The 144,179-nt window shown below is 45.4% G+C and overlaps 2 protein-coding genes across 2 annotated transcripts; both read right to left on the reverse strand.

Annotated features, from left to right (window-relative positions):
• Window positions 1–1,210: 1,210 nt before the first annotated feature.
• RAB3A (RAB3A, member RAS oncogene family) lies at window positions 1,211–18,550 on the reverse strand. The gene is made up of 5 exons (XM_066635657.1): window positions 18,468–18,550; window positions 5,898–6,125; window positions 5,015–5,133; window positions 4,635–4,759; window positions 1,211–3,641 (listed from the first exon to the last, which is right to left on the reverse strand). Exons 2-5 carry the CDS (start codon window positions 6,123–6,125, stop codon window positions 3,451–3,453), a joined length of 663 nt encoding a protein of 220 aa, XP_066491754.1. The 5' UTR covers window positions 18,468–18,550; the 3' UTR covers window positions 1,211–3,450.
• Window positions 18,551–21,545: 2,995 nt separating this feature from the next.
• On the reverse strand, window positions 21,546–62,995 carry PDE4C (phosphodiesterase 4C). Its single transcript, XM_066636296.1, has 15 exons — window positions 61,873–62,995; window positions 56,263–56,454; window positions 53,761–53,797; window positions 51,337–51,410; window positions 50,958–51,010; window positions 48,787–48,899; window positions 46,130–46,223; window positions 40,667–40,845; window positions 39,276–39,374; window positions 37,181–37,345; window positions 36,145–36,244; window positions 33,590–33,744; window positions 33,024–33,146; window positions 32,289–32,471; window positions 21,546–30,339 (listed from the first exon to the last, which is right to left on the reverse strand). Exons 1-15 carry the CDS (start codon window positions 62,010–62,012, stop codon window positions 29,806–29,808), a joined length of 2,241 nt encoding a protein of 746 aa, XP_066492393.1. The 5' UTR covers window positions 62,013–62,995; the 3' UTR covers window positions 21,546–29,805.
• Window positions 62,996–144,179: the final 81,184 nt, after the last annotated feature.

The raw sequence follows: 144,179 nt of genomic DNA on the forward strand, positions 1-144,179 counted from the left end.
TATTAGTCTTTGGGACAATGATTCTAGCTTGCAGCCAAAGTTAACCTTTTCACTCCTGAGAAAAATGTAAGCCACGGCTCAGCACTTCCATTTAAATCAAGCAAGCCTTGTTCTCTTTGGCAGAATCACACCCAACCCGTCTGCACCTTTGTTCCATTTTACAAGTTTTTGGCAGAGGTCTGGTTTTTTAACCACCAGGATGTAATCTTCATTTCTATCTGAAACAGAGTCTGAGGCTAGAATTCAGCACACCATTACTTAAGAATAACACCCATGGAAAGCAATGATGTCCACTTCTGAGTAAATCACATTGCAAATGTGCGTAGCTGCACTTGCTCATTCCCTGTTGCTTGTGAATTGAATTGCACACTCCAGCTGCAATCCTAACCACACCCTCCTGAGAGTAAGCCCCAATGAACAAAATAGGACTTACTTCTGAGCAGACCTGGTTAGGATTGTGCCCTCTCAGTTATAAGTTGTATATTATATGTTGAGACTCTGACTTAACACACCAGGCACCTTAAAGAAGGATTTTATTAATGGTTCTACTGGTATGTTGTTTACAGTGCACTTTCTCTGATAGTGTTTACAAAAAGACTGTGAAGACCAGAATTTTAAAAGTTAAAAAATAAAAATGTATCTTATGATCTTTTACTAAATTTAATAAATTAGAGACTGTACAGTTCTTAGGTAAGTTCTTAGTTTCAGGATCTGGCCTTGGGAAAAATCAGACAAAACTATAGTCAGGCACCCCCTAAATTTAACCTCCACCTTATCCAAGGGTCATAGAAATTTCCATGATTTTTGGCTCAAACCTGACCTCGACTTATCTGTGCGATCAACATGCTCTAGTGTCTACAGTCAAATACTTTTTGAGTTGAATCAAAGCCATTAGGAACATACCAGCAGAAGAGCCCCACTGGCTCAGATCAAGGCATGTAGTCCTGCATCCTGTTTCCACAGCAATCAACCAGATGTCCCAAATGGGAAGCTCATAAGTAGGGCTTGAAAGCATCAGCTTTTTCCCTTGTTGGCTCCCCAGCAACTGGTTTTCAGAGACAGACTCCTTCCAGACATGGAGGCTTCACCAGCATCACACATTTTCTACAGACATCTCTAGTCTTACAAGCTTGTGACTCCCGCACTTGTAGCAATATTATGTTTGAGAATTCTGCCCAGCACTTTTTTCACACAGACTCTGATACCAAAGTGTGGTTGTGATCAGTAACTTTTTTTTATTTCTTCACAATATCTCCTTAGTACAGTGATTTTTTTTGTTTTCTTTTTTAGGAAATTGAGCTTATTTTGACACTTCTGACAGGTTTTGATTTGTTTTTTTTAATACAGTACAGCATATCATTTGTTTCCACTGAAGTAAACGTCACCAAAAAGGGGAGAAAAAAAGACAAAGAAAGGACATCTGTTATTGAAGGATCTGTAAAACAAACATCATTGTTCCCTTTGAAAACCAAAAAGGAGTGATGGAGGAAAAATAAGTTTTGACAGTGGGTTTCGTCACCAACAGAAGCCATGGAATTGCACCATTTTACAATAGAAAAAAGTTACTGGGTTGAAGGGGCAGCGTGGGGTCAAGCAGCAGGCTAGACAGTACCCCCTTCCTCTCCAAAAGTAGCAGCTATCTATTTAGGATGGGAAAAATTACACTCAAAAGAATGGACACCTGTGATTTTCTCAGCTAATTTTTCAAAACAGAGGTGCCTCAGCTGCTTGCTACTGCTCCCCTCTGTCTTATTTTCCTTTTAAATAATATGCATATATTTTAAAAACAATAACGTGAGCAACTGGAAGGGGAAAAAACCAGCACGTGAGATTTTTTTTTTTTAAAAATTAAAATAAATAAAAACACCACCAATACAACCACAGCACAGCAATGGGACAATCCACACGCACGCACAAAAACGTCACAGTCCAACTTCTATTTACAGGGAATTCGAGAGATTGCTTTCTTTTTCTGTACATGGAGGAAGACAGGAGGAGAAAGAGCAAGCATAGCAAGTGTTTTATACAATCAGTGAGGTGAAGGAGAAAGAGGGGGAGCTGTCCTGTGTCAGGCAAAATTTTAGAGGAAACAGAGGATGCTCTCCTCTCAATATTTGCCTTTGGAGTTACTGGGCCAGTTAGTGCATATGCCAGCCTGGGCGTTCAGCACACCCAGCTAAACAGGGTAGCTTTGCTCTAATTTAGACATGAAATAGCAGAGATGCAGGTAACTGCACCACTTCAGACTACAGGACATTGGCTCGTGATAGAATGGGTGATCAAAAATTCCTTGCATGCAAGAAAAAGATCCAGCTAGCCATCTCCCTGAGATGCTAGATTTCCATCTGTGGGATTTTTAAAAATTCAAATTTCCCTCCATATAGAAAAGTAGCAAGGCAGCAAAAAGGATCCTAGCCTAGCTTTCCAACAGTATCATTCTCTGTTTAGGGAAGAGTTTGTTTTTAAATGGAGAGGCATTCATGAGCCCTTGCTTACAGTCTATATACAGACTTGCATCCTTATCTGCCAATAGTGGGAAGTCAGCTTTAGACTCACAACTGCAGGCTCCACGAGGTTCAGGTTAGACAAAGCCTCCTTGCTCCCCTGTGCAAGGCTCATTCTAAGAAGTACACCCACAACCTATGTACAAGGAGGAAGAGGAGGCAGAGACATGCAGCAGGGCAGGCACAGATCAGGGCTAGACAAGGGGGCTCAAGCTGCTGGTCAGTACTGAGACTCAACCTTGCTTTTATAGACATCACAGAAGTCGTTCTGACATGGAACTTGCCTTGGGATGGAAAGTTTCCAGTTTGGACCAAAATGGGTCATTCCCTCCCACAGATGCAATGGGGATGGAGGAAGAGGAGGAAGTGCCCCCTTCTGCAAGTTCTTTCCCACACAAATGATGCCCAACATTTGCAAACAAAGCTAACTGAAAAGTCAGGTATCTGACCAGGTGTCCTTTTGCTGCTACCGATATGGGAGAAAGGATGGACACATACGGGGAGACTGTAATCCTGAAGAAAGCAGCAAGGGAGGAAGTAAGAGGAGATATTTGGACTTGCAAAACCAGGGGGAGATTATAAATATATCTATCTATATAAATAAATAAATAAAATCAATCCAATAGGAACAGTTAAAAGATCTTCTCCCCTCTGTGACCCTCTCCCCACCTATTAGAGCATTTCTATTGGGCCCACAAGAGCAAGGAAGACCTTCCCCTCCAGCCACCATTACAGGAGGGGAGGTTTAATCTTTCTAAAGCCACAAGGCCTGAAGAGAGTCAGTTATACTTTGGGTTCAATCCTCCCTTACCAACACAAAGGATAAGCAATGGGATGCTTAAATGGTGAGGGGGGGGGAAGAGAAAGAGCACAAACCATTAAGGATCTAGGGCTCTGGATTCTTGGGGATGTGGGGTGGGGATAGGAGTTCCACACAGAAGTCTCTTCAACAGGCACAATCCTGGTGTGGAGGGGCTTGTTGGTCGGTCAACTGGGGGCCCTGCTTGGCACCAGTGACTGCTGGATCAGCTGTGTCGAGGGACTCGGACATCTTTTCACAAATGATGTCCACCAGGCGCTCAAAGGTTTGTTTGACGTTGATGTTGTCCTTGGCGCTGGCCTCAAAAAATTCAAAGCCTGGCAGATAGAAAGATGACACAAAACACACACAGAAGAGAGAGAAAGAAAAGGAGGGGAAAGAGTGTGAGTGTAGCGGCCTAGAGAGAGAAGACCTACCTAGCCTACAAGTACTGGAAGCCCTAAGAGCAGCCCTACTGGATCAGACCACAGAGGGACTAGCTACCCCAACATCCTGTTCCTGACAAGAATCCAAGCAGCTGCACCCACAAGGCTCCACGTATTCCCTATGACTAATAGGAACTAATCAATAGACCCACTTGGAGACATATGAAGAGCCTTTCTGGATCTGACCAAGCTGAGTTCCATCTAGTCAAGCAAGAATGGAGAGATAAAACCTCCAAGAAATTTCACAAGTAGAGCATGAAGACAATAGACCACTTTCCTAGTTTCCTCATACCAGCTGATACTCAGAGATAGGCTGCCTCTATTCACAGAAGCTCCTTTTAGTTATCATGGCTAACCTCATTATCACTATGACACTGACATAGTCCTGTCTTCATTCATGAATTTTTCTAATAAGCCTATCTCGTGGCAGTGAGTTCCATAAGTTAACTGTGCACTGTGTGAAGGACTTCCTTTTATTTGTCCTCAGCATGAAGTCAAACCTATGCAGCACCTTAGGATTTCCTCCCTTGAGAAATTCCCACACCCACTCTCTGTTGGCTTTTCAAAAGCAGATCCAAGAGCCTTTGAGAAGACAGGTCAGTTTATTTTTGTGGCCCTTTCCTATTTTTTTATATTCTATTTTTTAACCGATCTTATGCATTTTTAATCTTTATCTTTGTATTCCACTCTCAAAGTTTTAATAAAAAACAGGGCAGACATTTTTAATTAAACACTTTGGGGAGTCTCAGGAATGGCTTTTGCTCCCATGAAAGAGGGTATGGCTGATCACCATGTTTGGGCCAGAAATTCTACCCCCTCCTTTTTCCCCAAGTCCACTGTTGCCACTCTTCACCATACACCTTCCCAAACTCATTCCCTACTCACCCAGGTGTTCAGCCAGTTGGCGACCCCTCTCCGAAGACACGACCCTCTCATCTTCCATGTCACACTTGTTACCCACCAGCAGGACCTGAGCATTGTCCCAGGAGTAGGTCTTGATCTGGGTCGACCTGCATCAAGAAAAGAAATATGAGGTCAAGCTAAAATGCACATGCTTGTTCACTATTGGCATAGCTTTCAAAGTTGTGCATTCCCTAACCCAACTATCCTTAGGTAGTTAAGGAGACCTTTACACATCAGTAGAGAAAAGCTTGGGGCATGCTTACTCCCAGTTTAATCATGCAGGCATCCCACTGCAACAAAAGAAGAGAGTGCTTTGCAAACCTGGCCAGGCTCTCCCTGCAAGAGCTTCTAATGGAACTCACCAATCCTGGACAGCGTTGAAGGACTCTTCGTTGGTGATGTCATACATCAGGATGAAGCCCATGGCACCCCGATAGTAGGCAGTGGTGATGGTTCTGTATCGTTCCTGTCCTGCTGTGTCCTAGATAGTGGGTACCGTTATAACCTAATTATCCACGGATTTTTCATGCAACCATTTTATCTCAACACAATGAGAAGGGCTTTTGATTTATAGGAAAAAAGTAACAATAACCTCATTAGTGTGGGAGAAGGCAGGTAACAGACAATCCATCAATCATCCTCTCTTCAGGTGCTTAGAACAGCTTCACTCTGAGGCAAGCAACCCCTCCCTTCCCCTTGAGCATGTGAAAGAATGCAAGTGATTATCACCTCCTCTGTATTCTCCCAGTGAAGGGAGGGGTCTGCCTTTCCAAGAGAGTGAAGCTTATCCAAGTGTCTGGAGACAGAATGATTGATGATTGCCTGATGCCTCTGTTGTGCATTACAAAGGGCAGCAAAGCTGTTTTAAAATCACTGAGCAAAAGAACATTGTTTTTTAAATGAATTTCCTTTAACACAATTCTTGGTATCCATAAGGCTGCTGGAAACGGAACCCTTGTGGATACTGAGACTCAACCTGTAATCATAAGAAGCTGGCCTACTGGGGTAGACCAACAGTTCTCTCTCAGGAACATCCATGCAGCAGTAAGTTGTCCAAAACACACCTACAGCAATAAGCCTTACTGAATATAATGGGACTTACTTTTGAGGAATCTTGGCCAGGATTGGAATTATAGCTCCTTACACACAGTTCAGCCATCCTTGCAAAGTACATTATTTTGATAAGCCTTCTAAAAACAAACCTACAAGGTAGGTCAGCCCCACGCCACGCCACCCAATCCTCACCCAGATCTGCAGCTTAATGCGCTTGTCATTGCGATAGATGGTCTTCACTTTGAAGTCAATGCCCACGGTGCTGACGAAAGCTGGGGTGAAGGAGTCGTCAGCATACCGGAAGAGGAAAGAAGTCTTGCCCACGCTGCTGTTGCCAATGATCAGGATCTTGAACATGTAGTCAAAGTTCTGGTCTGAGGACTCCTTTTGGCCATAGCGGGCATCTGTTGCAGAAGCCATCTGGGAAAAGATGGAGGTGGGCAACTGTGAGTGCTGGTAGAAAAGCACAAGGCATCAGCTAGCCCACAATGGGCTAGTATGGACAGCCTCACCAGAAAGCATTGTTCATGGAGGCTTTAGATTTCCCTACACAAGCCACATGGGAACAGACTCTTCCTGAGCCCTTACTGTTTGTTCTCTCCTCTCATCACCACTTTCTAAGCTATCTTGTGAGTAGAAGATGAAGACATTTTAAACACATAAGTAAAATAATCACTGCTGCAGCAACTTTCTTTGTTGCTTAGCAACAAAGGCTGGCCAGAGCTGAGTCCTGGTCACCATTCAGCAATACCTTGACTTTCATCCACTTGAGTTCCATTGCTTTGCATTTTCAGCTGTTTTCAGTTACAACCACATTTCAAATTTCGTCCATGTTCTTTCATCCAATTTCATCCAACTTTCCACAACATTCGTCAACAGTCTTATATTTACTTTTATTTTTGTTTGTTTAAGTTTCACACACATTCTCCTGTTGTATAGTTAGTCAAGCACATTTTTTGCCAGCCAAAATAAATATGCAAGCTAAAGAAGGCTATGGTTTGACATTCATCCATGTTTGACTTTCATCTATGCTCTGGTCCCTAACCAGATGAAAGTGCAAGGTATTGCTGTATTTATTTCCTTTTTTATGTACTACATTTGTACTCCATGCTCAAGGGAGCATACAGGTGTTTCCAAGCAGTCTCCCATTCAGGCACTGAACAAACATAGATGTGCTTAGTTTTCAGGAAAGCAGCTACCTTGTGGGTCTTCAGGTCACAAGCCTGGAAGTTATGGTATGGAAACACACACACATATGCCATGTTCCCTTATGATATGGCGCATACACATTCTCATGTGCTGTGCTGCAAGGAAAACAGCAGCACTTTCCTTGGGAGGCCTGTCAAACACAGTGGCTTGAAAGCTTCCAGAAACTGGTAAAGGTTTCATAAGGTCCATGGGGCAGGCTGGGACTCTGCATGCACCCAATTACAGGTGTTCTGGTCATTTAGAATTGCCCAACCATTCTGATACCCCTGTAAATGTCAATGACCAACTTTATATACATAACACGAAATGTGTAGAGAAAGCAGATAGAGAAGATTTTCTTCTTGCACCACACTACTAGAATCCAGGGTCACCCAATGACATCGACAGGCAGTTGATTGATTAATCAATCTATAGAATTTGCTACCACACAACCTCCAAGGCAGTGGTTCTCAAGTGTTTTAGAAGCCCTATAGGCTATTGCCTGGTTTCCAAATGCCAAGGGGTGTAGATATAATGGCAATTGGGCAGCAGTGCTCTCCCCTCCAAGTAGCAGGCTGTTTAACCCTTGATGCACACAGCATAATCTGGTGCTGATGCATGGACCCTTTTGGCAGCTGCACGATGTCACAATTTGTCATGATGCTGCCTCCAGACAATCGGTGATGACATCATCATATCATCGTTGAACTTCCAGGCTGCTGAGCTCCATGCTGTGTGAAGCTTGGCAGGGAGGTGGGCGGCTACACCGTCATGCACCTTAGCACAGTGATTTTCAACCTTTTCCATCTCGCAGCACACTGGCAAGGCACTAAAATGATCAAGGCACACCATCCCTTTTTGACAATTGACAGAACACTGGGCTGCCAGTGGGGGGCTCACTTCCCCCAATGGCCCTACTAATAAATGACCCTCTTCCAAATTCTAGTGGCACACCTGGGGACCATTCGCGGTACATCAATGTGCCACAGTACATGGGTTGAAAATGGTTGCCTTAGCGGGAACACTGAATAACGCTTGGTGATGGCCACTGAATTCATGGATGAGAGGTTGATCAAAAGCTAAAAGTCATGATAGCTATGTTGAACTTCCATCCATTCTCACGACATGACCGAGCCAACGCAGGCGTCTCTGTTTCAGCAGTGCATACATGCTAGGGATTCCAGCACATTCCAGGACTGTGTTGTTAGGAACTTTGTCCTGCCAGGTGATGCCGAGAATGCGTTGGAGGCAGCGCATGTGGAAAGTGTTCAGTTTCCTCTCCTGTTGTGAGCGGAGAGTCCATGACTCGCTGCAGTACAGAAGTGTACTCAGGACACAAGCTCTGAGTTGGCTCGGTCATGTCGTGAGAATGGATGATGGGTGGATCCCAAAGGATCTCCTCTATGGAGAACTCGTGCAAGGAAAGCGCCCTACAGGTAGACCACAGCTGCGATACAAGGACATCTGCAAGAGGGATCTGAAGGCCTTAGGAATGGACCTCAACAAGTGGGAAACCCTGGCCTCTGAGCGGCCCGCTTGGAGGCAGGCTGTGCAGCATGGCCTTTCCCAGTTTGAAGAGACACTTTGCCAACAGTCTGAGGCAAAGAAGGAAGGCCCATAGCCAGGGAGACAGACCAGGGACAGACTGCACTTGCTCCCGGTGTGGAAGGGATTGTCACTCCCGGATTGGCCTTTTCAGCCACACTAGACGCTGTGCCAGAACCACATTTCAGAGCGAGATACCATAGTCTTTCAAGACTGAAGGTTGCCATCTCTCTTATGTTGAACTTCCATGTTCATAGGCAAGTCTACCGCAATACCAAGCTCTGGGGGGGGTTAACCAAAGAGAAAGATAATTGTCTTCATGCCATGTGGACATCCTAATGGGTCATCTAGTTGACCGCTGCTTAAAACAGGCTGCCAGGTCTGATGAACTCTCCTTGGTTTAATCGAGCATGTACGTTGCTTTGTAGTCTTAGAAGAAATTTCCTTTCCCTGAGGTCTCAGCCCTTTGCTGCAAAACTACAATCCCAGCATTCCCCAGGAGAACAAGAATGACCATTACAGGTAGAGCCTGTTTATCCCCTGGACCTGTGTTGGGCCAGACTTGGCCCCACCTGAACCCTCCAAAGGTGACTGGAGCTGTGCTTTCTGAAGCCAGCAGAGGTGAAAAAGTGACATTTTTATGCCTTTTAAGGTTTTCTGAGGCCCTGGGAAGTCCCCAGAGGGCTTCCCCAGACCACAGAATGCCTTAAAAGGCATAAAAACATCACTTCCATTCTTTTCACATCTACGAGCCTCTGAAGGCTTCAGAAAGCCTCCTCCCCAGAGGGCTTAAGGGGTTAAAGATTGCAGGTTTGAGTAACTGCAATTTTCAGTATCTTTGGGTGGGTTCAAGAATGGATCCCCCACAGATACCGAGGCCCCACCTTTATGCCCATTTAAGACAATGCTGTACACATGCCCCAGCAGGGTTACAACCAACACCCAAGCACAGTCTTTCAGACAACTAAACAGCCTGTTGCTTGCTTTAAAACAGGAACCAATGGACCACTGAGGCAAAAACTGGACTCCACGTGGACTACATGCAACCAAGGCCTCAGAGAGAAATTGTATCAGCGGATACAAAGTTTCTTTGGGGCCCCTTCCCAAAGGGGGAGGGGGCAAAACAGAGTGGGGGAGGGCAGCAACAGGGGTGGGTAGGACAGGGGTGGGAGGGGGCAAAACAGAGCAAGGGGAGGGTGGCAACAGCAGGGAGAGTCTTTGGAGCCCAGGTCTATCGTGCTTCCCAATTTGGAGCTCAGGTCCAACTGCCTGTGCAGCGTGGCAGCAAGATAAAGTCATACTGAAAACCAAACACACTCCTAGGTCTCTCTAAAATCTTTTAAATATAGAAAATCACTGCAGAAAATTAGCATCATCATGCTTACGCTCACACTAGAATGGAAAGTGTCCTGCGCATACCAAAACTTGCTTCTGAGCTCCTGTACTCTCCTCCATGATTAGAAGATCCACAATCCAAAGAGTTACTGTAGCAGGCCAGTTTCCTCCCAGATTTGACACTGTGTTAAGGAGTGTCATGTATGCATTCCTCAGCCCAGCACGTATGGCAGCCACAGCTGCTGTGAGCCCTGTACCCCAGGCAGGCAGTGAGTCTCAGTGAGACAAGAAATTATAACATCTCAGGAAATTTCTGGGCCCCCTCCTTTGACTCCTTGGCCCGTTTTTTGACCCTGGACCCAGGTACAAATTATCCCCTGTACTCCCTTTCATGGGCCTTGCATGCAACCCCCACCCCTTCACATAAAAATACAATGAAATTTGTAATAATGAGAGAAGATTTATTAGATATTTATAGAGAAGATTTGTGGGTTGCTGCTTTTGTTGCTGGCTACAACTGCAGGCAGTCCGTTCTCCGCCCTCTGCACTCTGAGAGGGAGAGTGCTGAAAGTGATCAAAGGCAATCTTTTTTCTCTGAGATTTCGTGGACCCCTTCTTGGGAACCAGTGCTTTAAAAAGTCTGAGCAAATTGTGGAATCAAACTACCCCCCCTCAGATGGGATTAGCCCTTTAATCGGGATTTAGTCAGGCAAAAGGCATATTCCTTTGAACTGTTCCTGCCTACTGTTCCTGGGGGGGCACTGCCAAAGAACACCCAACCAAGTCCAGTCACCGCAATCAGGAAGCAGCCACCCCATGCCCAAGGTGCTTTCTGGGGCGGAGTCAAATAGGGGCCTCACTTGGACACCTCCCCCACTAGCCATGAGTGTCTAATGACAATACGAGGCTAAAACCAAAAGGGAAACCACAAGGAAACAAGATTAGAGGCCAGAGCAAAGCAGGAGCCTGATCATCTGAAAACACAAAACTGTAGATGCCTCTGTGGTTTTTCATTTTTCTTCTTTCTTTTCTGAGAGCTCCATCTTATGGATTCAGCTGTGGTCAGGGAGTCGAACCATTAAAATTTTTTGCTCAATTCTCTTTAACATTCACTAATTTTTTTTTTTCATTTTCCAGTTCAGATACTAACTTTAAAAGGTAACAACACATTTCACGCACAAAACAGTCAACCTACATATTACAGGTTTACTTGCACGAATTCAATTACGTGTGCTCAGCCAACAAAAACAGAAAAAAGCAGCAACGTAAATAGTGCATGTGATTCCACCCACCATTCCACTTACTAAATACAGTGGGGCCTCATATGCGCAGGGAATCTGTTACAGGACCCTCAGGTGTTCTGGGGCGCTGGGAAACTACACATGCCCCCCACGCCCCTGAACACCACCAGACATGACCAGAGGCTGCATGTGTGAACTGGAAGTGACTTCCAGTCACATCTGGAAGGCCTTCTGAGGCGTGGGAAGGCCTGTGGATAAGGAGGGCCCACTGTACATGTCCAAGAGGGAGCCTGAGATCTGAAAATGAAGATCTTGCTGTTCCCCCAGCTGGCCTCAGTTCCTATCTACCTCTCATAGTTTTTAAAGCGGCATAGTGCAATCCTAACATTTGCCTTGGCTGGCACAAAAGACACATCTGCAACAATTCAAGAGTCAGCAATGCCAGTGAAGAGGCATGCAATGTCCCACTTGCATCCTGACCCCAAGGCCTCTGGTGCATGCAGGTAAGGTGCCAAGCAGTGGAGGGGAGTGGGGAGAGCACCGAGGAGGCACCCATGGGCGGTGGATCAGGCCTGGAAGGGGGCCAGGATCAGCAGATCCTCCCCTGCTGTATCCCAACCCCCTTCCCAGCCATTTTATTTATTTATTCATTTGATTTATATTCCGCTTTTCTCCCCGAAGGGCACCCAAGGTGGCACCCAAGATGTAAAGCCATCTTGGCTTTACATGGGGCTCCCCAAATTTGTGCCAGCTAAATAGCTACCATGAATCCGATAAGCCTCACAGGATTACAGGGGTAAGGGAAAAAATATTCCCTTACCCAGAGGAGACTTCCAACCATCTCCTAATCTGTGTTGGATACAGCACAGACCATGTGGCCTGGCTGAGATGGCATAGGTTAGGACTGGGCTGCCCATGTGTCTTTTTTTGGCTGTAAGGAATTTTCAAGATAATTTTGTGTATTTTAGCCTTAGGTGCTGACTCTGGAATGTAACCCTCAGGTAAGATGCAGGCCAACTGTAATATGAAACTCTTGTGCTTACAGTGCAACTCTATAACATGAACACAACTATTCAACTTGAGAAAAAATGGTATTATTTTTCATTTAAAAAGCTCTCTGATCCAGTTGTTGGGTTCAGTTGGATTCCCTGCTCATGGCACAGTTCCCTAACATCACCTACAACCCATTCTGTCACTCACCTATGTTGTTCAATAGGAGTGCCCAAACCCCGGCCAAGGGATCATTTGCAGCCCTCAGGGACCCCCAATCCAGCCCATGGGGAACCCCCAGGCTTCAATGAGCCTCTGGCGCTCCAGAAACTTGCTGGAAACCGTGCTGGTCCAATGCAACTGCTCTCAGTGTGAGGGTGACTGATCAACCTCTTGCATGAGCCGCAGGCTCTCTCCACTGCTTGCTGTTTCACATCTATGAAGCAGCAGCAAAGGAAAGGTTGGTCTTTCGTTGTGTAAGTTCTTTTATAGGCCTTGAGCTATTGCGAGACCTTCATTCGTTCATGTAAGTTCCATCTCTAATATATTCATTTATGTAAATTTATTCAAATTTTAAATATAAATTAATTATTTTTTCCCTGGCCCCTGACACAGTGTCAGAGAGATTATGTGGCCAACCTGCCAAAATGTTTCGACACCCCTGATGTACAAGAATGGACTCCTAGGCAACCAAGCCGGATAGACTTTTGTAAACTAGAAAAGTTTTTTTCTCTTTGCGGCCACTGATGTTCCAAAAATGACTAACAAAAGAGAAAGCATGGGTCATGGGCTAGTAAGAATTCCATGAGCCTTGCAACTTTTCTGGACAACTTTGCAAGGCTGATGGCACTCCATTTGCTGGTGCTCATCCCTTTGTTATCTCCCATGAACTTTTAACTGTAAGACCCTCAAGTCAGGGATCTGTCTTGTTTTACTTACGTTTACTCCGTAATAATTCCATGTGCAAAGATGATAGTACAGTATATCATAATTAGAGTTGGGAGGCCAGTCAATCGACCAGGCAAATATTGCCAAATACTGCATTCCATGAAGACAGGATGCTGATGATGCCTGGAGAATTGGCCCAGCACAACCGCCTTTATAAACAGACTTTTAGAAAAAACAGTTGCTGTTAAATGAGGACAGAAAGTATTCATTTTAATTGTAACTGTCGGACAATCCAGTTGTTTCAGGACTAAAGAGATGAAATTCACATTAATATAAACCTTAATTGACATTGTATTAGTCTTAACGTTTTTCAAACCTGTACAATTAATTTTCATTGTCTCACAATAGCCAATTCATTTTTGTAATTAGTTCCAAGTATAACTACAGGTTTTTGGTTATAATTACTGGAAACAGGGAAACTGAGAGCTAACTAATTTGTTCTTGGAATTAGAATAATTCTATTTTGTTTAAGTGATGTGGAATCAACAATTAAGTAATGCTTCTTTCGGAATTACTGCAAGTATCAAACCTGCTTGCTATTTTTCTTTTCTAATAAAGTTAGTGCTCTAAGGCTGCAATCTGAACACATTTACTAGAATGTGAGCACAACTGAATACAGTGGAACTTGCTTCTGTGTAACACAGTTAAAGTTTTAAACATACCTGACAAACTATTCAATAATATTTGCCTGCTCAGATGCCCAACCCCAATTAATATTAATATCACGTATCAATTTATATATCACCTGGTATGAATCTAAGGCATTTACATACAACTCTCTCTCTCGGGTTGCTCTTTGAAGCATATATTACTTCCAACAAATCACATCTTTTTAAACGGAGGGGGCTGTGTGGATGTAGGTGACAAAGAAAGCATCAGTTCTGCGTAAGAGGAAGGTGGACCGATGCTAATTTGAGACAAAGGATGCTCTAATTCTGCACTGCTGACATCAAAGGTAGTCTGACTCCCATCTTGCATGCTCCACTTACTATTACTGTATTTTAACACTAGAATCTCCCCGATCTTCAGCTGCATCTTAAATTCAACAAACCAGAAGCTTGTGAGGTTAAGACATAACTAACCTGCATTTCTGTGTATCCACCCCTGCTAACTGGGCAAGAATCACTTTTTCAAGTGATGCTCCTCTTATATTTAATAAGGGGAGAGTAGCTGTCCCTCTTTTCTAATAGCTGTTTGCTGGTGTTCTTCTGCATCTTTTTAGATTGAATTTTTTTTATATTTCTGAGCCCTTTTGGGACAGGGAGCCATTTAATTATTTGATTTGGTCTGCAAACTTTGTGAACCTTTTGCTGAAAAGTGGTATACAAATACTCTTAGTAGTATAGTATAGCATAACAACAATAAGTGATCAATTGTTAAGAAGGAAAAGCTTAACCCATGTTAAGCGCTCTTGTGCAAGGCGGGCTGAAAATGGGCCAGTGGACTGCAAAGTGCCTAGCGGTTGTTGAAATTCATGCAAAGGATGCTGAATCCTTTGGTCTGGTTCAGCAAAGCTCTCCTTATATTCTTTGATAAGAGCCGATGAACCTATCTGCTAGAAAAGCTAGGTGGAGCCTCCACATGCAGAAGCAGTCTACCTCTGATAACTAGAGGGAGGGTAAACTACAAGGGAAGGCCATCACCTTCATGCTCCAATTGGGAGTTTCCTGAAGGTATCAGGCCAGTTTGGAGACAAAATGCTAAACCAGTGGATCTTTTTAGTCTGATTCTTCAAGACACTTTTTAGGCCCCCAACTAAGAATACAGAATTTAAGAACAGGCCTGATCTAACTTGAGTGCTGCAGGGTCTACTTATTCATTTACTAGAACCCTCCATGATTCAACTGTGTTTTTTAAAATGTGCAAAGCTAGAGAGCCTACTCAGCACCTCTCAACAAGGCATAAGGAGTATGCACTAAGTGATCCTAAAGTTAACATACACTGGTGGGCAGCTGGAGCCCAGCTAATCCATCATTCTGTCTCCAAGCCAGTCAGGTGTATCAGGGAAGCTCCCAATCGCTAGGCACAAAGATGATGGTCATCTCTTGCTATTTATCCTGCAGAGGCAGGCTACCTCTCTACATGGAGCAGTGACTGCTGGATCTAAGAAGATGAGAAGAACCTTGCTGGTTCAACCCAAAGGTCCCCCTAGTCCAGTAGCTGTTACAAGATTTACAGTGACCAGTTGGCATAAGAGTTAGTCCTTGAAAAACTAGACAGTGGTTCATCTTCTGGTCTATATAATCTCAAGATCAAAAGAAAGGCCTCAAAAAGCAGCAAACAGGTAGATGAATGCTACCATTTTACGGTCTTTGCTACTTCCACGAACCAAATACTTTTTTTTTTACTTCTAACTGTTCTTGTCATGCCTCCACCATGCTTTCACACTGAGGAGGATCCACGTGTGGAAGCAAATTTCTCCAAGTGATTCACTTGCTGGATTTTCAGGCATGAAATCAGCAATGGATGCCAAGACAGATGCTGTCTATGGAGACCGCAGGTCTCCAATGAAGAGCACATCCCTGTTTCAGTGATGTGCATTCTGTTGGAAGCAATGCAGAGAGACCATCTGCCCACAGATGCAGATCCAATTCTTTTTGGCCCAGTACTCCTGATCCAACAAGGAATGCATACATGGAAGACTGTTCGAAGCATAGATCCACTGTTGCATTGCAGCACCTCTTGCTAGAGAGCTGGCCCTAGGGACGACAGCCACCCCTATGCTTGAGCTTGGAAATGCCCAGCACAAGAAAAGGGGATTTGGCAGGTGATGGGGGGGGGGGGGGAAACCGGTTGAAAAGATGCACCAATTTCTTCCTCCTTCCTGTTACTTTAAGTGACAAGGGAGTATTCCAAAGTCCTGGGGTATCACATGTTCACATAGAGCATTTGGCCCTCACAGATTGGGTTGGGGGGAATCCCTTTCCTACACACAGGAATTCTCACTTCCTTGCAGTTTCCTTTCTCAGTTTTCCCATTCAGAATAGCTATGTCATCTAAATCTACTTCCTACAGGGGCCAACCAGATCCTTCTGGGGAGCCCACAAGCACAGCACAAAGGCGACAGTCTTCCTCCAGTTGTTCCCCAGCACTGGGTCTTCAGAGGTCACCTGCTAATTTATATAGAGGCGCAATCTAGACATAACAACCAACAGCCATTGATAGACCTATTTTCCGTTAATTAGTATAGTCTTTTCAAATAGAACATAAGAGCCCTTCTGGATTGGACCAAGGTTGGTTCTTCTAGCCTAGTAACATGTTTCCAACAGTAGACAAATGCCCCAACAGGAAGTTCACAAACACAGGATGAAACAACAGCTCTCCCCTGTTTATCCCCAGCACCTGTTATTCAGAGATCTACTGCTTCTGAACATGAAAGATTCAATTTAGCTAACTCCAGATTAGACCCAGGGTTCATCTTGTCCCACAGTTTGTTTCTGACAGTGGTCAGCAACATGCCTCTGAGAAGCCTGCAAGGAGATCCTTCCCCATTGTCTGTTTGCAGCAACAGGTGATAAGCAGAAGGCTGCCTTTGTACATGGAGGCTCCACTAGCCAACATGGTGCATATCTGTCAATGGGCTTCTATTAGCATGTGTAATCTTTAATAAAAAATAAACAATTATCTTGCATTCCACTGTCAACAGTGACCAGCCAAATGGGAAATGCCCTTCAAGCAGGGCATGAAGGCAATAGCTTTCCCAATTCTTTGCCCCAGCACCTGGTATCCAGAGGGAAACTTCTCCTGCATATGGAAGTTCTGCTTCTGTGGCTAACAGTCACTGATAAACCTACTCCTTATAAACCTATTTTTACAAGAACAGTCAAAGAATCCTGTTAAATTAGATCCTCCAATTTTTTAACAATAATCAGCCAGATGCTCCAGCAGGCACTGCATGAAGGCAACTGCCCTCCGGTTGACTTCCTCAGAAACAATTGTCTACCCCCGAATGTGGAAGATCTAGTTAGCCATGAGAACTATCAATCTTTTCTCCCTCATTCATTTGTCCAATCTTTTTAAAACACCATCTGAGCCAGCACACCTCACAGCTGCTAAGGACGTAAGGCAGACCCAGGAAGAGGGATTCAGATGGCGCCCAGCTACCTGCCCACCCCTAGCATATCAATCATTCATACGCCAAGCATCTGGGCTCCTGTGTCATCAGCCTGGGTCCTTTGGCCTGCTGTCGTCCATCAACACGCATGGCAGGAGCATGCAGAATCCGATCCACTTGCAAATGCTACGCCCTTGGCAGGAGCTGGCTATTCAATAACTGGAGAGGGAGAAGATCTTTAATATTAAAAAGGGCCTCTTTGTGGCTATTCCACCACCACTCTGTCCTTGGTGACAAGTATCAGCAGCAGGCAGTGGAATTTCAATGGAGGAAGCAGCAGTAGCAGCAGCTCAGGCAGTGCATGGCATGACCACCTCCCCTCCACCCCTTGTAAACAGTCACACCAGTCCCATCTTTGCTGCTCCTGAAAAAAAATTGCTTCTTGCAACCCACTGCATTCAAATAGGGCTCTTTCCCAGGAAAAAAATCAAGCAGAGGACTGCAGCTCTCATCTGCAAAAAGGCAGCCCTGAAAATGGTCACTCAATCATTTATTCATACATATAAATTTACTATTTATAAACTCATGAATACTGGGGAGGAGGGAGCTACAATAATTGCAAGTCCTCTCCAGCAGCAGCAGAAGCCGGGATCATCCAACCACCACCCTCTGCCAATTATTACCTGGCAAAAATGAGGGTGGTAGTGCCCACTGCAGTACAACCCAAGGGTCAACTCTAGAGGAAGGGGGAGATTCAGATCCTCCTCCTCCTCCCCTCTCCACTAAGGCTCTGGGCATCAGACATATTGGAAAGGGGGAGGGGGAAGAGAGAAGATAGAGAAGGCACTGGAAGCTCACAGCCATCATCCCCGGTGATCAACACAGGCTGGTCCTGGTGGAAACGGTCGGAGGAAGCCAACTGCAAGAGCAACAAATTATCCGATCCACCTTGGAGAGTATCTGGAAAGGGCTCTTTTTCGCAGCGATGTTGCAAGTGATGTTGCAAGATGTTGCCGAGCTCCAGAAGGCCCACCCTGCGCCGCTCCAGGGCCTCTTCCTGCCCACCCCCGCCCCATCCCCTCCGCCTGCCCTCCCCGAGCCGCCTGTTTACCATCTGCACCGTAAGCCTCCATTGCAAAGACAACCAGGAGGGCTCCAGCGTCCCCTCCCCTGCCATTGATTTGGGTGGCAAAAGCCCTTCCCCAACAGAAGCAAGCATCGTCCGCAGCTAGAGCCACAAGACCTTCCACTGGCAGCCCCCCATACCCCGGAGTAGCCCCCCACTTGCTGCCCCCTCCCCATCTTCTGCATGTGTCAAATGAAGGTTATCCAGCACACCTCCGGACTACCCAAAGGAAAGACACCCAAAGGCTCCACCAGATGCAGAGCAGAAGGAGAGATGCAGAGACCTCCCAAAGGGGGTGCAAAGAGACAGGGGGAATGCACGGGCCGCGCACTCACCTCGAGGACGCGCTTCTCGATCTCGCAGCAAATGCAGCAGCAGCGCGAGGCAACGGCACCTGCCTGCAGAACCCTGGCTGACGTCACCAGCGTCCCAGAGGGGGAGGGACATGCAAATGAGCCGGTGACGTACAGCCACCAAGCACCGCCTCCCCAGGAAAGGCAGGAGGCGGAATCAGGTCGTTCCCGCCTCTCTGCCTGATTGGTCAAGGTCGAATGATTGACATGCAGAGCTATAGTCCAGCCAGAAGGTGCTTTCTTTGGTCTGTTCGTTGAGCAGTCTGTGGACCAGGTCGAGCCTCGCGGGGTGTGATATGTGCTATCGCGATAATTTATTTTCCCGCCATTAGTTTAGCAGGGTTGTTTTGAAGTATGAAACATGCGTGGGTTGTGGGTGCCTCACACTGTGGCAGCGCTTTTCAAATGACTCCAGTGGGGAGGCTCTGCCTCCCCTGCCTCCCCACCCACCTCCCTGAAGTAACCTCACACCTCATATGATGGCGATGCTTCGGTGGGGAGGCTCTGCCTCTCCTGCCTCCCCACCCACCACACGTCCCTGAGTACCCTCACACCACACACAGTGGCAGTGCTTTTTGAAGGACTCTGGTGGGGAGGCTCTGCCTCACCTGTCTCCCCACCCAGTGCATTTCCCTGCCCTACAGTGATGGATACTGCTGCCATCTTAACCTGTGAATAGTTCTTACAGGTTCTTAGCCTGTACAAAGGCTATTATTGCTGGAGTTTTTTTTATGAGGAAATTTTTTTTCAAAAACATCCATGTTAAACTTTTCTGTTTGTTCGTTAGGGTCAAAGTTAAACAAAAAAATCAGGATGAGTAACAGTAACTTTGGAAGATTTCATTCCCCCTCCTGCACCTCAAGGTCTGACATTTTAGTGTACCTCAGAGTGGTTTTTTGTTTCTCACAATTCACAAAAATGTTTCTCTTATATTTCTAAAAGCAGCACATGGACACCCAAAAATGAGGTCAAGACCCTTGTATAAACCGACCCATTCTTGTCTGGCCCTCAGGTGTACACATTTGGTCCCTGTTGTGTATATGCAACATTGGGCAGAAATGGCTTTTAATAATATTACTGTCATAATATTCATAGATTTTTCTGGAAGCTTTGACCATACTAAGCATCATATGAACAGAGTTTCTTACGAGAGAGAAAAAATAGCACACTCTGTCCATAATAAGCTTTTCTGTTTGCTATTAACAAAACTTTTAAAACATATAATCCCAACAGACAACCTGAATGGTGGACAAAACCCCAGATGGGGCTGGTTTTTACCATGAGGTAGTCCTACTCCAGGCTGTAGTTTTGCAGATTAAATTAAAAGGAAATAATGTGTCAATTATTTCTTTATTGACTATATTTCTACCACGGTGAGAAGTTCCCATTTTACATTTGTTGCCTGTGGGCACCAATATGTTTTAGGTCACTTAAGTTCCCAAGCATGTATTTGCTATTTTGACAGACTGAATTCAACAATGACATCTTTCATCAATGTGGTGCAAATGAGAAAAATAGTCCAGAATACAGGATTTACTAATACTGTTGGCACCGGGAAAACATCTTTGTCCTTAATTGAGGATATCTCAACAGGATTTTGGGGAGGAGGGGAGAAACCGTAAAACTTTAGTTAGACTTAATTTAAGGACTCTTTGTGGCCGCTAGATGGCAACCTGACATCAATATGAACCTCCTGAGAACCAACCACAAATTGGGATTTTTAAACAACCAACAACATTTGGGTTGATGTGAAAAACAAAATATATGGTAATGGGAGGTGTGGGATCACGGTTCCCTGCCAACCATGATGGCTCCTAATCCCAGTTGCTTTGTGGGCAGCTGTGTGGTGACAGCAGAAGGTTACAGGAACAAGGAATTGATCCATCACATCACTAAAGGGGAAAAGACACTCTGCATAAACTCAGATGCATCCCTCTTTTCCTTATACTATTCCTCTTTTTCATATACTGCAGAAGTGATCCATCCCTAATCTTTGTTGTCAACCCATTGCCAGTATCAGCACCTCCACCTCCTCTTCCTCTATTCATATCTTAGCTGCTTGACATAAAACAGAGCAGCAAATGTATTCCTTTTAGGTTCTGTACAGCATTGACTGTGTCACCAGACAGAAACAAAAGTCTAGCAATGCCCTTTGCCAAGGCCTATGAGAGGAATTTTATTGGGGGGGTACAAAGTTTCTTTTGGGCCCCTTCCCAAAGGGGGAGGGGGCAAAATAGGGCAGGGAAGGGTACTAACCACCACAATAGACTTTGGAGCCTAGGTCTATTAGGCTCCTTGATGCAGAGCCCAGGTCTACCAACCATGCAGCATTGGCAGCTAAGTAAAGTAATATAGAAAACCAAACACACTCCTAAGTCTCTCTAAAATCTTTGAAATATATAAAATCCATTGCAGAAAATTAGCATCGTCATATTTAGGCTCACACTAGAATGGACTAAAATGAACTTCTGCAGCAGCTGTAGCCCTGCAACTGGGTCCCTGAGCTCCTATATACTCCTTCATGGTTATGGGATCCACAAGTCAAAGAGCTACTGAAGCAGGTTGGTTTCCTCCCAGATTTGACACTGTGTTAAGGAGGTTCAGGATGCATTCCTGAGTCTGATGTGTATGGCTTGCAGCAGCAGTAAACACTCACTGCATGCATGTGGTTGTGCCCCAGCATCATGCACAGGCAGCGAGTTCAGGTGAGATAGGAAAATGTCAGATTCCAGGAACTTTCTGGGCCCCCTCTTTAAGCTCCTGGGCCCCCTTTCTGACCCTGGGCCCGGGTACAAATTTCCCCTTTTACCCCCTCTCCTAGGCCCTGCCTTTCGCTATGCAGACTAGTGTCCTGTTCACAGGCTTTTCTGCACAATGATGAAGACTAGAAATATGAGAGTTTAGATTCCTACTCTCCAATTTGGAGTGATGTGAAAATCCCTGGTTCCCAAACTCTGCAGTTTAACATGCAAGTCATACAGAATGAACAGAAACTGGAAGAAGTGATGCCAGTGGATCATAAATCAGCAGTTGTCATAAATTCTCATGAAGGCACAAGCATCTTGGGTGTCCATTTATATATAAATCAAGGGTGTTGGGGGATGAACAAAAGACAGCAACAGGCAGAGATGAAGGATAGCCATACACTTTGGGATTAAATATTTACGTTATTTCAGAGTCAGCCTTGTTGGTGATGAACTTGCTGGGAGGAATCAGCCTGTAGTGAATACGCAGCTTTCCCCCTTCCAACCAGCACACTTGGACAAATACGATAGCACCAATTACCATCCAGAAGCCACCCTGAATGTTTTTCATGCCAAAAAGTGAGTCCAGTCCATCTTCTTTCTTTATGTAAGGAGTGTGCATAAAATAAAAAAAAGCCAAGCTCTACATATTTTGAGTCAGCAGGTATGATTTCCAGGGAGGAAGCTGAACCCTGACCTCTTGTTTTAGAAATGAAATGCTGCAGAAAGATTTGGCTCTCTTCTTTAAACTCATACTGTATACTACTGCTGAGTCACACCAGTTCTTAGATTCTGCAGGGCTGATAACAGGGCTTTGACCTATACAAAGTTCCTGCCCTTATTTCCTGCCGCCATTCTTCCGCCTTTGCGCATTCCCCCTTGCTGCTGCAACTCTTTCAGATCCCACCTCTCTCCCCCTTCATCTCCTTCCCCCAAACCCAGGTTTTTCATGTAGACCTTGCTTAAATTTTAAGTGTCGTATTTGTACATAGAATCACAGAGCAAAGAATAAAGAAAGCAACAGTGGGAAATACGTAGTACTAGATAAAACAATAGTCTTTTCCCTGTAATCAGAGTGGTGCTTTTTCCACAAAGAAGTGGTAGCCTAACCTGCTGGGCCAGGCCCCAGAGGCAGCTTGGCAAACTCAAAGTGCAATGTGACAAAAAAACACAAAATTACACATATTGCAACATTTTTGAATGCAATTCACAGTAATACCAATTTCTAACAATAAACACGAGTGGGCAAACCAATTGTGAATGTTATTACTCTTCTTCAATCTTCCTCTTATTATTATCAACTTTGGAGCGATAAAAGTTTTTCTTTAAAAAGAAAGACCTTTTCCTCCCCAACAATAAGTTAAAGGGGTAGCCTTACCAACAGCACCTTCAAACTCCCTTTCCCAAGATGTACATCAAGGCATAATGATGGAACATTTTGATTCCAGAGGTGCATGAAGTCATTCTCAAGCCATGCTCCCTGGAGGTGCAAACTAATCCTGGTCACGTGTTCCACAAATAGTAGCATAGCTATCTCAGTTCCTTCTAAAACATTTTAGGACTAAAACAACCTACCAAGGCTCTCTGATCCAACTTCCAAGTCTCTGTCTTCCATTCACATTTCTTTCTGCTATTTTTAGTGGCACTCAATTCTCCAGCTCCAGTCAACTTTGCCTCTTTAAGACATTGCAAAAATGGAGTCACCAAGGGCAACATCCAATGTGCATATTTAGGCCCTGGGTCATGAAATTAGCTGGCCACTATTGTAATTAAGAGTGCTCATAGATGAACCAAATAGTGTTAGATGGGTTTTGTGGGACTTATTCAGCTTGTACATCCTGAGGGTGTGGCCAGAGTCCTTTGAACTGTGAGGCCATCTATCTGCCTACTTGATCTTTGCCCAGCTTGGCTTATTAGATCAGCCCAGGAGGGGCTGGCCAAGTGGACAGAGAGGATGGTTAATTCATCTTTGATGGAGGGGGTGCTGCCGCTAGCTTTGAAGTGGGCAGTGGTTCACCCTCTTCTGAAAAAGCCCTCGCTGAACTCCACCATGTTGGATAATTAGCAGCCAGTCACAAACCTCCCATTTCTGGTCAAGTGAGTGGTAGTATCTCAACTCCAGGGGGTCTTGGATGGAGCGGATTATCTATCAATTTGGTTTCAGGTCAGACTTTGAAATGGAAATAGCCTTGATCACCTTGGTGAACCTACACTGGGGTTTGGACATGGGAGTGTGTCCCTGTTGGTTCTGCTGGACCTCTCAGCAGCTTTCAACACCATTGATCATCGTGTCCTTCTGGGCCAATTGGCTGGGGGTTGGGGGCACCGTTTGGCAGTGGCTTGACTCCTATTTTCACATAGATCCCAGATGGTAGTGCTGTCTGTTCAACACCCTTGCCCTTTAAGTGTGGGGTGCCACAGGTCTCAATCATGTCCTGCATGCTATTCAACATCTACACGAAACTGCTGGAAGAGGTCATCTGGGGATTTGGAGTCAGGTGCCAACAGTATGCTGACGACACCTGAGCTCTTTCCCTCTCTCCTTTCCACAAATACTAGGGTGACTGTTGGGGCCCTGGAATGCTGCCTGGAGGTAGTTGGGGCCTGGATGAGAGCCAAAAGGCTGAGATTAAATCTGGACAAGATAGAGGTTCCACCGGTTCAGAAGTCCATGCAGGTGCTATAGTCCTGCTCTGCATGGGGTTGCACTCTTCCTGAAGGAGCAGGCCTGCAGTTTGGGGGTTTCCTGGATTTGCAGCTGCTCCTGGATTCCCATGTGGCAGCTGTGGATGGGGGGGGGGGCATTTGCTCAGCTTCAGCAGGTGCACCAGTTACCACTATATCTGGATTGTGTGAACCTGCCCATGGTGATCCATGCCATGGTGACATCAGGCCTAGACTATTGTAATACATACTTTGTGAGGCTGTTCTTGAAGAAAATTTGGAAATTGCAATTACTGTAGTTCAGAATGTGATGGCCCCTGTGATTGATGAAGGTAGGCAGTTTGACTCTGTCAGGCTGCTCCTCCAGCAGCTGCACTGGATGCCAATTCATTTCTGGGCCCAATTCAAGGTGTTAGTTTTGGCCTTTAAAGCCCTATATAGCTTGGGGCCAGGGTATTTGAGAGACTGCCTTCTTCAGTATAATCTGGCTTATCCCCTATGGTCATTGGACAAGACCCTTTTGCAGGTGCCATCATCTATGGAGGTGGGAGGGGTGGTGGCAAGAAATAGAGCCTTTTCAGTAGTGGCACCAACCTTATGGAACTTCCTCTCAGTTTACAAACTGATTCCTCCTTAGAGGCTTTCCGGCAGGGCCTAAATGAGTTTCTTTTCAGATCAGCCTTCTGAACTTTTGGGTTTTTTTACTGGGCATCGGGGATTAAACTATTTTTTAAAAGTGGTTTTGTGTTTTGTCAGCAGCTTGTGGTGCCCTTTGGGGAGAAAAGCAGGATACAAATTAAATAAATATATAATAAATAGTGAGCAGGATCCTCCCTGGTTGGGGATCTCTTCTAAGGTACATAGATCTTAAAAGCACAAGGATACAGAATAAGGTAGATTGAGCAAGACTGTGGACTGGAATCACAGGTGCCATTTTCAGCAGCAGATCTCCATTTGCAATGACACACCTTTGTGGGAAATCCTGGAGTAGAAAGGTTTGTGCCATTGAAGCAGAAGAAGGTGTTTGGCTGCAGGAAAGGTAAAGGAGGGTTTGCATAGAACCTTAAAAATAGCATAGCTTGGGTCAGACTCTCACAAACAAGCCCAGATCTGAGAGCAACTTGCTAAAAAAATACACAAAAAAACCACACCTTTTCCCAATTCTGTGTTTAGAATTAAGATAACATTTTTTAAAAACATGGATCATTTGGGAAGGAAAACATCTCTTACAAAATGAAACTAAAAACACTTCCAGGTGCTGATCAGGGAGCTCTGTGTGCAACCTAATGCACATACTGTTTCTGTGAACAGCATCCCCCCCTCCATTCCCTTAAATGGAGGGCAATGGGGGAAACTAGTGGGAACCCAAAAGAGATCACTGAAAAGGGGCAATGGTTTCTTAACCACTAAAAATAAAATAAATAAGTTAAATAAAAATTTAAAGACAAGGTTCTGATTTTAGAAAGTTTCATTGGGGAAACTCCTCCCACCACAAAAATATTATATTGCTTGAAAAGGATGACAAGTTTCCAACTGAATGTAAATTTGTTGGTGCAATATCGCGCCTGTTACTACAATCAATTTATACTGGAGCTTAACAAGGGGTAACTAATTATTACAAAAATATGAATTTCCCTTCTACCATCATTTTGTTCTCAAGAAACTATCACAAAATCAGAAGTTTTCCTCTTAATGGAAAAGGCCAAAAATGTACCCTCTTGCCCACTGCAGGAGGTACTGCCTTCACCCAAAAGGAGCAGCAGAGGAAACTAGGAATATTTGGCAACCAAAAGAAAGCTGAAACAGCAAACCCTATACAAAGAACAAAACCAATCAGCAGAATCTTGCTCCCTCCAAACCAGAGCTTGCTGTCAGATACCAAAAACATGTGATCCCCAGCTCAGCCAAAGATGCACAAGCAAGGAAGGCAAAGTGATCACTAGGGAGACCCTTCCACATCCCTATATATCAGAAGCCATAGCCTCACAGTGACCAGGAAAGGAACTGGTACTTCCCACAAGGGCTTCTACTAGAAGCCATTCTGAGAAGCTGAGCAGCATGGTGCCCTCTGCAAAACATCTTCTGTGCCGAACAAGAGAGTCAGAATGGCCTTTCAGACAGGAACCATCCTTTGCAGAGCTTGCAAAAAAAGGCAGATTACAATCAAGAAAATCTGGCTGGGGGAGAAGGCTGTTCCCAAGTTTAAACAGAGGACGACATCTGGGTTCAGCCTTGAAGCTGAAACCCAGTGGCCTCCACACAGCCAGATCCTAGGCTCTGCTTCAGGACTCAGCATGCCTGTGAAAAGCCAAGTGCAGGTCCAAGTTTGACCTAGAGGTCCTCTGGCTCACTTCCATATGGCAAGTCCTCAGAGTCTGTGGTTCCTCAGTGGTACAGCCTTTCTCACAGCTTGGGCAGTCAGTTCCTGTATCTAGGCCAGTAGTGAAAAGCCATGGCCCAAATCCCAGGCGAACAAAGCAGCCTCCAGTGAGTCAACAGGTTGCCAGTGTGCTTGGCCAAGGGAGAAAACAGAGAACCCAATTAAGCCCATACAAAGCCTCTGATGTTCTTCAGAGAGGACAATTCAAGCAGCAGGTGAATACTTGCCAAGTTCCACAGTAGAGAGGGCATCCCAGTTAATCACTTGCCACGAAGCAATTCCCAGCAGTGGGGCTGTCCAGCAAATTGATGCCCAGTTCTGAGAGGCTCTGTTCAGCAAAGTGGTGCCATTGACCCACACAGAAGTGCGGCAGAGAAGAACTGGGGCAGTAAGAAGCTTCAGCAATTGCCCAAGACTCCTAAATCAAACTCCAAGCAAGCTCACAGTCTCTGGACACTGCACCCCAAAGGCAGCTGTGGGCTCTTGGAGATGTGCCACACCTGAATCAAAGCAGCCTCTGATGGGGAGAGGCTGAGAGCTCAAGACCTTGGGTACTCAGGATCAGATGAAGCTGCTGGACTATGGACGGACATCTCAAAGAAAATGCTATAAGCTGCCCCCTTTGACCCTGCCTGCTAAAAAGCCATGGAAGGCCTACGAGAACTTAAGCCTGTCCTTCCGAAGTGGCATGGAGGAGGAGGAGGGGAGAGACCAGCTCAGCTTGATGGATACTATCATCTGCACATTGATGGAATGCCAGAGATTGGCTGAAGAGGGATTTCCTTCTGAAGAGTTCTTGACCATCCTTTCCCATGTCCCAGAGACAGAGACGTTTGCCTAGTTCTGGCAAAGATGTAAGTTGTAGTTGTAAGATGTAGTTCTGGCAAAGTAAGGCAAAGATGCTGGCACAGCACATACCTTTGACATGATTGGATAGTGTGAAATATGTTGGGACTGCACTATTCAGGAGTTGTGGGATATTGCCACTGATATTTTGAGGCATGCAAACAGGACTGCCCAGGTGTTTCTTGCTGAAGTCCTTTCTCTAAGGAGTGGGCTGAGGGAAGTGCCCAGCGGTATATGAGCCAGTCTTGGCAGTCAAGCTTGGCAGTCAAGCTGTTTTCCACTGCTCAGGGCAAAACAGCTGAGCACAAGGCCAGGCATAAAGATCTTAATTCCAGTGCAGTGATCTCTGTACATAAAGGGTGCTGTTGTTCACTATTCAGAGATGCTAACTGCCCATGATCTGGCGGTGTCTCCCCTTGATAAATTTATGACTGCAGAGAAGGAAAGTCACTTTGTGTTCTATAAAAATGAAGCTGTGCCTCAGGAGGTGAAAATGACATTCTCAGGCATGTGACTACATATGCCCCCCCCCAAATGCTTCTCCCCCTTGCCAAGGGAATAAGAGGTCTCTTATATATCGGAGTATGGGAACTTATTGTCACTTATTCTGAGCTTTATGGATGCAGTTTAAAATGAATTAATAAATGCCCTAAATTTCAGTTTTAAAATTAAACAAACAAAAACACCAGGGCTCTGGCTTGGGCCCTGTTCTTTTCAACATTTTTAACAATGAAGTGGTAAAAGCAAGATCATCTTTACATGAAGTGGTAAAAGGATTCCTTATTAAATTTGCAGATGACACTAAACTGGGAGGAATAGCTAACACCACAGAAGACAGTAGAAACATTCAGGAGGATCTTAAGAGAATGGAACATTGGGCTGAAACTAACAACACTGAGTTCAACAGAAACAAATGCCAGGTTCTGCACAGGCAAAAACAAATAGCAAAGGCACAGGTAAAAATAGGCAATACTTGGGTTGGGAAAGGGACCTTGGTGCTGCACTGGATCATAAGTTGAATAGGAATTAGCAGTGTTGTGTGGCTGCAAAGAAAGCTAATGAAATTTTAGGTTGTAATAACAGAACCATAGGTTCCAAACTGCAAGAAGTAATGGTCCTACTTTGCTCTGCACTGGTCAGATCCTATCTAGATTACTATGTCCAGTTCTGGATACCACACTTTAAGAATGATGCAGCCAAACCAGAGCAGATTTCAAGATGGGCAACAAAGTTGGTGAGGGGCTGGAATACAAGTCCTTTCAGGAAAGATTGAGGGAATTTGGTATGTTTAGCCTGGAAAAGAGAAGAGGGGCACATAATAACACTCTTCAAAGACTGTCACATGGAAAAGGATCAAGATTTGTTCTCTGCTCCTCCAGAAAGTAGGGCTAGAGGTAATGACTTAGGGCCCAATCCTATCCTGTTTTCCAGTGCCAGTGCAGCTGTGCCAGTGGGGCATGCACTGCATCCTGTGGTGGGGAGGCAGTCACAGAGGCCTCCTCAAGGTATGGGAACATTTGTTCCCTTACCCCAGGGGTGCATTGTGGCTGCACCGGTGATGGAAAGTTGGATAGGACTGGGCCCTTAAGCTGCAGGAAGGGAGATTTCAGCTGAGAGTTTCAGTTTGACAACCCAATCAAGGTTGGTTCAATTAAGGTTACCAAAAGAAGTGGATGGTTCTCCTTCACTAGAGGCCTTCAAGTAGAGCCTCCACAGGCACCTTTTGGAGTTGCTCTAAAGAGGATTTTCCTGTTTCAAGCAAGGGGTTGGATTAGATGGCCTTGAAAACACACTCCAGCTCTTTAATTCTATACTCTCTGTTGTTTCAGCCTCAAGCCAGGGACTTAAAAATAAATGAAAAATATGGTAATTTTTGTAGCTTTATATATATATTTCTACAGAGAAGAAAAGCTAGCAAGATTAGTAGCCTAGAGGGATTGTTTCTTCTTCACTGTGGTAGCCTGCCTTCTGTGGAGACCATTTGGCAGAAAAATAGGATAAGTCAAAGGGGTTGTATTTTATATCCTAAGCTGGACTATCTTCTGTGGGGAGGCTGGCTTTGGTTGTGCTGAGGTGTGTGTGTATGGTGTACTTTTTCTTTGCATAGCTCCAGGAGAAGGGCAGAGTCAACATCTGAAGCTGCCTTGTGCTGAGTCAGTTCCTTGGTCTACCAAGACCTACACACTTTCATCTGATAGGCAGGAACTCTCCAAGGTCTCAGCCCAGCTACCTGAGATCCATTCAACTGGAAATGCTGGGGACTGAACCTGGGACCTTCTGCATGCAATGCATGCTCTATGGCACCGTTATGGGCCCTCTTCTCCCATCGGCTATCTCAAAGTGAAGAGTGAACTCCTTCCAAGTAGAAACCAGACTCGAAGATGGTGATGGTGAGAGGCTGATGTTGGGAAGCTGGACAGTCTCTCTACTGGGCCAAGCCACAGTTGGGTGTGCCTGAAGGAAGACGTGAAGGGCACAGTCTAGTCCTTTGCTCCTTTGGAAACTGCCTGCAGTTTAACCTTGGCGTCCTTCAGCAGATTTCTTCAAAAGAGGACAAGCTCACAATGGCACTCCCATGAGATGGAGGTGGAGTCAGAGGCCACTGGCGGCAAAACATTCAGGGTAGTCTGTTAGACATTACCCACCAAGCCCCGCCAGAATGGAGCAACAGTAGTACCTATGCCCATTACGTCCCAAGGGGCACAAATGTGATGTTCCCTTCTCTGTCAAAGTGTGGCTCTGTCTCAGCTGTGCTTCCCCCTCTGGTTTCCTCAGCAGGGGCAACCACCGAACTGCTGTTACTTTGTGAGAATGTCCTTTGGTTATCACAGTTGAAGGTCTCCTTCTGCTTGACCAGGGCATTCCGATCTGGTTTGTCCATGGGGGAAGACAACAGCTCATTTGCGGATTCTGAGTCGTCAGTTGTGCCCAAAGTTTTGGATTCACTATTATCTTCCTCCAGGGGACTCTCAGTCTCCTGCTCAGTGTCTGATTCTCCTTCTTCTTCTTCTAGGGTCAGCTCAAACTGGAACTTCTCAGGGCCTCCTCCACCTTTCTCAGACCCTGGCTCATCAGGGGGTGGTGAAGGGCTGTGAGGGATCATGCTCTGGTACCATTCTCGGTTGTCTTCTAGGGTATCCAAGATTTCTTGGGCATCTGGGTGTACTAGATCAGCCCACGTTTCCCACAGTGGATGGGCAATGTAGTCAATGAATCCCACCTGGGGAAAGAGAGACAAAGCATGGTGTGCTCGAATTGTATCTGGGTAGTGATAAGTTCTATCACAGCATTCTTGAGTTCCAAATATATATTTCCTCCGCCTTCTGGGGGATTTTTTGAATTTCATGGTGTGTTCACTCTGTGTTCATCTTCCCACTAGCCCCCACATTTATACATGCAAAACAGTTATTTATGTATTCATTTATTTACATGATCTACATCCTGATTTTCCCTTTCAGATAAACAGAGCGCTCAAGGCAGCAAACTTACTATCATGATGCGGAAAATCCTTTTTCAGTGATCAGGCCGAATTGTTCAAGTGTGAATAATTTGCTTATTTGTAAATGATTAATCCAGTGACTTTCAACCTTTTCCATCTCATGGCACACTGGCAAGGCATTAAAATTGTCAAGGCACACCATCAGTTTTTTGCCAATTGACAAGGCACATCCTGCTGCCAGTGGGGGGGCTCACAACCCCATTGGCCCTACTAATAAATGATCTTACCCCAAATTCCTGTGGCACACTTGTGGCACACCGGTGTGCCATGGCACAGTGGTTGAAAATGGCTGGATTAATCAATCAATCGATTCATTACTTGATCCAGTTTTATCATTTTAGACAGTGATTCTGAGGACATCCCTCAAGATACTATTTCCAATTAATAAAATAAAAATGACTGAACTAGAAAAGTTCAACAATTATGTGCCAATTAATGAAATCAGTTCAGAGTTTTGCAATGCCATTAAAAAATTTCATCTGTCCTGCATACGGTAAAGACTAATACAGCGGTTCTCACACATTTAGCACCGGAATCCACTTTTTAGAATGAGAATCTGTCAGGACCCATCAGTAGTGATGTCATGACCAGAAGTGACACCATCAAGCAGGAAAATTTTTAACACTCCTAGGCTGCAGTCCTACCTAAACTTACCCAGGAGTAAGTCCGATTTACTCTCATTGTTAAAAGAATATACATAGTAGCTTGTTAAAAGCACAGGTCTGTAACATTTCCCCAAATGCAGTCATATACCATGGTAGCATCAAGTCCAATATATTAAAAATAAAATATTGAAATGAATAGGGACCCACCTGAAATTGGTTCACGACCCACCTAGTGGGTCCCAACCCACAGTTTGAGAAACACTGGACTAATCAAATTAACAGCCCAATCCTACCTAAATTTCCCTGAGCCAATGCAGTGGTACAGACTATGCTGCATCCCATGGGGAAGTTTAGCAGGCCGAAAGTCTCCTTGAGGTAGAGGATGTTTGTCCCCTTGCCCCAGGGAAAGTCCCAGCCACTGTTATGGGTCAACTCAGACCTGTGCCAGCAAAATTGCTGGTTGATCCTTGTTGCAGGATTGGGCCCAGGAAGGGAGATAGTATATTGTACACATCACCACCACTAATCCTGTCCGGGGCCTGATCTGCCTATTCCCCACCCCATTCTCAGCCCCCCCCTTCCCTGTCCTCCTTCCTTCTCCCACCCCTGTGCCACACAGCGCTTACCCCCTCTAGCAGATCTTGGTCCTTATGCTGGCACCAGCGGGAAGGATCTGGTGTTCCTTTGCAAAGTGCACCATTGCAAAGTGCTTTACAGCACTTTTACAAAGGCTAGCACTGACGGAGCATTCACTCCACCAGTACTGAAGGGGGATAGGTCTGGGCCGTAAGTTGACGTAACACCTCCTGCACTCCATTTGACATACTGCTCATCTAATGTCTAGAGCATGTTTAAAGAAAGAAATCACAAAGTAACATATCTCCTCTTCCCCAAACTGCTTCAGCTGCCTTTCAAAAATAATAATTCCTTGTTACGTATAGTCTCCTTCAAAAAGTATGGTTTGATTTCTTTGAGCATAGGAAGTGGAGACCCTTTGTTTCAAAATTATATCACCTCCTTTAGGGGGCTCCCATTATCCGCCCCTGATTTCCTCAGCATACCCACCTGAGTCTTCTCAATTGAGGCATTGTGTTTGTCACACATGGGGCTGATCTCCATGCCCTTCTCTCGCTCCCGGTCTCCTTGGTGGAAGAATTCCACCATGATGCGATCTGTCCACTGGCGGTACAGCTCCAGTGGTTTGGTTGGGTTGCTGAGATCTGCGCAGTGGACAATGTTCTGCAAGACCTGTGAGGGAATGAAGACAGTTATGAGGGCACTTCTGAATCACTACATTTGAGGGTGACAGTTGTGGATTCCTGTTAGTACCCATGATTTCACTCCCTCCATTTAAAAGATCATTTATACTTCTCTTCAAGGCCTTTCCATTCATCTATCCAATCAGTGAAATTTCTTCCTATCCATATAATGGACATATTCCATTAGATCAATTTTTTTCCTTTCTGTCTTGTAGTGATATTGATAACCAGAAGCTGATCCAGCACCAAGCCCCTGATCAATCTCTAGGCACAGATAATATCTTTTCTTGTCTCATACGTGTCCTGATCACCAATCTGGGAGTGCTTTCTTCCATTTCATAATGCCAAACAGCTCTCACTGCAAAGAGTATTGAATTTTATAGTTCTAAAACTGATGGCAAAAAGTGGAGCCCAAGTCTAGGTTTTAAATGTGGAAACTTTGTTGAATTATGATATTTTGAATTTTTCCCTCTCCAAGACTAAATTTCAGCTCTGCTTCAAGAGCCCATTCTCATCGTATCCTCGCCTCCTGTAACCTCACCTGAATGCGGTCTGAGTAGTTGTCCAAAAGAAGGACCCCCAGACTGGTCACCTTCTTGGTCTCCACCATTGTCTTCAGGTCAGCCAAGAGATTCATGTGTTTGGACATATCTGTTGCCAGGACCTGTTTGAAAAGAACAGAAATGATTTTTGACTAGTTTGACATGGTGTATTAATAATAACCAGCGGAGAAGACAGAAAGGAAGCAGTTGGAGGAAATATCTGGTACTAGAGAACCAGAAGTCTAGTCAGTGTCTGGTACTAGAGAACTAGATACACTGATACAGAATATATTCAGAGATTGATAGGTCTTCTCTGTCTTGAATCTCTTGCCAGACATTGTCACTGAGTGATCCAACCTTCTAATATTTTGGAGAAAGGAGAAAAATGTCTCTCTAGTCTCCTTCTTCAGATCATGTATAACAGAGAGGGAGAAAAAACCATTATGTTCCCTCTTAGTAGTTTCCCCCCCCCAAACAAAGAAGCCTCACATCTCAGCTCCTGAACCTCCCAGTGAACCACCCCCTCGGTGACAGTCCTCCCTGTCTCCTCAACCAAGCTGCTTACCATGTCTATCGCCATCTTGCGGAGTGACTGCCGTTGCTTCTTGGAGAGGTTCTGGAAGATATCACAATTCTCCTCCTGCAAGAGTTTGAAGCCAACTGCCAAATGGTGGTTCTCTAGCACAGATGCATCATTGTACATCAGTGCCAGTTCTGAATCTGGAGGTAAAAGGAGGAAGGGGAGAGAGAAGGAGCATGGCAAGTCAGACTGATCAGCATCATTCCCAGTTCACTGCATTAAAAGATATCCTGCAATATTAGTGAGGACTGGGGCAGAGAAGCAGAACTGAGGGGGCATAAAGCATACAGGATAGGAGTTTGAAATTCACATATTGATTTGAAATATTCAGCCAAAAAGCTTGTATGCAGGCTTCACAGCTACACAAATCAGTTTCTAACAAATAGATTATTTCAGTTCATACTTCTAGTTATCAGACTGTAAAGTTTACTCAAGATTTTTGGCCCTCAAACAAAAGTTGAGCAGAAACGTGAGTGGACAGAAGATGGAGCAGGTCCACTCAGGACCAGTCACTAATTTCCAGTAGACTGGACAGCTGTGTGGTTGCTGGTCATTGGGATACTTGCAAACAGTGCTGTACTAAGTAGACTTGTCTGATCTAGCAATAACTATTCTTATGCTTTGAAGCAAGAAAGCATAGCCCAGGTCAGGAGTGTTCTAGCTTCTGTCTCCCATAGTCTGACTTCCCCCTCTCTCCTCAATGTGTTTTAAATTTACACAGCAAGCCTGCAGTCTCAGGATCTCTGAACAACCAAGGTATAGTTCAGTGGTTCACTAACGGTGCGCCATGGTGCCTCACAGGAGCACCGCAAGATGTCACCAGTGGCCTCTTCTTCCAGCTCTTTCAGGTGCTGCCATCATGTATCATGTGAAATCTCTCAAGAATTGTGTGAGTTCTCATGCGATCCAAGATGGCAGCATCTGGAACAGCTGGGAAGAAGAGGCTGCCATGAAAGAAGGGTGCTGTGACCATGGTAAGTTTGGGAACCGCTGTATTTAATAACATTAAGTGTTAATGAGTTTTCATTTTTGCTTAAGACTGTGAATCAGGTCAAAATCTTAAATCTATCTCAATCCAATTTTCTCTTCCCAAGCCCATTCAGATGTGCCCGGGAAACAGCCAATAAGGATATGAAGGAAATGGACATCCCTTGCTGTTCAACCTGCACCCAGTGCTCAGAGGTAGACTACTTTGGTACAGAGGAATTCTATCTAGCTCTCGAAGTTAATTGGCACTGACTCATCTAAAAAGGTGCTTCCTGGATCAGATCAAAGGTCTATCTAGACCGGTATCCTTTGCAAGAATCCCAGGAATAGCAAACACTGGTTTGGCCAGTGTCCCACCAGTTGACTGCAATGTGCCTTCTGCCCAAGTTTATGTAGCACACATTAATTGTCTAGAGCAGGGGTGTTCAAAGTTTTTGGCAGGAGGGCCACATCATCTCTCTGACACTGTTTTGGGGGCCAGGGAAAAAAAGAATTAATTTACATTTAAAATGTGAATAAATTTACCTAAGTTTACATAAATGAATATATTAAAGATGAACTTATATGAATGAATGAATGAAGGTCTTGCAATAGTTCAAGGCTTATAAAGGCCTCGCACAAAGCAAGGTTGGCCTTTCCTTTGCTGCTGCTGCTGCATCACAGATGTGAAACAGCAAGCAGTGGAGGGAGCCCTCATCCCACAGCTTACACGAGAGGTCAAACAGTTGAATTGGGCCAGTGTGGGCTCCAGCAAGTCTCTGGAGGGCCACAGGCTCATTGGAGACTGGGGGCTCCCTGAGGGCCACATTGGGAGTCCTCAGGAGCTGCAAGTGGCCCCAGGGCCAGGGTTTGGGCACCCCTGGTCTAGAGGATAGAGCCTCCATTAGCCTGAAGATAACATCTGAAGGTCGCCAGTTCGAGGCCATCGGCAGCTCTGTGAATGGTGAAGCAGCTGACAAGCTGAGCTGAGTTATTCCACCTGCTCTTTGGTGTGAGCGAAGAAGCATCTTGGCTGCCCTTCAAGTGAGAGATGAAGGAACTGCTTGTCAGCCAGCGTGGGAGGCAACTGGGGGCTGGAATTTATACCAGACCGTGAAAGATCCATCTGAAATGTGCGGTTCTTGAAAGATAGAACATTTCTGTTATTGTAAAAATCCCCTTGCGGGTTTAGAGATAGCCTGCCTATGTGAACCGCCTTGAATAAAGTCAGAGGAGTAATCCGATGACCAGAAAGGCGGTATATAAATACCAGTAGGATTATTCTAATTAACTCTTAAGAGATTCTAAGCAATAAGGTGATTCTGATAAAATGAAAGTAGAACACACACAACTCAGTTCACCCCTGCCCTAGCCTGTCAAATTCTCTTTTTGCAGCTATCTTATTACAAACAAAACTTTCATTCCGTTTGCCTTCCACCTGTGGACATTGCAAGAGGTCAAATCTCACCACCTTGGAGAAGATGACAGGTGAAACCAGATGAAAGGCCTGGAGGTGGCCATCCCTGAGGGCACCCTTGTTGAATCATGCTAATTAGTGAAGAGGTTTCACTCACTGGTGTTGATTAGGAACTGGTTGGAGACTCCTGGGTGGTCGACATCATGGATGGCAGCTGCAAAGATGGCAGCCAAGATCTCCAGGTCTGTGAAGACAGCCTGGAGGAGATGGAACAGAAGAGAAGAAGCAAGCATTTGAAGAGGAAGCCAAGGGAATTAGAGTAAATGTAAGGCTGGAGTGCAGGTTGTATCACTTTTGAATCCGAAGATATTTCAGGCAACAGCCTGGCCACTTCTCTTACAACTCATTGGAAAAATGAAGCTTCAGCCTCTCATGCCTGGTGCTCAGTTTCCCTGAGAAACCCTACCCATTTATAGCCCAATCCTGAGCTGCCCAGCACGAGGGGCTGCCGTGGTGCCAAAAATGACAGCTATGTTATCCTGTGCACACTGCGCAGCTGCTGGCTGCTCCTCAGGGTAAGGGGATGAACGTAAGGAAGGCAGCCCCACAATGGGGCTACTTGATTCTGAGGCAGCTCTTTAGCCAGTGCAGAATCAAGGAGTCCTGTGTGGGGCCACATGGCAAAGCTCAGTAGCGCCAGTCCTGCCTCCCTCTCGCTCTGCTCCCTCCCCCGCCATGCCTTCCCATGCCCTCCGCCTGCCCCAGAACACATCCTTCCCACCTCCTCCCCACCCATCATCACTCCGTCGCACGGAGCGCCTGACCATGGATTGCCAGCCTCCCACTGGCATTGTCCCAGTGGGGGCTTGTGCTGGGACAGCTCCAGTACTCAGCCAGCACTAACCCCCACAAATGTTTACAGCACGTTTGCAACAGTGTGCGCTGGCGGAAAGTTGGCAAGCTAAGCACAGGATCGGGCCCTTATAAGCCTTATCTCTCTCTCTCTTCTTTCTACTTTTAAAAAACCCCTGAAGTCAAAGGACGCGCATAAAACCAATGAATAAAAATAACAGTAATCAGCTGCCCTCCCCCTGGAAAACTAGCATCACTAATGATGTCAAAAGGAGCATATCCCAACTCTCCCTCTCCCCTGCCCTCCTGGGCTCCTCCAGAGAGTCTTCCCCAAGATTCACCTCCAGCGCTGGCATGGAGAGTAGCACATGTGTGGACTGAGTCACATCAGCTGCATGAATGTTGTTGTGATAAGCAACATCAGCATGGTAGTGGTCTTCCAGAGTCATCATGAATGTGATGAAGGTGTCTGCAGGGATCTGAAAAGATTTGAGGAGGTCCCTTTCCTGCAGAGGAAAGAGAGTGGAAGCCATGAGAGTTTTGTTGAAAAATACATTTATACATTTCCTTGCTACAGGCATTGGAAGTCTCCAGACAAGGCTCTGGCGGACTTAATTTTTGCACTGCTGTGACATTTCATTAGAGAAGGGAGTAGTTTGCCTGCCCTCTAACGCAGTTCAGTATTTCTTCAAGGATGCTTCCTCAGCTGCAGTACCAGCCCCCAACCTCACTGACTAACAATTCAGGGTCCAATCCTATCCAACTTTCCAGCACTGGTGCAGCCGCAATGCAGCCCTGAGATAAGGGAACAAGTGTTCCCTTACCTCAAGGAGGCCTTTGTGACTGCTTCCCCAACAAAGGATGCAGCGCACATCCCATTGGCACAACTGCACCCATACTGGAAAATTGGGCAGGACTGGGCCCACACAGCCCAATTCTATGCATGCCTACTCAGAAGTAAGTCCCATTAGAGTCGGTGGGACTTACTCCCAGGAAAGTGTGGATAGGATTGGGCTGTCAGTCAGCTGTCATTCAAGAACCAATCTGGCATCACCAGGTCATACAAACAGATACTGTCAAGCTAAGACCAGACTTGGATGATGCTACCTCTTGGTTTTCAGCAGCTACTTTTAGAACTTCAGCCTTGCTTGCCATAGACCAACGTATTCATTCCTGGCCGTGATAGCCAGTTCCCCTAGATAAGAGGAGTTGTGCACGTAAAAAACAACAACAAAAAATGGTTTGCAGTCTCATTTGTTTCTCATCAATTCCATTCTGTGCCATTTCATGCCCATTTGGGGCCTCCACTGTTCGTTTCAGGAGGCAGCTCTGCCCTGTCACATGGAAGGAAGGTGAGCCAAGGAAGGCTGAGCAGTTAAAACTTCAGGGGAAAGCACATATACCCAATCAAGAAAACATAAAAACAATCTCGCACAACCCCGCCTTTAAGAACAAACATCACTTTCACCAACTTGACCTTGCTTACTTCCTGAAGCACAGAACTGAAAAACACCCTTCTCCTGCTGCCACCAATCAGCTGATCCAGGTTGAGGTGACTACACTGGAAAGCAGCAAGCTGCTCTGGTCCTCTACAGCATGCAGGTGAATGTGCTGTGGCCTTCTCTTCCTTCTTCTGCCACTTTTGCTGCTCCACCTCATCCTCTGGAAGTGGAAGGCCAATTGCAAGGAGAGGAGAAGGGCAGAACAGTGTGATAGCTGCCGACCGGCAAACTGCAGCGGTGGAGAAGGAGGAAACAAGCTGCTGCATACAGCCCAACATTTGCTCAGGCACACACAGGACAGTGGGCCAGCTGGACAGGCAGGGGAATGGTTGTGATGGCGGGGAGGGGGTGGTGGTGGTGGTGGTGGACATGGGTGCTGTACCACCTTGCCTATCTGCTGCCTGCTACAACCAATGGAAATGCTAATTAGGCAAGAGGCACTTTTTAAAATGGTGTGCTCCTTATCTTTAGCAGGAAGAGATCAATTATCTTCACCCCAGCATGGCATCTTCTCCACTGGCTGTTTGCTGGTGTTGAATCTGCATCTTTCTAGATTATGAGCCCTTTTTGGAATAGGTAATCATTTATTTTATTTTGCTACGTAAACTGCTTTGTGAACTTTATTTTTGTTGAAAAGTGGTGTATAAATATTCTCATTAATAACTGCCACTTGCTTCATTGGTCAGCTGGCTCTGCCCAACCCCAGTGTGGAAACCTGGCCTCCCCCCCCAAAAGGCCCTGAAAGTGCCTATAGGCATTCCTTCCCCCTCTTGACAACCATACCTTCTGGCCACTTGCCCTCACAAACATGGTCTCTCTTTCCCCCCAGAATTCAGCTGACATCCTCTACACAGCAGGGATAATCTCAGGAACCAGCATTATTTCATGCAGTCTTTCTGGAGATGATCATTTCTTCAAAGAAGAGGCAGTTTACCTGAAAGATGCTGTACATAATGACTGTCAGTGGACGGTGGCCAGAGTACTCGGTGATCTTGAAGACATTCAGACCCCACTTGTTCACATCTTCTAATTCCTACAGTGGGGGGGGGGGGGGAGAAAAGCCAGGGGTATAATTCTGACCAGCAGAGAGCATGGAAACATGATGGATCCCATTCCCATAGGAAAGTTGATGGAAGGGAACTAAAACAACTTCAAAAAAGAAAAAAGTCACCAAAGCGGTATGAGAGCAGGGGTGGGAGATGACAATCTTCAGTAGCTGCTCTTCTCTTTCCCTCCATTGTGCTTTTTTTTTATAAAAAAAACACAACATTTATTCCTTTTTCCATTTCTTTCTTTCTTTCTTTCTTTCTTTCTTTCTTTCTTTCTTTCTTTCTTTCTTTCTTTCTTTCTTTCTTTCTTTCTTTCTTTCTTTCTTTCTTTCTTTCTTTCTTTCTTTCTTTCTTTCTTTCTTTCTTTCTTTCTTTCTTTCTTTCTTTCTTTCTTTCTTTCTTTCTCATGCCTATTCTCTGCCTTTTGACCCAACAATCTCTAAAGTATTTTACAACCAATTAAAACCACACAAAAATACAACACATAGCAATTCAGACAACTTGGGGATCAGCAGAACAATCTCTGCATTCATTTTATTGAAAGTCTGAACAAGCAAAACAGCTTTTACCTGATGCCTAAAAAGATAATAAAAGTGGCTGACAGACAAACATATTTGTAGAGAGGGTGTTGCTACAGTTGAAGCACTGTAACAGAAAGGCCCTGTTTCTTGTACCTATCTATGGCCCCAATCCTAACCAACTTTCCAGCACTGACATAGCTGTGCCAATGGGACATGTACTGCATCCTGCAGTTGGGTGGCACTCATGGAGGCCTCCTCAAAGTAAGGGAATGCTTGTTCCCTTTCCTTGGGGCTGCATTGCCCTAATGTCAGTGCTGGAAAGTGGGTTAGGATTGCGTCCTATGTAACTTCTGCAAAGTGGGGCTTCCCTGAAGAGGCCTTCAGCCAAATACCTTAGTACAGCTTGTTGTTGTGATCTTAGTGAGCAGCAACTGTTACCTTGTAGATGCCTGATTTCATCTGAACTCGGAAGCTAAGCAGGGTCAGGCCTGGTTAGTACTTGGATGGGAGACCGCCTGGGAATACTTATACCATAGTCTTTCAAGACTGAAGGTTGCCAACCAGGGGCTAGTAACTTGATGTAAAAATACAACAATGAAAGCTGAGATTGTCAGCATGCTGTGTGCTCAAAACCATATTCCACACTTGGTGAGAATGGTAGAACACACATATGGATACAGACGTGCATGCACATAGCTGGATACCACCAGTTTCCTGCAAACAGGATCTACTCCTCTGATCAACGTCCCTCTCACCTTGGCCAGAAGCCCCTCCTGGTCTGTCTTCACTCCGAAGCGAGGAATGGCAGCGCAGCTGAAGCTGGAGCTGTGCATCAGCTTTTTCACACCACTGATCTGTGACATAGGGCGCTTTTTTTTCTCCTTGTCTTTCTCCTTGGAAACAGGGGCTGGGATCTCCACCTCATGTTGCTTGTCTGGAGGAGGTAAAGAACACACTTGTGTTGAGGCAAAGTGGCCAAAAACCTATCCCTTAGGAGCATCCAAATCCCTCAGGAGCTTCCTCAGAAGTTCCCACAACAAGAAGACGAATATTTATTTAGTACTATAATTTACACTGAGCTGGTCTGTGATAATCAACAAAAGGCAAAAGATACAAACATAAAAAGCATTAAAACAATCAACTCCCACCACAAAATATATTAGTCATAAAACACAGCACATTATAAACAGCAACAGTAATTTAAAATAGCTTATGACAAGGAGTAGATTCATTACATTAATTGAACATTAATTTATTGAAATAATAGTCAGCAAGATGCTTTGAGGGATAGCTGGCCCACCATAAGCCCACTCTTCTGGGGGGAGAACAATGACTGAGGAGTGCATGAGGTGGAGTCCAGCGTGCCCCAGTTCAAGTGGGGTGCATGTAGAGGCCCAACATACCCGGCTGATGCTATGAGAGACATGACCATACACTGTAAAATGTGCCCCAGAACCTGCTAGAGCCTTCTTTGCCTGGGATGCAGAACTGGTTTGTTGAGGACAAAAAGTCTGAGAACCTCCGTGGGAGCAATGGATGTTTACTCCAAGAGGATTCCTTGCCAACATTATTATTCATTTACATAGTGCCATCCATGCACGCAGCACTGAACGCAAGCAGAAAGGAGAAGTCCCTTTCCTAAGTGGGTTACAATTTAAAATTCAACATAGGAAAGACAACAGAGTAGGGGGAGGGGCTGGAGCCAGTAGGTACAGGGGATGAGTATGCAATTTATTCAGTACAAGATGGCAAGGACCTGCCCCAGTCTAGAATCCAGGGGAACAACAGAGGAAGAGGAAGAAAACAGGTAGAGTAAATGAGAACACTAAAGAATGGACCTCATTCAAAGCCCATGCTGCTTCTTGCTGATTCTAGCAGAGGACTCCATATCTTATCCTCTCCAACCCTCTTTCCATCACCTCCTCACTACCCCTAAGCCCTTACACACACAGAGTGTGAATTCTCTTCCTTGGAGCAACATTCCTGAAGAAATTTAATGTGCTGGAAAAGCCCCAGTGTGAATATCTCCACCCCAGAGCTCTGTACGAGTCTCCTGCTGTTCTGAGGGAGATCCCCCCTCCCCAATATTATGGAGACACAGAAGGATTGACGTCAGCAGAAGGCTAATAATATTACCGGTGCCATGACAACAGAAGACAATGCGTGGTGGAATGTCGGTCCTCCCCTGAAAGTGATGTTTGAAAGACCAGACTGGGTCTCTCTCCCCATCTCACCCGGGCCTTCTCTTTCTCTGACACGCAAACTTGTGTAACAAGCAGATGGACAGAATTGAGGAACTTCTCATTAATCCATTTTTGCAAGACAGAAGATGCTTTTATGCTCTGTGCACCTTTCATCCAATATTTTTGGTTGCAAGATAAGTGTTTTAGCAAATTAGTGCAATGAATTGTTTCTGCATGCTTATTGTGGCTTTCACAGTTCATGCAGATCAGGGATATTCTTCTATAATCCCTTTTAATAAATCATTACTTTCCCATTTAAAAAACAACAACATTCAAAACATCCAGAAATGGAAGAATGCAAATTGCAGTTGGTGGAAGGTCATTTTTATCTCCCAGGACACTTTGCTGCTAAGTTCAAAGTCTCCATTCTCCACCAATGAATGTCAAAGGGAAGCTCCAGCGTAACATGGCAAAACTAGAACTTATTGACAAGTTTGATGCTATTCATTTAGGACTAAACCGAGGACAAAACTTTCCCACTGCAAGTGTTCAATAAGCGCAGCAAAGATTGGAAGCAAGTTATAGTGAAAGCAAAAAACCTTTCAATTAATGGAGTCTTTGCATCCTTCAAAGGGACTTCTACTGTGAAATTGCTAAATGAGAATCCATCAACAGCACAGGAAGCTATTTTTTTTACTCAATCAGACCCCAGGTCCATATTACGTACAGTAGCTGCTCTCCAGGTTTGTCAAGCAGGTGTTTTTTCCCAGCTTTATTGAGAGATACTCCTGGCAATTGAACCTGGGATCAGTGACTTTACAGGCAGCTGGCGACCAGGGTGGGGTGACATGATGATGCCATCATGTCAACCCCCCCGATCATCACGTCACCCCCTGCCTCTGGAATGGCTCCAATTTGGAGCCAAACAGAGATGTAGATGGGCAGGAGGGCCCCTCAATGCGAAAGGTGGCAAGCGCTGCGCATCCCCCAGCAAAGAGCCCTGCAAACCTTCAGATTGCTGAGGGAGGGGTGGGCTACCCCAGCCACACTGTGCCACTGCCTGGGATCTTCTGTTTGCAAGGCATATGCTCCACCCCTGGGCTACAGCATATCTGATATTTTTTTTAGGGCTTAATAGGTATCAGGGTCAGAAGCGTCACTAGAGTTTGCATCACCAGGTGCAAGAAATTCATTGCGTCACCCCCAAGATGGACCTCATTCTGTACCAGACCATGCAGAATAAATTACAATATCATACTCATAATCTAAATGCAGTTGCATAACTAGGTTAGTGTAACCCCCCCCCCTTTAACTATTTATTTTAGTTTAATACATATCGGCACACCCAACAAATCAGTAACAAACAAAAAACCAGTGGCCAATTGGATGACTCTCACACAACTGAATCCTATCCTATCCAGCTTTCCAGGGCTGATGCAGCCATGCCAATGGGTCATGCACTTGTGCACTGTGCTTTGTGGCGGGGGGGGGCAGTCACGGAGGCCTCCTCAAGGTAAGAGAATGATTATTCCCTTACCTTGGGGTTGCATTGCGGTTACATTGGTGCTGGAAAGTTGGATAGGATTGGGCCATAAAAGTTCTAGTATTAGCTCTGATACATGGAAACGAGAGCTGACTCATACTAACACCTTATTGGTTCCCTACTGTGTTACAACAGCACCTCGTTGGCTCTCAGAACAATCAGTCTCATTGGTCAGTTTTGAGTTAAAGAAATCCACTTTTTGTTACATACATTTTTGTTTACATTTTGTTACATATAGTTGTGTTTTCCTTTTCTGATGATTTGTCCATAGCTTTTGATAGAATACAGATAATTCAACATGGTTTGTTTCATTGCATTCTGCATTAACCCATTTCTGCTCAGCCCACAGGCGTACACATTTGATCCCTTTTGCGTATATGCAATGGTGGGCAGAAATGGCTTTAAATTACCCATCAAATGATATATAACATGATGGTGTTATTAAAAAATACCAAGATTTTCACAATTTTGGCCAGTAGTGGTCTCTCTCTCTCTCTCTCTCTCTCTCTCACACACACACACACACACACACACACACACACACACACACACACACACAAGTGCATCACCCGGTGTGGTTTGCACCCCTTGCAGGATCCAGTGGGCTATTTGGATAGCATTGGGCCCTCAGTTTTTAAGGTGCCGCATGGCTCTTGTGTATGTTTGCAATAGTATACACACTATAACATTGGAATTTGTCCCTTGTTTCTGGATTTTTTTTAACATGGTAAAATTTGTACCTCACAAAAGAGGTGCCATCCTTGTTTTATTATTTGTAAAGCAAAAAACCAAAGACAAATCCCTGCCTGCAACTTACAGTCTAAAAATATGCCAGTGAAGAGAGACCAGAAGAAGGGGGTGCAGATAAGAAGGGAAAGATGGATGTGAGCATATTACACATAAACTAATTATTGCATGATGTTCTGGGCAAGCTACAAGACCAGGAGCTGGAAGCACCTTCTGTATGAGGAAAGCTAAACTGTGGGGGCTTTAGAAAAAAGACAATGAAGGGCTCAATCCTATCTTGCGCTGGAACAGGCAAGCCAGGAGACTTGTGCTGTATCCAGCGCGAGATAGGGCTGCAAAGTGCCTCATCCGAAGGTAAGGGGAAACTCTTCCCCTTACCCCTGGATAAACCACTGCAAACCTATGGGTCTCCATGGACTTGCACCACCTCCTGAGATGGCACAAGTCCAAGGAGAGCAGACCAGCTTGAAGCCGCTCCACACTGCTCAGGGAGCAGGGTTGGAATCTGGCATAACTGCCGGGTCCCAGCCCCACCTCCTGCTCTCCACCTGCCTGCCCCCAGGATTGCCCTCAGCCCACCCTCCCCCGAGCCCAGAATGCCTCCCTCCTGCCTCCTTTCCACCCACCCCAGCGCCTTGCATCAGCCAAGCTTGGCCAATGCAAGAATCGCCCAGAAGCCGCCACGGAGGCTTGCTCTAGAGAAGGTGCAAACATACCTAATGGTACATTTGCAACCCTTCTAGGCTGGCGCAAGGGACTTGTGCCAGCCTAAGTCATTCTTAGGATTGAGCTGTAAGAGGGGAAACATGATACACATTTATAGAATTGTGCATAGTGTGGACAAAATGGGGGGGGGGGGAGAGAGAGAATTAATTTATGGAATTCACTGCCACGAGATACAGCAATGGTCACTAGCTCAGACGTAGAGGGTGTTAAGAGAGCATGAGACAAATACATGGAGCAGTCTATCAATGACTACTAGGCATGATATTTAGCTGTTTTGTGAACTCTTTGTTGAAAAGCAGTGTATAAATATTCTGAATAATATTCTAAACGAACAAGAACAGCTTTGCAGAACCTACGTGCATTGGGAAGTCAACCTCCAATTACCAGCTGCTGGGACAAACAACAGGAAAGAACTGATGCCTTCACACTCTGAGAGCTTCCAGGGGCAGCTGGTTGGCCACTGTGAGAAACAGGATGCTGGACTAGATGGTCTGATTCAGGAAGTGCTTTCTATGTTCTTCCATAAAATAGAGCAAATGCCTTCTAAAAGAAGCTGGAGATTTGAATAGGCAAAGTTTGTTCTATGCTTTTAAATATTATTTCTAAATCTTTTAAGGCCCATTGTTTAAGATTGACATGTAATGCTTATCAGAAGCTATGCTAGAAAAGGAATGGTTGGTAGGCATCCCTTCTTTGTTTGCCCCATTACCGGGATGACCAGATACAATGGAGGACAGTGCCTACACCTTTAGCCATTGTATAGAAGAAAGAATTTTGGCAGGTGCAGCTTTTTAAACCCTTCCATGTTGAGCTACGCCTACCAAAATTCCCTGTTCTATAAAATGGTTAAAGGTACAGGCATTCTGCCCGCCATTGTATCTGGTCTTTCTGCTCACTATAGAAGACTCTTTCCTTAAAAGGTGATACTTGAGAGACCAAGACTGCTCTGTCACAAAGCAGTTCTCCATCACCACCATGGCACATCATAACTGTCTCCTCAAGGGCTGCAAACATCTCACCTAAGAAAGTGTTGCAGATATACTCGGACACCTGGTTCCCAGAGCGGCTTGTTTCTGACAGGTGTGTCAGCTCTCGATTGAGCATCCTCTTGAACTGGAAAGGGAGAGAACAGAAAACAGTTTTAACAACTCAAATGAGAACTCCATAAAGAGCCTCCGCTGTAAAATTTTGCACTATACAGTATAATCACCTAATGAAATGAATTGGCAGTAGACTCAGGACCAACAAAAGAAAGTGCATCTTTTAACATGGTGTGCAGTTAATTTATGGAACCTACTGCCACAGGATTAGATGGCTTTAAAAGGAGATTAGACAAATTCCTAAATTATATATCTCAGTGGCTTTTAGTCAAGACAGCTTCATGGAATCTCCATATTCAGAGGCAGTATGCCTGTGAGTACTAGTTGCTGGATGGGAATGAATGGGAAGAGTTGTTGCCTTCACAATCGGTCTGTGGGTTTCCATATTTGGCTGGTCAGAGCTCAAAACAGGGATGCTGGACTTGATGGATCCACAGCCCAATCCTAAGCAACTTTCCAGTGCTGAAGCAGTCACAATGCAGCCCTGAGGTAAGATAACAAAAGTCCCTTAACCTTGAGGAGGCCTCCATGACTGCCCCCCACCACACAGAAAGCTGTGTGTGCCCCATTGGCACGGCTGCATCGATACTGGAAAATTGGTTAGGATTGGGCTGTCAGGTTCTTAAATATAGCTAGATGAAACTTCCATGAGCATAGCAAGTCTACCTATGAATACAGGTTGGGGGACAAACAATAAGGGTGGCTTAAGGTCGTCAGGCCTTGCTTAGGGGCTTCCCAGAAGTATCTGGTTAGCCGCTGTGGGAAACAGGACGCTGGACTAATGGACCTCTGCTCAGATCTCACAGGACTCATGTCCTCTTGAGATCAAAGCAAGCCCCTGCAGGTCCATTAGAACAGAATCCACAGGGATAGTGATAATACCTTTCTTAAGACCAAAAAGTTCCCTGTCATATTTCAAGTCACATAGAACTCATTCCCAGGATGAATGTTATCACAATTTAAAAGTGACAATGCTACATCTGGGAAGGAGCATGGAATTCAACTATAGTTTTATTCCAGGGTTAGTACCATGCCCTTTCCCAAAAACATGATTCTTCCGTCCTTAAAAATTGTTTTAAATGACCATCCGGAATCCCTGACAATGTTGGTTCCTTGACACAGTCAGTGCTGACCCCAGTCAGCAAGTTCTTTGGAGAGGTTTCCTCAAGGCTAGGAATGTTTTTAAGAAGATGCATCCCCCCCCCCAAAAAAACCAGCTCTCAATAGCCCTTGAGACAAGGCAGGCACAGCCCTGTAACTCAAAGCAGACACTTTTGCCCACTTCTATGAAAAAAACCACCACTTGATTGCTTTTTTTAAAAAACCGACTCTGATCACATTTTTGCAGCTGCAGAGTCCCCAGTCCTGCACCTGCAGAGCACAGAAAGTCATCAAGAGTTGGGGGATGCATTTCAACTGAGGATCATCACTTACCTTGATAATGTGGCCCTGGAATACGAACAGTGAGGAGCTGGCATCTGGCATCGCAAAGCTAAAGGTGCCAGCCCACCCTCCTCTCCAAGTCTCCTCTGCCAGGCCACTGATGCATCCAAAGAAAGAGGCCTTAGCCCAGTCAGGTGTTACAAACCCAGGACTTTTCAGCAGAGCCAAAAGAAAGGATGGAAAGCCGGTAGGGGGTTTCCCTGCATCACTATGTTGGAAGGAGGTTATTCCAATGGATGTACCACAGATGCTCATTCTCAAGCATCAGGTATCTCTTCTCTCTGCAGCCACCCAATCGGATGCAGCAGCTGGAGGGGCAGGAGCCAGCCCAGTGCTCTGATTGGCTGGCAGAGCTTCAGGGATGCAGATTTGCCTTAACCCTGACAGTACCCAGACACAACAGAGGATGGAAGCATTTCAAACACACACACACACACACACACACACACACACACACACCAACTCTGCCAGAGTTTTGGAATGATTCGGGAAGCCCAGAATTCATCAGTGATGCTGACAACCAGAGAAGAATTTAAATACACCCACCCACCCAGGAGAAAATCATTTTAAAGAGGGGTTGAAAGCAGTCAGAGAGATACATTGCTTCTAACACACAACTTCATTGGTCACACTGGTAGAACAAACTTTAAAACAACACAGACCTGCCTTCCAGTAATAGACATTTACAGATTACAAGACTATAATCCTGTCTCGCTTTGTCTTCAGTTCTTGGGGGTGTTCAGTTCCACAACTAAACACCACAGATCTCTCAGTATACTCCTGCTCCATCCTTGGCAGTTGGACACTTTCAGTGTGGCAGTTGGACATGTTGGCTTTCAAGATCTAGTGTGATCATAGTGCCAGCCTGGAATTGGGGAAACCTGGGTTCAAATCCCCACTCACTCATGAAGTCCTCTTGGGCCAGTCACCATCTCACAAGGTGACTGTAAGGATGGGGGCGGGCGGGCTATGAAGGCTTCCCTGAGAGGAAGAAGTAGAAATACAACTGCAAATAAATAAGTTCTGTGCCTTCCTTGAGAGGTCTTGTGCCACAAAAAGTCCTCAGGTATACTAGCAACCAACTTAGCTGTTGGGATAAGAAACTGAGTCCTATCCAGAGCGTAGTTTCTTACCTTGTTGGAAGCCATCTCACTGACTGAGTGACGGGTCTGCAAGGTCTCCAGCTGATCCAAGCACCAGTCCAGCTCTTCCAGGGTTTCAACAGCCAGTTTTTGGTAGGCATCCTCTGCAGAGAACAATGGGCACCACTAAGGTAGGAATCCCTGGTGGGGTCTCTACACAACACGTAAGCCAGGCACCACAGCCTTCTCAAACCCAGTTAAAAGTTCAGTTAGGTCCCTGCTCACAAGGAGCTTATAATTCAGAACCTGTCCTATCACGTGTGATGGGTATGGATGGCATGCTATAAATAATAACAACATCATTTGCTCCAAAATGCCTTGCACGTAGACACAGAAGATTTGTGTGTGTCAACAATCCATATTTCAAGCTCTTGAGTGGCCCCCTCTGCCCTGGCTATTTGCTGGGGGACAGGGGATGGGACACATTCTGAATGTGGCACAGCATGCCTCATCTTCTGCTGTACAGAGTGATGGGCGCTGGCATTGCAAAGATGAAAAGCGTTTTGTGAGCATGACATGTGACCATTGTCATTCTTCCCTCCTCCCCAGAAGCTTTAGAATTTAAATCTTGGGTGTAAACATAAACAGAGGCCCTTGAAAAATGATTATTGTGAACATTTTAACAAGGCATGCCCCAAAAGGCAAAACCGGGACTGTAATTGATCAGAGACAGAGATAAGAAAATAAAGATTCCTCTTGAAAATAGTGACAGGTGGAGCATAGGCAAAGATGGTTTTACATTAATGTCACACTCTTGTGAGAGAGGTCAAGGGATTGCTTCAAGATCAGGGGTAGGCCAAAGGGTCAAACTGAGACTGCAGGAGGCAAGGGGATGGTGCGGGACAGGGGAGAAAATGCAGATGAAGGCCCTGGGGAAAGCAGGCTCTTGTGGGTCTGGAGATACCAGCAAAGGGGGGGGGGGCTCTGAATAATGGAACAACTGACGTCAATTGGAGACGTTCCATCCGCTGCTGAGGTGGCATGAAAAGAAGTCAGAGAAAGAGATGGGGGAAGGGAAAATTCATTCGGCCTGTCTGAAAGGCAGACTGCAGATGGTTGTGTTGTGTGCAGCAGGGGCTGGGGGTAAGGAATCCCTGACCAGGCTCCTAGAGCTGCTGTCACAGCACCCTAGAAGCTGAGTTTTGCTTAGGGTTGCCAGCTGACCTGGTTTTGAGAGGACGAGCGTGGCAATCTCCCTCGTGCTCCAAATATTTAAAGAAAATGTCACTGCTTTTGAAAAAAGAGGAAAATAATCTTTTAAAAAATAAAAAAAGCTGAAGGCATCCTCTGAAGCTCCCCTGCCTCTCCATACTGTTATTATCTCTGAAATTCTGGTTTAAATCCACCTTGACTGCAAACTCTCACTCAGAGGACTTAAGAAGAGGGCAACCCAAAGGATCATGGAGTTGGCACACATTCCACCTAAAATGTTTGGAGTTTTTAAGATGATTAGAAACTATAGAGGGCACAACAGAGGCTTTAAAAATGATGTGCAGTATAGAGAAAGGGAAGAGAGAATGTTTTTCCTCTTCTCTAATAATACTAGAATTTGGTGGTGGGGGTCACCAAATGCAATGGATTTGCAATATGTTCGAGACCGATAAAAGGAAGTCAATATACATGCAATGCACAATTAACCTGTAGAACTCACTGCAGCTGGATGTGGTAGTAACCACTGGCTTACTTGACACTGAAAGGGGAATAGACTTGAAGGAATTTAGGACTATATTAATGGGCATTAGTCCAGATAGTTAAGTGGAAGCTCCACACATAGAGGTAGTCTCGAAGTCATGATGACTATATGTTAGCTCCATGTTCAGATGCAGCCTACCTTTGAAAGTAGTTACTGAGAAGCAACAATGGGACAAGGTCATTTCTCCCACTGTTCCTGGTCATGGCTTTGGTCATAGCTTTCTGGTTGGTTACTGCAGGAAACAGGATGCTTAGCTTGTGGATCCATCAGGGCTCTTGTATTCTTTTCAAAAGTGGATAAGGCAACTTCACAGACGTAGGGCACAATCCTAACCAGGTCTACTCAGAAGAAAGTCCTATTTTGTTCAATGGGGCTTACTCTCAGGAAAGTGTGGTTCGGACTGCAGCCTTACTGTAAGGATTGCTAAGATACTTTTTACAGAACATGTAGGAAAGGCTGAGACACTTACCTGATAGGTTGGCTTTGCTTGTGGTGGGGGGATTGCTGTTGCCAGATGCCCTCCTGTAAAACAACTGCATCAGGACCAGTTGTTAGGAGCCCCAAGCATTGCATCAATGGGCCCACTCATGCACTTTAAGCTTCCCCTCAACTGACAGTTCTGTTGTCTTTCTATCCTCCATATGCCTTCATAAATTAGCAGCAACATTAAACATAAATATCAGTGAATGATGAAGGAGAAAGCTCTGGTATTTTACAGTTGGGTTTCTATACCTCCAAAAATGGAGATAATGTCATTGGGTGCTCTTCCCCCCCACCCCATTTTGCTGGTTTGATCCCAGCAGAACCCCTACCCACACATACAGATCTCCTCTCTCTGTTTCACTGACTTGTTAGCGATACGATCTTGCAGGTGCGTCAAAACAGCAAAATTGGTTCGAACCGTCCGCAGGCTGGCCAGAACCTGGGGGAGGGAGTCATGGAAAGAAGGGGAATTAATCTTCTGAGAATCAACCACATGGGGCTCTTACCTCCCTGCTTCCCCACCTACACATTGATACAACTAGCCAGAACAAACTCTGTGACCACAAGACAGCCCCTGACATTTTCTTGTAAATGCCTCACCTAAAAGATGCGAAGTTCATGTGAACCCAAAAGGTTCATGTGATACTGCCCCTGCACTGGCTGGCAGCATCTCTCAGAAATTCTGGGCATAGGTCTTTCCCAGCCCTGCTTGAAGATCCTGCCAGAGACTGAACTTGGGACCATCTGCATGCAAATATGCTGGGCTATAAACACCAAAGTATTAGAAAACATGAACCTTCTACAAGGATGTTTGCTTAGGTAAATTAGTTGTCACACAGAGAAGGGGCACAGGACTAATGAGGAGGCTAAGTCTGTGTATGTGTGTGGCAAAAGAAGGCAAATCTATCTTTTAGGTTTTGTTTGTTTTTTAAGGTTAAGGGCAGTATGTGGTAGAGGCTTATAAATTTTTGCAGTGTGACAAAATGGGAGGGGGGGTTCTTTCACTAGGAGAGAGAAATTGAACGTCAACTAACGGAACCAATTGGCAAGAGATTCAGGGCAGACCAAGCAAATACTTTTCAACACCATGCAGAATTAACTTATGGAACAATATGTAGCTTTAAAGGCTTTGACAAATGCATGGAGGAAGAGAGGAGCACTATCAATGGGTATTAGCCCTAATAGTTTGATGGAATCTTCATGGTCAAAGGTTGTCTTGATTTCCAGTTGTAGAGGAGTGACAGGGAGGAGAGGGCTGTTGCTTTCAGGTCCTGCTTGTCAGCTTTCCATTGGAACCTCTGGCTGGTTGCCTGGTTGGAAACAGGATGCTGGACTAGATGTGCCTTTGGCTGACCCAGAGTCAGAACCCAGCCTTACATGCATCCAGAGGAGGCCACAGTGGGAGAGAAGGAAAAGCTGTTCCAAGCAGAAGACTTGGATGGCAACAGAGATCTGGCAAAGAAAGTCAGCTAGAGCATGTCCTTCCTATGCCCTTCCTAAAGAAACAGAGATTGGGGGATGTGTCAACCTCCATCTGGACCCCACAATTGCTCCCAGCTTCTACCACTGTGCCCAGTGACCATGATGGATAAGGGCAGAGGTCTGGAAATGGTGAACAAATGCTTGTCTGGCTGCCTGAGGTGTAACCTCCAATTGGCTTACTCAAGACAAGCTGGAAGCAGGCCCAGTGCAGGCCTCAGATTGTGCCTCAGAAAGAGCAATGGGGGGGGGGGAGGCTTCCTGTTCCCATTATAAATCCTCAGGCTCATGCTAGTGCAACAGTTCAACTTGAGAGCTCCCTAGAGCACCATTTCTCAACGTTTGTCCCCCACCATACCTTTGTGCATGGTCCACCAGAAGTACCACTAGAAGTAAGTGACAATGATGTCATCACCAGTTACTTCTGGATTGGAAGGCCAGAGGCAATGTGAAAAACACTGGTAAGAGGTTCAGGGTGGGCAGGAGGGCTTTTGCAAATGCGTTAAAAGGGCACGCTAAAGCTCTGCCCACTGAGCCAAGCCTCCTACCTCTGCTTATCATGTTGCATTGCTAGTCTCACTGCCAGGCTGGGGTTTCTGTGCGTACCACCAGACGACGCCTTAAGTGCCACTAATGGCACTTAAGGCAGTGCCTGGTGATACAAGTGCCACTGGTTGAGAAATGCTGCCCTAGAGAACTGCTTCAGCTTTTGACCCTTATTTTATCCACTCAGGCCCTCGACTGGCTTCAGCCTCTTGGTCCAGTTCCCTGTTGCCCTGCACCTCCTACTCTGCAGCCCTCTGCTCTGACTTTGGCTTACACTTTGACACCAACTCTACATCTTGAGCCTCCCTCTACAGCAGCGATTTTCAACCCTTTTCATCTCATGACACACTTACAAGATGCTAAAATTGTCAAGGCACCCCACTGGTTTTTTATGGATACATTTTATCATTTAAAAAAATACTAAGATATAGAAATAAGAAACAAAATGCACTTGTGCAAGTTTACAAGTTTACTCACCCAATCTGAACGACAGCTGACTGAAGAATGGTTCTACCCACCCTCAAACTCCCCCCAATGGCCCTACAAATAAATGCTTCTCCCCCCCCCCCCCAATTCTTACAGCATACCTGAGGACCGTTCGCAGCACACAAATGCGCCATGGCATGGTGGTTGAAAATTGCTGGTCCACAGGCTGGTCCAGCCAGGCTCTTACACTCTTAGCTTGGCACAAGTGTTCAGACAACCAACCACTCTAGACCCCTCCTATTTATACTCCATCTCATCAACCTCTGCCAGCTTCCTACCTGTGCAAAAGGGGTGACAATCAGGTCTTCTCCATGCCTGCAAGAGGAAAAGACAAGTACATGAGAGACCCAGCCAAGGAGGGCAAGGCATCTGGGGTCAGATTAATCAACATGTTCTACAGAAAACGGCCTCAGGTGCGTAGGGTGAGGCATTGTTATACTATGTGAAGTTGTTTGCTTGTTTCTTGCACTATAGTGTGGCATACCTATCCAGCTTGGAATCAGGGTATTTGAGGAACCACCTCCTCTCATGTGAGCCAGCCTACCTATTTCCCCTAAGGTCAACTGAAAGGGCCCTGCTGAGTTGCAGCCTCTGGCAGAAGTCAGACCGGCAGCAAGAAGGAATACGGCCTTCTCTATGATGGCGCCTTTATTATGAAATATCCTCCTCACTGGGTTAAGAAGTACCCCTTCCTTTCTTTTTTGTCTGGCTTTCCATTCTTAGTGATTTGGGGGGGGGGGTGCTGTTGCTGTTCTTTGAGGTGCATTAAAAAAATTTTTTTTTTGCTCCTGTTGCTGTAGTGTTTTTATTATGCTGTATTTTTATTGTTGTGTTTTGTGCTTCCTTGATTTAAATACATTTTCTTTTCTTTTGTATGACCTTATCATTAGAGAGGGGGAAAGGTGGGATAAAAATTGTTTAGATAGTTATAACTATCTAAAATACTTTCATTATTTCATTATTGAACAGAAAAGAAATAGAGGTTATTGGGTAGCAAGTTAACACTCCGGTTTTCACAAACAACCTGGTTTTGGGCAGTGATTTCGAGAAAAGTGGGGCAAAACATTTTTAAAATATAACAGTCATCATCATCATCGTTATCTATATTCCACCCTTTCTCCAAAGAGTTCAGAGCAATATACTATACATCGATTCACTTATCTTCATTGGGCTCCTTAAGAGTTCCTACTTTAATTTATTTATCTCATTTATATTCCACTCACGTTCACCAACCCCCAGGCAGTTCTCTCTTCTTTTATGCTCACATCAACCCTGCAAGGTTGGCCAGAATGAAAGTGGACCCACAAGGCAGTCAGCATTATGGCAGAAGTGGAATTTGAACCTTGCTCTCTGCAATCTTAGCCTGACATTCTAACCACTGCAGCTCACTGGCTCTTTGGGCAGAGTATGACTGATCCTGGGAAAGGAAATAAGGGGCCATGTGTTAAAATTTGAAACCCATAGTCCAAAAAAATTGGCTGATTAGTTTAACTCAATACATCAAATTGCATCTGTTCTATGTCATCTCTGGCCTTGGCCTGCAGTCACGAATCCTTCCCTCACATTCATTTTTCTGTGTCCATTACTAACTTGCTGTCCTTCCATCAGCTCAGTTTGCCTTTAGTAGACATGGCACTAAAGAGAAACCACAAATGCAGCAGTGAGCCCCAATAGATATTCATACAGCCCATGATCTTAACAAAGTCAACAATTGCCCAAGTAATGATTTTCTACTGTGGATTTCTTATGCTTTGTTAAATTCTATTTTCCTTTCTACTTTCCTGTTGACTGCAGCAGACTTGAATTTTGTTGAATTCATCTCATACCTGGTCAGCAAAACCCTTCACCCTGTTAGAAAAGATATTAACTCATTGCCTGCTGCCTCTCCAGAACTGTAGTCTTGCCCATTTAAAAGAGCTTTTACTCACTTGAAAAGTAAAACATATATGAATCGATGAGGTGCATAATAGTTAATGTAGCTAACAAAGCTATAGGAGTTACACTGTGCTAGAGTTTAGTTTCTCATTCCCAATAACTTATTAAAAAATGGGATAACCCATAATTCCCCCCCCCACATGCTTTATCTTGTGCCCTGAGTACAGTAGTATGTTTGATGTTTTTAAATCACGATCATGTTTTATTTTATATTGTATTTTATATTTTATATTGTATGTATGTGCATGCGTGCATGCGTGCGTGCGTGTGTGTGTGTGTAGTTTATATATTTATATTGTTATGTTATATTTTATATTTTATATTGTCCATTGTCTCTATCTCCTGGAAATTGTTTTATGCCAATATAGGTCTCAATCAATCAAACAATCAATCAGTTTGCCTTCAGATTCTCTGCCCCTCAGCCTTCTTGCCTTTTGAATCCTCTTCCCAATCTTAAACCTCTCCATCAAGAAATAAGGCTCTTGGACCCACATAGGGTTTCAATCTCACCAAGACTAACAACTACTCCTTCCCCCACAAATGTTGACTGAATCCATCCTGCCAGAATGGTTCTTGGAACAAACATGGACATTCTATGACATCATGGCAGTTCAGTCAATTAGCTTCAGAGGCTTTTCTGCCCTAAATCCAAGACAACAGAGGCAAACAAGAACTTTTTTTCAGCACAACAAAGGTTTTCAGAGGTGAAAGGAACTTAGGGATGCTATGTGATTTTGTGTCTTTTGTGTTTTCATGTTAGTCAGATAGCAAGAAACAGGAACGGCCATCTTGCCCCAGACCCACAGGAGCTCTTCCCCAAAGCTGACCTTACTTTCCACACTTACATGTCACTAGCAACAGATGAATTGCGGGACATGGCTTTGGGTGAGAGGTCATAGTCACTATCCGAGCGGTAGAGAAAGGACTCTCGGCGCTGGCTGTGTGGAGTGGCACCCTGTAGCACAAGTCCCAGAGCTGGGTTGGCTTGAGGGTCCAGAGGGCTCCGGCCTGGGGAAAAGCCATTCTCGATGTCAAAGCTGCAGAGAGAGGGGGAACATGAGCAGAACATATAACATAAAACAATAGGTTTGATGGTAAAGGCAATTCCCTGGTTGTCCACTCTACAATTAACAACTAGTATTTAGAGGCAGATTGTCTCTGAACATGGAAACTCCATCTTTTTCTTTTTCCTTTTAAAGAAGTAAGCAGTCAATACCACATCATGTGGCAATGAGTTTCACAAGTTAATTATGCATTGTGTGAAGTATACCCTTCTATTTATTCCAAATCTTCTGACAATGAGTTTCATTGAATGACTCCGAGCTTACTTGTTAAGAGGAAGAGAAGAAAACTTCTCCCTGCAAGTGTTCTCCACATGTACATAAAATATAAATATCTATCATGTCCTCTAACTAGGTATCTTAGCTTGTGGGGGCCACACACTTTCCATTTTCCCATCTATGCAGAATGCAAAATATTAAGCTGCTTTGCCAAATGTTAAAAAAAAAAGTTCCAAACATTGTAGCCTTTCCTTGTAGGGAGGGTGCTTTAACCCCTTAATCATTTTGGTTGCCCTTTACCACATCGTTTTCAGTTTTACAATATCCTTTTTGGGATATTGCCCCAGACACACAACTGATCAGGGAGCAAAAACAACTCCTTGATCAATCGACAGGGAGATACTGTATTATACCCACTGTGGCTCCTGAAAGCCAAATCTTCCCTCTTTTCCCCCCTCCCCCCACCACAATCCCAAGTTTCTGAGTGCTTCTATCACTGCTGCCTTTGGCTGGCTTGCTGCTGGGATGAGTCCTGCCTCTTGGCAAGAGTCCCATTTCCATGATGCTGTGAGAAAGAGGCGTGCGTGCCTCACCAGGGACTAGGAGAAGCAGGAGGCACAGTGCCAAGAGGCACACATGTTGTAGACATCAGGAGTTTTTAGCACCATGTCACTGTAAGGTAGGAACACTTGGAGGTCATTTAGTCCAACCCTCTCCTGTAATTAATTTGGATTCTCAAAACTGATGCTGTCCAATAACTCCAAGTGGATAAAACTGTGAACTATGAAACTCTCCCTCCCCAACTTGACTCTCTCTTTGGATTCAGATTCACCACATGATCTTAGGTAGGGCATGCTCTCAGCCTCACCTCTGCAATGAGGAGACTGCTCTACTTTAAAGGGCTGCTATAGCTCTCCCCTACAAAAACTGGTATTCACAGACAGACAGTCTCTGAACATGGAAACTCTTTTAGCTATGATTAAGACAAGAGCCCAGCTGAATTAACCAGAAGTGGGGCCCATCTGGTCCACCATCCTGTTTCCTGCAATGGCCAGTTTCATACTACCAGGAAGCTTGTAAACAAGGCATGAAGGCAACAGGCCTCTCCCACTTTTGACCCACAACAACTGGTATTCAGAGCTGTATTGTCCCTAGATATGGAGGTTCCATTTAGGCATCATCATGGTCACTTAAAAAAGGCTGTTGAAACGGAAGTCAGAGCACGACAGACACAGAACTGTTACAAACCCCTTCAGCCCCACAGCAGGAATTCCAGTTTTCATGTTGTTCATGGGTGGCTGTACATTTCCTCTCTTCTGTGCTGGCAGCTGCCCTGATTTATTTTTAAAGCTGCAACAGGAGTACAGCTAATCCCCCCCCCCCCCAATTATATACTTCCTACAGAAGGGCAACCCCAGACTTCCATTATATAGAGATTAGATTTTGCACTACTGGTGCCAGTTTGGGCTTGCAAGGATTTCTCATAAAGTGAAATTGCAGGGGAGCACATTAGATACACTTTTCTGGATGTTGTTTATGTGCATTAAGCTCCACCCTTATGGGTGGAGCTTAGAGAACCAAAAGCAAAGCCAGAGTACCATGGACTCTGTATGGCTGCTACAGCCATGTGGCCAGCATTTCTAAGGGCCAGTGAGAGCTCTCTGGGGCCAGAAACAGAGTGCTTCAAAGGAAGTGAGGACCACTAAGGTGTCCTCATGGGAAGAAAATAATAATTTCTGTATCTATTTTATCTTACCCAGTACATACCCAATGCAGGAGTGCCTTCGAAGTGGGTACCGGCTACGCGGCAGCATCGTTCTCAAGCGGCACCCATCTGTTTTACTCACCAGTGAACCACATAGCTCATCTCTTTCCAGCAGTCCACTGCCCCCCTCTCCATACCCCCTGCAGCTCCTGTCCCTATGAAATGCATCTGACTCAGAAACAATGGCCACCCTTTTAGTTGGCTCACGTCAGTGCCGGAGCCTGGCCGGGTCATATAATTGGCTGATTGTCTCCCAAGCGCAAGCCCCAAACTGGGCCATGGAGTGCATTTGGATGGGGGTAGGGTTAGAGCTCTGTGGCGGTCCCCCTTTTCAAGACCACCCTAGAAGCAGCAGGTGATTTTTCCAGGCAATGATACCTCAGGCATATCCAAGGAGGGGTGCTTTTCCTTCCATCCATGCACACTGCCAGTGAACAGGATCTCCAAGGGCTACAGAGCATTTGAAATGACGAGATGCAAATTCTTTTTCCAAATCGCCTGTTGTTTTGCTTCTGGTTCATCTCCCCAATGGGACCGGAGGGACAAAGGATTCATTGTGGGACCAAAATCTTTCAGACAAACGATTCTCCTTGGTGAATGATTGAGCCCCCCCCCTTCCCCTCTCTTTCCACATTGAAACGCTGGGTCAGGTCCATTTCAATCTGTACTTCTCAATACTTCTATACTGAAGTATAGATACCATCTATACTTCCCTAGATTCTGCCTACCTTGAGATAAAAACATAAGAAAAGCCCTGCTGGATCAATGTCCATCTAGTTTAGCAGTTCTTTGTCAACAGTGGTTACCCAGATGCCTCCAGGAAACTCACAAACATGAAGGTAACAGTCCTCCCCTGTTGTTAGTCCTGAGCAGTTGGTATTTAGAGGTAAACTTCTTCTGTAATTGGAGGTTCCATTTAACTGCTATAGCTAAGAATCTATGAAAAAACTGCCCAATTAGAACCAGAATATACCTGGTCCAGCATTGCAACCAGCTGCCTCCGAGAAACACCACAAGCAGGGCATAAAGGCAACAGCTCTTGCCTGTTGTTTGTTCTACAGCATTTGATATTGGAGATAGACTGCAAATAAACGTGGAGGTTCAATTCAGCTATCATGGCTGAAAGATCAAATTGATAGGCCTATTCGCCCTGAACTGGTAGGAAACCATTGCGGTTGAAGCAGCTCAGGCATAGACAACCCATCCAGAAAGAACCTTTGCCTTACATGCTAGGAGATGCAGCCACTTCCTCAAACAAGCAAGCGTGCCAGTTACCTAAATTGACTGTAACGGAGAGCTGGTGGGTGTTTCACAGATCTGAGAAAAGATGTGTCCCTCAGGCTGCAGAGACGCAAGAACAAGATGGCAGTTAAATGTCCTCTGCTGGCTGTTCGCTGGGCAGATGAAAAGGAGCTTGCTTCTAACTAGGGTTGACTGTGACTGTGTCTCTGTCTAGCACAGGACTGAAAAGGACTGCCTCTCTGTTTGACCTAGGATTTAAGAGGACTGTCTCTTCATTTGACCTCTGCTGCCTTCTTTCTCCTGGATGTCTGACCAGATCTGCACACAGCATTGTGTACACACAACAGTTTTTGAAGGGATATAGAAAGCGTTCATCCTTCTGTTCCACTCTCTGATCAAACCATTTCATAGTTTTTCCTAGTATTTTGAGCCCAGTTTTTCTAAACTGAGAGAAGCCCCAGAACAATTGTGACACATACTGTGTATGCATTGGGGGAGATCACCACCCAGAAACAGAGGCAAGCAAAGTCGCTTGAGCATCATCTCTCATCCAAAGAAAGGGGACATTTGGCAGGAATGCACTTGGCACTGCATTTTAAAAGAAAGTATTTTCCATTTTCCATTTCATGTCTTTTGCTTTAATAGTTCTTGATCCTGGCTGGGAGAAATGCGTTGGGAATCTGTCTCTCTCTTCTATAAATAACAACTGATACTGTAGGAAGGGGCTTGGCAAGAGAAACAGTGACGGAGGTATGTGTGTTGGGGGGGGCAACTACTGAAGAGATACAAACTTCATAACAGGAAAAGGAATGGACATGTTTGCCTCTTCAAACCCTGAAATCAGGCTGCCTCAAATAGTCATAGGAGAAACTGAATGCACAAAGAAAGAGACTTACAGCTGAAGCTTGAATGGAGGCAGGTTTCATTGGCTGTTACCCCAGCCAAACAACCTATTTGCAGCGCCAAAATGCAGAAGAAATTATGGGATCAAGGCCAAAGGTTCATCCCACCCACCAAAGGTGGGTGATTCCAGCATCTAATTCCAGCAGCGGGGTAGACTGCTCTATGCATTGGGGGTTCCCTTTACTAAGCATAAATAGAACTGTTGATTCAGACCAAGGGTCCATGTAGTTCAACATTGTGTTTAAAGCAGAGGTTCAAGACAGAAGCTTCTGGGAAGAAAATAGGCTTGAAGGCAACAGCCTCCCTTGTTCATCAACCAGCAAATAGTGCTCAGAACATAAAAACATAATAAAAGCTCTACTGAGTCAGACTGAGGTGGCTGTGGACAGACAGATCCCTCTGGGAAGCCACAAGTGGGGCACAAAGGCAACAGCCCTCCCATGCTGGTTGTCTCCCAGCATGTGGTTTTCAGAGGTAGACTGTGTCTGAACCTGGAGGTTTTATTTAATTATTAGTATATAAGAAGAGACCTGCTGGATCAGACTGAAAGTCCATCTTACCTGGCACAGCACATGAACAGTTGCCAGCCCAATAGATCTAAATAAATAAATTCCTAGCCCATCCTTCAGACTAAGACGATCACCTAATGAAGCTGACTGGCAAATATGTCCAGGACAGACAAAAAAGATTCCTTCTTGAAGCAACACATTAACTTACAAAATTTGCCGCCACAAGGTGGGGCGATGGCCACTGGCTTACAGGGTTTTAAGCCATTTCTGCTTAACACTGCATATTCACAACAAGGACCAAAAGTGTACACCTATGGACCAGGCAGAAATGGGTTAAAACGAATTAGACAACTGCACAGAGATGTATCAGTGCCTGTTACTAATGAAAATAGCTGAATGGAATCTCCATGTTCACAGGCAGTCTCCCTCTCAATATCAGCTCATTGTAGCAAACAATAGTTCTCCCCCCTTCCAGTCCTACTTGTGTGCTTTCCAGAGATATCTGGCTGTCTGCTGTTAGAAAACTAAGTTCAATTGAACCATCTCTGCAAGGGTGGCATCAGAGGTCAGCTATTGTTGAAGGACCTATACCCATCTTAGAGTTCAGCAGACCAGGCTGATCCAGAGACCCTCAGCACCAATGGCAGTGCCCAATCAGTGAGGAAGTGGGAGCACCAGGGGGATCCCAATACAGGATTTTGTCCAAGAGCCCACAGCAACCTAGCACTGCCCTCACCACAGCCCAGAAACTCTTACCACAGCGGGTGGGCCACTGTGAAGCGCCGCTGGAGACGAATGCTTTGATTCATCAACATCTTCCTGAAGAGGACAGGTGAATTGCGGGGTGAGGGGTTTGGAGAGGCCCCTGGAGGGCTTTGTTGCTTGGAAGGCAGCATCAACAAGTGGTTGCCACCCCCTCCCAGATGCAATAGACTGAGTGCTTGATCCCCTGTGGGATCCACAAAAACAGAGTGAGTGTCGCTGGTTGCTGGAGGGAAAATCAGAGTCTTGGAGCCCAAGATGAAAATGATCCCTGCAGTGGTAGAAACTGCAGTCACAATGCCACAGATGTGGTCACTCACTGCCACACAGAGAGATACAGCTGGGATCAGCCAAGTTTGAAACTAGCAACTGCAGCTGCCACAGGTCCTCCAGTAGCTGTGTCCTGGAACTCGTAGAGTTTCTGCATATGCCAGCGCAGCCCCTCCATGCCAGATATTGTAGCCCCAAGGTCCTCACTGCATGGCTGCCACCACACCAATGAAGACAGTCTCACTGTGGTCCACACAGGGGATGGAGCTGATCCTCTGACACGCATTGCACTGTCCCGTCCAGGCTGCTCCCAGGAAACATTCTGCGTCTCCGCTAACCCCCAGCTAGGAAGCTAAACAAATGGCTTGGCATGAGCCCAGCTGACAACGCAGTCATGGGCCAAGTTTCTTTCTTCGCTTTCTCCGGCAGAGGTGAGCCTGGGACAAGGGGGCAAATGGCCCACAGCTCACCACCCCCCAATCTCTCTAAGGCACCCCTGGTTGGCAGCATGTGTTGGAACAGCACTCACTCGTAACAAGACGCTTTGCAGCAAAGGCCCAGCGATGAAATGGCACAATCCAAACGTGGAATGGAGCAAGCCAAGTTGCAACGGCCACATACAGTAAACACAAGAGACAAGCCCTCCAGGGTGGGGCAGGCCCGAAAGGGAAACCTGTTTGGGCCGAACCTGCCCTGCGATCCTTGTGCCCTTGCAACGTTGACGCAGCGAGTCCGATTACACCAACGGATCACCTCGGCTGGTCCGCCCAGCACCCTCGGCACTCCAAATCCTCTCAGGCAAATGTAAACATTTGCTCTGACCTTTTCGCTGCTGCTCTGGGTCGCTCAGAAATATGTGGCACCTGCCAATGGGACAGCGACGATGCAACAGGCTTCCTGGTGACGGAGACGGGACAGGCTAACGCCCAAAGGGAACAAGTTATGTCCTGCTAGCTTTGGCACAGTGTGTGAGGGGTGGGGGCGGGGGTGATACTTGATCCAGGCCATTAGCACATGAAGATTCTCTCTCTACTGAGTCAAATAATTGGTCTATTTAGCACAGCACTGTCCAGTCTGACTGGCCAGCTCTGCTACCTGAGATTCTTTTAATGAGAGCTTGAACTGTCCATGTGCAAAGCACATGTTCCACCACTGAGCTGTGAGCCTGCAGAATACCCTGCCCTCGACTGAGCCTAACATCCAGTCCTGGCAGCAAGTCTCAAGCACAGGCCTTTTCTAATGCTGTGATTTGAGCTCCCTTCACTACAAATGCCAAGGATTGAGGCTGCATGCAAAACACAAGCAAAGCTCCACCCCGAGCATGTGAAACAGCCTTGCACCAAGTCAGGTCATTGGTCCTTCCAGCAGAGTACTGTTTACTCTGACTGGCAGGAGGTGTTCTAAGCAGAGAGAGGTCTTTCCCAGTCTGCTACCTGGAGAGTCTGGGATCTACCCTTCTGAATGCACAGGAGTTGGTCTGGTCACATGCATCCCAAAACCTGAGATTTTAATGACAGGGTTGGGAGATGGCACAAGGATGGCAACCTTTGAAAAATGGAGGCAGGAGTTTGATACAAGGGAGGAACCTAGCAATCCCCAAATGGCCTGCTTTCCTTCATGAGAAATAAGAAAACTGAAGAAACAGGATTGTTTTTGCAAATTGGGCACCTTATCTAGCCACTGAGCTATGAACTCTTCCCTTTTATATGAAGCTGCATTGTACCAAGTCAAACAAACAAAGGGGGAATTTGAACCCAGATCCACAAAGATTCAACCCAAGTTATGTTAATGATCCTAGATGGATGTCAAAGATAAAGTTTCTATGACAGCAGTCTGATACCTGATAGGCTTCTGGAATTCAAACAAATACAAAAACCCAAATTCCCAAATATAGCACACATTAGAGCTGGTGAAAAACCAACTTCAGATTTTGAGAACAGATATTCTGGGAACATTGAGGGTGAGTAGATTGAGGTGAGCTGAGGGGGCAAGGAAGGGAGTGCAAGATTCCCTGGAGGAGTTATCCACAAGGAAAAGTGATCAGTGCCTGTAACCCATGAGCCTTGGGTAGCTGAATGGGGTCACCTCCTGCCAAGTGCCCATATAAGGTCATAAATCAGAGGGAAAAGAAGGGAGTCCGGTCAGGACAACAGAGACAACTGTTCAGTGGCGGGCGGGGGGGGGGGGGTGATGGAGAGAACTAGGGCACAATCCTATGCCTGTCTACTCAGAAGTAAATCCTATTATGTTCAATGGGGCTTACTCTCAGGAAAGTGTGGATAGGATTGCAGCCCTAGTCTGGTCTTTCTTTTTGGTCCCAACAAGCTCAGCTAGGGATATGGCTAATTTGACAAGTTTTAGATTAAAAAGGAAAGAAAAAGCAAACAAGCTGTAAACATTACAAATAGCTGTCATTTCAAAAGAGCCCTGACTTGAAGCTCAGTCTCAGGTGGTTCCAATTAAAGGATATTGGCTTCCTCCATGTGAAACTCTGGAGAGCCTCTGCCACTCAGAACTGACAACATTGATGTGATTCCGTGGAAGGGAACTTACAGTGATGGATCCATGGCTTAGCAGTGGAGCAAAGAGCAAGCCAGCAAGCCAACAAAGGAAAATGGGCAGGTGGGTGCAATCAGCCTGCTTCAGCACCTAGTAGTTTAGGTTATCTGGGAACTAAGAATTAGGGTTGGGTGGGTGTGTGCCATGAGGTTAAAAAAAGTTTTTTCCCACCCTCCAGAAATCTTCCCTTTCCTCCAGTATATAGCAACAGAACACTTAGATTCATGGCAAAAGCAGAAAAGTTTAATGGGAAATGGAAAAATGTATTGTTTTCTTACTCATACTTGCCTGAAGTCATCCTTCCCCTATGAGCCCAAACAGCACTTGCAAGAGTCTTAGGCTAAGCTGGATAGTGGCCTGAATGGGCACTCCTGCTAGAGGCTGGGGAGGTATGCTGCATTGTTTTGTTGCAGGTTCCCACCTGTGAGTTGTAATTTGTAAAGGGCTTGAAACAAATTATATAAAGAAAATCAGAGACAAGCCCAGGCCACAGCTGACAAGGGAACAGAAGGGGCAAAATTGTCATTTATATTTGGACTGACAAAATGGAACTGTTTCACTAAATACAAAGATGGGGGCAGGGTTAATTTAGTGCAGAAATCAGTCTGTCTGTTTTGTAACTTTCAAAAACTCGCTTCTGTGATCTTTTTCTTCACCTTAACAGGAATTTTTTAAACACCTTGTGGCAGGAGTTTTCTGGATGAGGTTGGATCTAGTCCATGAAAATTTTGGCCACAACAAATCTGTTTTTCTTAAAAGTGCTACAAGGCTTTTTGTACTTGCTGCCACAGACTAACAAGGGTGCTAGTCCTTTTCAGTTTGGGCTCATCCTGAATTTGTGTATGAAAATGTCACAAAAAGGATCTATTCGCATTTCAGAGCCATTTGGTCCTACTACTGACATGGATTTTTATAGATAAATAGTAAGACAAACCTGCCAGCCAAGGGTAATACTTCATGCATCTGATAAAATGGACTCTTGTCTATGAAACCTGATGCTACAATAAATTGCTTAAGTCTTTAAGGTACCACAAAAGCTTTCTTGTGAGCAACAGCAGATTAGAGGCCCAATCCTATCCAACTGTCCAGCACTGGTGTAGCCACAATGCAGCCCCAAGGTAAGGGAACAAATGTTCCCATATCTTGAGGAGGCCTCTGTGACTGCCTCCCCACCACAGGATGCAGTGCACGCTCTATTGCCACAGCTACAACGGCCCTGGAAAATTGTAGCGGATTGGGCCCTGAGGGCACAATCCAAGCTTGCCCTTGGGCTGACACAAGTCCCTTTCGCCAGCCCAGGAGGGTTGCAAACATGCCGTAATGTATGTTTCCGCCTCCTCAAGAGTCGGCTGGGCCGGCGTGCAGAGGCGTGCCAGCCTGCAGAGACTGCATCCAGCCTCCACGCCAACTCTTCTGAGGAGCCTTGCATCAGCCAAGCTCAGCTGACACAAGGCTCTGAGGTGGGTGGGTAGGAGGCGGGAGGGAGACATTCCAGGGTGGGGGAAGGGCAGGCGAGGGGGGCGGTCCTGGGGGTGGGCAGGCAGGAAGTGGGAGGTGGGGCTGGGACCCTGCTCTTATGCAGGATCCCAATCCCCATTCCTGAACAGAGCAGAGCGGCTTCAAGCTGCTCCGTTCTCCTGTAACTTATGCCACCTCAGGAGGTGGCGCAAGTCCGAGGAGACCCATAGGAGCTGCAGTGGCTTTCCCCTTATCTCTGGCTGAGCCACTTTGGTGCCCTATCTTGCACTGGATACAGCGCAAGCCTCCTGGCTTGCTTGTTCCAGTGCAAGATAGGATTGAGCTGCACAAGCGTACTAGTCCTCTGTGATTAATGCACATCTTGGATGCATTTCAGCACTGCATAAATGGTTGAAAGTCTTTGTGTCTCATGGCCATCAGGCCCAAATGCTTATATAAATATTCCACCTATAGGGGTGCCCCCTTATCTATGGGGGTTTTGTTCTGTAACCCCTTCCCAGATAGCCAAAACAGCAGATATAGGCGAATGCCTGTTCCTGCGGTCTGGATTCTCCAGAGGTGAGAGAAGCCTAGCTTCCCTCTGGAGGGGCTTCTGAGCTCAGCAGAGGCCACGGACTCCACCCCCGGCCTCTGCTAGGCTCAGACTGAGCTCTAGAACTCAAAACACATGACTTCTGGTTTCACAGAAAAACTGGAAGTGACGTTTTTCCTTGGGGCCTCCTAATAATGCCTTCTTATAAGGTATTATTTTAATGCTTCCTTATAAGGCATTAAAAGCTGCACTTCTGGATTCTCAGTGAAACCAGGTTACATGTTTTGAGCTCTTGAGCTCAGTCTGAGCCTGGCAAAGGCTGTGGATGGACGTCTGCAGCTTCTGCTGAGCTCAGAGGACCTCTGGAGGTGAGGGGGGCGTGCATGGAGGATGCGGACTCAATCTGTGGATAACTGAATCCATGAATATGGGGCCCTTCTGTATGTCCCTGTGTGTGTTGTCTACCTCTGCCAACTGATAGCACTTCATGCATCTGAAGAAGGGGGTTCTGACTCATTAAAGCTTCTGCCACAATAGTCTACTAATCCTTAATGCGACTTTTGGTTGTGTTCGTTTTTGCAACTGACCTTGCTACCCTTTTCTCTAAGCCTCTCCATTCGGCTGCGGATTGCTGTGCTGTTATTCCAATATGCCCCACTAGATGGCAGCAGATTTCCAGGCTAGTTGCTCAAAGTTTGCTGCTCCAGCATGGAAGATGTTGCAAAGACCTGCATACAACACTAGGATAGGATAGATATATGCTGCTTTATTGTTTACTGTTTTGTAACCATGTAAACAGCTTTGAGAATATATTTTTCAGCTTTATAGAAAAATGGTTCTCAGTTAATGCAATAAGCTCAGCTGCTGGATTTCCCTCAGTGGTACTTAATGGCAGTGATGTATTCAAGTCCTTAACCCCAAGTCTTGGGTTAAGTCTTAAGTCTATACCTTCAAGTCCTAAGTCTCAAGTCCTTGCTCAAAATTCTCAAGTCAAGTCTCAAGTTCCATCTCAAGTCTAGGAGCCTGAGAGCTCAATCCTGAGCACAACGGACTGCCGAGCAGCAGAGAGGAAAGCGGGGGCAGGGGGTAGGCAGGGAGGAGGCGTTCTGGGGAGAGGGGAGGCGGGTGGAGGACAGGGAGGAGGTGTGCCAGGGGCAGGAGGCGGGGAGAGGGCAGGGGGAGGCATGCCAAGGGAGGGAGCGAGGGAGGCGGGACTGGTGAAGCGACCCTCCATCGAATCCTGAGCCTTCGTGTCAGGTTCGGCACCTGACATGAAGGCTCCTATCTCCACCATTGCAGGAGAAGCACCATTGCGGGGCTACTCCCTTTACCCGGGGGAAGGGGACAAAGGTCCCGTTCTCCTGAGGTGCCGCCCGCAGCTGCCATGGGTGTGCAGGATACGGCAGCAGCCATTTTCGGTACCGCCGCAGCCACATGCCACTGGAGCTCAGGATTGGGCTCAAAGTTAACTAAAAAAGGAAGGTGGTGATGGGTGTGTGTGCATAGGAGGTTGTACATTTATTGTGGCTAAATAAATTGGTGATCCCAGTATTCTGGAGTCTGCCCTGAAAATGCCTGCTAACCCCCCAACTGCAGTTTTCAGCATAAGCACTTCAGGCTCTCATGGCCTCTAGCAGAGGAAAGGAAAAAAAAAACAGCTATTGGAACTGCAAGGATGTTTAAAGAAGCAAATTCTGAATAGGTGATGCGAGTGATGACTTAGTAGGGTAAGACACCTCCACTTTTGGAAGCATCCCACCCCCAGTGATGTATTAAAGTTATTGCTCTCCTCCCTGGAAACATGTGGGAACATACAAGAGCAGAGGCAGGAGGAACATGTGTTGCTCCTCCCGAGGAAAGTGCACCAGTGTGAAAGTGTGCAAAAAAGAGCAGAAGGCTTTAATGCAAACAAACCCCCTCCTCCTATCCTGCTCCTGCCCCTGTCCCCTTGTCCCTCCCTCCCATTGCCTCCCTCATGCCAAAAAAGAGATGAAGCCTTTCCCCTCCTAGCAACCCAACCCCCCTCCCCTGTAGCCTAATCCCATCTCCTTGAACCAACTCTCCCACCATCTCTGTTGTCATCTGTCAGAGATGCCTTGCTTCCAGATCGCCCAGGAGGTCTTTTGGTGCAATGTAGAAGCACCAGTAAAAGTAAGCAAGCCCCAGACACCACAATGACTTGGACATCTAAAATGCCCCAAGTCCAAAGCCCAAGTCAAGTACCTTGTCCTCACTCCCAAGTTGAGGTGAAGTCAGTCACTGATGTGACTTGAGTATGACTTGGGAGCAAGTTGATTGACTCAAGCCGACAGCATTGCTTAAGGGTGACAGGATCAATGTTTGCTGTGACATTATTTTATACATGAACCCAAGCAAAAGTTTTTTCCTGTTCCTTATTATCACCGTGATGTTTAATGGTTATTTAATATTGCCTGTTATTCTGAATTATGTTCTAAACAAGAGGTACTGTCTAGTTTAAAATGTGATGAAAAAAGAAATCTAAAATGAGTTTACAAAAAAGATCTAAGAAAGGAATCGGGACCCACAAGTATCAGGCTATGTTCTCACACTAGGGATGAATTGCTTGGATTGAGAAGCAAGTGCCGAGGGCTCTATAGACGGTGGGCCAGGAGTGGCCCAAGGAAGCCAGCTGATCAGAGCCCTTGTTTTTTCACCTTACAAACAGACAGCAACCCAGTGTAGTTCTTCAGTTGCCTGGCTGAGTTTTGGTACTGAGATCAAGCAGAGTAACCTGCCCTGCAAGGTGAGGTTTGAACTTGTGCCTCCCAGGATTCTAGTTCAATTTTTATGCCCTTGCTAAACCTGCCCCATGTGGCAGACAACACCATTTCTCCAGGGATCGACAAATATTTATAGGTTGTGTTTCTGAGCCCTGGCTGGCACATCCATTCTGCCCGGCTGCTGCCCTCACCAAATCAAATTAGCTGAGCAAGGAGCTCCCCCTTCCCCTCCTCTGCAACCACACGCAGCCACTTTGGCCTAATTGGGTTAGCCTCCTGCCTATTCATTCTGGCCTAATGAAGGAACCAGCCACTTGCATGATGGCCTTACCAGCAGCTGCCAGCTATGCCCCCAAGAATTTTGGGTACATGGTTCCCTCTAAATTAAGAGAGGGCTGGAAGTTGAGAAAGTAAAGTTACCAAGGCTGCCTGCTAAATTATGTTCCTCAATAGCCCCAGCATGTGTATGTCAAACCCAGGATTGGGGCAGCAAATATGTATCCTCTCTTCTTGCAACTGATGTTTAGATGCAGCTGAAATGTTGGATGTCCTTTTTCTTTTCAGAAAGCAACTGCTGGAAGGAGGGATTTAGACTGGGGTTGTGCTGGGGCAAAAGTCTTTTGCCCCATTCTGGTTCCCCAGTGTCAGCTGCCTCCCCTGCCCTTCCCTGAAGCTGCTATTAGCCACTGAAGAAAATGCTTACTAGTGTAATTCTGTGCAGGTAAGTTTTTCCCTCTGGGGTTAATAGCAGTTTTAGAAGGAGGTAATTTGGATTGAAGCAGTGAAATGGGGGGGGGGGGGAAAGACTCCCTTCTCCTGCACCATGGCCCTCCCCACCGTTGCTGTTTGAGAAAAGAAAGAACCTAGAGAGGTTCCACTTACATCTAGTTACAGATTTATTCCTGATCCAAACAGCCATTTTGGATGAGAAGACACTCCTGGCTTTGTTGCAACTAACCAGTACTGTCTATTTTTAATGGGCAGGAGCTATTCTCCAGCCTCTGGGGGGGGGGGGGGAGAGGGAGAGAGAGAGAGGCATTTACCAGTCTTTGCTATCTGTGTTCCTTGAAACTGAAGCTTTCTACATGCAAAGCAGGTGTTCAACCACGGGGTTATGGCTCCATCACTATAAACTGCCTTCTCATCAGACTATTTGTCCCTCTAGAGATCCTTTTAACTGGAAATGATAGATATTGAACCTGGGACCTTCTGCAGGCAAGGCATATGCTCTTCCATTGCTCAGCTAGGGTCCCTTCCCTGCCTTATTCTGAGTTAGTCCAACTGGCACAGTATGCTTCAATCAGCAGCTCGCTGGGGTCTTTCCCAGTGTTGATACCCAAGATCCGTTCTAAGTGGAAAAGCAGGGATTGAACCTGGGGCCTGCTGCATGCAGAACCCTTGCATTGGACCCTTGCATAAAAGGGGATTGGACGAGTTTCTGGAGGAAAAATCCATTATGGGGTACAAGCCATGATGTGTATGCGCAACCTCCTGATTTTAGGAATGGGTTAAGTCAGAATGCCAGATGTAGGGGAGGGCACCAGGATGAGGTCTCTTGTTATCTGGTGTGCTCCCTGGGGCATTTGGTGGGCCACTGTGAGATACAGGAAACTGGACTAGATGGGCCTATGGCCTGATCCAGTGGGGCTGTTCTTATGTTCTTATTGCCACTGAGCTGCAACCCTTCCCCTGCTCAGCAGCAGTAGGAACACATGAATATGAATGAATACCTTGGATAATAAATAATAATAAAAAGTCTTTCACTCCATCTAGCTCAGTGTTACCTTCTACAACCGGCAGGAGCCCTCCAGGGTCTCAGGCAGAAAAAGGCCATTCCAAGCCCTGCTACCTGAAATCCTTTCTTAACTGGAGATGTAAGGAAATCGAACCCAGGACCTCATATGAGCAAACCATATGCTCTACAAAGCTGGCTGCAAAGCATCTAGAAGCTCATAAAGTGCATTTTTGCTTCCCACGAGCAATTGCACCCACCCACGCTGCACATGGCCACTAGCCTGAATCTCAGCAACAGCAGGTGGAACCTTGCAATTCCAGAGGGGATGGTGCAAACCAAAACGGCTGCTCCAACTACAGGTTCTCCCAGCTTCTTGCAAAATGGAAAGGCTTGTTTTACAGACCTGCCGCCCACCCAAGTCGATTATTACTTTCCTCCATGCGAGAGCAACCACGGTCGCCAGAGGCGATGAGCTCTAACTTGATTAAAAGTAAATGGCCGGAGGGGTTCAGCTATATTAGATTTTGCTTCAGCTCTCCAGTCAGGCCTGGGAGGCAGTCCTTCCTCCCCTCCTCTTCAGCATGGAGAATGGCCTTGTTCATACATTTGTGGGAGCACCCGAAATCTTATATGATCTCAGCTATGGAAAATATGCTGTATTTCCCTCCTGTATTTCATGTTGACTTCGTAACATGAAAGGAGCTGAGGTGACACCCCGACTTTGTAGAGGTCTAATGCTCAGAGCTGTGCAATTCTTCAGCATGAAAAAGTTGTGTTTTGCAACTTCTAGGGCAGTGTTTCCCAAACTGTGGGTCGTAGGGGATCGCACGCCAATGTCAGGTGGGTCCCCACTCATTTCAATATTTTATTTTTAATTTATTAGACTTGATGCTCCCATGGTATGTGACTGCGTTTGGGGAAATGTTACAGGCCTGTACTTTTAACAAGCTACTATTTATATTCTTTTAACAATGATAGTCAATGGGACTTACTTCTGGGTAAGTGTGGATAGGTTTGCAGCCTAGGATTGTTAAAATTTTTCCTGCTTGATGATGTCATTTCTGGTCATGACATCACTTCTGGTGGGTCCTGACAGATTTTCATTTCTAAAAAGTGGGTCCCAGTACTAAATGTGTGAGAACCACTGCTCTAGCCACATCAAGCAAAACATTTTGAAGTGTCCTTATATTTCCACAATTTCTCCTGTTTTGACTTGCTCCAGGAAAGGCAAAGGGTTTCTCAAGTTCCTGAAAGGGTTGTAAATTACAGGCTTGTAGACAGTGGCATAGCTAAGGGGGTGCTGGGGGTAGCAGTTGCACCTGGCATCAAGCTTTAGGGGGGGCCAACCAGCTGAGCTTGACACTAGTGGCAAAAATTGTGAAAATCTTGGTATGTATGAATAACACCATCATGTTATATATCATTGGAAAGGTAATTTAATGCAGAATGCAATGAAATAAAGTGCATTGGAATATCTTTATTCTATCAAAAGTTATGGCCAATTAACCATAAAATGAAAACACAACTGCCTTATGGAACAAAAAGTGGATTTTCTTAACTCAAAACTGACTTATGAAATTGATTGTTCTGAGAGGCAATGACATGTTATTATGTTATTGACATGTTGCAATGACATGTTATAATGATACAGCATGAAACCAATAAGATGTCAATATGAGTCAGTCATGTCCATGTATCATAATACAGTTACCCCTGCTAACTGGGTAAAAAGGCACTTTTTCATGTGATGCTCCTCTTATATTTAGCAGGGGGAGAATAAACGTCCTTCTTTATGCCAGCATAGTGTCTCTAACCAATAGGGGGCACACTTTTTATTTATTTTCTTAATTAAATTTGATTTTTTTCATGGGGGGGCTACAAATCTTCTTTGATCCCAGATAGCAGGTAGATGCCTTAGCTATGCCACTGACTGAGGGGAGGCGGCAGAACAAGTGGGTGGCGAGCTGCTGGGGAGAGGAGGTGGGTTCCTCCTAATTTTCACTTTTTAAAAAGCCCAGGCATGATGTCACTTCCTGTTGTGACATCACTTCCGGGGCAACATTTTGAGCTTGGCACTGGGCTACATGACCATTAGTTACACCACAGCTTGTAGAAGACTTATTTGAACATATCACCTTGCCTCCTGAGAACCAGCTGATTAGCTGTCACTATCATCAGCCCTTGTTATAGAGCAAGGGTGCCCAAACCCCGGCCCTGGTGTCACTCGCAGCCCTTGAGGCCTCTCAATGCGGCCCTCAGGGAGCTCCCAGTCTTCAATGAGCCTGGCTCTCCAGAGATTTGTTGGAACCCACACTGGCCCAATGCAACTGCTCTCAGCGTGAGGGCAACTGTTTGACCTCTCATGTGAGCTGTGGGATGAGGGCTCTCTCCACTGGTTGCTGTTTCACGTCTGTGATGCAGTAGTGGCAGAAAAGGAAAGGCCAGCCTTGCTTTGTGCAAGGTCTTTTATAGGCCTTGAGCTATTGCAAGACCTTCACTCATTCATATAAGTTCATCTTTAATATATTCATTTATGTAAATGCATGTAAATTTATTCAAATTTGAAATGTAAATTAATTCTTTTTTTCCCCTGGCCCCAGACACAGTGTCAGAGAGACAATGTGGCCCTCCTGCCAAAAACTTTGGACACCCCTGTTATAGAGGCTGCTCATGCATCTATGACCATCCTGTTTCTTGAGAAACATCTGGATCCTTGAAGGAACATAGTGACACCACTTTCATAGCAGCTGTGCTGCCATCTGGCCCACACCATCCCTGGAGATAGGCAGCTTGTTTGTCCCATCCTTTCTGGATCTATGGGTTGCCTCTTCAGGGTAGTCTAAGAAAGCTTTGTGTTCACTGTCCATGGAGTCATCAGGTGAGTTGACCTACCAGGGATGGGTGGGTCAGGCGTGACTTGACTCAAGTCGAGTCACGAGTCTCCATCCTCCGCGACTCAACTGGAAAACAAGTCAACTGGAGCATTTTTGCAACTGAAAAGACTCAAGTCTCATGTTGTTCCCTTTTAAAAGCCTGCTGTGGCTCCACGAAAGAAACTGGGGTTGCTGCCAGGCAGAACACGCCAATCCCTTCCCTTCCCACCCCAGCCGCAACAAAGGAAATCCACCACCCCTCACATCATAGGTACGGCAGAGAGGGAGGACGCATCCCAGCTCAGCAAGACAGGAGGATACTGTTGCAGTGTAGTAGCAAGAGATGCAATGAGCATGCAAGCTGTGGGTGGCATTTTTTCTATTGCTCCAAGGTTTTCTATGCAGCCTCTCCCTGGCTTCCCCCACCTCCTGCAGCCCCTGCTTGCAAAAACCATTTGTTTCTATGGGAAAAAATGGCTCCTCCTGTCCCCCTACCTCTCCCAGAGACACATCCTCCATCCAATGGATGCTCCAGGAGACCAGATGAGGCTCCTTCCTGTTTCGGGTTCTGTCTGAAGGACCCTCATGTGGGTTATCGAGCCAGTTAAGCCAGGTAAAATTGAGACTTCTGCAAAAGTTGCTACAAGTTTTGCATCACAAGAGCCTGCAAGTTTTTTAAAACCCAAACGAAAAAGTTGATCATTTCGCTCCACCCCCGGCCCTGTTGCTGCTGCTTGCATGTGCAAACCCGGTTTCTGGATCTTCACAAGAGGTTTTCAGACAAGATGGAGGTGGCACAATCAGGAGCTGCTAGTGGGTGAATTGCCCAAGCCAATGGCAACTCACGAGTCAGGGGTCCCTGACTCAAGTGTTTTACAGAGTCTTCCAAGTGCAAAAAAGCTGATTTTCGTGACTCGGACTTGAGTCACCTGACTTGAGTTCCCATCTCTGGTAGCTACCATGTTGATGACCATTACATCCTACGTTTCCAAACTGCCTTTTAACCACTGGTTTCCAAGGCAGTTTCTATCAAATTAAACATTTAACAACTAATAAATAAGGATGCTGTCAAACAACAATCCAATCCAGTACAATCCAGTACCAACCAAAATCCTAAAGACTGAGCATGACAACTGTTGAAGTGGATCAATCCCACTGAATTAATCAATAGAAAATGGATACTTTGGAAGAGAGTATACTTTTCCTTCTTGAATCACCATCGTGCCACAATAATCAAGAGTAGTACACGCAGGCCAGGGGTGAAAAATGAATGCCGGTCTTGCAGTAGCTCAAGACCTATAAAAGGCCTTGCACAAAGCAAGGCCAGCCTTTCCTTCGCTGCCACTGTTGCATCACAGATGTGAAACAGCAAGTAGTGGAGGGAGCCCTCATTCCACAGTTCAGGTGAGAGTTTGAACAATCGTCCTCACAATGAGAGCAGTTGCGTTGGGCCAGCATGGGCTTCAGCAAGTCTCTGGAGGGCCAGAGGCTCATTCGAAACTGGGTGCTTCCCATGGGCTGGATTGGGAGCCCCCAAGGGGCGCAAGTGGCCCCTGGGTTACTGCATTTTTTTTCTGGACTGTTACTTCTGTACTAGTAGGCCTCCAACCTAACACAGGCAGTACAAAAGGGGAAAAAATGGGGAGAGAAAAGGAAAACAAGCCAATTCAGGTATCAACACTTTCAAGCAAGGCTGGCCCATCCATGAAGCCAAGTGAAGCAGTTGCCTCAGGCAGATAGATTGGTGCGGGGCACTCATCTCTGTCTACCTACTTGCCTCCCCTGTTCCTCCTAGATCCTGGACTGTTCCTCCTCCTAGTCCCTGAACTGGAAAAGGAAAAGAGGACAGAGAGAAAGAGGAGACATGGAGAGGATAAGGGTGCTGAATTAGAGAACTGGAATGCGGGAGGAGTAGAGGCTGGCACATAATGGGTAAGAAAGGTCAGCATTCCGCATGCTGTCTCAGCTGTTAGGAAATCTTGGGCTGGCCCTGTTTTCAAGGCGCAACAAATCACACAAGGTGCTTGAAATGGAATGACTTCTGCACAGCCCAGGGCAAGAAGTGTGTCTCCTGTATATTTTGAACCTGGAAACATTGCAGAAAACTGGATTCGATGGCAGGATCAGATGGCAATACATCCATATGCCAGTGTGAGCCAAGACCAGTGGCGTCACTAGGGAGGTGCGGGCCGAACGGGGTGATGCGCCAGGGGGTGACGCACCCGGGGGGTGATGCACTAACACCACAGCTTTAGGAGCTACCGCATCATGCCATACACTGTTGGATGCGGAATGTCCAGTGGAACGCAATGCAAAAAACAGAATTAAAATAGCTCCTTTCCTTCAAACGTTATGGCCAAAAACCGGAAAGAAAAAATGCATGGATCCCTATGGAAAGTGAAAGTGAGCCATATCGCACGTGTACTCATGAGTAGGCGCACTTGCCATAGTCTATCAGAAAGAGCAGGCTGAGATGAATCCAACGGCATCACAATGGTCCCGATTCATTGAATGCAGCCCCCCAAAACACGAGGAGGTCCCTGCCTCCCTCCCAACTGCAAGTCTTTTGAGCTTGAAATGAAGCCACGTGGCCGCATTTACTCACAAGTAGGTGAACTTGCCTTAGTCTGTCAGAAAGGGCGGGCTGAGAGGACTCCAAGGATGTCAGAATGGTCCTGATCCAATGAATGCAGCCCCCCAAAACACCCAAGGAGATCCCTCCCTCCCAGCTGCGAGTCTGTTGAGCCCTATGGAAAGTGAAACAGCCTCACAGGTGCATTTACTCGCGAGTAGGCAGACAAGCCTTGGCTGGTGGTCAGGCCAGGCAAAGGGGAATGTGAGGATACCAGAATGGTCCGAATCCGATGGAGCTGCTCCAGAAGGCAGCACCCCCTCCCCAAAGGACCAAAAAGAGGATTCAACTGGTAAGCGGAAGTTTTCTATTTTGCACTTGAAAAGCCAGGTGGGTCTTTGTATTGATATGCTGAAATAGAAGAACTTTAAACTGGGCACTGGGAGGGCTGGAAATCTCACTGATTCTTTTTGGGGGGTTTTTATTGCAGGCAGATTACAGAGTAAGCTCCCTTGACCACTATGGGACTTACTTCAGAGTAGACATGCATAGGAGTGGGCTCACAGGCTGCAAGCCTACCCACACTTTCCTGAGAGTAAGCCCCATTGACCACTATAGGACAGTTCAGAGTAGATTCACTTGGTGGAACAGGACTGGCTCCCCCTTATTTAATTATTTCTTTTATTTTAACTTAAATATTTATAATTATTCATTTTAATTTGCTTGATGATGTCGCTTCTGACCATGACATCACTTCCAATGGGTCATGGACAGACTGTCATTCTAAAAAGTGGGTCCCAGTGCTAAAAGTTTTAGAACTGCTGCAATAAGGTTTTAGGAAGTTGACATGGTGTGTGTGTGTGTGACTCTCCAAGTTTTCAGAATCACTAAAATCAGAGTTTGGAGGAATGATACCATCATGCATCAATCAATGCATAATTTCATGCAGAATGCAATGAAACAAACCACATTGAAATATCTGTGTTCTAACAAAAGGTACAGCCAAAAAACCAGTGGGGGCGGGGCGATGGCACATCACCACGCCCACCACCTGGGGCGTTGCCCCGCCCACTGCATGGGGTGATGCGCAGGCCTCCTGCACTGGGTGATGCAAATCCTAGTGATGCTACTGGCCAAGACATTTCAAGTAACCAGTGAAACATCCCCTGTTGTCTTCGACATTAGAGGGAAGAGTGTGTTTGAATTCTGAAACGAGCAACCTGTTTTCCTAACGCTGTGCTCTTCTCTTGAGCAACAATGCCATTTTTGGTGGTGTCACACATGGGTGTCTTATGTAAAGTTTCCCAGGACTGCCCCTGGGCAAGCAGTGGAGTTACTGGAACCATGGAAGGCATAGAGCTTTCCAGATCTTCCTCATCTGACTTGAACCATTAAATTTGATTATGCTTATTTTCAATATCCATTGCCAGAAAATTAAGCCTTCCTTAACTTAATAAAGCAGAATCTTTGGAGCATCTATTAATAAATAGTGGATACACATTGTTCCTCTGCTTTTAAGGTCACTTGTGTGGGGGCACAAGCCTCGCCATCACAAGAGGGTCATCTGCTCAAAGTCCAATATGAGTCAAAATGAAATGGATCCATCTCAGGAGTTTGGGGATAGATTTAAGCTGTCATTGCAAAGCTTTGGAGATGCCACAAAAGTCAATAGTACTTAAAAAAAAAAATTAGGTATTTAAATTTACCGACGCAACAAGCATGGAGGAAGCTGACGCAAAGGCTTGTGTTGGCACTTCTTTGAGCGCTGGCCTGGCTTCCTCCTGAGGAGGCACAGATGTGCCTTATGGCACATTTGCAACCTCCCAGGCTGACCCAAGGGACTTGGGCCGGCATAGGGCGCAGTTAGGATTGTGCCCTGATAAGGACACAACGATTTCCCAGAACCTCCAGTGACAAGGGGAGGGCAGGCTTCTTCAGTTGTGGAAGATTATTGATTTTCAAGATGAGTTTTTAAACAAATGAGTCAATTGCTCTTTTGGCATCAAAAATTACTGTGTATCCAATCACAAATGAATCTTCCCAGCCAGATGCTTTGTGTCTGTTGATATAAATCGATTAAAATTGTTAACATTTTAAAAGAGATTGTGAACATATGAAGCTGCTTGCTTGTTAATGAGTTAGATCTAGCTAAGTATTGACTCTAGGCTGGCTAGCAACAACTTGCCAGGGGTTTAGATGAGGATCTTTCCCAGACCTAGATATTGATGCTGACAGGGACTGAACCTAGAATCTTTTGCATGCCAAGTTGGGGCTTCACCACTGAGTTATGTCCCCATCCCCAGTCCTTCTGGACACTGGAGATAAGGGATGGGTCTTGAGAAGGGTGCTGTATCAAAATGTTGCATATACCCTCATTTGCAGGATAAGACTAAGCAGGTCCTCAGAAGTCCAGGATACCTAAAGGACGGTTCTGCCTTCCTCTACATGAGGAAGGATAATTAATCATTAAGCTTGACCATGAGGGACTCTGGCATGAATTCCCTGGTTCCTGAAGCTCAGCTGGTGGTAACACATGAGAGGGACTTCCCTGTAATGTGAAACTCCCTGCCCTAAGAACTTTGCCTGATCTACCTACCTTTTGACATCTGGCTTTTCCAGCAGTTCTCAAATTGGTTGTTTGCATTTTTATTTGTTCACTCTCCTGTTGTGATGTTGGTCTGCTGCTCCACATGAATCCTTTGTGTTTTAATTTTGCCATTTGATTCATTTGTGGTGGTTGTAATCTTGTTGGTAAACTGCCCTCAGTTTTCTTGCAATAGGAAAGGTGGGATATACTTTTCTAAAAGAAATAAATACATAACGTCCTTAGGATTGCAGCTTCAGATTTTCCCTTGTACGGACCCAAGCACAACATGGGTCAATGACGTCATTTGGAACCAGCCTCAATATGCTACTGCATGACTACTACAGAAGGGTTCTGAGACCTTGCTCTGTGCCCATTTAATAGGGTGGAAAGAATATCAACACCCAAAGAATCCTTTGACATACTTTCACCTGAACATACCCTGATAACTGGGCAAAGAGGCACTTTTTCAAGTCGTGCTCCTCTTCAAGTTAGCAGGGGGAGAGTAACTGTCCCTCTTCTTTCAAGTGCTGTATCTTTTCTAGGGGCTGTTCACTCTTCAGTTCCTTCTACATTTTTTTTATTGTGAGCTTTTTAAGGAGAAGGGACCATTTATTTATTGATTTGATTTTCCCTGTAAATCACTGTGAATTTGAAAAGTGGTATATTATTGTTATTATGTAGTAGTACCATGCTGCCCTTTGCATACTAAAAATTCAAAAGAAATTGAAACAAAAGTAAGAACAGCTAAGAAAAAAACCTAAAGTATTAACTGAAATACAATTCACACAAGGAAATGTATACTGTGTTATCTGCTTCAGAGATGCCTTCAGGATTGTTGATTATTGGAAAAATACTGTGTTTAAAATAAGGATGTTTTTAAGCTTAGCCTCACATTTGGCTTTCAGAAGTGACTCTCTAATAAGGATTAGGGCAATAAGGGCAAGATTGGGTAGGAACAGGGTCTAGGAGAGGGAGGTAAAGGGGGTAATTTGTACCCGGGACCAAGGTCAGAAAGGGGGCCCAGGAGTCACAGGAGGGGGCCCAGAAAGTTCCTGGGAACTGACATTTTCCTATCTCACCTGAACTCACTGCCTGCGCGAGGGGCACAACCACACGCATGCAGTGGCAACTACTGCTGCAACCCATACACACCGGGAATGCATCCATGACCCTCCGTAACACAGTGTCAAATCTGGGAGGAAACTGGCCTGCTACAGTAGCTCTTTGGCTTGTGGATCCGATAAACATGAAGGAGTGTACCACTAACCATGAAGCTCAAGGACCCAGCTGCGGGGCTACAGCTGCTGGAGAAGTTCATTCTGGTGCACACAGCACACTGTCCATTCTACTGTGAACTCAAATACGAAGATGCTAATTTTCTGCAATGGATTTTCTATATTTCAAAGATCTTAGAGAGACTCAGGAGTGATTTTCCATATTACTTTATCTTGCTGCCAATGGCACATGGTTGGGTAGACCTGGGCTCCGCATCAAGAAGCCTGGGAGACCTGGGATCCAAAGACTATCCTGGCTATCAGCATCCTCCCCCTGACCTATTCCCCCCCCATTCTGCCTGCCGCCATTGCCCCCCCTCTCCCTTTGGGAAGGGGCCCAAAAGAAACTTTGTACCCCCTGATAAAAGTCCTCTCAGAGGCCCTGGGTGGGGAATAAAGTGAATGAAGTTTATCAGGAAACATCAGCATCTGCAGATATTCCCTATCACCTCTGCCACAAATGGCCACCCCTTTACCTTGAGCATGTGTTTGTAGGAGTCTGTCCTTCAGCAGCTGCTGGCAGAAGCAAGGCTCTTTGTCAGGTCATTTCAGGGAATGCAGAAAAGAGCCACCATAGCCCACTAACACAGGTGAAGAACCTCAGAGAAAGCACAGCCCAAATCCCCAAATGCTCTCTCTCCCTCCACTTTGCACTTGGCAAAAACTGGGGTGGTCATGCAGTGAGTAACTGCTGTTGTAGTGCTCTTCATGGCTGTCCAGTAAATCCCCCTGGGGCACACAATCTAATTTCAATTGCTACCCTCAGGAGGATCTAAATTGAATGCTCCCCCAGGGTTGGGGCAGAGAGGTGACGTTTACTCCCTCTCTCTGCAAAAGCAATTTCCTGACACCTGCTTCCTTTCGTTAAAATCCAATCTGAAAGAAAATAGCCGGATTTGTATCTGCTGGGTCATTACTGAATAATAATAAACTGATGGGGTTAATGTGTAATGCTGGCTTTTGCCAGGCAGTGGTTTCTTAATTTCCCTGCTATTTTATCCCCTCCCAGGATGTGCCTTTAAGAGTTGTTTTGCTTCTTTTGAGTCACAAGCTGGGAATCTTCACACACACACCCCAACCTAATTTCCAAGTCAATGGCAACAGCACAACCTGCTCCTTGGTTGAGAAGGCCCTCAGCTTGCCTCTATTTGCATTAGTTCTTAAGACCACACAGTGTGGAGAAAGTGAAGGGACAGAGTTTTTCTTCCTCTCTTGTAAATCTGGAAGTCAAAATGGAATGCCTGGCAAAATGGATGAGCAGTAGGTTCAGGACAGACAAAAGAAAGTCTTCCACACAATGTGGAATTGATTGATAGAACTCAGTGTCACAAGATGTGGTGATGGTCATTGGATTAGGCGTCTTATAGAGGTGTAGTGAATATCCCTGATTTCCTCCCTATTTTTGGACCCTTCTGACCCCTCAGAGGCATTTGTGCTGCCACAGCATGCTAAAAGGTTGCTGAGACATCCTGTTGTAGTAGCCATTGTCTTGCAATGTTTTCCCGAGACTCTTTGAAATTAGTCCCATTTCAGGAAGATGGCATGGAAAAGCCGACAGATCATTTTGTAGGGTGCTTGTCTTTATATCAGGCTTCTCCGTGAACAACGTTCTAGCCCAGGGGTGTCAAACTCATTTCATACAGAGGGCCGAAGTTAGCATTCAGGGTTCTTGCTGAGGGCTGGAAGTGATGTCATTAAGCAGAAAGTGACATCATTAAGCAGCTAATGGCCAGAAATCAGACCTTGGTCTTGTATAGAAACTCATTAACTGTAAATGACAGAAAAGAAAATACGCAAATCTTGATCATATTTTAAGATTTGGGAAAACCCAGGAGAGATTCCTGTATGGTTTCGGAGAAGAAGGGTCCAGCCAGGGGCTGTTTTTCTCCAAGGGAACCCAGACATCAATGTCAGTGTTGGTGAGGATTCATCTTGAAACTAAGCTGAAGGCCCCAGGCAGGAAAAGACATTGGAAGAACTAAGTGAGTGTTATTCTGTTGTGTGTGTCTGCCATTGATTGATTAATTGACTGCCTGATTAAGCTTTTGTCCTAGGGAAGAAGAAGGAGGGGCAGATTTTCCCCCTCTGGGAAGAGGAAAGAGTGGGAGGCTTTCTCCGTTCACTTGTTTGCTTGTGTGAGAAGAAGCTTTGCAGGAGATTTGCAGAGCTTGATATGGAAATATGAGAGCATAACTCTAACTTTACAAATCTAAAACTCGTTGTATTACAAATTAATCATTTTGGAGTATAAACTCTGCTTTGAAACACTCAGTTTCATTTTCCTGTGGAGATCTTGGAGTGCCTGTGGAGAGGGCTGGAGATCTGCATTTCTTTGTTTTGCAAATGTGGTTTATTGTTTTGAATTCCTTCACTATCTCCTGGAACAGAATGTGGTTGATATAGCGACAAAGGTAAGCAATAGAATCAAAACAACAGAATAAGAAGAACATCGGGGACATCTAGTGGAGTTAAAAAGACATTGCAAGGACAAGAACAGGATTTGACAAGTGAAGTAAGGAGGACGATAAGCTGAGGACAACTAGTGGCGTTAAAAATACTGCAAGGCAAAGGTTTATTTGACTTAAAATTTCCTTGTGTTGGTTTTTATGGGTGAACAGTTGATTTCTTGATGATGTGATGTAATATAAGGGTAACTGATAGTGATATATGTGATAACAGATATATGAGTTTTATAGGAAAGAAGACATAAGAAGGAAGAAAAAGGGTGACAGGAAAAGGAGCGAAAGTTAGGGGCTCTCCCGTCCTGGAGTCAAGCTTGGGAAAACCCAAGAGGAACCGAAAGGGAAAGATTGGAAGCAGACAATACAAGACAATATAGAAAAATTAGTGACGATGGGACAGCAGCACACAAATCAATTTCTGCAGGTTCAAGCTAGTCTGGATGTTTTAACTACACAACTAAATGATCTTAGTGTGCAACTGAAAGCTGTTAAAGGTCAAGCAGATGAGAATACACAAAAGATTAGAAAATTAGAGGAAAAGACAACAAAAGATCAATCTAGAATACTGGAGATAGAACAGAACCAATATGATGGAGAGGCAACTTTAATGGAAATTCAGATGGAGAGTGCAGCTCAAGTGGTGAGAATACAAAATGTACCAGAACAGAAAGGGGAAGATACACGACGTCTGGTGATTTAATATCAGAGTGGATTGACATGCCAACAGAGGAGTACTCATGGATCTGGATTCACCAAGAAGAGTGAGCACTTTTTATCTAAGAAAACATGAACTACCAAGAGAAATCCATATGAAATTCATCAGAACTTTTTACAGAGATAAAATATTGAAGATCTCACAGGAAAAGGAACGGATGGTGGAGGGTAGCAAAGTGAAAATTCTGAGACATGTCCCATGGAGAGTGAGAAAGAAGAGAAAAGAATATGAAGAGCTAGCAAAATTCTTAAGAGGAAAGCAAATAGATGGCTTCACCCAGAAGGTATGTTTTTTCAGTTCCAGTCACAGAGATATAATATAAATTCAACAATGAAAGCAGAAAATTTTTTGAGTACAGTGATGAAAGATGAGACAAGAAATGAAGAAACTGAGGAAGAGGAACTGAGAAGAAAAGAACTAGAAAGTGTAGAAATGGAGCTGGAAGAAAAGAAATCAGATGATTCAGAGATAACTGAGGAATCAGAAAAGGAAGAAACTGGAGGGGCAAGGAAGCATTCACCAATAGCAGAAGACAAAAAGAGAAGGTGAATAGTAAAAAGAAACATGATGGTTAAGGGAGGATGGAGTATTTACTCTGTCAACATAAATGGCTTAAATTCACCTTAAAAATGAAAGAAAGTCTTCCTTCAATTGTAAAAGTTAAATATGGATAGTTAAATATTACTTTAGAACAATGGGAATAGGAAATATAATATAAAATTTATTAGAGCAACAAATTTTAAAGAAAATGTATATAAAATGTTTTATAGATGGTACATGACACCACTAAAACTGGTAAAAATGAATAAGAACACATCAAAAAATTGTTGGAAGCGTAAATGTGTAGAAGGGATGTTTTATCATATGCGGTGGACATGTAAAAAAATGCAAGTATATTGGAAAATGGTAAGGAATCCAATACAAGAGATCATTGGATTTACAATATCACTGAAACCAGAGTTAATTTTGCTTAATATTACCTTAGATATTATAGATAATGTTGTGTATTTAGTTATCATGATATTAACTGCTGCAAGGATTTTATATGTTAGATACTGGAAAGATATTAAAATTCCAACAAAAGATGAATTAATAGAGAAAAGAATGAATGTGGCGGAAATGGATAGGCTTACAGAGATTTTGGATCAATAGCGCAAACCGACACAGATAGAGCAATGGAGACTATGTTATGCTTGGTTGAAAATGCAGATGTATGAGATAGGGCATTTAGATGAATATATTGTATACATGATATATTATACAGGATATGATATGATAGATAAATGATATTAAGAGGCTAAACTAGAAAAGGAACAAGATTAGATGTGTATTGATTGATTAGATATATTGATATATGATTGCTTGCACCCTCCAATGGTGTGTTTCTGTGTTGTGTGTGTGTGTGTGTATGTGTGTGTGTGTTGTGTATTGAGTTTGTGTTTGTTATGTGTTTTTTTTATATTTTTTGTTTGTTTTTATTTTGGAAAATAAAAAATTTAAAAAACAAACAGAACTATGGAGGATTCCTAATGGATCGGTGACTCTTTGGAAAGCAGACCCAGTCATTTGAAACTCCCACATCCAGGGATAACTTTGGATGAGAATTTGAGAAATGTCTTCCTAAACCCCACTCGCAAACCTGGCTGGGTGTACTTCCTTCGCATTACTAAGCAGCATACAATTTTCACTGGCCCCATTGTAAAGGATCTCTGAGTATACACCACAACCGGCCAGCAGCCATAGTGTTAATGAACTACAGCTCTGTATAAGAGGCACATTGTGCCTCCTGGGCTCTTGACATGCAAGTGAAAGGCAGCTTCATCATGGCAGGATATTGACGCTATCCATCCTTTCCCCCACCACAGTTGTTAAAGGCATGTGGCCCATGGGCTGTACCAGACAGCACAGTCCCATCTCCAAAAAGATACACCAGCAGATGCAACTGATCTTTATGGTAAATCTGCAAATTAAACCAGAAGCTTTTCTTAGGGAATATTCAATGATTGGATACAGAAAGACTGTGAAATTTTATTTTTATACAGGTGTGCTCCCTTATCCATGGGAGTTCCAGAATCCCCGGCAGATATCTAAAACCATGGATATGGGTGAACGCCTGTCCCTATGGTCTATACTCTCTGGAGGTGAGGGGAGCCCAGCTCAACCCCTGGAGGGCCTGCCAATGCCTTATAAGGCAGTGTTTCTCAAACTGTGGGTCAGGACCCACCAGGTGGGGCACAAGCCAATTTCAGGTGGGTCCCCATTCATTTCAATATTTTATTTTTAATATATTACACTTGATGCTACCATGGTATGTGACTGCATTAGGGGAAATGTTACAGATCTGTTCTTCTATTGCAGGGGTGCCCAAACCCCGGCCCGGGGGCCACATGCGGCCCTCAGGGAGCCCCCAGTCTCCAATGAGCCTCTGGCCCTCTGAAGATTTGCTGGAGCCTGCACTGGCCCGACTCAACTGCTCTCAGCGTGAGGGCAACTGTTTGACCTCTCGCATGAGCTGTGGGGTGAGGGCTCCCTCCACTGCTTGCTGTTTCATGTCTGTGATGCAGCAGAGGCAGCAAAGGAGAGGCCAGCCTTGCTTTGTGCAAGGCCTTTTATAGGCCTTGAGCTATTGAAAGACCTTCATTCATTCATATAAGTTCATCTTTAATATATTCATTTATGTAAACTTATACAAATTTATTCAAATTTTAAATGTAAATTAATTGTTTTTCCCCCCGGCCCCTGACACAGTGTCAGAGAGATGCGCTTCAATGTCAGTAAGTGTAAAGTCATGCACATTGGGGCAAAAAATCCAAACTTTAGATATAGGCTGATGGGTTCTGAGCTGTCTGTGACAGATCAGGAGAGAGATCTTGGGGTGGTGGTGGACAGGTCGATGAAAGTGTCGACCCAATGTGCGGCGGCAGTGAAGAAGGCCAATTGTATGCTTGGGATCATTAGGAAGGGTATTGAGAACAAAACGGCTAGTATTATAATGCCGTTGTACAAATCGATGGTAAGGCCACACCTGGAGTATTGTGTCCAGTTCTGGTCGCCGCATCTCAAAAAAGACATAGTGGAAATGGAAAAGGTGCAAAAGAGAGCGACTAAGATGATTACGGGGCTGGGGCACCTTCCTTATGAGGAAAGGCTACGGCGTTTGGGCCTCTTCAGCCCAGAAAAGAGACGCTTGAGGGGGGACATGATTGAGACATACAAAATTATGCAGGGAATGGACAGAGTGGATAGGGAGATGCTCTTTACACTCTCACATAATACCAGAACCAGGGGACATCCACTAAAATTGAGTGTTGGGCGGGTTAGGACAGACAAAAGAAAATATTTCTTTACTCAGCGTGTGGTCACGTCTGTGGAACTCCTTGCCACAGGATGTGGTGCTGGCGTCTAGCCTAGACGCCTTTAAAAGGGGATTGGACGAGTTTCTGGAAGAAAAATCCATTATGGGGTACAAGCCATGATGTGTATGCGCAACCTCCTGATTTTAGAAATGGGTTAAGTCAGAATGCCAGATGTAGGGGAGGGCACCAGGATGAGGTCTCTTGTTATCTGGTGTGCTCCCTGGGGCATTTGGTGGCCGCTGTGAGATACAGGAAGCTGGACTAGATGGGCCTATGGCCTGATCCAGTGGGGTTGTTCTTATGTTCTTATGATGTGGCCCTCCAGCCAAAAACTTTGGACACCCCTGTTCTATTGTGTATATGATAGTAAATGGGACTTACTCCTGGGTACGATTAGGTAGGATTGCATCCTAGGATTGTTAAAATTCTTCCTGCTTAATGAAGCCACTTCTGGTATGACATCACTTCTGGTGGGTCCTGACAGATTCTCATTCTAAAAAGTGGGTCCCGGTGCAAAAGTGTGAGAACTACTGTTATAAGGCAGGGGTGCCCAAACCCTGGCCCTGGGGCCACTCTCAATGAGTCTCTCAGGGAGCCCCTAGTCTAAAATGAGCCTCTGGCCCTCCGGAGATTTGTTGGAGCCCACACTGGCCTAACGCAACTGCTCTCAGTGTGAGGGCGACTGTTTGACCTCTCGCATGAGCTGTGGGATGAGGGCTTCCTCCACTGCTTACTGTTTCACATCTGTGATGCAGTAGCGGCAGCAAAGGAAAGGCCAGTCTTGCTTTGTGCAAGGCCTTTTATAGGCCTTGAGCTATTGCAAGACCTTCATTCATTCATATAAGTACATCTTTAATATATTCATTTATGTAAACTTAAGTAAATTTATTCAAATTTTAAATGTAAATTAATTCTCTTTTCCCCTGGCCCCCAACACAGTGTCAGAGAGATGATGTGGTCCTCCTGCTAAAAACTTTGGACACCCCTGTTATAAGGCATTTAAAACATCACCTCTGGTTTCTCCGTGAAACTGGAAGTCACATGCTTTGAGCTCTAAAGCTCAGTCTGAGCCCAGCAGAGGCAGTAGACAGACATTTGGGGCCTTTACTGAGCTTCAGAAGCTCCTCCGGAGGCAAAGGGAGCAGAGCTTTCCTTGCCTCTGGAGGGGGCATGCGGGGGCCCTGTGGACCCGATCCATGGATAACTGAGTCTGCGAATACAGGATCCATAGATATGGGGTCCCCCTCTACATGACAACTGCAGCAAGGATATTGTATGCTAAATACTGGAGGTTTCAGAGGTACCATCAGTTGAAGAATGGTGGATAAAGATATTGGACTTAGCTGAAATGGATAAACTTACAATTTTACTTAAAGAGAAGTTAGTAAAGTGTTTTATGGACAATTGGAAACCATTCATGGAATTTCTGCATGCAAAGGGGAAAATTGGTTTATTGACTTATGGATTTGACAAGTAGATTATTGATATAGGGATTAAATCTTTTGTTGAGAATAAGATAAAAAATTAACAATTAAATATTTGATAAGGAGAGTAATAAAAATTTAGAACAATTTAAGAAAGTATTTAAAAATAAGTAAGGGACTGTTTAAGATATATGATATTTAATATGTTTAATGATAATTGATTAATACTTTGCAGACGAAGAAAGTAATTCAGATGTAGGACTCCGCACTTGCTATATTTCGTTCGATGTCTGTTTTCATTACTTGTTTGTTTATTATATGTTGCAGGGTGTGTATTGTGTTATTGTATAGCTTCACTCCCTCCTGGGTCCAGTCTGCCCACAGGCCCTCATGCCGTCCACCCTACCCACGCCCTGGAATGCCCCTACAACGCCTCCCCCTTCCCTCTCCAGACTTTTGCGCTGGCACCCTGCCACCCATGCAAACTTAACTGGCACTTCTGGGGCTGCATTTGGCCTCTGGAAGGCAGCACAAGTCCCCTGCATCAGCCTCCCAACTCACCCAGTGGCACAGAAGCGCTTTACAGCACTTTTGTGACCCCAGGAGGCTGGTGCAGGGGACTTGTGCTGGCCCAGGGTACACTTTGGATTGTGTCCTTAATTTCTTTTAAATTCAGAACTTTAAAAATGAACTTTTAGAATTGAAGAAAATGTGTAAAAAAATTTTCTCTCATCAGAAAAAAAATGAAACTTTTAGGGATTACAAAAATGCAATGAATTTTGCCTAAAACTGAACAAAAATATAATGTTGAAGTATTTAAAGTTATATCAAAAATAATTTTTAATATTTATATTAGTGTGGTGGGAGGGGCTCACAAAGGCAAAAGTGTCTTTTGGTCTACAAAAATCATAATACAGCCCTGGCCAAAGCATCTGAATCTTTTGAATTTACAAAAAAAGTTCGGAGCTTAGGAATTGACTGGCAATATTTTCAGGCCAGACAAAAGAAAGTGCTTTGCATAAGGCAATATTACTTGTGGAATGCACTACTATGAAAAGTTGTGATGATGGCCACCAGCTTTTAGATGACATTAACATTGTATTGGCAACCTTCAGTCTCGAAAGACTATGGTATCGTGCTCTGAAAGGTGGTTCTGGCACAGCGTCTAGTGTGGCTGAAAAGACCAATCCGGGAGTGACAATCCCTTCCACACTGGGAGCAAGTGCAGTCTGTCCCTGGTCTGTCTCCCTGGCTATGGGCCTTCCTTCTTTGCCTCTTTGCCTCAGACTGTTGGCAAAGTGTCTCTTCAAACTGGGAAAGGCCATGCTGCACAGCCTGCCTCCAAGCGGGCCGCTCAGAGGCCAGGGTTTCCCACTTGTTGAGGTCCATCCCTAAGGCCTTCAGATCCCTCTTGCAGATGTCCTTGTATCGCAGCTGTGGTCTACCTGTAGGGCGCTTTCCTTGCACGAGTTCTCCATAGAGGAGATCCTTTGGGATCTGGCCATCATCCATTCTCACGACATGACCGAGCCAACGCGGGCGTCTCTGTTTCAGCAGTGAATAAGCAGTGACATTAACAAGGGATTAGTGAAATTCATGGAGGAGAAGTCAATCAGTGGCTATTAGCAATCACAACTAAATGGAACCTCCATGTCCAGAGGCTGTTTACCTTTGAATGCTAGTTGCTGGAAGGAGAGAAAAATAGGACAAGTCTATTACCTCCATGCCCTACTTGTGGGCTCTCCAGAAGAATTTGTTTTGTTCACAGTGGAAGACAGGATGCTGGACTCAGCTCACCTTCAGTCTGATCCAGCAGGGATCTTGTGTTAGTCGAATGAAACCTCCATGTTTAGGGGCAGTTTATTCTGAAATCCAAATGCATGGGTAAAAGAGAAAATATCATCACCTTTATGATGATATTTATGCTCTGCTTTGGCTCAAGGTGAGTGAGTCCATTGGTGCTACAAGCTCTAAGGGAGGATTTTTCTTTTTCTTTTACAGTCACGCTTTAGGATTAACCCTGAGGGTGGCTAGAGAAATTTTGTCAATCACACATCAGGCAATCAATGAAAGTCAAATCAATTGGCTGTGTTATTTCCAAGGAAAATGTTACTGGGGGCCACCCTATGTCAGAACGAGCTGCATCAGTAAACATGATGGGGGCCTGTTCCGATGCAGCAGCTTGACTCAGCAAATGGAGCACTCCCTGGTGCACCAAGTTCTTCATGAATCACTCTGAGAAATTAACTCAGATTATTCATATCACAGTCTTCTCACCCATCCAAGCAGTTAATGATAGGTTGGAAAAATAGATTTCTGCAATCTGTTATCCCCATTACCCCAATGTATGCCATTGAAATCCACCAGAAGCAGAATCCATTTTGAAATGTCTAATTCCATCAAAAGGATTGAATTAATGTTTAAACCAGGAACACACAGGATTGGGTTGCCTGTATGATAAAGCAAGGCTGTTCTTATAGAGGACACAATAGATAAATAAATCCTCTTAAGTGCATAGTACATCTAAATATCAGGTGCTGAGGGGGGCACAGAAGAGGAGGGCTATTGCCTTCAAGTTCTGGCCATAGCCTTGTCAACTTCTTAGAAGCATCTGGCTGACCCACTGTTGGAGACAAGAAATAACTTGATGCACTTCTGATCCAATCCAGCAAGATTTTCCTTATGTTCTTATAACTACAGAGCCCATGATGCAGTGAGACTAAAAACCCAGGATACAGAGTGACTGTGACCGAAGCACCTGTACAAAACAAAAAATCATTGTTCATCCCATCAGAACCGGGTGACCAGATGCCATAATTGCATAAGAGGTCAAAGCACCCCAAAATGTTGGACATTCAAAAAAATGTAGAACATGACAAAATAAAAGTGAAAAACACAAGTATATTTTCATGTGGTTAATTTAAATACTATATTACTTATTAAATTTATAACTATATTACATATAATTTATTGAATACAAGAAGGCTATGTAATGTGCTGCCTGCAGAGGCCTGCTCACAGGGAAAGGGAGGACATTTAAGTTCTTTTCCAGGACACGAGGCTAAAAAAGAGGACATGTACTAGAAAAAGAGGACATCTGGTCATCCTGCATCAGAATGGGTTGAGAAGGACATTCTGGTTTTTTTCTTCAGGCTAATGTAGTGCTTCTGTTTTCCTCTAAGAAGGAATAAAAAAGAAAAATTGAACCCAAATTGTGTTTGTTCCTTCCTTCAACAACTCAGAAAGGCAATTAACTATACTGTGGCTCCAGGAATATTCATTTAAGTTTAATTGCACTATTGGTTACAAGGAAGATACTAATTCATAAAGAATCTTTACATTGACTGACAGCCTGAGCTAGAAATAGGGCAGTTGTTAAACATGAAAATTGCCGATCTGTTGGTCATGACGGCTAGCCACAGGCAGATCTCCCCATCTGCAGATGGACTGAATATTCTTGCAGTGGTATTTATGACACTTTTTCTAAAAGTCATGCTTATTAGTGGCCCTCTGGCAGCAAACTAATGTGGCTTTATGGAAAAGCCCAACAAACCTGCCAGAGAGGCCAGAGAAATTGGCTTGTCAGTCCCAGTTAGTTGCCAAAATCTTTCCTTCCCCCACTAGACAGATTCTCTTTTTCCAGCTTTGGCACGCAAAGTTCTCCCAGAAGCACACAAGGGAAAATGATCCATCAGTCCAGAGAAAAAAAGAGAGCAGAAACGCGATCAAAGCTGCAAATGAGGATAGAATGTCAAACAGCATCAGCTGCCTGTCTCTAATCATGCTGTACTCCAGTAAAAAAAAAATGCAGTGGAAAAACCATTACAGCCAAAGGCCAGATTCTGTTCTTTCATGTCCAGGGATCTGGCAGAACATCCAGAGAAATGCCCATTGGAGCACCCTGGTAAATGCCAATCAAATGTAGAACAAGATGTGGGCAGCAAAGGAACGTTTGTGATATTTCTGAGAGACACCCTGGCTGACAGCCTTTGCATGCTGAAGATTCTAGTTCAATCCCAACATCTCTAGATAGTGGGATCTCTGGGAATGGTCTCTCAACCAAAGAGTAACTCCTAGTTAGAACAGAAGGACTGGGCTAGATGGTATAACACAGGGCCCAATCCTATCCAACTTTCCAGTACCGATGCAGTTGCAATGCAGCCCCAAGGTAAGAGAACAAACATTCCTTACCTCAAGGAGGCTTCCATGACTGTTCCTCCATCACAGAGTACAACATATACCCCATTGGCATGGCTGCATCAGGGCTGGAAAGTTGGATAAGATTGGGCCCAAGGTGCCATACATTTAGGGGTTTGGTGGTGGAGCACCTGAGTGCAAAGCTCTCTCCCCCCCCTCTCTGTACCAGAGAACATGGAGCCCTCCTGCCAAGGAGAGTAGACCACATTGGAATAGATGGACCAAAAGTCTGACTCAATGAAAGTCAGCTTCAAATGTTCCATCCATTTCTCTCATTCCCTTCTCTTCCAGTTTTGCAAAGACGATGGCCTTGACAAGTCACATACCCTTTCCAAACAGGGGTCAAAGAGATGGTATTCTTGTAATAACTGCAGAGAATGAGAACTCTCCAACAGGTGATGAAATATCTTTGATTCTGACATAAGCAGTGCTGGGAACTCGAGTCAGTGACTCAGACTCAAGTCCCAAAACTGTGTGATTTTGGGTGACTCAGCAACTCATGAGTCGCATGCATGGAAGACTCTGAAAAAGACTTGAGTCGGGGCCCCCCTGACTCGGCACTTGTCCCGAAGCGTGCTGACTTGAGTCTGCCTGTGTCTGGGGGTGCTTGCTTACAGTTTCCGCAGCGTGGAAAACCTCGTGGGGCAAGCATTCTGATTGGTGAGCAACAAGGAGTTCCAGCCGGGAGTCAGGGAAGGACTAATGTGAGCAGGAGACTGGAGGCGGAACCAGACTCTCTTTTTCAGTCTCTGACAGAAGGAAGGAATGGGTGATCATTGGACAAACAATGGGCATTCTCATATTTCCATTGTCTGAGGGAGAAACCTCATTGAATGGCCAGCGCAAATGGGATTACTTGTGAATAGGGCTGCCAAGGATCGGGTGGTCTGGTAAGCCTCCCAGCTGATGATTGTGACTCTCCCCCTCTCGCCACTTCTGTCCCGGCTCTCTCTTAGTCCCTCCCACCCCCTCCTGCCCTGTTTACAGATGGAAGCAAGCAGCAGGGGTTTAGTTAAAGAGAAGTCAGACACACACACAGAGCCCAGCAACAGCCCCATTTTTCCCATGGCTGGTTTTTTTAAGGGGGTGACTCAGCCCAGCGAGAGAGAGGAAGCAGAGAAGGAGTTAATAGCGATCACACTTTGCACAGCATGGCTCTGTTGCAACTTGGGAACGGGACCCTTATTGAATGACCAGCTGCAGAGGGACTACCTCTGAGTAGAGCTGCAAGGATCGGGTCATCCTGGTAAGCCTCGCAGTTGCTACTTGTGACCCTCCTCCTTTCTCTTGCTGCTTCTGTCCCTGCCCTCTTGCCATCCCTCCCGCCCCTCCTGCCCAGTTTACGGATGGGCAGGGACAGCAGGGGAGTGAGTAAAGAGAACTCCAACACACACACTCCCCAGCAGCACCCCTTTTTTTCCACAGTGGCTTTTTAAAGGAAGGAGGTGACTCAACTCAAGTCCATTAGGGTCACTAAAGGGTGACTCAGAGACTTGGAAAGTGTCCCCGTTATGACTTTTTTCGAGTCAAGTTGTGGGGGTGGGGTGGCGACTCGACTCAAGTCAAGCCACTCTGGGTTTTCCCATCCCTGCAAATAAGACATGATCAGGTCTATGTCATATAGCTGGTTTAAAAATTCATAAGTTTAAAAAAAGTAAAAAATTCTGCACCAGAAACACCTAATTCTGCAACTTGTATCAGTTATTTAAGTTTTAACACTTGCCCAAAACTGTAGCAAAATTTTGTATTTGAAATGTAAATTTTCTTCCATTCTTTCCTTTCTCCCCTCAACCCACAATAGTGCCATAAACATCATAGGTTCCTTTCCAAATCTGTACTCTAGCTGAGTCAAGGTACTGGGAAAAGAAACAAGGCTGGCATTTCTTGATGTTCTGAGAACTGTCATCCATAACCCCTTCATCAGCCCAAAGCAGCCTTCCCCAGCTTACAGCTAGAGCTGAGTCACTGAGGTTTGGCACTTTTGAGTGAGGTTTTCTTATAACAAAACAACCAGCTGAGTTACTAGCAAGTGAGTCACAGCCACAATATATAGGGGGAAGCCTTCTTTGGGAGGAGGAAATTATCTAAACCTATACCTATGTTGTTCCAAACTCAAAGTTCTCCAGGAATTTTTCCCCCTCTAGTGCATTACAATTTAGCAATTGGAATTCAATCCAACAGCTGCAGCCCCAGATGTGAGGCTAGGAGCTATAAGAACAGGGATGAAGGGGCATGTGTGATGAGCTCATTGCTGATTGTAATCAAAACATTTTGACCCCCTTTGCCTTCCAATAAAAAAAAAGTCCCTTAATTACAGAAAAGCTCCAGGCCTTGATCTGACAGGGTAACAACCCTGATTTATGGCTGTCATTTCATCAGACTGAAGTTTGCATTTAGAAGATGAATTTGGATGGAGGGCATATCTTCTCTTGCATTGGGAAGCCAAAAACCCACAATCAGACAGACTGCCTGCCACACTTCCAAACCATCTGTTAGCAGCAGGGGCACAGAGTGGGTGATGGGAATGTGCCTTTGGCCAAAACCAAAATTATTGAGACACCACTCTGAAAAGCATTCAGGAATGTCTCTCCTTAGCCTTCATAGGAGACTTTCATCACCTTGCAGGATGGGCCACAGTCCAGCAGTACATAGAGCACCTGCCTGGCCCGCAGACATGGTCAATCCTTGACATACTCAGTTAAAAAGATCTCAGGTAGCATAGCTAGGAAAAGAACCTCTCTCTACCTGGGACATTGAAGAGCTGCTATCAAGTGGATAGATAGTTCTGGGCTAGATGAACCAATGATCTGACTGATTTGCACACAGAAGGCCCCTGGTTCAGTCCCTGGCATCTCCAGGTAGGGCAGAGAAAATTAGCGGGAAACCACGGAGTGCCTCTAAACAGAAGATACTCAGCTAGACCACCTGATGGTCTGAAAGCAGCTTCATATATTCATGAACAAAAATATACAACCATGTAATAGTCTCTTTATAAGCAGAGAACCAGTAACTCTGTGGGCGAAGGTTAATGATTTCTGGATTTAATCAGAAGCATCTCCAATTAAAATGATCTGCTCAGTAGCAAAGACTTTAGATAGCTGCAAGCAGTCACAGCAAACTATAGGTTAATATGGGCCAAGAGTCTGATTCGGAAGAAAGCAGCTCCCTATATTTAAAAGGACCTTCAAAGATCAGTGGTGGAGTACCTGCTTTGTATGCAGGAAGTCCCCCATTGACTCTCCAGTTTCAAGGATCTCTGAAAGGCCCCTTTCTGCAGCCCATAGAGTAGACTATAAAAGACCAATACGCTGACTCTGTGCAAGGCACTATAACATGTCTGACATATGTAGCTATTTAAAGTGACAGGATGCTGACTTTCTCGCCTTTATCTGGGACCAACAACCACCAGCCTTGCTGCCATCTGTGCACAAGTTTCATTCTGAATGTTCAACTGCATTTCTTCCAAGGAAAACTGGACATTCTGCAGGAGATACAAAGTCCAAGCACAATCCTGTTTTTCACTTGGCAGTTGCTCTTCACCAGGAGAACTATCAAGATCTAGAAACATTCCATTCCTCTTTGGAGACACTGCACTACAGTACAAAAGGCCAAAGATTCAAAACCACCCTGAAGCTTGGTCAGTCTAGCAAACAGCCATTTCTTCTGATTTGTGATTCAGTCTTCGGCATCTTACAACGACCAGAGTAGTAACTTCTCTGTCTGTGGAAGGTTCACAGACAGGTCAGAGTGACCATTGGGGAAAATTTGGACATTGAGCCCTGTGCTGAAAAGGTTGGGAGTTAATTGGTACATGTCGGCTGGAGGGCTCGATGGTCTGGAAATCACGGTCACAGATATCCGGTAGGTTTTGATCCACGGGTCTCATCTTTAATACTCATGGGCAAGGAATCCGTGGGTATAGGAGGCTTAGTTCTCTTGCCTCTGTCCAGGCTGTACCACTTCAGACTGCAGGCAGTGTTTCCTATGACTGAACATTTCCAGAATGAAAAATAAATGTCTCCACATGAAGAAAATTGGTGTGTTAAGGAGAAGATGAGATTAGGCCCTTTCTACCTGATATAATAGTTTTCCCTATGTAGAGAAAAATGTTCATACATATGAAAACTCAGCTATGTAAGTAAGTCCTCATTTGTGCCTGGACTGTACTGCTTCAGGCTGCTTGTGAAAGGTTCATACGATTGAATGCACTTCTATAATGTTGTCAGCATCCGTCTATCCACTCTCATGGGTGGATTGACATAATGCCAACTTTTCAGGTGGCTCTGTCACCAAGGATGGCCACATCCTGACACTCCTGCCCCAATACTGCGGGGACTCGCCTCATCCTACAGCACCACCTGATCCTAATGTGACCTGCCACAGCTCAGTGCCACCTCACAAGCATCTTCTCTTCCAAACTGTGAGATTTAGAGCAGATGGTCTCTGCAAAAGGCCCAGACTGCAGTTCCAAACCGAAACCATCTATTTTTAACACCCAAGTCTATCATGATTGATGCTGGCAAAGGGGCGAGAGGGGATACACACACATACAAGCTGAGCCAGGTTATTTTCTCTTGGAACAAGCTGTTTCTTCCATCTGAAACTATAAAACCTGGCCTTACTGTTCAGTTGGTTGCTGGTAGCTAGTTTTTGAATTTTTCCCCCTACTTTTTATGACATGGAATTATTCTTTTAGCTCTGTGGTCAGTTTGCCCTGCATTGAAGACAAAGAGGGACAAAGAGACTCGCACATTTCACATGAAATGGATTTAAGCACCCTGGGGTGTCAGGCTCTCAGAATTAAGAGTGGGTCAGTACTATTGGGTGACAGTTGAAGAGTGGAAGTTTGCTAGCTTCTGGAGGAAGATTTAATAGCCTCTTCCAATGTCAAGTTGCCCAGGCTGAGGAATGACAGCAACTCAAGAGTCTTCAAATTCATCAGTGGCACTACAGCAGGTCTCTAGTGTCATCAATGTTCTTCTTTAGGGCTTACACAGCACCAAACTAAGGCTGCAATCCTATCCACACTTACCTGGGAGTAAGCCCCATTGACTATAATGGAACTTATTTGTGAGAAGACATGCATAGGATTGGGCTCTAATTTATGGAACTCAGTGCCACAGGATTATTACAGGCTTAGAAGCTTTAAAAGGACTTGAGGCAAATCCATAGAGAAGAGGTCTACCAAAGGCTACAACATATTACAGATATATTGAACCTCCAGTTTCAGAGGTAGTTATCTCTACCAGGATGCTGGACTAAATAGACCTGTGGTCTGTGTTTGTATTTATCATGATGGCTATGAAATTTTCATGTTCAGAAGAAGTTTACCTCTGAATCTCAAATGCTGATAGGGTTGGGGTTTTTTGGCCCTTCCTGAGGATCAGATGAAGGATCCATATAGCTCAGCATCTTGTTTCTGTCAGTGGCCAATCCTAAATCCCTCCAGGAAGCCCACAAGGAGGGCATTGGCTGCCGCTTCCACTGCATCAAGTGAGCCCCAGGCAGCCTCTGCTGCCTTCTCAGGAGAAAGGGATTTTTGTTCCCTTCCCCTGGGTAAACCAAGTAGCCCCGCAATAGGGCTACTCAATTCTAAGACAACCCAAAGATTGGTATAGAGGTACGAGCCTCCGTATCAGGCGTATCTGTATCAGGTGTATACACAGAGGCTCAGGATCCAGTGGAGCTTTGCTCCACTGGTCCCGCCTCCCTCCCGCACCACTCCCTCCCCCTGGCACGCCTCCTCCACACCCTCTCCCCACCCTTTTTCTCCCTCACCCCAGAATGCCTCCTGCCCGCCTCTTCCCATGCCCTACCTACCTCTCCACTGCCTGGCAGTCCACGTGACCAACAAGCAGCAGAGCTCCGGTACTCCACCGGTGCTAGTCCAGCGTCAGCCAGTGCTGGATTAGCGCCGGTGCTCCACTGGTGCTAGGGCCTGCAAATGTGCTTTACAACACGTTTGCAACAGTGCACACCAGTGGTGAGCCGGCGCACACTGAAAAGGATTGGGCCCTAAGTCAGACCAAAAATTAGTCTAATCCAGCATTCTGCTTCCTACAGATGCCATCCTAAGTCTGCCCAAAAACTGCATCACCTTTTTGGAAGCTGCTGGTCATTCTGTGTGCCTCACTCCTTCAGGGTAAACTCTTTGCAAGACATCAGGTTCTAGCTCCACAGCTGACAGTTTTATTTCTCAGGTAAAGCCCGAAATGTGCCTGCCATCTGCAAGGCATTGCTGGGGCCAAGAGAAAGAAGTGTCAAGTGAAAAATGCTCTTCAAACAGAAAGGCTTCTCATTTTTTGCCCTCCTAAGTTGCTGGTGAATACCAGTCAGCCAAGGAGTAATCCCCTGAATTTTCCGTCAGGGTTAACAGAAACATCCCAAAAGGGGGATTCTTGGTAGTCAAATGTTAGCTATACAGAAGTCAAAGATGGGGCTAAGAGTGAGGAAAACACATATCCCCCAAAACAGTGACAAGGCAGATTGAGCAGAAAAGGACTAGTCAATTGTCAGCAAAATTATGAAACAATATGATTCATGGCTACATCATGTTCTGCCCCAACAGAAATTTTTGTGAAATGTGTTAGCCCGCCCCCAGCTGAGCTAACCTATGCTGATTCAATTGACAGATGCCACAATTTGCTTTGCTTTCTACCTTGTCACTTTCATTTGGTCTACATTGGTATTTGTTGATGGTGACTTAGGTATAATAAGATAGCCTGTGTGAGTGGACCGGATGACCAGATGGCAACCCTGCTAACTGTTCATAAGCGTATGAGAACAGCCCTGCTGGTTCAGATCAAGGGTTTGTCTAGTCCAGAATACTGTTTCCAATGGTAGCCAACCAAATATCTCTGGGAAACCCACAAGCAGGGCATGAAGGCAACAGCCCTCCCCTCTTGCTTGTCCCCAGTACCAAATATCCAGAGGTAGAGGTAGTCTGCCTCTGTATATAGAGACATCATGCCACCATCATGTTCAGCTTCCTGTATAGATTGCTCTTCCATGAATTTTTCTAATAACCTTTCAAAAGCCATCAAAGTGGCCACAGCCACATCTTGTGACAATGAGTTCCATAAGCTGATTCTGCACTTGTGAAGACTTTCATCCTGAATCTGCTCTTATTTCACTGTCTGTCACACCTCCTTGCCCCCACCCTCTGGCCTGGCAAGTTCATATATTGTGAGAAGCAGAAAAACTTGTAGCCACTGTTTCCACAGCATGTATGATGCTATATGCATGTAGCTTTGTATTTTTCTTGCTCCAGTTTAGGAGTTTAAAATTTCATTGATGGGAAGGCGGGGGCTGTCAGTGGAGTTCCATGTGCAAGGGGGTCATCCTCTCCATATAACTAGAAACTGAAGGGGTGCTATATACGCTCACTTCCATCCATCCTCCGACGCTCTTTTCTCTCAGCTCAGCTTGTAATTCCTCCTCGCCATAGTTTTATTCTCCCCACAAAAGCTTTCAGAATAACCTTCATTATTCTCTTTTATGTCCTATCACGCTCGGATTGGAACATCCAGGCCCCATAGCCAGCTAACAAAATGTACCTGAAGCAGCATGCAAAGGAAGAGGAGTGCATAGAATAACTAACCATAACCTGGATGGTTCAAATTGGTCCCTAGATTCTCAGCCAGTGCAAAGAGCCAGGTGGGTTCAAAAGAAGCATATGCAAGGAGAGAGAAGAGACTAGTGCAACATTTCAGGATAAGGGTTTGATTGGTTCTTGAAAGAGAGAACCTCTATGATTGTAAAAATCCCCTTGAGGGATTTAGAAACGCCTGCCTATGTAAACCGCCTTGAATAAAGTCAGAGGAGTAATCCGATGACCAGAAAGGCAGTATATAAATACCTAGTTATTATATTATTACATCACCACCAAAACATTTGCTTTCACTGGTTTTCTTAAAAAGCAGTCAAAGGCTGTACAAAATGCTTTGTTGTTGTTGTTGGTAATTAAGAAAAATTAACTGTTGTTGTTATTTAAAAAATTAATTCAGGATCCTTCAATGGAGCCCTGCTTCCAAACACAGTAACAGTCCTGTGGATCAGAGCAAAGGTCCATTTAGCCCAACACTTTGTTTCCAACAGGAATTAAACAGGAGCTTCTTTGAAACCCACAAGCAGGGCAGAAAGGCAACAGACGCCCCTCCCTCCCCATTGTTCATAACCTGGTTAGTCAGAGATGGACTGCATGTGTACATGGAGGTTCTGATAGCTATCACAGCTAATAGATGCTGAAAGAGCTATCTAAAGATATAGGAAGAGCCCCATTGACTAAGAATAAAGGTCCATCTAATCCAGCATTCCATTTCCAACAACAGTCAGGGGCCTCTGAGATGCTCACTATCAGGGCATCAAAGCAAACAGCTCTCTGCCCTCCATTTTGGATTGTCCCTTGCAACCCATGTTCAAAAGCAGTCTGTTTTTGAACACGGAGGATCCATTAAGCTATAACGGCTAATAGCTGTTGTTAAGACTCTGCTCCTCCATGAATTTGTCCAGTACTGTTTCAAAGCCCTTATCATTAGTTCTTATGGCAATGAATTCTATAAGCAATTCTGCACTGTGTGAAGTAGTATTTTCTTGGTCCCAAATCTCCTGCCAATCATTGGGTGACTACAAGTTTTCTCATTATGAGAGGGGGGTGAAAAATTTATTGCATCACTTTCTCCACACCATTCATCATTCCATAAAATTCAATCATTCTAAAATTCTTCCTCCCTTAGTTGTTCATTTTTTAAAAACTCTAAATCTCCCAACTACTTTCACCTTTTGTATGGAAGACACTTCAACCCTTTTCAATTCTACATCTTTAGGAGTGGGTTGATTTTCCCACTGGTGAGGAAACGGCATTCTGTATATGCTCTCAGGAGCCTTCGGAGTCTATGACTTAATGTAGGCTTCTGTAAAGAAGAATGTTATACTATAATTTTAGCACACGTACACGCTGCCTTATTAATTTAAAGAGGGAGATGGGGCATGCCATAGTCAAGAGAGACTTGCTAAATAGGTGTCGATAAGAAGAGGAAAGGAATGGCCAACAGTAGGGCAACAGATCTGCAAAAGATTTATTTTCTTTTCATGCTGACCCCACTGGGGGGAAGTTATGCACAGAGAGATTACTTTTCAGGGATCTAAATCAATGGTTCCCAAACTTTATAGCATCGGGACCCACCTTAAAAAAAAAAAAAGAAAGCTTTACCAACCACTCAAGCCTCTGTGGCTATAAAGGTTATTTGGCCACTGTGCTCCCCCAAGTAGCAGATTGTTTAACCCTTGATGCACATAGTCTAATTGTCTAGTCAGTTTCGTGACCCACCAAAAATTGGGTTGTGGCCTACTGGCGGGCCATGATGAACCCACAGTTTGGGAACCACTGATCTACAGGATGGGCTGGTTACATCAATGCTCAGACCTCCCAAGCAAGCACTATTCCCCACCCTTTACTCCAAAGTGTGCACCCACAGCAGATCTCTTATTCTCAGTCTGTCCCTTCCCATTCCCCAAACCTGGCCAGGTACCAGGAGAAGGCTACCACTAGCCCAACACAGATCCTTCCTCCATTCACTGGACGCAACGGGGAACCTCTCCAATGTCAGGGCGAAACAGAAACCTGCTTCAACCCGGAAAAGAGGCTCTTTTCTCGTGCACACCCCTTGAATCCCCGGGCACGTCTCCCCTTCCCCCCCTTCCCCCCCTTCACGTCTCCAGCTCACCCAGATTCGTGGCCAACCTCTCCAAGCTCCAGGCACGTGATGGAACTTCTTCCCAGGGACCCCTTCAGACCAAGCCCCCCCATAAGCATTAATATTTCACCCTTCCAGCCCCCCCCCCAGCACAATCCCCTGCCTTTCCCTCGCCGGGGCGGGAAACGCATCCACCTAGCTTCAGCGAGCACGGAGCTTTTTGGCGAACCCCTCCGCATGCCCAGCGCACAAGGTTCCTGCAGGAGGGGCCCCAGACCAGTGACCCCCACAACCGAACAGCCACTGAGGCTGCTGCAATCCTATCCACCCTTTCCAGGAAGTAAGCCTCACTGAATATAATGGCACTTACTCCTAAGGAGACATGCCCAGGATTGTGTCCTTAGAGCCCCAGCCTATGCATGTCTACTCAGAAGTAAGTCCCATGATAATCAACGGGACTTACTCCCAGCCTTCAGCTGCAATCCTATCCACACTTTACTGGGAGTAAGCCCCATAGATAGTCTATGGATCTTAGAGCTCAGACCTATGCCTGTCTACTCAGAAGTAAGTCCCATTATAATCAATAGGGCTTACTCCGAGGAAAGTGTGGATATGATTGCAGCCTTACAGCCCAATCCTATGCATGACTCAGAAGTAAGTCCCATTATAATCAATAGGGCTTACTCCCAGGAAAGTGTGACTAGGATTGCAGCCTTAGTTCCTGCAGTCCCCAAGCCCCTCTTCCTCTCCGAGCGCCTGCGATCCCTCCCTCTAGACGCATCCCTGGAGCCCGGGGCGCAAGCAGCTCGGGGAACCTTTCCAAACTCCGGGCGGACGCGGCTTCTGCGGGTCAAACTCCATGCCAACGGAGCCCCCCCCCCCAAGTATGTAGCCCCTCCAAGCCAAACAAGCCCCTTCCTCCCTCAGGGCTCCAAGCAACCCATGGGGGGAGGCTTCTCCATGGAGCCTCCGGGCCCCTGAAGCTGGGAGAGAAAGCGCCCCAAACTGGCCCCTGCGCCCACCCAAGGAGAAGCCAGGCGCAGCCCCACCACTCCCCAAGGCCCCCCCCCCCGGCGCGGAGCCCTCCCACTCCCGGGCGCCCCCCTCTCCAACCAACTGCTTTTACCGGCGCTGCAGGGAGAAGGGCCAGGACATCCTGGGGTTCTGGAGGCCGGGCCGGAGCGCGTCGTCGGGGCCCCGGGAGGATAGGTACTTCTCGGTGTCGGAGTGGAAGCGCTGCTTGATGCGGATGTGGGTGCGCGGCTGGCGCCAGAGGTGCTTGGGGGGCTTGGCCAGCCCCGCGCCCTCCCGGCTCAGCTCCATGGCGCGCCGCGCGGAGCTGTCCGCCCTGCGCGGTGCTGAAGCGGCCACGTGCAGCCGCGAGAGCGAAACTTTCCTCGGGGTCGCCCCCTGCTCGCCCTGCCTGGCCGGGCTGCGCGTCTCCTCCCTGCTCTCCAGCCGCCGGCTCGGGGTTATATAGCACCGGCGTTGACAGCACGCCCCAGGGAAGATTTACAGCTCCCCTCGCTCATTAGCCCGTCGGAGGGAGGGAGTGGAAAGACGGAGGAGAAGACGGGAGAGGGAACGGGAGTGCCCTCCCCCCTGCAAAACCCAGCACTCAGACCGGGGTGAGGAGGGCCAGTGGCGTAGCCAGAAGGGGTGCAAAGCGCTAAGTTTTGCAGGGAGCCTCACCGGAGCCTGCAAGCAGCCCCTCCCCCTCCCCTTCGGGAGGGGGGAGCAAAACGGAGGCGATGCCTCCCCCCTCCGGAGGGGGAAGCCACTTGCACACTACCGAGAAGCTCCCTGCAAAACTTAGCGCTTTGCACCCCCTCTAGCTACTCCACCGCTACTCTCCCACCGCACGCAGGGAGTTAAACCGCAACCAGTTCCTCTGCAGATGGGGGGGAGGGGATGCTAGTCCCAAAGCCACATCTGTTCAGCATCCACCCTCATCCACCAAAGCCCAAGCACACAGCAACCCCAAATCATCTCCCTTGAACTCTTCTGGGCATTTTTTTTTTCACAGACAGGTGTTCATAGCCACCACACCTCCTAGGTGGGTGAGGGGCCATTCCAGGTGGCTTGGGACAAAGAGGATCCAGCGGAAACATTCATCATGCTCCAAGATCCACCCAGTGGCACTGGAGAGAATACATGCCTTCTGATCAATATTACAGCTTGTTAGTTACAGCAGAAATAAAAAAAAATGTGTCTTGTGATACCTTAATAAAGACTAGCAGATTTTGGGAGGCAGAAGATTTGCTGGACCACTTCCACCTTTCTCAGATACACAGCGTGTGATCTCCAGTTGCAGGGGGAGAGAGGGGGGCAGATATATTCAGACCAAAGTCCTCAAATGCAAAGTGGTCCAGACGTGACATTTCTGTGCAAAGCTGAGATGTAGCCAAGGTAAGCATAAACCCCAGAGGACTAGGCCCTGTGTCAACCTGTTGCAGCAAACACAACAGCGTCTCAAGGCATCATAAGGACTAGCAATTTATTGTTGCAGGAGTTATATAAACTGATGCACAATATGTTAACCTTTCCCCCCCTGCATTTCTATATATTTACCTATCTATAAAAAATAATTAAGAGTGAGGCCTTTCCAAAGTCTCTAAAATGCACAAGAGGTTTAGCAGGTGACCTTTTCATATAAATCTCAAATGTATACAAACTAACTACTAATTCCAGGGGACTGGCACATCTGTAATGTGTTGCAGCAAACACAATGGAGAATCATGTGGCACCTTCAGGGTTAGTAGATTTACAGTGCAATCCTATGCATGACTACTAAATGAACCCTCGGAGTTTAATGAGACTTCCTCCTAGGTAAGTATGTATAGGACTGCAGTGCTATGGTTGCATAATGTTCACATATGAAAAGCCCTGCTGGATAAGGCCAGAGGGCCATCCAGTCTAGTATCTTGTCTCTCAGTGGCCAACCAGATGCCTGGGAAACTTATAAGCTGGAAGCGAAGGCTTAGGAACATAGGAAGTGGTCTGTTAGCTCAGTATAGTTGACATTGACCAGCAGCAGTCCTCCAGGGTTGCAGACAAGAATTTTTCTCTGCCCAATGCTGAAATGCTGGGGACTGAAACTGGGGCTTTCTGCATAAGCAGCTACTCTTCCACTTGGCTATGACCCCCCTCTCATGTTGTTGCTCTCTTGTGACTGTTATTTACTGGCATGCTGCCTCTGCACCTGGAAATAATGCATAGCCATCATGGGTAATAACCAGTAATATACATTGTCTAATCGCCTTTTAAAGCTAATGGCCATCACCACATCTTGTGGCAATGAAATTCACAAATTATTCCCTCTATGAAGAAGTACTTTCTTTTGTCTGTCTGAAATCGACAGCCAGTTGGATGAGCCCTGTTACTCGAGGAGGAAAACTTTTCTCTCTCCATTTTCTCTATAACACACCTAATTTTTGTATGCTTCTCTTGTGTGTACTGTTAGTTGCCTTTAAAAGAAAAAAACCAAAAGACCCCAAACATGTAGCCTTTCCGCATAAGGGAGGTGTTCTAGCCCCCTGATCATTTTGGTTGTCCTCTTCTGTACTTTTTCCAGGTCTATAGTATAACTTTTGTGGTCTAGACCAGGGCTGTCCAAATTTCAGCCTGGGGGCTGGATCCAGGGTTTGAATGAACAGTCACTGTGTGTATTCCTAGCAGATTGGGAGACAGGGATGCTCTGAACAGTCGTGTCTGCCCAGACATCCTGTCATGCAGCCTTCTGGGACACCAGACAACAGACACAACTGCCCAGAGCACCCATGTCCCCCAATTTGCTAGGAATACACTCGACGACCTGGCAGAACAGTAAGATATGGTCCAAATGGAGACTGCATTTTTGTTGCACAGCAGTGGCAAGTTTGGCCACTGCTGGTCTAGATGTTACTTTGTCACAGATACAAACACACTCACTCTAGTCTGCCAATTCTTCTGCAGCAATAAATCTACTAATCTAAAGTACCATAAGCCCCTACCCGCCCTTAAACCTTTTGGCTTGATTTCTCAATTAATACAGCAGAAATAGATGTGTATCAGTTTTCTACAGGAACATGCAAGAGAGGGAAAGGGAAGGTTATTTTACACATAGCATACACTAAGCTCAAGTCATGAGTCAAATCGTGAGTCACTGACCCCGTGATTCAACCTCACTCAAGCCATAGTGCACACCCGACATGACTTGACTTGAAAAATTTCAAGTTCATCGAGTTGCGTGTCTGAGTCATTTCGAGTCATGAGTCCTTCGGCAAAAATGCACAGAAAAAGGGAAAATGGTGGTAGGGTGCGTAAGGTTGCAATCCTATTTATGCACACTTTCCTGAGAGTAAGCTCCATTGCAGACAATGGGGCTTACTTGAGGATTGTGCTCTTATTAAGCAAGCATGCACATGGACACACACACTAAAGAGATAGGAACTTGAATCATTTAGAGTTCAGACTCTTTTTTTGAGTCACTAGCCCCAAGTCACAAGTCAAGTCGGGGTCAGTGATGTCCATGATTCAAGTCAACTTGAGTCATCAAAAACAGTCAATTAGAATGACCTGAGTCAACCAGAGTTAAGTGCCCATCCCTGGCATACAATCTATGAACTTTCCAAATAACCACACCAAACTACATCTAGTGACCACACCAAACTATACATCATTCACTTTGGATGAATCTTTGGTAGTACTCAAACTAAGGGTCACTCAGTGAAATGGACGGGCAAGAAATTCAGGACAGAGAAAAGGAAGAGGCTTTTGACCCAATATGCAAAATATGTATGGAACTCACTGCCACAAGGTGGGATGATGGTCATTGGCTTATATTATTTTAAAAGATTAGACAAATTCATGGAGGAAGAGAAGATTATAGAAAAGGGTATCTACCACGATGGTTATATAGGACTTTCACGTTCAAGGGTATCAGTTACTGAAGGGCAAACAAAAGGGGAAAGGCTGTTGCCTTTGTAATGCCTCATTTTGGAAAGGTACAGAATGTTGAGGAGAAGAAGAAGAAAAAAAAAATACAGAGTCATTTGGAGGAAAATGAGAAGGAAGGAGAAGTAAGAGAGATTTGAGGAAAGAACACAAATGATTGCATACAAGGTCTGAAGAAGAGATTCCAAAGAGAGGATGGATACTAGAAAAGAGAAACCATGGGAGAATATTGACCAAGAAGGATCTAATAGAAAACAAATAAGGAAAAGGACTCAGAACAGAAACTGTACTAAGGCTGCAATCCTAGGCACATGTACATGGAAGTAAGTCCCATTGAATTCAATGAGACGTACAGCCCAGTCCTTTGCATGACTACTCAGAAATAAGTCCCATAATAGTCGATGGAACTTGCTTCCAGGTGAATGTGGATAGATTTACAGCCTTAATTCTGAGTAGACATTATAGGATTTAACTGTAAGTCTATCCCAGCTACCAGCCATTTTAATTAACTGCTGTTAAGGGGCTTGAGCTCCTTAGTTGTTTTTATTATCTTTGACATTAATTCATCTGCTCTCTTTCTTTAGCTGCATCTTTGGTTCTGTGCTCTCATTTAGTCATCCATACAATGCCCTAGGATCCCATTTGATGAGTGGCAGCATATTGCGACAGATGCAAAGGTATTCATTTTCTGACTCAGCTGAGAAACTGAGCTGTTTCTGGTCATGGACTTCAGCGTGACACTTGTGTTGATGAGACGTTCAACATTGGTGCTATGAGGCTGAGCCACCAGATGAGAGCCATGAGTGTTGGTACATTTCTGTGTTGTTTGGATAATACAAAAAAAAGGAACCAAGAGGGAAAATGTAGCCTTGTGAACATTACAGATATTGTCTGTAAAGAATCTCTTTCTAATTTAGTGAGAGTGCTGTGAAATTGGAGCACAGCACACAGCTGCTTGTGATCTGCTTCCAAATTTACCAAAAGCTGCAAAGTGCCAAGAGCCTTCATAATGGGCAACAGCACTCTGGCAAGCATCAGCTTCAAAGCATTGATTGAAGAGGTCCACAAGAAAGTCAACTACTTCACTGTTGACGGTGCCAGTATCTCATACTGGTGGTGTTCATGCAACTTTGCAGCCAGTCGTAAGTCTGTCAGCATCACCATCTGGCTGTATAACACCTTCATCCTTGGAAGACTTGACCCACCCACCAAACAAGTATTGTACTTTCAAATGCCACCTCTTGTTGATAGCTTCCCTGTATCAGGAATGGTGACTCCACTGCCTTGTAAATGCTTCTGGTACTTACTAAAGATTGTAAGTACAGCAGCCAGAAAGATACAAGTAAGGGCTTTAGCCTCACCAAGGAGGAATGCAAGAAGCCTGCATGCTGCCTTCTCCTCCGATGTCTTCATGAAGAGGTAGAGGGAATGCAAGGACACCAGGACTGAATGCACTAGTAAGAAGAAAATCTCTGTCTGCCTCAATAAGCTTGGGGAGAATGCAAGAAACCAGACGTTGTTGGAAGTAGTGTTCCCAGAGGGAGGGCACAATGCTAAGTTTAGTGGGCATCTCAACATGCTGTGGAAGCAGCACCTTCCCCTCACCTGTAGAGCCATTCCAGGTGATGAGAGCAAAGTGGAGGTGCCCATTTGCTCTCGCCACCCAGAATGGCTCCAAAGGCAAGGGGGACGGGTTGCTTCCACAGCACATTGAGGCGCCTGCAAAACTTGGTGCTATGCCCCCCCCTGGAATGCTACTGTATGTCCATGTTGACAGATGTTCCATCTGTGACCAAGGAGGATACATACGATGAGATTATGCCTAGCTGCTGCAGGTTCAATGGCCTTGCTGTGGGCATCTTCAACAGCATTCAGTACTCATTCTGTGCTGCAGCTGCAGTGTTCCTTGGCACAAAGACAGTACAGTTTTTATCACCAGATTTTGCCTTGACTTTCACCACTACAGAAATTTTGTCACTTCTGGTCCAGACCACAGTGCCATTGCAGGTCAGAGACCACCCCAGTGTATGTCAATTTCAAGTCACCTTCTTTGCAAGACTACCTGTTACTTTCTCCAACATCCTGCAGACATTCTTTGTGAGTCAAGGACTAAATGTCCATCTCAGTCCTATGTACCAATTCTGTACTGTTATAGGATGCTAATTTACCAGTATTCTTGCAGGAAATGAGTATGCATTCATTGGTAACTTCTTCGCATCTACATATGTGTGCAGGAGGAGGCCACCAACTTAGTGTGCCAGTTTTCCATTGGCCTTAAGGATTGCTTTTCTCATTGAAGAAACCTATCCTGGGGATAGGTTTCTACAGGTTTCAGGGTTTCTACAGGTTTCAGGGTAGATAATTTTAATGCTTTCACAGGTACTGAATTGTTCCCAATGCTGCTGAATTTTCTGGTTCTTGTAATTAGTCCCATGTTCTTTGGCAATGGGGGAGGGGGGAGAAATGACATTTGAGTATTTTGTGAAAACAATTTTACTACATCAATAAATTTGAAACATGTCCTGCACCCAACAGTGTCAGTAAATTTAATGGAAATTTTCAAAAATGCTGCCTTCCAAACTGTGCTCAATTAGTTTGGAGGCTAGTTTCATAACACCCTTGAGACCTGACACTCTACCAGACATGGCGATGCAATCCCACCCCCTTCCCTGAGCCAGTCCGCCCACTGGCCCACCTGCCGCCTGCCCCGGAACGCATTTGTTCTGCCCGCCTTCCCCAACCCCCCCATACCAGCCATCCTCTGTTGGTGCAACTTCACCTTCTCTCAGCAGGGTGGAGGCTGCATGTAGCCTCCATGGGCCAGTGCACATCCTTGCACCAGCCCAGCTGACTCTGGAGGAGAAGCAAATGTACCTTATGGCACTGGGCTGGTGCAAGGGACTTGCACTGGCCCAGAGAGCATTCAGCATTGTGCTCTTAGTGTGAATAATGCGTCAGCGGGTGGTGCATGAGGTATTTCAGCTAGTAAAGCCACTATCGGTGGTTATGTATTGTGGATGGCACAAACCAGTGGTGCAGAGAGCTTGTTTTGCACCAGCAGTCTTGGATTGATGTTTTTTTCCTATCAGTACAAAGTACTACAACCACGGATTTACCAAAAAATTATTAGGTATGAATTATATACAAAGGATTTACAACTGAGTGACCATATGGGTTTCCTTGTGCTTGTCCTAGCCACCAAGAAACACTTTCTAAAGCCAAAGTGAACATGAACATAGGGCTCTACTGGAGCAGCCTGGAGTTTAGCCCAGCAGACTGTGATACCTAAATAGACTGAGCTTGGCCAAAGAGCACAAGACTGCCAGACACAAAATGAAGGATAGTCAGTTATACAAATCTTTACTAATGTGAATATATCTGCGCATTTCCAGAAAGTGCTGTAAATAAGACACAAGTTTCTTGTTACACTGCAGGGGAGCCTCAGTCTGTTTTGCTCCTGTAATAGAATCTATTCAATTGATCCTGAATTCTCCTGGATTTCATTTCAACCATTTACTGTGCAAGATGAAAATTAGATCTCTTTGTGTTGAGACCAAACTTGCTCCTGATTGCACAGATTGCTCCCAAGCCCTTACAATAGATTTGTAGACAAAGTGGATTAAAGCTATGAGCTCTTGAGCAGCTATTTTGTGAGGAGCCCCTATTCTGTGACAGCTTTAGAACCTATTATCCTTATTAAGCTATAATTAAGATAATTTCACCCATTCTTTACAAGACATCTTCATTTTCCTTCCTTCTCTTATTTCTCCCCATCTTCCTTTCTTCCCTCCTTCCTGCCCATATCTTTCTCTGAATTTCTCTAGCAATTCTCATTTTCCCTTCCCTCTTTCATATTTTCAGTTAGCAAAAGCTCGTGCAGTAGTGATGGAGGGGCCACACAATTTGTGTAGGCTTCCTACACAATTTTTTTTAAAAAAGCTGAGGGTCCAATCCTATCCAACTTTCTAGCTCTGGTGTAGCCACAATGTAGCCCCATTGTAAGGGAACACATGTTCCCATACCTTAAGTGTCTGCCCCTCCACCACATACCCCAGTGTCTGCCCCTCCACCACAGGATGCAGTGCACACCCCACTGGCACAACTGCACCAGCACTGGAAAGTTGGATAGGATTGGGCCCTGACACAGATGATGGCAAAACAGGCATACAGAAGAATGATGTTTATATTGTTCCAAGACTACATAACCTATAATGCAAAGAGACTTAAATTGAAATATACATGTATAGGAAAGAGGCTTCAATCCACAAGCATATTTCCTATGAAAGTGAGGCTTAGCTCCACATTGATGTGTTTAAGATTGTTATACAGCATTTAAAACTAAGATTCCAAGATGTATGCACTGCATGGGCAATCACAAGCCTATTTCCCTTCTCCCCCTCAAATTCAGGCTATTTACTGAAATAAGCAATAGGAAATATCAAAGTGACAGCAAAATCAACCAAACGCAGGAAACAGAATTTCTCCTGCAAACTTTGCATGTCCTCAGATCGTAACATTTCATCCTAGTCTCAACCACGGATGCTAGCATATATTAGTTTGCATGCACCAAAACTACCCGACTCCACAGTCCCTCAAAAAGGGCATGGAGGAGGAAGAAGAGCAACATTGCTTTTGAGGCAGTCATCCTAGCACACTTTCATGGTCCCCACTCCTCCTCCCCTTCCACATGTTTTTCAGACTCAGATTTTTCATCACCATGCACAGCTGAATACAAATGCGAACACATTAATCATAGAGTTGATGGAACCACAACAGCAGCAGAGGAAGAAACCACCAACAGCCATACCGATGTTAAAAATTATATGCAAAAGCATCATTGCACAGAGGCTCTGTTGCATATCAAGTAAAGGCTCCTGTTGACTGACTAGCAGCCAGTTGGCTACACTGTGATTTTTAAGGTTGGATCTGCCTGATGGTTTTTATAGGAGCGAAATCCTCAATTCTTACATGGCCCCTGTAGTCTCCTCAGGCTGGCAGCAGCTCTCTCCAAAGTCTCAGGCAGAGACAAACATTTCCCAGCCTTTGATACCTGAAATCCTTTTAACTGGAAATTGAACCCAGTACCTTCTGCATGCCAAGCAGGAGATCCATCATGGGCCTCCTACTACTTCATGGCCTTCCCCTACTACATCATGGCCTTCCCCTACTTCAACTTTTCTGGTTCATTTGTGAGGGTGGAGGAGAAAGTCTGCCATGGCTTCCAACAGGGAAAAAAGGCTGCTCTCCCTTCCTGCCTAGCTTGTCAGTGGTCTTCTGACCAATCTGTCCTGACAGATTGAATCACTACATTTTCTTTTTGGTAGGCATTGAGTTGTATTCTTCACAAAGGGTTTTGTTGCTCTTTACCCTTCCCTTGCCTGCATTGTCCTTTCAGGGGCCCAGCTGCCTCTGGCTTAACCACACAAATTGTCTATTCTCTCTATCCTTGTAAAACAAAAAATTCAAAGAAACACAAAATGCTGATTGTTATTGCTTCATAAGCCATCCGCTGCCTTCAGGTCCCCTTTTCAAGCCTTGCCTGGTAAAACTGCTCTGTGTTTTCATGACTGTGAAGGAGGGAAAGCAGCTCAAAAAATTAGAGAAACAGCAACTGGTTTTTCCTTACAGGGTGAGAGTGAAAACACTGATCTTGCAAGAAAGACTCTCATTGCTATGCTGCAGAGATTCCTGGTTCAGGGATGCTTTGGTCCTAGCTAAAAGCTGAAGGCGCAAGTGCTCAGTGTCTATCCATTTCCCCAAACACATATTCTTGCTCATCTATCCATACTTACATAGAATAAACTACACTGTCATTAGCCTGGCTGCTAGGTAATTGTAAGACTGCGGCAGTCATATCTAATGTTTAAGTGAATATGGGAAGCTGCCTCTATTGAAGCAGAGCCTCGGTTCATAAAGTTCAGTATTGCCTACCCCAAGTGGCAGCAGCTTTCTAGGGTTTCAGACAGGGGTCTTTTCTAATCCTATGTGGCTGACCCAAGACCTCCTGCTACCTGAGGCAGCACACTATATGCTACTATCCCTTAGCCAGTGACACAGTAGCCACTACCACCTCCTTCTGTCATTCCCTGGATTTGAAAAGGAAAAAAATGAAACAGATAAGGAGACATGGAGAAGAGGAGAGTTGCTCTAGCCCAGGGGTGTCAAACCCATTTCATATAGTGGGCCAAATAGCATTCATGGCACTTGCTGCAATCCAGAAGTGACATCTAAGCTGAAAGTGATGTCATTAAGCAGACGAGGGCCAGAAATAAGCACTTCATTCTCATATTAGCTGCAAATGAAGAAAAAAAATGTGCAAATCTTGATAATATTTTCAAGATATGAGAGAGCCCAATCATCCTGCCAGCTGCCCTTCCAGCAGCATTGTTTCTCCCACAGAATCACATTGCAGCTCAGCAGCTAAGAGGTGGTCTGCAAAGTGACGCCTCTACAGAAATGGTATGGCTGAAAGGGCAACCCATGTAATAATTGGACACTTCCAGCACCTCCTTCCATCTCCCTCTCTCACCCTTCTTGGTCTGCCCAACCCCCATAGTGTTCCTGGTCATCTGAGGCCTTGTTCCATCTCTCCCTCCCAGAACCTTGGCAGAAGTGGCACTGCTGAAAGGGTGGCTCTGGGAGAGTCCAATTATCTTGGGGGCCAGATAAAGAGCTTCCAGGTGCCGTATCTGGCTCGCGGGTCTTATGTTTGACACCCCTGCTCGAGTCCATCACTCTCCTCTCCTGCTCTGTTCCCCTCTGCAAATTCAGGGAGCAGAGGGAGGAGAAGCAGTGGAAATGAGTGGCTAGAGGTACTTAGGGCACAATCCTATCCAACTTTCCAGTGCCGATGCAGCCACAATGCAGCCCTGAGTTAAGGGAATAAACGTCCCCTTACTTGAAGGGGCCTCCATGACTGCCCCTCCTCTGCAGTTTGTAGCACATGCCCTGTTAGCACAACTGCATCAGCACTGGAAAGTTGAATAGGATTGGGCCCTTACTTTCTGCTGCCTGATGACCACCTCAGATGGCCTCATGAATGAAGAATTGAGCTACTTTGCTTAATACTATTTTATTTTACCTCAATCTCCTCTCTTGTATCTAGAATCTTCTGCCCAGATCACACCCTTGTACTTTTAATGGCAGCCTGATTTACACATAGAGATTTGGCCAATGAAACTCTTTCTGCTACTTCTCTCTATGCCAGAAAATACCCCAGAGGCTAAATTTTTGTGTCAGCCTGCTGCAAAAGGAACAGGAGCTCTGCTAAGAAAAAAAAATGTTGGCTCTCCTGAGGGGAAAGGAGGAGAGAAATGAGAAGTGAAGGGTTGCCATCTAACCAGGGCTTAGGAGAGGGGGGTAAAGGGGGTAATTTGTACCTGGGCCCAGTGTCAGAAAGGGGGCCCAGGAGCCAAAGGAGAGGGCCCAGAAATTTCCTGGGTTCTTACATTTTCCAATCTACTCAGACTTGTTGCCCACACAGGATGCTGGAGACACTACCACAAGCATGCAGCTGCAGCAACTACAGCTATTGGCAAGCCATATGTGCCAGGTCAAGGAATGCATACATGACGCTACTGAATACAGTGTCAAATCTGGGAGGAACTGGCCTGCTACAGTAGCTCTTTGGCTACTCTTTGACTTTTGGATCTGCTTACCATGAAGGAGTGTATAGGAGCTCAGGGACACAGCTGCAAGACTACAGCTGCTGCAGCAGCAAGTTTTGGTATACACAGGACACTTTCCATTCTAAATATGAGCCTAAAAATGATTATGCTAATTTTCTGCATGATTTTCTATATTTAAAAGGTTTTAGGGAGACTTAGGAGTGTGTTTGGTTTTCCATATTACTGTATCTAGCTGCTGATGCTGCATGGGCTCCAAAGACTTTCCCAGTCATCTCCACCTTCTCCCCTACCCTGTTTCACCCCTAACTGCCCCTATTCTGCTCTCTGGTCACCACCCTTGCCCGCTCTGCTTCACCCCTCCCCCTTTGCAAAGGGACCCAAAAGAAACTTTGTACCCTCTCAGAGGCCCTGAATCTAACTTGCATAGTAGGTCTCCTATGCCGTTCACAGCTATGTAGCAGGCAGAAATTTGACACGTACAACTTTTCCTCCTATGGAGATGAGGGGATGAAGAAAGCTAAATTTCTGCCTGTTACAACACTTTGAAAGAGGAGAAGAAAAAGAGAGATGGTAGCCTGTTCCTACATTTTGAGGCATAGGAGCAGGGCATGTATAAATGGTGGGAAGCTGAACTCCACTGGGGCAGCCACCTGGTGGAACTCCCTTCCCCGAGAACCAACACAACAAAAACTGAGAACTGAGGCCAATGTTTGGAGCTATTATTAAACAGTTTCATTACTCTACTCTACAATAATTAAGCTGCTCTAGAAATTGACTTGTTGGTTGATTTATACTTTCTCAGTTGCTTTCTTGTAAACTTGCTTTCACCTTGGGCAAAACTGAATGCGCTTTTAAATTTTAAAACAAATAGAATTTCAATTCCATTAAAAAGTTTGCTGCAAAGTAGCCTGCATGATGGTAGTTTTAGAACATCAGAAAATCCCTGCTGGGGCAGATCAAAGGTCCTTCAGACCTGCCATCCTATTTCTAACAGTGGTCAACTAGAAACCTCTGGGATCTGGTTAAGCAGAGACCGATTTCTTCGTAAGCTAATAGGTGCGGATAGACATAAGAACAAAAGAAATCAGTCTGCTTTAAGCAAAGTTGCATCTAGTCCAGAATTCCATTTCTAACCAGCCAAATGACCTTAGAAAGCCCACTAGCAGGGCATGAAGGTAGCAGCCCTTCCCTGTAACTTCTTCCCAGCAGCTGGCATTCAGAGGTAGATTGCCTCTGAAGAGGAAAGCTCCATTTAGCTAATATAGCAATGTAAGAAAAAGCCTAATGCTGAGGTTTTCAGACTGGGGTGTCGTGACTCCCCAGCCTGTGGTCCTGGCTTCTTTGCCCTTAAGTGGCAGGGGTAGCCAGGAGGCAAGGAGGAGGCAGTGGCGTGATCCCGGGGATGCGTCGCTGCCTTCCCCCTGCCCCCGCTGCCTCCCTCCCCTCCCTTGCAAGAACTTACTGTGGGTTTCAAACTCCTGGAGAGTTTGAAAACTGCAGGCCTACTAAAACAATTCATCTAGACCAGCAACTTGCATTTCACAGTGGTCAGCCAATCCTGCTCTGTTTGTGCTTTAACACATGATATTCAGAGATAGATTGTTTCTGAATCTTGAAGCGTTGATAGACTTCAACCCCTTCTCAATGTCTCCTATCCCCTTTCAAAGCTAGGAACCACCACTGCACCTTCTGGCAGACAGTTCCATATGTTAATCATGCTTGAGTATAGCCCTACCTCCCTGCATCCAGAGGGGCACCTTCTAAAATGGCAGTGAAGATCAATGCCACTTCTCTCCCTTCCCAGCTGTCTGCCTACTGTTGCTCTCTTCCTCCACCCCCTGTTAATCCCAAGGGACCCCAAATATTCATAAATTTAAAAAGAGCACTCCTTGAGAGGAGAAAGATGCCTTTATACAACCAGCCTTCTGCAATGTTATTTCCTTCCGCACCAGACATCTGAGAAACACCATAATCAACAGCCACCATAAAAAGAGGATTAGTCATTTCTGTGCTTGAAAGAGGGCAGACATAAGAACTGCACTGGATGATGGGAGGGAAAAAAAGACATGGAGATCTGAGTTTTGGAGCTCAAGGGAGAAGAGAAATTAATTTTGGCAAACATAAAAAGGTGTGTGAATAATGGAGTGAAATTCTTTGGTCTAAACAGGCAGATTCTTTGGTTTGAATTTTTTGGTCTAATAAACTGAGAATAATCAATAACCCTGAAAGGCAATTAACAGGGAGGGCAAGAGAGGGCTGTCATCCTGTGGGTCTAGTATGAAAAGGATGGCTGACACCTATAACAGATCTTCTTAATTGTGTGGGAACAATAACAATCCACTTTCAGATTGTTCAAACAAAGCACTTCCCTTGCACAGCTACAGAAACACTTCCGGTAACCCAGTAAGGCAGACCAGTATTATTATCTGTATGCTGTGGACAGAAAGCTGACCTCTCACTTAATAAGCAGAGTCCTTGCTGGTGTGGCCCACCTAGCTGAATATTCTGTTCAACAGCAGCCAACCACATGCCCCAGTGAGAAACCCACAAGGAAAGCATGAAGGCAATAATTCTCTGACCTGCAGTAGTTCTCCCACAACTGGTATTCACAAATAATCTGCCCCAGAAATGGAGGTTCCATGAAGCTATCACAGCTTCACAGTCACAGATAAACCTCTCCTCCATCAATGTATCTAATTTCCTGTTGGAAACAGGATCCTGGACTAAATGGACTCATCTGGGTCTGATCCTACAGGACTCTTCTGATGTTCTTATGAAAGGTTAGGTGAATTCTTGTTATGCAAGTCTATGAGAATCTATTATGATGATTGCTAAAAATGAAGCCTCCATGTGCAGAGGCAGCCTATCTTTGAATTCCAGTTGCTGGAAGACAACTGGAATTGTTGAGATTATTTCCTTCCAAACCCTCTTGTGGTTTTGTGGAGGTATCCAAGTGGCTAAAGTTAGAGGCAAGGATATTGGACTACATGGCCCTTTGGTCTGATCCAGCAGAGTTCTTCTGGCGCCTTTACCTTCCAGAGAGAAGTATACTCTGCATACCACCAGGGGTATCAAAAGTTGCATAGATTTTCATGCCCCAGGAGTGTTAAGAGTTACTTGCCCTGTGGGTGGCCGCATGTCTTCCCCATGCAACATTATTGAAACTCTTCTTCATACCTTGTAAAAGTGGGGTCATTCACGCCAGTAGGTGCACTCTCCTCAATGGTGAAAACAACTCGGCCCCGCTCTGGTTCTGGCACCCGGCTGGTGTCACCAATGGATGCATACCGAGAAGCAAGTGGCGGAAGCAATGGAGTCCCTGAAAAACGGCGCTTGACTGCACTGCCAGAGGATGCCCCGATGCAAGGCCCCAGGTCAAGAGGTTCTCGGGATTTCTGGGTAGAAAAAAAAGAGAAAAAGTTATCAGTAAAATGCGCAGATTGGAGGCATCATGTTGCCTCTTTAAACAAACAGAACCTCTATGTTCAGAGGCAATCTGAGCACCAAATTTTGGGGAGAGAGGAGGAGGAGGAAGTCCTGCTCAAGTCTTGCTTATGGATTCCCTGGGGGCACCTGGCTGGGCATTGCTGGAAACAGGATATTGGACTAGATGGAACCTTTGAGTTGATCCAAGAGGGCTCATCATATGTTCTTCAGTGCTAAGTATTATTTAGAATTATTCACATTCAGGGTCAGCCCATCCATAAAGCCAACTAAGGCAATTGCCTCAGGAAGCAGATTAGCTGCCTGCCCCTGACCACCCACATCTGCCACTCCTCCTCCTTCCTGAATTCCAAAAGGAAGGGGGAACAAAGCAGAAGAGGGTGGAGAAGAGTCTCTGCTCTAGTTCACCATTCTCCTCCACAGTGTCTCTTCTGCTTTGTTGGTACCACTACCCTTCTTTCTTTTTTGAACCCAAGGAGTGCTGGAGGCAGGGGGAAGTGCATTGCTAAGTAAAGGGGAAAGGATTTGGCGTCCCATCTCAGGTGTTGAGAGATCTTGGCCTGCTCCTGTATACATTGATGCCCCTGAATGAATTAAAAGGATAACTCAGGTTTCTCATCCCCAACACAGGCCCTATACAGCTCACAGGTCCCAAAGGAAGTGTAAATGGAGAACACAAAGCCAGATCAATATTACCCTATAACTTTCCTTGTTCAGAATAAATATTGAATGGGGGAGGAGGGGGAAGGGAGAAGAGCTTTCGATCCATGATCTGTAAATAGTATGCAATATTCAAGGGGGGAGGCGATAAACTTGAGGCACAAATATGGTCATTGCGCCATCTATTGGACACATCCCTCAAGTGCAAGGCAGGAGAAAGCAGCTTGTAAACAAGTTTAGGATCAAATTAGATGACAGTGATTTTCAACCACTGTGCCACAGCACATTGGTGTGCCTTGAATGATCTGCAAGTACGCTGTGGGAGTTTGGAGGAGTGTCATTTATTATCAGGCCATTGGGGGATATGAGGCTTCCTCACAGACCGTGCCTTGTCAATTATTTCTAAAACTAATGATGTGCCTTGACATTTTTAGTGCTTTGTCAGTGTGCCATGAGATGAAAAAGGCTGAAATTGCTGCCCTAAATGCTAGAAGTCCTTCCATACTTTGATTTTTTAAAGTATATGAGGGGGTTAGAGACACACATGAATCAGGCCAAAAACACAGCAGGGGAGGGGGCTTTAGTATCTGGCTCTCACTGCATTTCCAATCACAATTTTGCACCCCCTCCCATGAGCTATTTTTAACTGAAATCAACTCTATAGTTCTTTCACCATGCATGACACTTTACTGAGTAATGCAAGTACCTCCTACCACAAAAGACAAACTCTTTTCCTCCAGGGAATTACAGAGTACTTTTCATCTGTGAAGTGCTTTACCACAACCAGATGTAACACAGTGGCTAAAACTCTGAACTGTGCATCAGGACTTCCCTAGTTCACCTCTAGCCCCTACCCTGAACAATCCTATGCATATTTACCTGGGAGTAAGTTCTAATGAACACAATATAACTTACTTCTGAATAAACATGATTAGGATTTTGCTGTCCACAGTTTTAGGTAAGCCTGCCTCTGCTGCAATATGGGAATCGCACATGCTGTACTTGTTGTTGCAAGGACTACATCAAACTAATACATGTGAAGTGCTTTGCAAGCTAAGAAAGTATTATAAAATGTTACATTTTTCTCCATCCTGCAAGGTCAATTGCCACAAGATATTTTTTCTTTTTCTGCAGATGAGAACTGAGGCAGACAGGAACTTACTTCCCCAAGACCACAGAGTGGAAGAGGTGAAACCCTAAACATACTTTGCTCACAGCATCATTGATTTCCTTCATTATATTTTTATCCCACTCTTCCTCCAAGGAACTCAGAATGGTATACAAGATTTATTCATGCCCCCCCCCCCTATTTTATCCTCCAACAAGCCTGTGAGGTTGGCTAAGCCAAGAAAGAGAGAGGCTAACCAAAGCTTAACCAGCAAGCTTCAGAGTTTAGCAGGGATTTCAACCTAGATCCCCTTAGACCAGTGTTTCTCAAACTGTGGGTTGGGACCCACTAGGTGGGTCACATGCCAATTTCAGGTGGGTCCCCATTCATTTTTAACATTTTTATTTTTAATATATTAGACTTGATGCTACCATGGTATGTGACTGCATTTGGGGAAATGTTACAGATCTGTACTTTTAATAGGCTACTATGTATCTGCTTTGAACAATGACAGTCAATGGGGCTTACTCCTGGGAAAGTGTGGATAGGATTGCAGCCTTTTGAATGTTTGGGAAACTTTTTTTAAAAGATTAGCAACTTGGGAGGGTTAGGAAGCTTCTTTATTTTAAATAAATTTTTAAACTTATACTTATTGTAAACTTTTAATTTAGTTACTTACTTATTTACTTAACTTAATATTGTCACATGGGTGTGTTAAAAATTTCCCTGCTTGATGGTGTCACTTCTGGCCATGACATTTCTTCCAGGTTAATGACATCACTTCCAATGGATCCTGATATATTGTCAGTTCTAAAAAGTGGGTCCCAGTGCCAACAAGTTTGAGAACCACTGCTTTAGACTACAGCTCACTAGGCCACACTGGTTCTTCTGGAAAATGTCCTCTGAAGGGGCCCACAAAATAGACCAGAATGTCACGAGGAGGGATACAAATGACTTTGAATGAAGATCAACATTTTTTTATAGTCCGTTCCCAAAGATCAGGATAAAAGATGGGAGAGGGAGAATTGGGATACCCTATGGATTTTGTACTGTGCAAACTTAACTATAAGGATGCTGTCAGAGAAAATAAGCTACTGGTTAGGAGAGGTGCAACTGTAAGATATGACAGTGCAATGTTCCCCTCAACCCCAAGAGGGGAAAATGCTAGTTCAGCATATGGCATCTTGGACTTACATAAGAACATAAGAACAGCCCCACTGGATCAGGCCATAGGCCCATCTAGTCCAGCTTCCTGTATCTCACAGCGGCCCACCAAATGCCCCAGGGAGCACACCAGATAACAAGAGACCTCATCCTGGTGCCCTCCCTTGCATCTGGCCTTCTGACATAGCCCATTTCTAAAATCAGGAGGTTGCTCATACACATCATGGCTTGTACCCCGTAATGGATTTTTCCTCCAGAAACTTGTCCAATCCCCTTTTAAAGGCATCCAGGCCAGATGCCATCACCACATCCTGTGGCAAGGAGTTCCACAGACCAACCACACACTGAGTAAAGAAATATTTTCTCTTGTCTGTTCTAACTCTCCCAACACTCAATTTTAGTGGATGTCCCCTGGTTCTGGTGTTATGTGAGAGTGTAAAGAGCATCTCCCTATCCACTCTGTCCATCCCCTGCATAATTTTGTATTATGGTAAACAGAGATGTCTTGTACTGAAGGCTGATTCACTGATCACATCATTATACACCTGAGATTTTTAACGTACACCAAAAAATGTAAGGGGGAAGAAGGGGTAAAAAAAAGTGTAATTTGGGATTGCTGCCATGTAATGAGTCAGGCCCTGAGTCAGACTGTTGGCCCATATGTGCTGTTTCCTCTCTGACCAGCATGAGCTGTCTTGGATTGAGAAGGGCCTTCCCAGCTCTGCTACCCTTTTAACAGGAAATGCTAAGAACTGACCTGGAGACCTTCAGCATTCAAACCAGGTGCTCTACAACAGTGGTCTTCATCCTTTTTCACGCCACAACCCCAAAAAATAAATACTGATGAGACATACTTATGAGACTGGGAACCCACTGTCAATCCTGCCCCTCCCAGGATCCTATCCATCCACTCCCTGCTCCTGTCGCCACCTACTCCCTGCCCCCATTGTGCCCTCTCCACACTATGTAACCAAATATGCTTATTAGAGAGAGCATTAAAAATTGCCATGAAGCCTGGCACCAGTGAAAGCTATTTTAGCACAATTGCTAAGAACCTGCGCAGGACTGCAGCACAATCTCCTGGTAACTGAAGGGGTCAATCAGACGTCTCCCCCTTTACCTGGTGGTACTCTAGGCCTGCAACCTTTTTCATTCCCATTTTCATTTCATTCTTCAACCTGTAAGTTGCTGCAACCCCACAACTCTGGCTTCATGCCCCCATTGGGATCATGATCTCAAGGCTGAGAAACACTGCTCTACGACTGAGCTAGAGATGTTTTCAATGAACATATGAAGCTGCTCTATATTGAATCACACTGCTGGGTGGGCCATCTATCCCAGAAATGTATACTCTTGAGTAGTAACATCCCTACAGAGGTGTTTTTTTTGCTCTGCTAACTGCAATCCTTTTAATGAGGGGATACAAAGCAGTTGCTCCACCACTAAGCTATGGGCTTTCACCCTACTGATTCTGACAGCTGTAATGACAAGAGTCAGCAGCAGGTGTGTCCACCACAGTTAGAAAGAAGAGGAGAGAAAAAGACAACTTTGGACCTACCAGGTTACTGGGGAGCTGTGGAAAATAATAGGGTTAATTAGGACTCATTTACACAGCTAATTGCCCTCACACCAGGTCAGTAAATCATTCTGTCAAATCACACTGCAGCCTGCCTTTTGCACTGGCACCTTAATGGATGGCCCTGAGGGAACACCAAGATGGGAGCTAATAGTAATGGGGCACACCAGGTGGGGGTAGTGAGGTGGAAAGAACACTTGGCTGCTGGAAGAAGAGAAAAATGGGCTTAAGGTTGGGGGAAGGAAAACCCTGCTGAGTTGGAGAGAAGGTAGAATTGTCGGGGGAGCTGCAATGACTCCAGCCACAGTACAGCAGCAAAGAACAATGAGGTAACACCAAAAAGCATTTTTTTGTCACAGTTGCTGCTGAGACCCAAAAGAAATCTTAAGAGGGTTTCTACATCTGTATTTTTCAAAAACATAAAACCTAGATTCAACAGAATACACAATTGATTTTTGTTTTTTCAAAGAGGCAATATAGCTCAGTGGAACCTTCATATTCAGATGCAGTTTACCCCTTGATGCCAGGGGAGGAAACAATGGGGGAAAACAATAAGGGTGGAAGGCTGGTGAGCTTCCCAAATGTCTGATCCAGCAGGGCTGGTCTCATATTCTCATAGCTGTGTTCTATTGTGTATCAAAGGTGTTCAGACAAACAGCAGATGAGACTCAAAATGTGCGTTTGCTGCTATGTGGGAAGTGGAAGCTTCCAGACATTTCATATCTTCTGAGGCAGAGCCAGAGACAAATATTTACATTCTTGAAATTGTAACTTTATGTAAATTGTAACTTTATGTAAATTTGTTTCCCTGGGGAAAGTCCCCCCCTTTCAAAACAATCACCTACCCTGCAATATTTGACAGCCTAAAATGTGCCCATATTTTTCATTAAGCTAACACAGGCTCCTAAGATGACTGCAAGCAAACCACCTTTGTACAGGTTAGTATTGTGCACTGCCAAGATTCTAGGCAGAAAATATGGCAAATAAAAAAGTCACCCTCATAAGGACTAGTGCCATACTGGCCACTGTTTGAAATTATGCATCTTACCTCGCATTCACAGCCCAACTAGTGCTGGCACAGGAGGGCCACATGGCCTCCACTGTACCCAGTGCTCCTTAGGAGCAGACTGGAGGTCTCCCCAGGGTAACACCTTTGCCCAATGGCTACCTGGATCCGTGCCAGCTAAATTGCTAGTGCAAGTTCTGAGCAGCCCTGTGCGGGGCATTCAGGCTTAGAAGGGTGAACAGGATACAGTGGAGGCCTCCTCCATATTTCACCCCCTCCCAGGCCTTATCCACTCCTGTTTCGCTCTCCCCTGCCCAGGCACCCCCCCCCCCTATCTTCAATCCACCCTCCCACCATCTGGTGAGACTCTCACCTCTGCCAGCATCCATCTTTGTGTATGCAGCATCAATGGGATGGCGCCGGCCACCCCAATATTTTACAGCATGTTTGCGACACCTTCAGCTGGTGCAGCAGCTGCTGTGTCAGCTGAGAGGCAAGTTAGGATAACAGTCAGTAAGAGCAGAAAGAGCCAGATTCAAACCTCCACATAGTAATGAAATTCACTAGGTGACACTGGGCCAGTCTGACCTACCTAACAGGGTTGTTATGAAGTTAGGAGGGTGGGAAGAGTTATGGACCCCACCTTGTTCGTTCCTTGGAGGAAGGGTGAGATATAAATGCAGTAACAGCAACAACAACAGTACTGTACAAAAGCCTATAAGATGCCACCAGTCCCAGGATTCTGGGAGATTCAACTTTGTGCTCAATTGCCCACCAAAAACACAAAGTTCCTCTCTGGATGCTGTCAAGAAAACATGATTGACCGCTTTGTGTTCATGTGTGGGAATTAACCCTGCTTCAGTGCTAATTGGCACCTCAGGGCAGCTGGCAGAGAGTGCTGCTCACTGGCTCGGCACAATTTGCAAAACAGGTACATAGTGTGTTACAGGGACCTGATCCTTAAATCTCCCACCTGCTTTTATTCATTAAATTCCCATAATGTACTTCTTCTGGGGTGGGGTGAAGGCCTTGTTCCAGCCAGCTAGCAGCAAGGGCAAGCAAAAGGAAAGAGGTAAGGCCTGGCTGCCATAGTCTGCCCACCTTGGCACCTCCCTGCTACCTTGGCATCTCCAACAGAAGTAGACTGGACATCTGCATTGGATTTCACAATTATGGAGACTGGGTCTCTCTCTCTGCCAAACTCACTACAAGATTTCCTGTTTCTGTCCCAAGCTATTTTATAGTGAATCTGTTGCCCCATCTAGCCCAATAGTATCTCCTTTGAGTAGCTTCATCTCTCCAGGCTCTTCCCCAGCCCTGCTAACCAAGATCCTTTTAACTGGTGGTGCCAGAGATTGAACTTGTGACCTTCTGGCATTCAAAGCAGATGCTCCACCACTGCGCTATCGCCAGCAGTGCCAAAATCAGAAAACGGCCTCCACTCTGGGCTAGCAGAAGCTTCAGGTCTGGTTAAAATGTGAAAAAGTCCTAATGAGACATTTTGTGCATTTGGTGGTGTTTCATTTAAACTAAGCCCCCCCCCCCGCCCCCGTTGTGATTCATTAACATGCCAAAGATCTGTGGCTCAGAAGAGCACTGCTTTGGCATGTTCACAGAGCAATGCTGCACAGCCAAGTTCTCCTTGCTCTCCCAGCATTATGTTTCAGGTGAGCCATGGATGCTAAGGGACAAGGAACTGGAGAGGCATGACTTGTAACCAGGGAACAGTGGGCCTCAGACAGAAGCTCCTCCTACCGCCAGCACCCAAGCTACTGAAGCATCCACAGTGCAGGCTGAGGCTTGTCCACTATGACACAAAGTGGGAGAAGGATGAGACGAGGCTGGTCCAATCCATGCCAAGAGAGGTCGCTTAATGAGGCATCCCAGAGCAGGTGATGGTGCAGGGTGGTGCTTTTATACTCTCTTCCTGTGCCAAGCAGGGCTGGTGTCAGCACATGGGATCCTTGGATAGCTGTTGGGGCCCACAGGGGGTCCTCTTGGGAGGGGCCACTATTGATGCTAGCTGTGGATCCTCAGAGAGGACTAAGCCCAGTCAGTAACTGGGAATGGCTGGGCTTGTCCCCTCTTCTCCCCTTGGCAGTGGCAAATGTGGGAGCAAAATAGAAAGACATTGCCACACTCACCGAATAGATGATAGAAGAGATCTACTGAGGTAGAAGGAGGGCACCTGGCGGAGGGTTTCCCTGGAACCAATTCTGCTAACAAAGATCACTGCAAAGTCCCACTACAACACATTGCTAATGACTCTGCCCTACCTGCTCTAAACTATCTTCATTTACCCTGCCTCCTCTGTTCTTGAGAAGCCAACAGGGTGGTGGTTCTTTAGAGTAAAGATGTCCTGGAGGAAACACATAACTGTCCAACAATCTCTTAGCCACAATGCAAAACAGATCTCAGAAGCTGCAGGAGGTGACACAAAAGACTGCAAAACTTAGGGCGCAATTCAGACTGACAGATGGACCAGCACAAGTCCCTTGTGCCAGCGCATTGTCGTCGCGAAAGTATTGTAAAGTACTTTCACACCAACATAAGGGGAGATAGGCTGGCGCGCAGACATGCGCTGGCCTCCCCATGCCAACGTAGACCCTGGGCAAAGTGAGTTTGCATTAGCCAAACTCAGTTGGTGTGGGGGTCTGGGGGAGACGTGGGGAGGAAGTAGGAGGAAGGCGTTTCCGGTTGGGGGAGGGCGGGTGGTAGATGTTCCAAGAGTCGGGTGGGGAGTGGGAGGCCTGGTGTGCTCCCTGGGGCATTTGGTGGGCCACTGTGAGATACAGGAAGCTGGACTAGATGGGCCTATGGCCTGATCCAGTGGGGCTGTTCTTATGTTCTTAATGCTTAAATCTGTGCCACTGATTCTGTGGCTGCGGCTCTCTCTGGGGTAAGAGGAAAAGTCTTCCCTTGCCTCAGGCTGAGCTTTAGACAGCCTGAAACTTGAGCTGCATACAGCACAAGATAGGATTGGGCTGCCCAGCTTTCTTCACAACAACACTGCAGAGCAGATTGAGAGAGACAGTGGTTTGGCCGATGCCACTGAATGGGCTTTATGGCTAAGCAGGGATTTGAACTCAGGTCTGGCCCTATTGTCGTCTGTATAACAATCTGTATAACAGATTGCAATAAACACACTGTTTCACAATCATTATCCCAATAATCCTTACAGCAATCCTATAAGGTAGCTCTGTGTTACTATACCTAATTTATAGAAAGGAAGACTGAAAGGCTGGGTCACAGCTACTATGGAAGCTTTTTGATCAATGTGAAATTAGACCTGAGGAACTTTCAGTTTGTAAGGCAGGTTTTTAACCACTATTTAACAACAGATCTCCATCTGTGGTTTTTTTTTTTTTTACCTCCATGCTCAGAAAGGACATGCTTGAACGGCTGCGACGCATCACGGCAAAAACTCCAGAGCAGGGACCTTCCCCTTGCCTGTGAAGGGGAAACAGATGCCAATGGTTCATGTTTTTGGATCTCTCAATTAACATACAATATACCAGTTTACAACCTACACAGTCCATCTGAAACAGGATATCATAGAACTGGAAAAAGTGCAGAAAAGGGCATGCAAAAGAGTCAGAGGGATGTAATACCTTTCCTACAGGGAAATACCAACATGTTTGGGGGGTGTTTCATTTAGAAAAAAAGTGAGTATTTTATTTCTATCCCATGTTTACTCTAAAGAGCTCAGGGCATTTGCGTGCTGGTTTATTCCCATTCCCATATATCCTTACAACAACCCTGCGAGATAGGTTAGGCTGCAAGAAAGCTACTAGCCTAAGGTTACCCAGTGAGTTTCATGGTGAGTGAAGATCTGAACCCAAATCTCCTTGATCCTAGTCCAACATCCTAACCTTTACACTACTCTGGCTTGGATGAAAAAAGACATGAAAGAAATGTATAAAATGACACAGGGGGCGGGGGGGGGGGTAAGTGGAGAGAGACTCAAGTTTTCCTTCCTCTTTCATAACTCTGGGTCACCCAGAGAAATTGGTGGGCAGTAGCTTCAGAACAGACAAAAGGGCTTCATCACACAATACAGAATTCATTTATGGAATCTGCTACCACAAAGAGTTGTGGTGACCACTTGTTTAGCTAGCTTTAAAAGAGGGGGTTGACAAATTCACAGAGGAAAAGAGATCTATTAGCCATTATCACTAAATAAAGCATCCAGCTCAGTCTACCACTGAACATCAGTTGCTGGGAAGATACAACTGGACAGCATGGTTTCTTTCATGCCCTTCCTAGAGGCATCTGGCTTTCCACTGCTGCATGCTGTACTAGATGGGCTTTGATCCAGCAAGGAAATTTCATATTTTGATTTTCATACATCAGAACTGTCACTGCTGAGGGAAACACAACATTTGAAGTGATACAAATGTTCTACCAATGGCCTTTGACCTGTTCCACACATGCAAGTCATCTCTTGATACCTTAGCCATCAAATGATGAACTCGAGCATATGAATCAGAACTTCCCTGGGCAAACTGCAAAGCAAGACTAACATTTTGACCTAAGACCTGGCACTGAACAAAATTCTGATTGTGCTGAAATCCAAGGAAGCCTGCTACTGCAAGACAGATGGCTAAAATGCACACAGGGCAGATACAAGCCTGAAGGATGTCTGTTCATAGGGAGAGAATCCCCTTTAACAATTGTGAGAATATTAGTACAATTTATTTTAAGATTAAATATTAGTTATTTTTCTAGATTCATCCAAACATACAGCATTTTCACAGAATATCCTAAGTAAAAAGAGATGGGCCTGCAATTTAAACATTAAGTTCTATGTATGTGAACACTAAGCTACCAGTTAGTCTTCTATTTATATGATTAACACTGCATCAATCATCAACATATTACAATATTATAATATAAGCAGTTTTCACAATGTGCAGTGAATCTTAGATTATGATCTCATCCCAAGCATACCCAAGTTGATTTTTGTTCTAGCATGAAAGTACACAAAGTAGAAAAATACAGAAGGCTTTTAAGCACAGTCAAATCAATTGCCATATAGCCCTACACTTAAAGCACAATCTTACACAAGTTTATTCAATGTTCAGCAGAACTTATTTCCAGCAGAAATGTGCATCGGATTGCATTTTAAATCGGCCTACAACAACTATAAGAAGCGCTGCACTTTGACTCATTAACATTGTGTACCAAGCCTTCTGAAGCTAAACTCTTGCAAGATTCTTTTCCTGGTTTTCCTCAGTGGTTTTGTAGGAGAGAATTTCAGGGACAGCATCTTCTCCCACAGCTGCATCTTCCAGGATTTCCTTCTTTAGAGAAACAGGAGCCCCTCCTGTTCTCTTCCTTTGCATCAGGCCACCCAAACACAAATAGGACTGCCAACTTCTTTTTCTCAGCCCTGCTCCAGCAGCCATGTGCGTGCAGAAAAATTAAGCAAACGGAAACTGCTGGCCATTCCTTTCTCTCCAGGCCAGGGAAAAGCTTTTCTCACTAAATTTCGACATGTGTCTTAAGGACAGAGAAACAGGGATGGGGGAAAGAGTTGGCAACTTGAGATTGCAAAGTTTCAGCATAAACAGAAGCAGTGGGTTAACCTTACCTTAACTTCTTATCAGAACAAGAATCCAGTATTAGATAATTTCATCTAAGCTGACTTGACCCCTCTTTCTCAAAGAGACACACCTTATAGGTACTCTTTTGTTTCAGGGGAGGTCAGAGGCAGGAGAGGCCCTTACCAAACACTGCAGGTAGTCAGAAAACCTTCTTGCAAATCTCACAGTCATTTAACTTCCCCTTCTGGATAGCACAGAGATCATTTAACCCTTCCTTGGCCAGGGTGCAAGCTAGCACAAGAAGGAAAACCATAAATCTCAGTCCCTTGCTGGCGTGGGTCTGTGTCCTATTTCTAAACTGGGGAGGAGTTTCCATACAAGCTGCATTGGTCCATATGTTTATTTAAACATTCTTTCCCTTCCCTCCTCTCTCCTTTTCACTTATTTCTCTCCAGGGTGTCTTGGCTATGTTCCCAGCCCACACAAGGGAGGGCTGGCATTTCTGGTTCAACTGAAACAACCATAGGATTAATTTGGGGCGTACCTCTCTGTTGTTTGTGTGCATAACGTCAAAGAGTGTCCCACTGAATACTTAGATGAGGAGAGTTGACCAATATGTGTATGAACTTTTTTCTGCCAAAGCCTTTGTATCTTCAAGACAGGGCCTCTGAGACGAATTTTATCAGGGGGGTACAAAGTTTCATTTGGGCCCCTTCCCAAAGTTTCATTTGCCCCTTCACCCAATGGGGTGAAATAGAGTGGAGGATGGCAATGGGGGTGGGCTGAATGGGGGCAAAACAGAGAGGGGGAAAGTGGCAACAGCTGGAATAGTCTTTGGAGCCCAGGTCTACCAGCCTTTCCAATGTAGAGCTCAGGTCTACCTACCTGCTCAGCATTGGCAGCTAGATACAGTAATACAGAAAACCAAACACACTCCTAAGTCTCCCTAAAATCTTTCAAATATAGAAAATCATTAAAAGAGATTAGTATCATTGAATTTAGGCTTGCGTTAGAATGGAAAGTGTCCTGTGTACACCAAAACTGACTCCTGCAGCAGCTGTAGTCTTGCAGCTGTGTCCCTGAGCTTCATGGGAAGCAAATCTGTTGCAACACAAGCCAAAGAGCAACTGTAGCAGGTCCATTTCCTCCCAGATGTGACACTGTTAAGGAATGTGTGCATTCCTGGGCCTGGTATGCATGGCTTGTGGCAGTAATTGCTGCCATGTGCCCACAGTAATGCCCCCAGCATCCCGCATGAACAGTGAGTCTGGGTGGGATTGGAAAATGGAAGGTCCCAGGAAATTTCTGGGGCCCCTCCTTTGGCTCCTGGGCCTCCTTTCTGACCCTGGGCCTGGGCACAAATTACCCCCTTTATCCCCCTCTCCTAGGCCTTGCTTCAAGCAGTGCAGAAGAAGCAGCAGTCCAACCCGTGAGAAGGCTTTCTCCATTACTTAGGCTTCTGGGGCAAGAAAGAGTGGAAATTGGCTAATCCTTGTCAGAACTCTGTTGAACCGTTGCAGGGAAGGGTCCGCTCGTCATGTGGGGGAGGGCTGTTTTTACTAACCTCCTTTACAGAATCACTGTCAGAAATAATAGAAGATGAGACTTCCATTCTTCAAACCACTAAGTCCAAGAGAAAATTTTTGTCAGATTCACCTTCTCTCACTACAGCATTATTGTGACATGACACAGCACCTGACAAACTCCCACCACTCTTCATTATGAGTGAAAGCATCCTCTGAGCATGCACAGAGTGTGCTTGCATTTTATTTATTATATTTATACCCCACTTTTCAACCAAGCTGGGGTCCCAGTGCTGCTGCTTACAGTGATCTTCCTGAGAGATAAACCGACAGACAGAAATCCAGCTTTTCTCATCACTGCCTCTCCATGCTGTGAAAAAGTTTTACCTGTTGGTTTGTCAATCATTTGACAGATACACAGAGAAGGAAGGAACCGATGCAGAGAGAGACAGAGATTTCCCCTATATCTTGTAGTTGCAGCTAAACTATTCCCATCTAGGATGAATGGGGATGAGCCCCCTCCTTCTCTTCCCTTTAGGAAATTAACCAATTGGTCACCATGTCCAACAATCTACTAATTCATACAGATTCCTGATATATTACTCCAGTAACCACCACCCCCCCATGGCCCTCCCTTCACTGAAGGTTCTCCAAGTTTGTGACTAGAGTCACAGGACTTGGGGTCCTTAAGGCAGCTGGTTAATTTTCCAAGGCAGAAAGTTAATCATTGATTAAAAAAAAAAATACAGTAAAGCACCCTGAGGAAGACTCAACATGCACAGCACTGCCCCAACCAGAAATAAAGGCAACCTGAACACTGTGAGAGGAAGAAGGCTCCATCAATGCAACAGCAAGAGGCCTTGTGAGATGGGCCTCTTTGCTGGGAAGAATTGGACAGATAGGCCAGTGTGTTTCTATAGTACCCAGGAAGGGGCTGCTATGTTTACGGGTACATCTGTGCAGTGGTTTTGAGGTAACACCAACCTGGCCATTGTTGGATACAGGATCTTGCACTAACTAGATGACTAGATGGACCCTAGGTTTGATCTAGCAGGGCTCTTTTTATGTTATTATGGGGGTAATCCTAACTAACTTTCTAACATAGAGGTAAGGGCAATGCAACTTCAAGGTAAGGCAAGAAATATTGCCTTGTGTTGAGAAGGCCTCCATGACTGCCCCTCAACTGCAGGATATGCCAGTGCTGGAAAGTTGGTTAGGACTGTGCCATATGACAACTAAATAGAACCTCCATATTCAGAGGCAGTCTACCTGTGAATACCAGTGTTCCTGGTGGAGTAATAGCAAGGAAAGACCACTGCTTTCATTACCAGCTTACGAGTTTCCTGGAGGCCTCCATTTAGCCACTCTGAGGAAACAGGATAATGGAATCGATAAACATACCTTGGTCTGATCCAGCCACTTCTGTCTTATGACCTTATATGAGACAAGACAGACTGGAATGGAGATGGAGGTGCCAGTTGGGTGGATTTTCTCTTGAAAACAACACACTGCAGTTAAAGTTTATTAAAAAACAGACTCCCTCTCCTGCACATCAATGACAGCAGGACAAAACTGGTCTTGCGAGAAGGACCATAGCATGCCCCAAACATTTATTTCTGTCAGTTGCTATTATATCTAGTCAGAGTTTCTTATGCATTTGGGACTAGTGGGTTCAGAAGTTCCTTCGATACAGATTTATGCTCTCCAAAGTTTGGCACAAGGGCACTTTCCATTGATTCCCTCTCTGCAGTGGCGTAGCCAGAGGGGGTGCAAAGCACTAAGTTTTGCAAGGAGCCTCACCGCAATGTGCAAGCAGCCCCTTCCCCGAATTTGCCTCCCCCCTCCCCCCTCTGGAATTGATCCAGAGGGGAGGGGAAGGGTTCCTTACATGCTGCAGGGAGGCTCCATGCAAAACTTAGTGCTTTGTACCCCATCTAGCTACGCCACTGCCTCTTTGTGCCTGCATGACCAGGGATCTTGACTTCTGCCACACACCATGGAAAGCTGCTGGCTTGGCAATTAGTGTGACTAATTAACTCTTGGGTCCTGTTACTCATTAGCCTGGTTTCCAGAGCCAATGGAAACACATTAGTTCTGAAACCACCAAAGGGGAGGGGAGGGAGAGGAATAGAGGTGGCTTCACCCCTGGCCCAGAAAATGGCCACCATGAGGAGGAGGTGTGTGAGGAGAAACAAGACCCATCAGAAAGGAGCCACCGTTTTCAAAACAGTGCCCTCTCCATTGGTTCCTCTCAGCTGAAAGTGCTGGGGCTTAAAAGTTGCCCACTTAATTATGACCCCAAGCAGTTATGTAGCATTTTCAGCACTGACAGACATTACCTCAGGCATCCTTACAGCAACCTGCTAAAAGAAAGCCCACCTTATAATCTCCATATTGCAGGGGAGGAAGGTTGAGGAAAATGGTAGCTTCCCTACAGCCAAGGGTATCAATGGAAGGAAGGGCAGAGGAGAGAGGTGCTTCCCTCTTGAAATGTTTTTTAAAGGTAATACAGTATATGGAAATTTGGGAGCTCCAGTACCATCACCACTACCCCTCTACTAGTCAGCAGGGGACTAGAATGATAGATCTCTGATAAGTCTTAGGGCACAATCCTAACCAGGTTACTCAGAAGTAAGTCCTATTTTGTTCAATGGGGCTTACTCTCAGGAAAGTGTGGTTAGGATTGCAGCCTTGGTGAAAAAAACTGTAGCAAGCACCAGACAGCTACTAGGCCTAGACTCTGTACTATTCTGGAAGAGTCCTCCGTCTCTTTTCAAGTCAATATTGCTTGTTCTTGTGCTCCTGCTTCTACTCTGTGCAAAAACTCAAATGTATCTCCTGCTTTGGGAAAGTAAAGTCCCCCTGTTTCCCTGCTTTTTCCTGATCTCCACCTCAGAAAGAACCCGTGAGTTTCACATTAGTGTTGGAGACTGAACAAAGTTAATGTCTCTCTGAACTTCATATTTCCAAAATGGGGTGGGTGGGTGTTATAGTCATTTTTCTTCCTTCATCTAAGTAGCCCTGAGTGTGTGCTTCTCAAAGCAACACCATTCATCCCCTCACCTGTTACTTACTAGCCTGATGAAGAGCTCTGTTTGATAAAGTGTGAAACTTTTAGTCCTAAATAAATATAGCATTATTTTCCTCTGGATTCTACAATTTAACCTCAGTTTTTCCTCCATGGTAATGGGCTCACTCCCAAACACCCAGTCCAGGCTTCCCTGGACAAATGCACCCATTTCCCCTTCCCCTAGTTCAGGGGTGCCCAAACCCCAGCCCTGGGGCCACTTGCGGCCCTCAAGGCCTCTCAATGCAGCCCTCAGGGAGCCCCCAGTCTCCAATGAGCCTCTGGCCCTCCGGAGATTTGTTGGAGCCCGCACCGGCCTGACGCAACTGCTCTCAGCATGAGGGCAACTGTTTGGCCTCTCACGTGAGCTGTGAGCAGTGGGATGAGGGCTCCCTCCACTGCTTACTGTTTCACGTCCATGATGCAGTAGCAGCGGCAAAGGAAAGGCTGGTCTTGCTTTGTGCAAGGACTTTTATAGGCCTTGAGCTATTGCAAGACCTTCATTTGTTCATATAAGTTCATCTTTAATATATTCATTTATGTAAATTTATTCAAATTTTAAATGTAAATTTATTATTCCCCCACCCCACCCCTGACATAATGTCAGAGAGATGCTGTCACCCTCCTGCCAAAAACTTTGGACATCCCTGCCCTAGTTTGAGCACTGTCAAGGTCTCTCCTGCCCCCTCAGGCTCCATGTCTTTTTGATGAGAGAAGACTAGTAGCACTGCAGTCACTTAGAGGACAGCAGGTGCTCATAAAAGGTGATGGTGGTTATTGGGTTCAAAGGAAGCCATCTTATACTAAACAGATGGGACCTCCACTGATACTGATCCACGGATTTGACTGATGGAAGTTTGACTGATGGAAGTTAAAGTCAAATCCACTGATTTGACTTTAAACATGGAAGTTCCATTTAGCTGTCATGGCTAGTAGTGGTTGAAAGAAAGTTGTGATTGAAAGAAAGTCTAGCAGGTGCTAAGAAAGGCTGTTGCCTTTGATATGTGCAGAACTTGGGCTCAGTTGACTGCTGTAAATTGGCCTGAGGGGATCGTAGCCTGTGCCTTTCATGAGCCAATAGACAATCAGTCTGAGTTTGTCTGAGGAGGACCAAATGAAAACTGCTGCAGGAGAGAAGGCTGCAGTACCAGTGGAGAAAAGGTAGAGGCTGCTGTGTGCAGAAGAACTGAGGCTATAAAAGGGGCTGCACCAGCAAAGAGCTCAGGGAGCACTAGGGAAGCTCTGCAGAAAAGGAGCTAGAAGAGCAAGCTGGAGAGACCACCAGGGATAGAGCTGCAGAGAGGAGCTGAACCCTGAGCTCTGCAGGAGAGCTGAGAGAGCTGCTGGAAGGAGCCCTGGGAGAGAGTGCCCCTTGCCAGAGCTGAGAACCTGAGGGGAACTTCCATCAAGCCTCCAGCCCTTGGCCTGCCTCAAGTCCTGCTGCCTTCTGCCTGCCTAGTGCCTGCCTACTTGCCTCAGGTCCCCTCTCAATTGGGGGAATTGTTTGCTTCAGGTTCCATTCCTCCTAATAAAGGCCTTAAACTTAGTTTGGTGTCAGTGGTCTCTTTCGATCCTGCATAACACCTTCATACTCTGCTTGTGGATTTCCCACAAGTGACCCTTTGGTGGGTCACTGCAAGAAACATGATGCTGGACTAGGTGGATCCACCTTAATCTGATCTCTCAGGGCTCTTCTTAAGAATTACACAGGCCAACACACATTTTGCTTCCGTAAACGTTACACCAATTCCTGGGTATATTTGGGGTGCCGATTCCAAAAATGGCATCCGTTTTGCCCTATCACGTCTAGTTTTGGAGATATAGTATAGCCTCATTAGCGAATGGTTCAAGCAGCTTCCTCATGAGGAAGCCTACACCGTGGCTTACCCAGTAGGTTACAGAAGATGTCTTGCTCAGGGAACACTTCCCCTTAATCCCCCACTTAATGGAAGTTTGTAGTGAGAGAAATGTACTCTGCGTATATTCAGCGGCACCCTCCACTTTCTTGCTTGCTTCTGTATATAAATAAACACTTCTCCCCAGGTCGTGTGGTTGGACCTTGTTGGTTTGGACTCAAATGAAGCTTAGCTTCAGTTATCACATGGTATTTTCCTCACTGAGGTTTCTTCTATCCCATTTAACCAGGTAAACTGTGCAAGATCTCACCCTGCAAGAGCTCAGCTACTTTGCAACAATAAACACAGTTTCAGATAGAGAACAGGCATGATCTCAGCACACATCTAACTATGAGAGCCAAAAAGGTGGGGGGAAGCTACTAGGCAAGAACAAAGGAATCATTAGAACAAATCTGTCAGCCATTTTATTCACACACAGTCACTGTTAAGAAGGAACTTTTTCTTGTAATACAGCCCAGCTGTTCAAGCATACGTGGGGGCAGCAGGATGAAGTGCTGAGCTATTTTGGAGGGTAGCGGGCAAACGGAGAATCTTCTGCAACTTTCCCCTGCTGAGAGAAAGAGAGACAGGATTAGCTGAAACTGAAATGGAGCATTTTTTAATTTAAATCCATCCGGTTTTTCAGCATTTCAAGCCATGACCTTCTAGGGCAGAAAAACAGTTCTGAATCTCAGGAGACTAGCCTTACCTCCCTCTCTCACCCCCCCTCACCCCCCCCCCCATACCATGGGAACCTCGTCTAACTTCTTGAAGGCCGGTTCCCTCCGACGGCAGACTTTCACCAGGATGACAACGCCAGCAATGAGCAAGACAAATACGAAGACACAGATGACAGCCACCAGACCTGGGTTCTGCGAAAGAGTTGGCTCTTTTGAGGCCTGAGCTGCTGGAGAGAGGAGAGATATGACACTGAGGGCCTGTCCAATTTCCAGAAATCTGCATTTTTATAGGAGGAAAATTACTTCCCCTGATCACATTTATATTTGCAAAAGCAAACTTAGGAGGTCAGCAAGGCCTGCCAGGGCTGAATACATGTACCACAATCACGCAAAGGTACAGAGAGAAAAAAGGATATGGATACAGAATTAAGCTTCCACAGAATCACTGATTTCATTTAAAAAGAAAAGAGCATAGTGCTAGTCCTCATGGAGGTGATAGGTAATGATACTCAGAAGCAGGTGTGTCAGGCCTGTGGAATCTCAGGAGTCAGAAGGAGTCAGAAGCTGAGGAAGGTTTTTAGTAGCTACTTGCCCTGTCCTAGAACAAATTATGCGAAACCAAAATAAATCATGCAAAATGAAGACCAGACCTGGAAATGTAAAACAGAAATTTCACTTTTCTTGGTGATAAAAGTGGACTACCAATCTTTTGAGTGCATACAGCTTTGGCAATATATGTATGCCAATCAAAGGAACGATTTCTCAACTTTAGCTTTTAACATCCATCTGATGACTACTTATCAGTTATCAGTTTTTTTTATCAGTTATCATAACTGTTACCAGTTATGATCAGTTATCAGTAACTATCAGTCAATTGAATGGGTTTTAATCTGTTGCTTTTTTCTGAAATCTTTTTAAGAATTTAGTCCCAGTGTTTTTAGATTTTTTTAAAGTTGTCTTCTTGGGTACATTTGCCCATCTTGTCATTTTTTAATATACTGCAGAAACAGTTGTTTTTTTTTTTCATTTCTAAGTATTACCTACTTGAGAATTTAAATTGGAACATAAATTTTATAAAAATACCCTAAGAAATAAGTAGAGGCAGTAGCATACATAGTGCCACTGGTACTCAGGGCAGACTTCTCACTTCACCCCATCCCTGGCTGCTCAAATCCATGGATGGCCTGAGTTTCCCTGAAGGTGGCCAGGTCTACCTGGCATTTTACAGGACAGCATGCTGGTACCGCCTTACAGCATGTACCCAGCATGCAGATCAGCCCCCCACCCCCACCCTTGGTACACTACGGTGTAGCAGAGTGAAAGCGGAGCCATTCTGGCTCTCTCCTACCTGCCTTGGTATAATCTGTGATCAATTTGTCCATCCTCACATCTTGTCAGGCTTGTTTTTTTAATCTACTGCTTTGATGGATCATCTTGTTGGTGTCAACTCCAAATTCTTATTTACATTTGTAATTCTGTGGCAGGGCATTTTGGGGGAGTGGCAGTGTATAAGTGGGAATAATAAATAAAACAGATAAACTGAGAAGATGAGACTGTTTGCCTCCTAACCCAAAGGGCATAAGAACGTGTGCAGCTGGAATAAGCAGAGAGAGGATGGAGACCCCTCAGAGTTTAATCTCTGCTTAATTATTTAAAAATAGAAGGTGGTGGGGTTTATGCTCACCACCCTTTCTTAGGCATGCAAGCCTTTTCATGGCTGCTCTGCAGGATAGATTAGAACTTTGGTTGCTCCCTGTAGATGTAAAGATACTCTGCATACGCTCAGGGGCACTCTTGTGTTTATTGTTGCTTCACATGTTCAGATAACCAGAGCTTCAGAAAACCAACCCCCCTCCATCTGTTTGGGTGCCAGCAGCACAAAACACATACTGTACTGTACTACACAAGAGAAACCAATTTTTAGGCTACAGCGCCACCTGGTGGTTATTGTAATAAGGCTGCTGCCTGTACAACTGTACAAAGAAAGATTATAGGATTGCAGCCTAACTGTGGCTCAGAAATCTTTTTGCCTGCTCATTGGCACAACTGGCACCATTCTCAAAGGCACATTTACCAAACCTGGTTCAAAGGTTCTTGTTGACTCTGCAATCAGGCTGCTGGCCTTTATTCCAATTTGTGTGCATTGTTTTATTGCAAATCACTTTGGGTTGCAAATTGCAAAGCAAGTGGGGCAGTTGATACAAATGAGCAAGAAAACTAACAATGGCTTGCCGTGCACTGGCTTCTGAAACCGAGTGGGTTAGTGAACTGATCTTTGCTATTTCCTCTTTATGGTTAGAGTTCACACAGTGGAAAGCAAACGTGGCCTAAAATGTACTTTAGAAGTATCCCCCCCCCCCTTCAAGCAAATCAGGACAATATTTACCTGGAACAGTGACCAGAAAATACTGACTGTGCCTAGTAAATAGGGACAGTTGAAGAGTATGGTCTTAAAGACAATTAACAGCACAATTCTGTGCATATCTTCTCTGAATTAAGTCCCAATGTATTCAATGGAGCTTACTCCCAGGAAAGCTTGCATAGGATTGCAGCTTAAGAAGACCTTCAATACACTAGCCAAGGCCCAAATCCTAACCAACTTTCAAGCAATGGCATAGCTGTGCCAATGGGATGTGTGCCGCATCCTGCACTTGGGTGGCACTCATAGAGTTCTCCTAAAAGTAAGGGAATGTTTGTTCCCTTACCTTGGAGCTGCATTGCCCTTATGTCGGTGCTGGAAAGTGGATTAGGATTGCACCCCAAGTGTCAAACTCTGGAAAAACCACTGAACTCCAACACTAGCAAAGCCAAGGAAGGCTTCATCTTACCTGCGGCTGTGCTGGGGCTAGTAGGTGAAGTCTCTTGGCTAGTGTGTGGCTCTTTGGAGCCAGTGATTGTTGTTGTGGCTGCAGATCCAGTAGCAGTCCTGCTGGTTTGGGTGCTGGTGCTGGTGATCAGGGTGGATTCGGTAGGAGCTGGAGAGGCCTCAGAGGTTGTTTCGTTGGTGGGTACATCAGAGCTTGAGGTGTTTGTCGTGGTCTCTGAAGGTTCAATTACATTTGCAATCGTCGGGTGGCTTTTGACAGAACTAGAAGTGGGAGGGGTTGAGATGGTAGCAGCCATGACTTCATGCACCAAGAAAGGAATATCTAAAGGCAGGGAGAAAATCAGAGTTAGGACTGACCAAATCTGTTCATAGAAGAGGATAGGTCTAGCCCCGTCTATCAGACACGATGGATTGATGGAACCTCCATAGTCAGAGGCAGTCTACTGCTAAATACTAAGTGCTGAAGAGCAAGTAGCAGGGAAAGGTCTTCACACCCTGCTTGTTCACTTTCCAAAGTAATCTGGTCGGCCACTATTGGAAAGCAGGATGGTGGCCTAGATGGTGGCTTTGTTCCAGCAAAATTCTGCTGATGTTCTTATAAACATTCATAGTGGAGAGGTTTGTGCAAGGAAATCTAGCTCTGAATTTTAGATTCTGAGATGGGCTGTTGCCTTCATGCTGTGCATGTGAGACTCCCAAAGTCAATCTAGCTGGCCGTCACTGGAAACAGAAAGCTGAATGAGGTGGACCTTTGGTCCGCTCCAGCAGTAGTTCCCAAATTGTGGGTCGCAACCTGATTTTTGGTGGGTCCCATAGCATCTGAGCAGAGCCTCCAATGAAAACGCAGGTGATGGAAGGATCAGATTGCCTCAAGCCCTGACGCTTTTCAGAAATCAGAATTGCCCTGCAAAGAGCTCCTGCAGTTTGCAAACATGTGTAAATATAGGGAGATAAAAAAATTTTCTGGTTATTATTACATGTAAATAAGTAAAAAATATGATTTCTTTCAAGATTTTTTCAAAGTCTTGTATACCTAGGTGGGTCCCAATAGAGTGTCATTTTAAAAAGTGGGTCCTGGTGCTAAAAATTTGGGGACCACTGTGCTACAGGAAGGTGATATTTTATGTTCTTAGTCTTCTCTATTGGCATCTATGAGCCACAATAGCTAAATGGATATCACTTGATGGGGGGACCAACAAAGGAAGGTTCTTGCCTTCCTATGCTGCTTGTGGGCTTCTCAGAGGCATTTGGTTGGGCACTGTGGGAAGAAGAACGCTGGACTGGATGGACCTTTAAGGTCTGATTCAAGACTCTTCAGATGTTCCCCCGCAAAATCAAAGTAGCCATGCCCTGAGGTGCTTTGTACAAAACATTAAATTTCTTTTTCCTATGTAACTTGTACAAACTCCCACTTTTAAGAACTCATTTCAATGTGGCATAGATCTGCTTTGAAGTTGATGTTCAGATATGTTTCTGCTGCTAAAAATAAAGTAGATGATGTTCCAAAGAATTTTCTTTTTTAAATTTAGTTTTTGTCTGTGGGAAGCTGCTCTATGTATGCCCAGAAATAATTTGCCCTTCTGGCTGGAATTTTGGCAACCCAAAGTTGGCACCCAAGTTTCAAAGGTTCCCTGACCCAGAGTAATATCAATCAATGAATCAGGAGACAAATTTTGGTCTGCAATTTAAACTCTATTTGATCAATCGTATCAGCGAACTGCCTGATGTCTAGAAGCGGTTTTCATCTGATCTCACGCTTGGGACAGTCTGTCTAATATGCTAACTGAACAATGGCAGTGAAATCCCTGGTTTGCAATGTTAAACAGTATTTATTTCAGTTGTTTTCCCAGTCTTCCTAACATCTAATGACGGAGGCACAAAATACCTTGAGTACAGCTCATTGGTAGAATACGTAGATTCACTATCTGATGGCAAGCTTAAGTAGAGATGGCCCAACATATGTTCTTGTTTGATTCCCCCACCCCCAAACCTCCCTCTTTAACAGATCAACAAATACAGCCCCATAAATATCAGAAGTGATGAGAAATCGACGAGGCAAACAAATTAGTGTTGAACCTGGATTCAGATTGTTCCACTGCCACTAGATTTTCCTTAGCTGGGAACTGTACCCTTGAGGGTGCTGCTGAGGATCCTTGGTCATCAACTCATTTTGATGAACTAAGGATGCTACTTCATCCTTTTCCAGATCATGATGCTAACTGAGCACAAAAAGCCAGCCTAGCTGTTCTTATGGTAGCAACTGTTACCCTGCGCATGACCGATCTTGTCTGATCTCGGAAGCTAAGCAAGGTCAGACCTGGTTAGTACTTGGATGGGAGACCGCCTGGGAATACCGGGTGCTGTAGGCTTATACCATAGTCTTTCGAGACTGAAGTTTGCCAACCATATGCCCAAGAGAAAAATTAGCAGGTGAATATTTTCATGGTATTGGAAAGAAACATATTTTCTGATATGTCTGTGCATCAAGGAGAAAGGCATAACTGCAGACAGGATTAGCCTTAGGGCAACTGGACCAATTTGACCAAATTGGGCCCTGGGCCTGAAGGGGCCCCACAGTGGGGCAGTGAGCGACACCGCCACAACCAGCACCTTGCTCTGCCATGAAGTCTTCCATGCCGAGGCATCACTAAGAGAGCACAGTGAGTGAAGCATTGCTGCTGGACTGCCCTCCCTCCCACCCACCCACCTCTGGGTCCAGGGTTTAAAATCACCACCCTCAGAAGCAGCGATGCCGCCACTGGGTGCCTTGCTGCTGCTGCTCACCCTGGTGAGTAGGGGGAGCCCCACAGGAATGGGAGTTTCAAATTGGGCCCCACAGCTTCTAAGGCCAGCCCTGACTGCAGAGACCAGCTGAGAAGTTGACTACTTTTACTCTTTTTATCCACAATGTCTCCAAAATGCCGAATCTCGAGGAAAACCTGCACCAGCTCCCAGTTCATACCCTACACAGCCTCAGGGCTGAGTATCACCACCATTTTGCCTTCTAGAATAGCCAGAGTTCCTTGGTTTGGAGCCCTGACAGTGGAAGAAGTCCCAAATTGGTTGATAGCTGTAGCGTGCAGTCACAGTGTCAAACTCCCGGACTTGGAAGAAGAGCAGTTTCTCCATCCCTGCTGCAAGCTCCACCTCTCTCCGCAAATATACACACTGACTAGATCAGATTGCAGCACTCCACCCTCCAGGGCACTGAAGGAGGCCATGTTTAATTAGTTTCCCACATCCTGCTTTTCCCCTGCAGCCCAAGATATGCCATAGGCCTTGCCAAGCCAGGTAGGCATTGTGTTACTCCAGAACAACCTGTGAAATAACAAGCTGTACAATGACAGCAAAACACCCTTGGAAGTCCCTCAGAGAGTGCCAAGACTCCAGCAGGCTTCTCTGGCATTCTCCAGGTGGATTTCCTTAGTGGCATCTCTTCTTGGGAGAAACATGGGACCAGTGTTTCAACAGATCCAGACTCTCTCAGGTCTCAGCAGGATGAGGGCTGGAGCACTAGTCTCCAGAGGAACACAGTGCCAGTGTGTTTTGACACATCTGACAGGACCCTGTGGGAATGGCGCCAGTGCAGGTTCCCAGACTAGATCTTGGAAAAGTTGATGGGACCAGACCGGCTCATCCATTACACCAACTGAGGCAGCTGCCTCAGGTAGTGAATTAGCAGGGATGTCCACTGCATGCCTCCATCTGCCCCCATCTTTATGCTTCCACTACTCCTCTCTAAACAGGAAGAGCAGAGCGGAGCAAGTGTGGAGGAAGTATGGAGGAGAAGAAAGTGAGTGGCTATGTTGTAGCCTGCTCACTTGCCTCTTCTGCTCCACTTTCCTCTTCCTATACAAATCCAGGGAGCTGGATGGAGCTAGAACACTACCAGGTAAGGGGATGGCATATAGCTTACTGCTTCAGGCATTGGGAGATCTTGGGCTGCCCTGGATGGAACTCTGCAATTTCAGATAGCACCATATCATGAATCCAGTGGAAATGCCAGCAGATGGCCTGTGCCGTGTTGACTAATAGGACTGCTTTATGAACAGCCCCTGCAAATGTGCAGTTCATCTATTATTCTTGATGCTCTTATTGTTTCTTAAATATTCTGCTCTTTACTGCACACTGTCTTGGATACAGTTCCTAGAAAGACAATCTATGTAAGTTATACCAATCAATCAATCAATAAAAAGGTGGGCAGGCTACCACATTGGCAAACCTTTGCATGCAAACTGCCTGTCATTTTTGTTCACAAGTGAATGACTTGTGGATAAGATTTCAGACTATAAAGTTGATTCAAAAGCAACAGCGCCACAAATTGAACAGACTGGTGCCACCTTTCCTTCCTTGTTCCCTTTAAGGGTTGTCAACTCTTAAAAATCTAAGGGCCCAATCCTATACAGTGTAAAGTATAAGGTACTTGGAATATGTCTCATTGAACTCATTGTGACTTATAGGTTCCTGGATGAACCTGTCCATGCCTTAACACTGTATCTGCTTTGGGAACTCTATTCTACATCCCAAGGTCTGGTCAAGGTACAGTTGGTGAGAATGAGAGATGGGGAATTTTTGGTGGTAGCAGCAAAATTGATGACTTCAGGGATAGCTACCAGGACCCCTCACATTTTAGGCAGGCACTCAAAACTCACCTCTTCATGCATACTTTTTGACACCTAACAGTAGATGCTGATCCTATATTTTGTATAATCCAGTGTATCTCGATTTTGCTTACAAATTTAACTGCCTTACTTGGCAGCTCTTATGCTTT

This window comes from Tiliqua scincoides, chromosome 8 (assembly GCF_035046505.1).
Source record: "Tiliqua scincoides isolate rTilSci1 chromosome 8, rTilSci1.hap2, whole genome shotgun sequence".
In the NCBI taxonomy this organism is placed as follows: Eukaryota; Metazoa; Chordata; class Lepidosauria; order Squamata; family Scincidae; genus Tiliqua; species Tiliqua scincoides.

Excerpts from the sequence above, each read along its gene's own strand:
- RAB3A (XM_066635657.1), bottom strand. The coding sequence starts at position 6,125 with ATGGCTTCTGCAACAGATGCCCGCTATGGCCAAAAGGAGTCCTCAGAC. Across the intron at positions 5,134-5,897 it reads GCATTAAGCTGCAGATCTGG|GACACAGCAGGACAGGAACG; the intron begins GTGAGGATTGGG and ends CCCACTATCTAG. Across the intron at positions 4,760-5,014 it reads TTCAACGCTGTCCAGGATTG|GTCGACCCAGATCAAGACCT; the intron begins GTGAGTTCCATT and ends TTCTTGATGCAG.
- PDE4C (XM_066636296.1), bottom strand. The coding sequence starts at position 62,012 with ATGCTGCCTTCCAAGCAACAAAGCCCTCCAGGGGCCTCTCCAAACCCC. Across the intron at positions 40,846-46,129 it reads TATCTGCAACACTTTCTTAG|ACAAGCAACATGAGGTGGAG; the intron begins GTGAGATGTTTG and ends TACCTCCTCCAG. Across the intron at positions 39,375-40,666 it reads AGGAGGGGCTTCTGGCCAAG|GAATTAGAAGATGTGAACAA; the intron begins GTGAGAGGGACG and ends CCCCCACTGTAG.